General features: G+C 38.2%; 5 protein-coding genes across 7 annotated transcripts; 3 read left to right on the top strand and 2 right to left on the bottom strand.

Annotated features, from left to right (window-relative positions):
• Nucleotides 1-18,955: 18,955 nt before the first annotated feature.
• On the bottom strand, nucleotides 18,956-32,587 carry LOC126779957 (guanine nucleotide-binding protein-like 1). Its single transcript, XM_050504173.1, has 12 exons — nucleotides 32,470-32,587; nucleotides 31,714-31,818; nucleotides 30,359-30,503; nucleotides 28,724-28,871; nucleotides 26,662-26,802; nucleotides 25,390-25,600; nucleotides 24,780-24,953; nucleotides 22,684-22,886; nucleotides 22,101-22,216; nucleotides 21,452-21,586; nucleotides 20,963-21,060; nucleotides 18,956-19,935 (listed from the first exon to the last, which is right to left on the bottom strand). The coding sequence occupies exons 2-12, from the start codon at nucleotides 31,805-31,807 to the stop codon at nucleotides 19,745-19,747; spliced, it is 1,656 nt and encodes a 551-aa protein (XP_050360130.1). The 5' UTR covers nucleotides 31,808-31,818; nucleotides 32,470-32,587; the 3' UTR covers nucleotides 18,956-19,744.
• A 457-nt stretch (nucleotides 32,588-33,044) lies between these two features.
• Nucleotides 33,045-33,608, top strand: LOC126780146 (U6 snRNA-associated Sm-like protein LSm4). The gene has a single exon (XM_050504418.1). It carries the CDS (start codon nucleotides 33,139-33,141, stop codon nucleotides 33,553-33,555), a length of 417 nt encoding a protein of 138 aa, XP_050360375.1. The 5' UTR covers nucleotides 33,045-33,138; the 3' UTR covers nucleotides 33,556-33,608.
• Nucleotides 33,609-39,583: 5,975 nt separating this feature from the next.
• On the bottom strand, nucleotides 39,584-78,989 carry LOC126779876 (endoribonuclease Dcr-1). Its single transcript, XM_050504005.1, has 42 exons — nucleotides 78,743-78,989; nucleotides 77,056-77,203; nucleotides 76,033-76,192; nucleotides 75,524-75,649; nucleotides 74,612-74,913; nucleotides 73,541-73,690; nucleotides 72,472-72,590; nucleotides 70,986-71,785; nucleotides 69,729-69,829; nucleotides 69,047-69,151; nucleotides 68,519-68,645; nucleotides 66,115-66,725; nucleotides 64,946-65,102; nucleotides 63,761-63,866; nucleotides 62,801-62,916; nucleotides 61,591-61,687; nucleotides 60,787-60,934; nucleotides 59,820-59,936; nucleotides 59,361-59,470; nucleotides 58,355-58,617; nucleotides 56,995-57,173; nucleotides 55,787-55,957; nucleotides 55,373-55,511; nucleotides 55,025-55,113; nucleotides 54,583-54,694; nucleotides 53,497-53,614; nucleotides 53,098-53,200; nucleotides 52,735-52,823; nucleotides 51,950-52,116; nucleotides 50,105-51,220; nucleotides 49,328-49,480; nucleotides 48,742-48,879; nucleotides 48,045-48,129; nucleotides 47,278-47,468; nucleotides 46,496-46,636; nucleotides 45,971-46,058; nucleotides 45,031-45,174; nucleotides 44,111-44,240; nucleotides 43,542-43,632; nucleotides 42,848-42,956; nucleotides 41,728-41,860; nucleotides 39,584-41,355 (listed from the first exon to the last, which is right to left on the bottom strand). The coding sequence occupies exons 2-42, from the start codon at nucleotides 77,199-77,201 to the stop codon at nucleotides 41,199-41,201; spliced, it is 7,704 nt and encodes a 2,567-aa protein (XP_050359962.1). The 5' UTR covers nucleotides 77,202-77,203; nucleotides 78,743-78,989; the 3' UTR covers nucleotides 39,584-41,198.
• A 1,058-nt stretch (nucleotides 78,990-80,047) lies between these two features.
• Nucleotides 80,048-88,064, top strand: LOC126779998 (uncharacterized). 3 transcript variants are annotated; one of them, XM_050504235.1, is made up of 2 exons: nucleotides 80,048-80,200; nucleotides 86,140-88,064. In XM_050504235.1, exon 2 carries the CDS (start codon nucleotides 86,147-86,149, stop codon nucleotides 87,419-87,421), a length of 1,275 nt encoding a protein of 424 aa, XP_050360192.1. In that variant the 5' UTR covers nucleotides 80,048-80,200; nucleotides 86,140-86,146; the 3' UTR covers nucleotides 87,422-88,064. The 3 variants fall into 3 exon arrangements, with proteins under 3 accessions (XP_050360192.1, XP_050360193.1, XP_050360194.1); XM_050504236.1 differs by lacking the exon at nucleotides 80,048-80,200 and adding an exon at nucleotides 85,265-85,428; XM_050504237.1 differs by lacking the exon at nucleotides 80,048-80,200 and adding an exon at nucleotides 85,266-85,379.
• Nucleotides 88,065-93,214: 5,150 nt separating this feature from the next.
• Nucleotides 93,215-108,077, top strand: LOC126779985 (adenylyltransferase and sulfurtransferase MOCS3). Its single transcript, XM_050504219.1, has 11 exons — nucleotides 93,215-93,379; nucleotides 94,368-94,468; nucleotides 95,723-95,856; nucleotides 101,328-101,448; nucleotides 102,819-102,969; nucleotides 104,239-104,322; nucleotides 104,951-105,065; nucleotides 105,930-106,040; nucleotides 106,564-106,670; nucleotides 107,216-107,435; nucleotides 107,915-108,077. Exons 1-11 carry the CDS (start codon nucleotides 93,278-93,280, stop codon nucleotides 108,067-108,069), a joined length of 1,401 nt encoding a protein of 466 aa, XP_050360176.1. The 5' UTR covers nucleotides 93,215-93,277; the 3' UTR covers nucleotides 108,070-108,077.
• The last annotated feature ends 10,687 nt before the right edge of the window (nucleotides 108,078-118,764 follow it).

The raw sequence follows: 118,764 nt of genomic DNA on the forward strand, positions 1-118,764 counted from the left end.
TACAGTCTAGACTTAACAAGATGGCGCTATCCACCTACGCTTGCATTGTGAGTTGTACAGATATGCCACTAAGAATAAAGTTTTTTTGTTAGTTTGATCGAATTCATATTGCCATTGATGAACATAATATAATAAAACAAAGACAAGCCACGTCTTTGTCTGTATGTCTTTACGCGATAACCTCAAAAACAACTGAACGAATTTTCGATTTACATCAATGGACGGAGTAATTCACGAGGAAAGTTTAGGTGTATAATTAAGGTTTTGTGTTAATTAGCTGAAATATGATGATGATTTTTGAAAACGTCGAAAACGAAATGGCGTTTGTTAGCTTTACTAACGTACCGAAAAAACTATTATATAGAGTTATATGTATTACGATTTAAACGGTATGTAGACCATTGTTCTACGAAGAAGAATCGGGTAGCTAATAAATAATAATTATAAAACAATTTATAAATAAAAAAATCGACGAGCCGGTTGGCGTGGTTGGTAGATTTTCTTGACTTTCACGCCGAAGGTTGTGGTTTCGATTCCCAAGACAGACATTTGTGTGCATGAATGTCTGTTTGTTCTTCTGGGTGTGATTAATCTATATAAGTATGTATTTACAAAAGAAAAGTAGTATATGTAGTATATCAGTTGTCTGGTTTCCATAGTACGAACTCTGCTTAGTTTGGGATCAGATGGTTGTGTGTGAATAATGCCCCAGGATATTATTAGATATTATTATTAAAACTAATTAAATAAACACTAGTCATATACTAGAGAAGCTAAACAGTACACATACACACTTAATAATAATAAGCTGGTCCACACTTCTGGTGACCTAAGAAGTGGGGGTTATTTACCCGAAAGGCCGAGTCTAGTGGTGCAGAGGCAATGGTACCAGCGTCTTGGGTACAATGCCACAGGACAATCTTTTAGACAGCGTGTTCTTGCTATAAATTTGTAAAATGTGTTTTGTTTTTTTTTTATATATTATAAAAATGACTGTCCATTGTTTCCATAGATTAAAATAAAAATAAATCGCTTAATAATTAATCAAATAAGTCTTTATTCACTTTGACTTTAGAATCGTCACTTTACACGTCATTCGTTGGTCTAGTGGCTACGTGTGGAGCCGCATAACCGGAGGTCCTGGGTTCGAATCCTAGGTCGGGCTAATAAAAAGTTATTGAGTTTTTCTGTCGAAAATTCTCAGTAGCAGCACGGAGTCTGGAAATTGGAAGTGTATACACTCCCGTGCCTTGGTGCGCACGTAAAGCCGTTGGTTCTGCGCCTGAACTCTTTCCGGTCGTGTCGGATTGCCGTCCCATCGCATTATGAGAATTAGGGAATAGAGAGTGCACCTGTGTTTGCGCACACACTTGTGCACTATAATATCTCCTGCGCAGTGAGCTAATCTCTCTTGAGATTGGCCGACGTGGCCGAAATCGGTCTGGAGAACCTTATTAAATATACTACCAAATTCGGAATGTAGATTCTACTGAGAAGAAGCGGCATGAAGTTCAATATTTACACTTTTTTATCCTTTTAATTACGGAGTCAATCAGATACAATTATATTTATGATTCCGTTTTGAGTTGGTCAAAGTCGTGGTAAGCCGAGATGGCCCAGTGGTTAAATGCGTGAATCTTAACCGATGATCGTGGGTGCGAACACGGACAAGCAACACTGAATATTCATGTGCTCAATTTGTGTTTATAATTCATCTCGTGCTTGACGGTGAAGGAAAACATCGTGAGGAAACCTGCATGTACCTAATTTCATTTAAATTCTGCCACATGTGTATTCTACCAAACCGAAACTTCATGTTTAAAATATTAAGAATAATCTTAATATAAGACCGCAGAATCGATTCCATGTTCTTAATAAGTGTTTACAATTCATCTTGTGTTCAGTGTAGTGGAAGAAGCTCTTTAGTCAAGCTTCAGCGAAAAGCACGAGATGAATTATAATCACAATTTATGCACATGAAAAACTTTAATGGTACTTGTCAGGATTTGAACCCACGATTCGGTTCGGATCGATTTCGGTTATGATTCACGCGTTCTTACCCCTGGGCAATCTCGGCTTTTCTCGGTAGTGTAACTACAGACACTCAACTAATAACTTAGTTCCTAAGTTTATAATATGGTGAAAATTTACGATCAGGAGTCTATGACGAGGCTATTTCTCTACCAAACTATTTTCAATAACAAAAATAAAGTTGCTGACCCAACCTCGAACTATATACTTTTCACAACACTATCAAACCACTGAACCACATCGGTTTATTCTGTAGCATTCGACGTTAATATTAACTAGAATTTCCCGTTTAAAGAGGGTGAAATTTAAAAAAAAAGCGTAAGACAATAGCTTCGTTAGAGCACTGTTGATTTTACAGAAAGACAGACTGCCTACAGAATAATAATTACAATGATTTAATTTCGGATGCTGTTTTACATATCGATTCAATATATTTCCATTTTAGGAAGTTTTTTTTATTTTATTTTATTTTTATTATATTTGGGAAACAAACACCACATACATTATACAACAAATTAACTCGATCACACACCAATCAAATGTCCACTTAAAACTAATTCATGTATGACAGTAAACAAGCAATTTTGTAAATTATAAATAATAATTATTAAGATTTAAACAGTTAACAACAGCAAAACAATTAATAAAAATTAAATAGATAAAATAAAAACATTGACAAAGTTGACAAATGCACACAAACTCTTTTTTAAATAATAACTAATATTAAATTGCAATAAAATCTATTTACAATATACTTACAGTTTAATTTTATTCCTTTATTTGACAGGTTGGCTTGGTTGGCAGATACTTGCCTATCACGCCGAAGGTGTGGGGTCGATTCCCAACCAGGACAGACATTTGTATGAACATGTCTGTTTGTCCTGAGTCTGGGTGTAATTATCTATATAAGTATGTATTTATAAAAGAAAAGTAGTATATGTAGTATATCAGTTGTCTGGTTTCCATAACACGAGTTTTGTACAAGCTTGATTTGGGATCAGATGGCCGTGTGTGAAAAATGTCTCAGGATATTATTATTATTATTATATTTTTTAAGCTTAGTTAATTTTGAAATAGTTTGCAGATCATTGGCAAAGCAGCACAGTGGCCAAGATTTCAATAAGATGTAATATACGCAATACCTAAGCTTTATCATTCAAAGATATCAACTCAAACCCGATTGGAACGTAATCCACCATCCGAATAACGTAGAGGTTACGTCAACCATTTAATCCTAAGATTACCAAAATCCTGTAATTACTACGCGTAAATTGAGTTCAAGCCTGATTTAAAATTACATTTACAATTTACGATACGACAGAACGACGATAAGTTTCTGAAGTAAAAACTTCTTTAGACGCGTTGCTGGTTTATCGGAGGGGACAGACTCGTGGCTTCACGTCCCCGACATGCTAATGTTAATATAATGAAATCGTTGAAAGTACAAATAATTTAAGTATAATGGAAATTAATGAGGATAATAATGATTGAAGTTTATGTAAATACTAATAGAATATACAAATATTACAAGTATATTTCAGCCTGTCAGTCTAAAAATTATAAAAATCTGAACACGTTGTGACAATCGTTTTTTTTTTTAATCATCATTAATTTTTTCTCGCATTAAAGGGAATAAGAGGGCGCAATCCTCCATAGGTTTATTAGTGAAATAACAGTATTCATATTTTTTTTTATATAGAATAGGAAGGCGGACGGGCATGTGGGTTATCTGATGGTAAGTGGTCACCAACGCTCATAGACAATGGCGTTGTAAGAAATGTTAACCATCGCTTACATCACCAATGCGCCACCAACCTTGGGAACTAAGATATTATATGCCTGTAATTACACTGGCTCACTCACACTTCGAACCGGAACACAACAATACCAAGTACTGCTGTTTTGCGGTAGAACATCTGATAAGTGGGTGGTACCTACCCAGACTAGCTTGCACAAAGCTCTACCACCAGTAATACATATGCAAATGGAACCTTGAAATACATAATTATATATACTATGTATAATAAATCAAATTATACTTTATTCGAGGAGGCTCTTGCGAGCATTTTTGAATCGTAGAACCCATATTACAACAGAAATTTGGGCATAAATATATTTTATTACTAGCTGTACCCGCGACTTCGTCCGCGTAGAATTTAACAAAAAAGTTAATCATTTTTATTATCATTTTTTTTTTTTCTAAAATAAAAGCAGCCTTAGTTATTCCTTATTCCTTATTACATCAGCTACCTGCCAATAAAAGTCCCGTCAAAATCGGTCCAGCCATCAGGCCAGCCAATAGCCAACAAACAGACAGACAGACAGACAAACAGACAGACAAAAATTGTAAAAAAAAAAAATATTTCGGTGTATGTACCGTATATATATTCATATGCATGTAGTAAAAGGCGGTTATTTCGATATTAAAAACAGACACTCCAATTTTATTTATATGTACAGATTATCATTTTTTTTTTCTAAAATAAAAGTAGCCTAAGTTACTCCTTATTAGATCAGCTACCTGCCAATAAAAGTCATCAAAATAGGTCCAGCCATTTCAGAGATTAGCCGGAACAAACAGACAGATAGACAGACAGACAGACAAAAATTATAAAAAATGTTATTTCGGTGTATGTACCGTATATATATTCATATGCATGTAATAAAAAGCAGTTATTTCGATATTAAAAACAGACACTCCAATTTTATTTATATGTATAGATTGATATTATCTATGTAAATTACATGGTTAATCTGTAAACACAAATAACGTAATATATTTATGTAAAGCAAAAACAAAGATTAGGTCTTAAGTACTTACCTATTCTCGCTTCTCAGATTGCTCATTCGCCGTGTTGTTTCTTAATAGCATTGGCCGCCATTACTTCCCATGGCGTTGATCGCTGAGTTTGAGTCGGAGTCATTTTAATTTTCAAAAATACCGCCTAAATGTCAACTTTTTAATTTGTATATCGGATTTAATCTCCTATTTTTTTATAATCGTATATGTATTTCAGATAACGACTTTAGTTTTAAGTTTTATTAACTTGTAATTTAATAACTTGTTTATACGTAACAATCTACCACTTTAATATTTGATATTACTCTTTGTCACGTTTACATGGCCGTCCGTCACTGTCACATGGAGGCCTCTGAAAATCAGTGCTGGGTTAATATTATGCCAGCTTCAACTGAGAGGTTGCTTCAACTGACATTTTGGATGTCACACCACTTTACAGTTAATTTTTGTTAATTTTATTTATTTATTTTTTTCTCTTTTCTTTGTGTTTCCATAATAATGCAATTCCCATTTTGCATCCAATTATATTTAATAGATACAGATTAAATAAAATTGGATGCAAAATATTTTTGTAAATATTTTTGTAAGTTAGTTAATTTTTTATTTATCTTTTTCTACGACATAAATTAACTTAAACTCTGTGTTACTTTTGTCATTTCTTCTTATTTTTACTCATGTGGTGTGATCCAAATAAAGTTACACGTACAGTTAGAAGTAGCTTCACATTTAAATCAATACGATTCTAAAGCGCTTTTTTGAACCCTCTTCATTCTTCTTTGTTTTTACAGCTTTGTTCAAATCTTTTACGAATACGTCTATATTATTATTAATAGTTTTTAGTGTTTGTTTATACACCTGTATCATCATCATTGTCATCATCATATCAGCCGGAGGACGTCCACTGCTGGACAAAGGTCTCCTCCAAGGATTTCCACGTTGGGCGGTCTTGCGCTGCCCGTATCCAACGGATTCCCGCGACTCGTTCTATGTCGTCGGTACACCTTGTAGGGGGCCTACAAGCTTTCTGCCCCAGCGGCCGTCGGTTCTGGAGCAATGGGCCCCGCCCATTGCCATTTCAAATTAGCAATTCTTCGGGCTATGTCGGTTACTTTGGTTCGCCTGCGGATTTCATCATTTCTGATTCGATCTCGCAGAGAAACTCCGAGCATAGCCCTCTCCATTGCCCTTTGAGTTAACTTTGAGCCTTCGTATGAAGCCCATAGTGAGCGTAGTTACATTTCAGGCACTATAAGTAAGTGTTCATAACATAATCAGTTAATTGAAAAATTATAATAAATTACTAGTTTCTGATTTATTTCTTTGTATTCACTCAACTATCTATTTGGACGTTAATATCTAAATAACCGTTTGAGGTGTGTATATGAAATTTGGAGCACATCTGTATCCCGCAAATCTCAATATATGAGCGAAATTGGGCATGTTTATGTGAAAGAGTTTTTGAGCTACGAGCGGGTTAAAAGTGTCTCCAAATGGTTTGTATAATATTACAAACAGTGCTGCTCGCCAGTTCTGTTAGCTTGAAAGTTGCTTGACACGTTACCGCATGTCTAGATAGACCTTACGCACTTGCAGCCTTGAGGCGGATTGTCAATACTTATGAAAATCGAGACGATATCGTATTATAGTAATTTTTAGTTTTTTTTTATAGTTTTGAAATATTCCTAACACTGTCATATTTCGATCAGCTTGTTAATATGTGTACGATATTAATTTGTCGTGTCGTAAGGTCGAAACAACCCCACCGGACTGAACCCCGTTCCAGTCCGGTGCTATTTATTTGATAGTAGGGTACAAATGACCCGCCGTCTCTGTTATGGTATTTCACAAGGGTTGAGGCAAATCTAAGTTTATGCCTTGGGGTGCGGGCTTTTTATTGTAACCCTTAACATAACTTAACATACATTTTGATCATTTGTATTATTTAAGTATTTTTAAGTTATAAAGTAGTATATATATTATTATGTTTAAAATAGAATTCGTTTAGCTAACGGATGGAAAAATTGTAACTCCAGATTTATGCCTAGCCTACTAGCCAAGCCAAAATTATATACTATACTCAAAACGCTCCGGAATGTTGGGTCTCAATTGTCAAAACCTAAGGGCCTTAGGGCGCTTTCAATTTAGACAATTGTGCCGAACTGCTGCAGTCCGGGTATCGTACTGCGCACGGGCGGTTATGATTTTTCATACAAAATGTCTCGACGCAAAGTCGTGCGACAGCAGTACGGCGCACGTCCGTTGGCGGAACGGCAACAACCTGTCTCAGTCGTTGTTCGCTAGTGCTGTGAACGCATCGTGTTTCTTAGAGGTTTTCGTGCATACCTACCTAATTATGGATGATTTAAATACAGAAGATTTTATAAATGAAATAGAGTTGCAGCCCGCCGTTTGGGATTCTAAATGTGACAACTATTCAAATCGCTTGGAGAAAAAAAAGGCTTGGGATGTTTTATGTGAAAAATTTATTACCGATTTTAAAACTAAAAAATCAGCTGAAAAGAATACTGCAGGTACAACAATAAACAGTTTATTATATTATAATGTAATCAATTAGTATTATTTATATTTTACTGTTTTGCCACGATACTTGTCCTCTTGGGCTAACAAAATAGTCCGTAAATATATCGCGGACTGTTGTGGCTGACAAATTCTGATAATTTTGTGGCTGAACTGGCCTAACTTATTATGAGCAACAGGGTTACTACACAGGTCAATCTTCCGAATATCGTAGTCAGGCTCATGCTTCGTCTACTGAGTTACAACAACAATCACCTATGTCTAATACATCAACGAATTCTGATTTTACTTTATATGAAGATCTTTTTAGCGATGGTGACACAGTATAAATGCGTGCGTATCAACAAAAAAGAAAACATTAATCATCAAAATCTCTATCGGGTCTGTTTAAGAGTAGCAATAAATACTTATAAAAATACTAAATGTGTTTATATTACTTACCTTATCGTTATCACAAGTCTCTCTTCGGCGGATATAGTATTTTTGAATTTAGTTTCTTGACGTTGTATTCCATTTTTAACAAAGTGATATAATTCATAGAAACATTCTCTAGACATTCTAAAATAGTTCAAAAATTCAGCTGAGCTTTCTTTTAATCTAGGGTAAAGTGTATAAAAATCACCAGTTTTATATTTTAAAGAAAACATTGGCGACGCCCTAGTACGGCGTCGTTTATGTTTCTGCCGAAGCAAGGGAACTAACAATAACACTTCCTCGTCAGAGTCCATGGCACCGACTAAAGTTGGGTTTCGATGGAAATCACTAAAATTCGATCGGACTGCAGCCGCGTATCTCTTCAAATAAGACGATTTACGTCGTACTGCTGTCATCCGGCAGCAGTACGGCTCATGGTCGTAATAACCGTGCGGCAGCAGTCCGGCACCAACCGTCTAAATTGAAAGCGCCCTTAGATCTCTTAATCTGGACGCGCAGAATTGTCTACGAACTGTCAATTCTACTATTAATTTGTCACTTTATCGCAATCGATTCGAAGCGTGATCGTTGCCGTTTATCCGTTTTCCTATTATTTAATTTAATTATGAACTATTTGTATAAAAGTTAAAAATAAATATATTGAATAGCTACGATATACATTTTTTTTCATATTGTGTTAATGAAGAAAGCATAGGTCAATAATTATTATTTTTGACTTTATTTTCTATTGACGTGATACTTTGTGAATGTTGTGTACACTTGTAATCGATATACATATCAGAAGTGAATTTTTTTCTCTTTGGATGTTTAGTATGCCACCATTTAATATGTATAATAATAATAATAATAATAATAAATAACTTTATTCACCAAAAAGAAACAAAGACAAAAAAAAATTAAGGTACAAAACCATAAAAAAAGAGTTAACAATGTCATATTTTATTATTTGGTGAAAAGGTCGTAGTCTCAGCTAGGCTACTTTTCAGTCTACGCCTTGCACATATGCTGCCAACACAAACGCTACATTCAGTGCAGTAAAAGGAAGATAAAATTACTTAAATAATAAAAGTTAGTACAATTTTATAACACGCCCAATAGGCTAAAATAAAAAATAAAAAAAATCATGCAAGCATTACTAAAACAGTGAGGTTTTTTTTTTGTTAAATTCTAGAAAAAGGAATATATTTCATATTGAATAAAAAAAATGAAAATAAATTAATAATAATAACATTTAAAATGTTTAAACGAATAGAGATATATGTTTTAATAAATTACAATCAAAATAGCAATTAAATATTGAAGTTTAGTTACACACATTTGTCCAGACACATTGCGTCTTTTGCATAGACAGAAGCCATTGCTTGCATTGTGCCTTAAACTTATTTTGTGATGTACTGTTCTTAATCGGAGGTGGAATATCGTTCCAACACTTAGAAGCAGCGAAACGAAAGCTACCTCTAAATGCTTGCAAGTGCAAATTCCTGCTTCCCCCTTCCTTCTTAAGTCCACGCGAGCTGGTTCTCGATGTCACCGCCTAACTGTGACATTAATTCCATCGCGCACAAAGAAATTTGGCAACTCCTTTATTTTTGTCGCACTACCAAAAAATGGAATTCCTTACCAGCTCACGTGTTCCCCTCCTCTTACAACCCGGGTTCCTTCAAACGAGGCGCGAAGAGGCATCTTGCGGGCCGGCAAGGCGGTGACGGCTAGTACAGAACATTCTTCCCGACTGTACTGGCCGTCGTCGCGTTTGGACTCTACTACCACTTACCATCAGGTGGAGTAGAGTCATTTGCCATCCCGGACATATATAAAAAAAAATGTGGTCTAGGCAGTACTAGTCGCGGAACTCGGCTCAATCTAAAATTGGATTCATTTGTTTCAGACCATTTAAGTTTATCCGCCAAATAATTGGGAATTTTACGATATTTTAAGGTGAAAGTGATATTATTTAATTTAAATGTACGGCGATTTTTCATATTTAATATATTCTTGGAATTTAAATAAAGTGTAATATGCGAATATCGAGGTATATTGTAACAAAATCTTAGACAAGAATTTTGTATCCTCTGTATTTTCCTTTCAGTCTTTTTATAAAGTCTTTTTATAATTTTATGTATATTGATAGTCTTCCTTTTAAATAAATAAATAAATAATAAACGGCATTACTTATAAACGATGCTTTGATGATTCCTCTCTTTTTATCATTATTGATTTGAGGTTCGAAAGATAAAGAGCATTATTTAGCTAACCACCCGCTAAACAAAGTTAATAAGCAGCGTTTGGTGACCACTTACCATCAGGTGGCCCATATGCTCGTCCGCCTTCCTATTCTATAAAAAAAAAAAATTGCCAGAAGGGACAGTCTGAGATCGAACGCGCTTCTCTAGAAGCCTATTCACTTTTACATTAAATAAACCCAGTGTAGTATACACACATCTACAATAATATATTAATTACTATTTTATACAATGAATATATATTATCTGTCAACGCGGGTGACACATACTGTCAATATTGGAATTGACGCGAATTGAAGATGGTTCTAAATGTTTCACTCTGAATCAAAATCCGCCTAAAATGATTTCCTTACTGGATCGTCGTACAATGCGAGATCAAAGTTTTTTATTTAAACTAATACATAACTTGAATGGTAGTTCATATATTAGAAGCAAAATTTACTGCAGATGCTTTATTCCACTTACCCTTTACTTGAACCAATTATGCTCAAAACAAATTTATATATCGCTCTTGTAAAAGCTACAATAGGAAGATTAGACTTGGACATGTTTTCTTGTACGCTCAATACATTTAAAAAGTTAGTGTGCATTTGTCAATTTAGTCATTGTTTCTTTTTTTGTATATATTATTGTTTTGCTATTAATTACGTAGGGCTGCCGTTGAGGATGCAGAATGAAACCGAACGAATTTAACTTATACGTTTATTTAAGTAATTAAATTTAACAATTAATTATTTCTAATTTCTAATACGTGACAGTCTGTTCGATATCAGAACAAAAAGTGAAGATCTGTAGTCTGAATTACATATTTATAACGAAATCGGTGAATCACTGAATGGTCCCCACGGTATGGCAATTCTTGGTAGCACTCGATGTTCGGGAGGTCTTGCGAAACAAAGCAGCGACGCTGGCAACAGGTGCTAGCTTCAAGGAATGCATGGTGTGATTATTTCTCACGGTATGGTATTTCTTGGTAGCGCTCGATGTTCGGGGAGGTCTTGCGATTATTTCTTAACATGTTTGTTAACTGTTTGAATCTTCATAATTATTAATTATAATTTACTAAATTACTTGTTTACTGCCAATCATGAATTATTTTTAAGTGGAAACTTGATTGTGTGAACGAGTTAATTTGTTGTATAAGGTATGTGGTGTGTACTGTATGTTTCACAATTATAATAACAAAATAAAAATAAAAATGGTGTGTGTGCATAGCTGATATATAATATACTAGCGGCCCGCCCCGACTTCGTCCACGTTGAACAATTATCAATATTAATAGATATTGGCTAATCGGCCGGAAAAAATGTATTTTGTATAGGATTTGCGTAAAATCCGTTCTAAGTAAGCGTCTACGTCTTGGAAGTAACTGTGACGAATTTCAAGTCAATCGGATAGTTTAGGAGATCTCGTAATGAGTGGTATTTCGCTTATATATATATATAATATATATATATATAATATATAAGCGAAATACCATATATAAGTACAACCAAGACAACATATATAAGTACAAACCAGACAACTGATATATAGATAATTACACCGAGACTCAGGACAAACAGACATGTTCATGCACACTAATGTCTGTCCTGGGTGGGAATCGAACCCACAACCTTCGGCGTGAAAGGCAAGTATCTACCAACCACGCCAGCCGGCCCGTTAGATTATTAAAAAATAGCTATGTAGTATAAAAAATATATACAAAAGGGTAAAGAGGCCTGAGACGCGTATTGCCTAGGGGCCTCAACATAGTTGATACGGCTCTGGCCACATGACACGACAAGTTAAGCGAGCTAGTTTAAACAAGCCAGATAAGGTACCCCCATCTAAATCAAAGCGAATCAAAGGCAGACGCGCTCTATTGTTCCCTACCCTCCTCAAAGATTTATCATAGAAAGTTTGGCATATTTATGTTCTTTAGTCAAAGTGTTGAAATATGTTTTTTTATCGTTTAAATGGAAATTATATAAAAACTTTTTAACATTAATAAAATACGTCTTGCAAGCCAATGAATGGTTTAGATTACCAGATTCCGCGCGTCTCTTTGCGAGTGAGAAGAGGGAGAATATAACGGTGACGACACTTCACCCAGTGGTTAGAACGCGTGAATCTTAACCGATGATAGTGGGTTCAAGCTCGGGTAAGCACCATTGAATTTTCATTTGTTTAATTTGTGTTTATCTCGTGCTTTTTTATTCCGTCACCAAGAAAGAAAACATCGTGATGAAACCTGCATGTGTCTAATTTCACTGAAATTCTGCCACATGTGTATCCGCATTGGAGCAGCGTGGTGGAATAAGCTCCAAATCATCTCCTCAAAAAAGAAAAGGAGGCCTTAGCCTAGCAGTGGGCTGTTACTACAATTGTAACTACGATAACGGCTCGATTAACGGCAACGATAACGTTTCGATTCGATTGCGATAAAGTGACAGTTTGTTAGTATAATTAACCATAATGGTAAATTTTTGGACAGTGTAAACTGTCTTTATTGTAAAACTAAGTCAGATTGTAACATATAACATTAGTTGTGATACGAATTATTCTTAAATATTACTGAGTATCTGTCATTTTTTATATTATCAATAATAATCTATATTTTTAATCTGTTAACAAGAACATTGACAGATACTCTTTGTGGCGGGAAACTGATAGACTTTAAATTCTCTTTACGAGCGTTACGGATTCGGTATTGACATCTAGTTCGTACAATTAACATGTTCAGTGTATATATTCAATATAATTTTGAGAAACTGGTTTTCTGGTAGGTATAATTCTTTTTTTTTCACGCAGTGGAAACCTTCATAAAGGTACCCAGCTCCCGTGGGGGATAACTGGGTTATGTGGAATTCTCCAATGGTGACTTGGAGACAAGCCGACTATTTGACCATCTTAGTCGGGTGGCAGATGCTGCGCAAGAGCAATTTCCTAACGCGGAATTGGTGTTTTTGGGGGACTTTAATGCTCACCACGAATCCTGGTTGAAATCCCTCAAAACTGACCATGCTGGAAGGACTGCTCATGCTTTTGCTCTCACACATGACTTGACCCAACTGGTTGATCAGCCCACCAGGATCCCAGACATTGATGGGCAAGCACCTTCTCTACTGGACCTTCTGCTGACTTCTCACCCGGTGGAATATCAGGTTGTGGTTCAGGCTCCTCTTGGCTCTTCGGATCACAGCCTTATTTCTACCAGAGTGCCACAGGCCAAGCTGCCGCCACTAGCGGTATGCAAACGTCGCGTTTGGCACTATAAGTCGGCGGATTGGGACGGTATGCGCGATTACTATGCGTCGGTCCCTTGGAAGGAACGTTGCTTCAGTGGGAATGACCCGACAGCTAGTGCCGCTGCTGTTGCTGGCGAGATCATGCTGGGAATGGAATACTACATTCCTAGCTCAGATCTCGTCAGTAGGAGTACGCGTAACCGTTGGTTCACTCGTGAATGTGCCGATGCTGTATCAGCTAAGCAGGCGGCATATCGCAAGTGGATCAACGGCTGCATTAGCGGGGCATCTAACATTGACTCACTGAAAGCAAACTATAATAAAAATTCCAAGTCCTGTAGAAAGGCATACACGAGAGCGGATGCACAGCGCATTGTACAGATTGGTCATGACCTTGTTTCGCATCCTAGGGGCTCCCGTAGCTTCTGGCGTCTGACCAAGTCTGTGCAAAACAATTTCTGCCAACCTTCGCTGCCACCGCTCAGAAATCCGGACGGATCGCTAGCTCACAGTCCGCAAGAGCAAGCTGATCTCCTGGCTAAACTCTTTGCCGACAATTCCGTCATCGATGATTGTAGTGCACTGCCACCTACAATACCTGCATGTGGCCATACGATGCCTGACATTAAAATCAGGCAACGTGATGTGCGTGCGGAGCTGCAATCACTTGATGTACGGAAAGCTAGCGGTCCCGATGGAATACCAGCCATAGTGCTGAAGAAGTGCGCAGCGGAGCTGTCTCCTGTGTTAACGCGCCTGTTCCAACTTTCTCTCTCTTCGGGAAGTGTGCCGGAGGCTTGGAGAAGAGCTAATGTGCAAGCGGTTCCCAAAAAAGGGGATCGGTCTGACCCGGCAAATTATCGGCCAATAGCTATCACCTCAGTACTTTGTAAGGTGATGGAACGGATTTTAAACAACCAACTGATCCATTACCTAGAAGATCACTGTCTAATTAATGATCGTCAGTACGGTTTTCGACCAAAACGGTCCACAGGCGATCTTCTAGCGTACGTAACACACCTCTGGGGTGAAGCTATCGACAAGCATGGAGAATCGTTGGCTGTCAGCCTCGATATCTCCAAGGCTTTCGACAGGGTCTGGCACAGAAGTCTTCTCTCAAAGCTACCGGCATATGGTCTGCCTGCTCAGCTATGCACCTGGATTGCCAGCTTCCTACACAAGCGTAGCCTTCGTGTTTTAGTAGATGGTTGCGCTTCACAATTCTATGTAGTGAATGCTGGGGTCCCCCAGGGATCTGTGCTATCTCCCACACTCTTTCTTTTGCATATCAATGATATGCTCTCCCTTGGGAACATACATTGCTATGCAGATGATAGTACAGTGCATGGTGGATACCACGGACGCGCAGTGGCTGGGCGGGCGGAAACTGAGGAGAGGCGGGAGAATCTTGTCATTGAACTCGATAGGACGTTAGATCTCATCGCCAAATGGGGCTCTGATAATCTTGTTGAGTTTAATGCCAAGAAAACACAGGTATGCGCTCTCACGGCGAAAAAGTCAACATTTTCCCCTCTTCCCTCCCTCTGTGGTACTCCGCTGGTGATGCAAAGCAAAATCGCCATGCTGGGGATTGACGTTCGCTGCGACCTTAGTCCAAGGGATTACATCGAGGCTGTTATAAAAACAGCTTCACGGAAACTCGGAGTTCTGAACAAGGTGCGGCGCTTTTTCACGCCACAACAACTGTGCCTGCTGTACAAAACACAGGTACGGTCTTGCGTGGAATATTGCTCGCACCTTTGGGATGGCTCCGCTAAGTACCTACTTGAGGCCTTGGACCGGTTGCAGCGACGTGCCGTACGCATTATTGGCGACGTAAAGGTCACAAACACCCTTGAACCTTTACAATTGCGTCGTGAGATAGCAGCGCTGAGCGCTTTCTATCGACTGTATCACGGCGAGTGCTCTGAGGAATTATTCTCTCTAATTCCTGCTTCCCCCTTCCTTCTTAAGTCCACGCGGGCTGGTTCTCGATGTCACCGCCTAACTGTGACATCAATTCCATCGCGAACAAAGAAATTTGGCAACTCCTTTCTTTGTCGCACTTCCAAAAAATGGAATTCCTTACCAGCTCACGTATTCCCCTCCTCTTACAACCCGGGTTCCTTCAAACGAGGCGTGAAGAGGCATCTTGCGGGCCGGCAAGGCGAAGGCGGCTAGTGCAGAACGTTTTTCCCGTCTGTACTGGCCGTCGTCGCGTTTGGACTCTACTACCACTTACCATCAGGTGGAGTAGAGTCATTTGCCCTCCCGGCGATATAAAAAAAAAAAAAAAAAAAAAAAAAAAAAAAAAAAAAAAAAAAAAAAAAAATTATAACCCTCTAAAACCACTGCGATGGCCGTCCTCGGCACGGATCGGAGAGCCTGCGGGATCGTATAAATATAAAGCATCCGCGTCCTTTCCCGTGCTTTGCTCTGCGCGTGGCTCGGTGGAGCTCTCCTCAGGGGGGTAGGTATAACCTTTTTTTTTTTTTTTTTTCGAGGAGGAAAGGCATTTACGCCTTCCGCCCGGACACGACCGGGTATGTGGGACTCACGGGGCAGAAGGCCATCGTCCTACCCACTAAAACCTCCTCGTTTCCTTCTCACCGCATGGTGGCGGGGTTACGGGAACGCGTTAGCACACCACCGCGACCCCACCTGCAGCCGTCGCTTTGGGTGAGCGACCCACCTGTTGTTTTTTATTGAGGTTTTCTCCTCTCGACCCGGCCGGTGAAGGCAAGACCCTCGGTTCCACCACAGGCTGGCGCCTGGATGGGGAATCGAGTTTGAGAAGGCGGTGACCGAAGTCTGTCCGCCCAGCATCGACACCGAAACTGGACGAACCCGCCTCTCCCTTTTTTTTTTTTTTATAGAATAGGAAGGTGGACCAATCGTGTCAACCATCGCTTATAGCCAATGCGCCACCAACCTTGGGAACTAAGATTTTATGTCCCTTGTGCCTGTAATTACACTGGCTCACTCACCCTTCAAACCGGAACACAACAATATCAAGTATTGCTGTTTTGCGGTAGAATATCTGATGAGTGGGTGGTACCTACCCAGACGAGCTTGCACAAAGCCCTACCACCAGTAACCTCCTCCTCTACACCTCTACTCCTGTCTCCGGCAGCCCGAAAGGGCTCCAGAGACCAACTCCTCCTCTCTCCGGCGGCCCAAAAGGACCCCGGAGTCCTCCTATTTGCCACGAAGCCGCTCGCTGGTCCACTCTGCGCAACAGAGAAGTCCCAGGAGCGGCCCGCGACACTTCCGCCGCGTCAGTCTCAGCCGCGATCGACAAGCATTCCGGAAAAACATCGGATTGCTGGTCGACCCCGTTGCCCAGAGTGCACCACGTGGAGGTGACTGACATGCACCCCGGGTAGGTATAACCTATTCCAACCACACACACACCGATATCAACTGACGCGATATCATTGGTCGAGATCTTGAATAATCTATGATATTCACTATGGATTCGCGAAAAAATGGCGTTTTCAATGTCCGCGAAGTTGTAATCGGAACTTCGAAAGTTAAATTCATGTGATTATAACTAGTTAAGTAACTACTTCAACGCAAGACCACACACTGCACAACAAACAAACACTAACTTAGATAAGCTACAATTGGAATGTCTGCGACATCCACCGTACTCCCCGCACCTTGCTCCAACAGATTAGCATCTTTTCCGGAATTTGGACAACTTCTTACAAGGAAAAAATTGAACTCTGATGCGGCAGCCCAAACCGCCTTCAAAGAGTTTATCGATTCTCGCCCCCATGGCTTTTTTAGTAAAGGGATCAATGAACCACCTATGAGATGACAAAAGTGCATAGATAACAACGGTGCATACTTTAATTAAATATATTTTACAAAAAAAAAAAATTGACTTTATATTCCTCCCGTACAAAACGCCAATTTCATATGTAAGGGCCTAATAGTCTTGACATATTATTAAAAAAGGTAGTTGAGTAGTTTTTTTGAAAATACTCATATATATTTATTTTCGGTTTGTAAATAGCTTTGTAAAATTTACACTTACCTAAGTAGACAAGTCGGTTAGTTAGACAAGTGAAATAAATCCTTAAATAAAGACAAATAAAAATTAAAAATAGCAGAAATCTAGACCGCGTGTAATGGTGGCAAGAATGCTAGCTGTGTTTCCTCTTTGAATCGCACTTCCGATTCTCTAGGCGAAAAATGAACCACTTAGTCGGTTAGTTGAAACAGTAACAGTAACAGCCTGTTAATGTCCCACTGCTGGGCTAAGGCCTCCTCTCCCTTTTGAGGAGAAGGTTTGGAGCTTATTCCACCACGCCGCTTCACTGCGGGTTGGTAGAATACATATGTCGCATAATTTCAATGAAATTAGACACATGCAGGTTTCCTCACGATATTTTCCTTCACCGTCAAGCACGAGATGACCTATAAACACAAATTAAGCACATGAAAATTCAGTGGTGCTTGCCCGGGTTTGAACCCACGGTTAGTTGAAAATGAGCAGTTATTTAAAAAAATAGATATACTTTTCAGTTTTAAAAGGACAAAATTTCCCATAAAGATATCGTTTGCAGTCACAATAAATGAATCACAGGAAAGACATTCATGTATGTCGGAATAGATTTAAGGGAATAACGTTTCTCTCATGTATGAATCCAATTGTATGTTGCCCTGTTTAGATGCGGGTGCGCCAAAACCAGAACCAGACGAGCATATGGACCACCTGATGGTAAGTGGTCTCCAACGCCCACAGACATTGGGATTGTAAGAAATGTTAACCATCGCTTACCAATGCGCCACCAACCTTGGGAACTAAGATGTCCCTTGTGCCTGTAATAACACTGGCTCACTCACCCTTCAAACCGGAACGCAACAATACCAAGTACTGCTGTTTTGCGGTATCATCATAAACATCTTAGTTCCCAGGTTTGTGGCGCTTATGTGATGTGGATAATGGTTAATATTTCTTACAGTGCCAATACTTTTGAGCGGTGGTGACCACTTACCATCAGGTGGCACATAAAACCGTACAAAGTCGAGACAAGCACCTAAAAATAGGAAAATAAATAAAACAATTAATATTAATACAATATAATTTATTTTTCAAATACAGATTATAAATCACATTACTATTATAAATTACAGACTAAATTTAAATGTCATTTAACAAAACAATTATTAGCGGATCTGTTAGGGTCCGTTCACACAGACCGGCTCGGAGAGCATCGGCCTGCTTTTTTCTTTTCACACAGACCGGGTCGTATACGCTTGGAATTGGCCGGAGCGGAGCCGCCAACTATTTCACATCGACCGGCTGGAAGAGATCTGAAAGCGGGTGCGAGCGAGAAAGAGCACGCAAGCGGAGCCGGTCGGCTCCTTTTATTACTTCACACGAAGCGCGTTCAGGCATTTTTAATGACAAAAAAGGTGCAAATGCAAAAATAAACTTTACTACAATCACTCAAAACACTGTTTCCAACGTGATAAAAATCTGCTCTCCTCTCCGAGCCGGTCTGTGTGAACGGACCCTTAAACGATCCTCTGTCTCCTTCTTTCGAAAGTCAAATCAATGATGACAGAAAGAGAGAAATCAGTGTTTAACAAAACAGCTAAGCAATGTTTTAAATAACATTTTCAATTATAGATGTGAAATATTGGTTGATAAATAAAACAAAGTATCAATAAAATAAATAAATTTTCTTATTAATATAATAATACATAGCAACGAAGTATATAGTATACGTACACATACAAGGGAAGAGAAAGCGGAGACACGTGACGTCATAAGAGAGCGTCATGACGTCATGCCGTCACGGCACACGAGTCCATCTCAGCACACGTTACAAATAGATTCGTCAGAAACGTTTCAATAAACGTTACACATAGAAACGTTGTCATTGGAAATTAAAATTTTGACTCCCATAGCTAGTTTATATATTACTTAAAAATATATTAATAAGTTTAGCTGCGTTTTATATATGTAGCTACGTTATTTAAATATAATAATTTTTAATCTAATTTATTATATATAGCTGAAAAGTTAGTGTAGAGTGTTTATTTGAATGCGTTAATCTCAGGAACTATGAGTTCGTTTTGGAAAAAATCTTTAGTTTTGGCGGTAGGGCTTTGTACAAGCCTGTCTGGGTACCACCCACTTGTATTATATTCTACCGCTAAACAGCAATATTTAGTATTGTGTTCCGGTTTAAAGGGTGAGTGAGCCAATGTAACTACAGGCAATATATCTTAGTTCCCAAGGTTGGCGTATTAGCAATGTAAGGAATATTTTATGAACCATGGTGGCCACTTTTACCAGCCTACCTTTATACGTACCCAAAAATTATATATATCTGATGAGTGGGTGGTACCTACCCAGACGTCAGACTCGTCAGCCTTCCTATTCTATAAAAAAAAAACCAAGCGCTAGGTTTACACATCAATAATAAAGAACAAATTCTGTTCATCATTTAATCATCGTTAGCGAGCGCTGCGAATTTATTAGCGATCTCGGTTTGATCGTCATCATCGGTTTCATCACTTCCTTCATCAGATGCGGACCTCTCGTTGCCAGAATCCGATGGAGTCGGTACAGCTTCAGCGTCGGTCAACGCTTGGACCCATTTCACGTATTTTACTTCATCGCAGTTCTCGTATTTATCTAGAAAACACATATATATATTTATGTAATATGTAGTACAGTAACAGCCTGTGAATGTCCCACAGCTGGGCTAAGGCCTCCTCTCCTTTTTTTGAGGAGAAGGTATGGAGCTTATTCCACCACGCTGCTCCAATGCGGGTTGGGAAATACACGTGTGGCAGAATTTTAATGAAATTAGACACACGCAGGTTACCTCACGATGTTTTCCTTCACCGTCAAGCACGAGATGAATTATAATCACAAATTAAGCACATGAAAATTCAGTGGTGCTTGCCCGGGTTTGAACCCACGATCATTGGTTAAGATTCACGCGTTCTTACCACTGGGCGGACCGGCAAATAGGTCATAGGTAAGTGGCACTATAAGAATATTAACCATCCCTTAAAATGTCAATGCTCAACCAATCTTAAGATATTATGTCCCTTGTGCCTGCAGTTACACTGGCTCACTTACCATTCAAACCGTAACACAATAATACTAAGTATTACTTTTTGCCGGTAGAATATCTGATAAATAATACCAACCTAGATGGGTTTGCACAAAAAAAAAATTAGTCTAGTTTTGGTGGCGCATTGGTGATGTACGGACTGGTTAATATTTCTTACCACGTACATAAGCGGTGGTGACCACAATCAGCTGGCCGATTTATTTTCCCACGGATTAATCTAATGAAAACTTGATTCCTTATATTTGCACCAAAATATCTTCTTCATATCATGAATAAATATTCGAATCGTGTTATCGTTTCATTAAAACTTTATAAGTAATGTAAGTTTGTTTCTTCTATCGCAAAACTGCAGTACTTGTTATTGTTGTGTTCCGGTTTGAAGCGTGAGTGAGCCAGTGTAATTACAGGCACAAGGGACATAAAATCTTAGTTCCCAAGGCTGGTGGCGCATTGGCTATGTAAGCGATGGTTGACATTTCTTACAATGTCAATGTCTATGGGCGTTGGTGACCACTTACCATCAGGTGGCCCATATGCTCGTCCGCCTTCCTATTCTATAAAAAAAAAAAAGTTACACACCCCTCTCCTCTGCGAAGTTGGGCGGTCGGAGCCACAGGCATATTTTTCCATCTAACGCCATCCGTAATATATTATTCGCTGCTCGGTATGTATCCAATCTGAAACAATAATAAATAAACAAAATTATTGTCATACCCCCCCCCCCCCAGAGGATCCAGGGGATCTTGCGCTATCCGCAATCCAACGGCTTCCCCTTATAGCTTATAATATTTGATTTTACTTTAAATAATCTAATATAATTAAAAGCCGTTACGGCGCAGTGGTTGACGTGAATCTTAATATATTGGTTCACACGATCGTTTGTTTGTAAGGTAACTTATTACCTGTTTTATATTTAGCAGCTGATATACACATTAAAATACATATTATAATTTTAAATAAATATATAATAAGCTAACGTAAATATTACAGCTACCGCCAGTCTGGCTCATGATGAGCCAAAATAACTAAAATCATTTAACATTACCTAATTAACAAAAAAAGCCTTACCTAGCAGACTTCGCGGTTAGGTAGCTACGTTTCTTGGCCCATCCGTCGCAGATGTCTCTGGGCGACCACGTGTCGTCGTTCTCCGGGTGGCTCATCCTTAGAAGGGACGGAAGGTCCAATCGCTCCGCTAAATATCTGTAATATTTTATAATAATAATAATATATATTTTTTTATACATAGAATAGGTAGGCGGACGAGCATATGGGCCACCTGATGGTAAGTGGTCACCAACGCCCATAGACATTGACATTGTAAGAAATGTCAACCATCGCTTACATAGCCAATGCGCCACCAGCCTTGGGAACTAAGATTTTACGTCCCTTGTGCCTGTAATTACACTGGCTCACTCACCCTTCAAACCGGAACATAACAATAACAAGTACTGCTGTTTTGCGGTAGAATATCTGATGAGTGGGTGGTACCTACCCAGACGAGCTTGCACAAGACCCTACCACGTACCAAGACAGTAAAATGTATATAATATATTTAACTTACAGTGTAACCTAATGGGTATCCAATTGCAAACATTACTCAGAACACCACAGAATTTCAATTGAAAAAATGGTACTCCTATACAAACTTTAATCCCCAATTTCACCCACTTGGATGGGTGACCCATTCTACAAAAAAAATTAAAAATTAACAGACCTTATAGTTGTATATGGTTCGCGGAGCTGCGCTATTGGATATGAGCCCATGAGGATTTGTATGGACCGAGGCACTTTCGACGGAAACACAAGTCCAGGGCAATCACACAGACGGACCTGAAAAATATATATACATAATAATAATAATAATAATGTCCTCCAGACTGATTTCGGCCACGGCGGCCAATTACAAGAGATATTAGTCAACTGCCCAGGAGATATTATAGTGCACGAGTGTGTGCGCAAACACAGGTGCACTCTCTATTCCCTAACTCTCAAAATCCGATGGGACGGCAATCCGACACGACCGGAAATAGTTCAGGTGCAGGACCAACGGCTTTACGTGCTTTCCAAGGCACGGGAGTGTTCACAATTTCAACTTCCAGACTCCAGGCTGCTACTGAGAATTTTCTAAAGGAAAATAACCCAATAACTTTTTATTGGCCCGACCCGAGAATTGAACCCAGGACTCCGCTAAACACAAATAAGGCACAGTGGTTTAGGCGTAAAAGCGTAACAAACAAACAAACTAACATTCGCATCTATATTAGTTAGGATTAACAAAAAAATCCCCAAAATCTCACCTGAGGCGTCAAGAAAATAGTCTGGAAATGCTTCGTGTGACCTGGAGTCCTGGAGACGGAGACGACCTTCTTCCCCATGATCGCGTTCATCAGCGACGACTTGCCCACGTTCGGCTGGCCCACGCAGCCGATCGTCAGAATACCATTCTTATATCTCTCGTGGGTGTAGAACGTGGTGTCGGATTTTTCCAAAATCGTTTCGCCTGGAAATTAAACAATATTTTTAGTAAATATGCAAGCAGACTGGCACATGAGCCTTTTGCTTACCACTTAACACTATCGGCCATAGACGTTGGAAGACGATACTTTAAGAAATATTAACAATCCTTCCTAGACTATTGTCTATAGCAGGAGTCTCACAAGAAAAAAAACATCCCCCTCTGGCTACAGCGGAAGGGATAAAGGTCATGGCCATGTTTTATATCACGAATATTGGTATACTAAATTGCTATAAATAAAAAAACTCAAAAAAACTCGCCATTCGTAAACATTTTCATTAAATATCAGATTACTGCACATAGGCGTAGATAATGATTTTGCTATAAAAAAAATAGTTTTTATTATAAAGCAACGTAATGGAGTGGTAGATGGTATCAGTCCGTAGACATGAGCGGGTATTACAAAATATTTGAAACGATCCGTAAAAAATAAATAAAACAGAACGCAACGGAAAATCTGCATTTAGATAGACATTTGACACAGAACCTTGCTCGCGGACAAAAGGACGCGTTCCGTTTCAAGTATTACGTTTTTGTGTAATATATTTAAAAAAAATTATCTTATCTAAAATCTATCTAAACTATCTTACGTATCAACATTTATGAAAAGATAATTGTATTAAATGCAACAAATAACAATGAAGACATTTTAGTATTTTTTTTATATAGAATAGGAAGGCGGACGAACGTATGGGCCACCTGATGGTAAGCGGTCTCCAAACGCCCTTAGACATTGGCATTGTAAGAATAAGCTTACATAGCCAATGCGCCACCAACCTTTGGAACTAAGATGTCATGTCCCTTGTGCCTGTAATTACACTGGCTCACTCACCCTTCAAACCGGAACGCAACATTACCAAGTACTGCTGTTTTGCGGTAGAATATCTGATGAGTGGGTGGTACCTACCCAGACGAGCTTGCATAAAGCCCTACCACCAGTAAGTATAAATAAAATGTTCCTAATAAGAGGCCATATCACTTGTCTATGCATACCTATGCAAGTAGTATGCATCGTCTATCTTTTATATATTTCCGAGAGGGCAAATGACTACTCCACCTGATGGTAAGTGGTAGTAGAGTCCAAACGCGACGACGGCCAGTACAGTCGGGAAGAATGTTCTGCACTAGCCGCCCCCGCCTTACCAGCCCGCAAGATGCCTCTTCAATTACAGTGCCAATGCGTATTGCGTGGTGATTTACCATCAAATGTATATAACGACTAGTTCTGACTGATTCAGACAAAATAACACACACAGTTTCTAGTAGATTCTAGTAGACGAGCCGGTTGGCGTGGTTGGTAGATACTTGCCTTTCACGCCGAAGGTTGTGGGTTCGATTCCTACCCAGGACAGACATTTGTGTGCACGAACATGTCTGTGTGTCCTGAGTCTGGGTTTAATTATCTATATAAGTATGTATTTACAAAAGAAAAGTAGTATATGTAGTATATCAGTTGTCTGGTTTCCATAGCACAAGCTTTGTACAAGCTTAATTTGGGATCAGATGGCCGTGTGTGAAAAATGTCCCAGGATGTTATTATTATTATCATAGTTTCTGTTAGCCTAAACCACAGAAGTTGAAAACTTGAAATTTTTACAGTTGATGCATTTTATGATGATAACTTCCATAAAGGAAGGATTTTTGAAAATTACACCCTTAAAGGGGTGAAATAAGGGATGCACGGTTGTATGAAAACCCATCATTTTCAAAGTAAGAAGCTTGAAATTTTACATACAAACGTAATATACTCTTTTCTAACCAGAATGCTATTCTTTACTCATAATTACGCGCGAGCAACATCGAGCAACAGCGAGCAAAAGCGAGCAACAGCGAGCAATAGCGAGCAACAGCTAATTTCATATAAAACAAAAAACTCACCGACTTCCGTTTCCTCATCTTCATCGAACTCCAGGTCCATTTCCTCTTTAATCTTTCTATCCCAGGAGTTCAGGTCGACTTCGTTGCTGACTATATCTTTACACGCTTCAAGTATTTTCGTGGCCCCCTCCGCGCACATCCGCTGGCGGCCCTTGCGCCTCCTCACTTGGAGGCCTGCGGACACATAAACATACTTTGTAATCGACGTCAGTTAGAAATCATATTAATTGAGACGTAAAGTATATCTGAGATTGTGTGGTCTATTCACGACTGTTAGATTTTGTCAGTGACTGTCAGCTCCAATCCGATACTGTCCAGTCCTGTCCGAAATTTTATGGTCTTATACACGCCTGCCTATTCCCATACGGGAGTTTCCGATCCCTTCCGAAACTCACGATTCTTTCCGAGACTGTCGGTTCCTATCCTAGACTGTCAGTTCCTACCCTAAACTGTCAGCTCCTATCCTAGACTGTCATCTTTTATCCTAGACTGTCATCTTTTATCCTCAACTGCCAGCTCTTATCCGAGACTGTCAGTTCCCATCCGAGACTGTCAGCTACTATCCGAGACTGTTCATTATTATATAATATCCATTACAATCAATACTAACCGCCTTTGTCGCTGCTACCCCCGGCCAGGTTGTACCCGGGGCACGACGTGAAGTAAACCACCCGGAGTCCGGGGCATCTCTTCGTTAGGAAGTCCTTCCAAGCGGCCACGACGGATGCTGGGACGAGATCTATCTTGTTTAAGACCAGTATCATATTCTTCTTCTGCTCGTTCACGACGTACTCGTAGAGGGACGGTGGGAACATCATGCCCTGTGAAGAGTCAAATAGGTTTCATACCTCTCGCCTAAAAGTGGAAGGTTTTAGGCTGTAGCTAATAAATTTCTTTACGTTAAAAAAAATCCAATATAATAATAGTAAATAGACACACACACACACACGCACACACATACACAAACAAATAAACGCATACATTTCAATTTATTAATTATATATAATATGTTAAGTGTAACACAATTGTTTGTTATTATTCTCATTTTACTTAGTATGACTTAAATTTTTCCTAAGAAATAATTACCAATTCAAGTTTTAGGGAAATTGCTAGAGCTCGTGTTTGGAGTGGAGAGGACAGTAACCCAAGGTATCAAGATTTTACTTTAATAGGAAGCCAATGTTGCATAGATTATTAACATTGCCTTATAGATAACTTATATATAAAAAGAAAAAATAAAAACATATTGTATGCTCAAAGGCTGACTCGGTATGCATAATCTTCAAATTACAATACAAATACAAAATAGAAGAAAAAATAGCAATTATTAAATACCAAAAACAATAACAATACAAAAAAACACTAAGTAAATAAGAAGAAATAAGTAAATGACCACAATATAGATCGAACATATATCTTCCAACCTTTGGAACTAAGATGTTATGTCCCTTGTGCCTGTAATTACACTGGCTCACTCACCCTTCAAACCGGAACACAACAATATTAAATATTGCTGTTTGGTGGTAGAATATCTGATATAGAATTAAAAAGTTATTGGGTTTTACCGTCAGAAAATTCTCAATAACAGCCCGGAGTCTGGAAGTTGGAAGTGTGTACACTCCCGTGCCTCGGAAAGCACGTAAAGCCATTGGTTTTGCGCCTGAACTCTTTCCGGTCGTGTCGGATTGCCGTCCCATCGGATTATCAGAGTTAGGGAATAGAGAGTGCACCTGTGTTTTCGCACACACTTGTGCACTATAATATCTCCTGCGTAGTTGGCTAATCTCTCTTGAGATTGGCCGCCGTGGCCGAATTCGGTCTGGAGAGCTATTATTATTATTACGTACCTTTTCTTACTGTTATATATATATGCTTTACTTACTGCAAATCTGACATCAACGATAAGCAATAGAATGTCACACATTTCCAGCACACGCCAAAGCTGCCTCCAGGTCTCCAGATTCAATTCGAAATAGGACATTTCGTTCCAGTACGGGGACGCTTGAAGGGCTTGGATGTACTCCTGAAATAATAATATTACAGTATAGAGATACAATATACGAGTTGAACTCAGCCGGATGTTGGGAGCCACACAGGGCTTAAGAGAGACGGACGTCCTAAGGGTGCCTAATGTGAGGCCGGACCTCGGCTATGCACGAACAGTTCTTGATTAATATATCTTTATATATAACACAATACTATTACACTTAACTACTTATATACTTCCGTAACAGCCTGTGAATGTCCCACTGCTGGGCTATAGGCCTCCTCTCCTCTTTTTGAGAAGGTTTGGAGCATATTCCACCGCGCTGCTCCAATGCGAGTTGGTGGAATACACGTGTCAGAATTTCAGTAAAATTAGACAACCGCAGGTTTCCTCACGATGTTTTCCTTCACCGTAAAGCACGAGATTCACAAATTAAGTACATGAAAAAGAAGGCAATAGAAGCAGGCTTGGATTAACAGATCCAGGTTATTGATGCCACCTTGCCACTGTGCTCTCTTCCAAAAAAATTCCTACATAATGTGCATCAAAGTATTTAATAACATACCAAAAAGCTTAAGGGAGTTAACATTAAGGTTACTAAGGTCTAAGCTTAAAAAATGGTTAAAAGATAAAAAAGTTACTCTATAAATGAATATTTAAAAATTAAAAGAATGTACTGAATGAATGAAAAATTAATGAATTTGATGACTCATTCAACTTTAGTAAATAGATAATTTGGATAATTTTTTTTTTAAGTTAGAAATATCAGCGTTTACAAAAACTTTATTTTATTAACAAACAATTACTTGTTAACAAATATATTTGCGTGCCTATCGTGGGCGAAATGTATTAGAGACTTATAAAGACATCATAACATCTGTAAAACTATGTTTCATGCAAATAAATGATTATTATTATTATTATAAAAAAAAAGAAAATTCAGTGGTGCTTGCCTGGGTCTGAACCCACGATCATCGGTTAAGATTCACGCGTTCTTACCACTGGGCCATCTCGGCTCTCGGCTTATATACTTGTATAATTTTATTTTACATCCAAAGTTTCATTTACAAATTCGATGACATTGAAAAACCAATCTTTCACGATTCAACAATGAATACCACAAATTATTTATATCCTGACCAATGACATCAGGACAATCCAAGTTCAAAGTAGTTTATTTATAATTTTTTACAGTATTGGTAAGCGGACAGGCAAATGGGTCCTAATATTAAATGGTCACCACCGCCCATAGACATTGGCGACGACATATTAACCATTCCTTACATCGCCAATGCGCCACCAACCTTTGGAACAAAGATGCTCTGAGGAATTATTCTCTGTAATTCCTGCTTCCCCTTCCTTCTTAAGTCCACGCGAGCTGGTTCTCGATGTCACCGCCTAACTGTGACATCAATTCCATCGCGAACAAAGAAATTTGGCAACTCCTTTCTTTGTCGCACTTCCAAAAAATGGAATTCCTTACCAGCTTACGTGTTCCCCTCCTCTTACAACCCGGGTTCCTTCAAACGAGGCGTGAAGAGGCATCTTGCGGGACGGCAAGGCGAAGGCGGCTAGTGCGGAACGTTTTTCCCGTCTGTACTGGCCGTCGTCGCGTTTGGACTCTACTACCACTTAACATCAGGTGGAGTAGTCATTTGCCCTCCCAGCGATAATAAAAAAAAAGAAGATATTATGTCCCTTGTGCCTGTTTTACACTGGCTCACTCACCCCTCAAACTGGAACGCGTAGCTTAATTTATGTAATATTATATGAAAGTCACACATGAAGATTTCAATCATATATATATACATAGCTGTACTCTTGCAAATGGCATATAGCCTTAAATCTAATTCGAAATCACAGACGGACACTCGATTCTCCATATTTCTATAAATATTGAATATTTTTTATATATTCATAAGATTCACAAAGTCTATTCTTTATATAATTTACTTACTCTGAAATATTTCTGCTCCTGCGCGTCTAGTGCCGCTGGAGTCATGCTGAAGTCCCATGGAGGTCGCTTCGGGAATGACAACTCCTTCGGGAAATAGTCAGTCGGATCTATTTCCATCTCTTTCTCCGATACGGTGTTGAGAGCTTTTCTGTGAACGGATATTAAGAATCATAATATGTATACATATATAGCTTATGAGCTTATGACGAGAGCTTTACTCAACCACGACATGGAGCAAAGGGTGTGTTGAAACGATCTCTTAGCCTCTCCAGTCCGTGTCGAAGACGACCATTTCATGTGTTTTTTGGTTAACAATAGCACATAACAGAGTCCCGAGGACCTGGGCCTGTCATAGATTTCCAGTGCGTTAAAAGAATAACGATGGCAGTGGTTTGCTCATAACGCAGAGCCTGTGTTTCTTGGTTCAAACCTTGGGACAAATCAAATATGACTTTATCTGACGAATAATTTCCTTATAAAAGTTGGCAGTCCTCGGAGAGCACGTAAAGTCCTGCGCCTGAACACTCTCTGGTCTTTTTTTTTATACAGAATAGGAAGGTAGACGAGCATGTGGGCCACCTGATGGTAAGTGGTCACCATACGCCCTTAGACAATGGCATTGTAAGAAATGTCAACCATCCCTTATAGCCAATGCGCCACCAGCCTTGGGAACTAAGATTTTATGTCCCTTGTGCCTGTAATTACACTGGCTCACTCACCCTTCAAACCGGAACACAACAATATCAAGTATTGCTGTTTTGCGGTAGAATATCTGATGAGTGGGTGGTACCTACCCAGAATTGCTTGCACAAAGCCCTACCACCAGTGAAAAATTGGAAAAAAAGGTCTTGTACCATTATCGTCCCATCGGAATTTGGAGTGGACATAACAATACTTCAAGCCACAAAAGCCATACATATTGTAATTAAATATCAAATAATAATAAGAGATACACCAAAAACAATGCGGCCAATTCGCGTTCGTTCGAAATCGTAACCATTTTTATTTACGCATAAGAAGCCATAGTTGGTCTAGACCAACTACTGGAATGAAACATGTCACTAGATATTATAAAACAAAATGACGAGTCCGTCTGTCTGTATGACCGCGATAAACTCAAAAACTACAGAACTGACATCCATACGGTTTCCACCATTAAACTGAGTATTTCATGAGGAAGGTTTAGGTGTATAGTTCATTACGGTTTCGGTTAAATTCGTTGAAATATGACGATGATTGTTGAAGATGTCGGAAAAATTCATTCCAACTGGGAGTTTTACTGGAATGCGCCGCCTAAACCGCGATTTATAATAATATGTATTAGTATGATAATAATAATAATAATATCTTGGGAAATTATTCACGCACGGCCATCTGATCCCAAACTAAGCAGAGCTTGTACTAGGGAAACCAGACAACTGATATAATACATATACTATTTTTCTTTTGTAAATGCATACTTATACAGATAATTACACCCAGACTCAGGACAAAGAGACATGTTCGTGCACACAAATGTCTGGCCTGGGTGGGAATCGAACCCAGAACCTTCGGCGTGAAAGGCAAGTATCCAACCAACCACACCAACCGGCTCGTATAAGCCCAGATAGCTGCGATTACATAGAATCTACTTACAGTGCGTCTTCTTTCTTCAGCTTGAGTTCTTCATCCGTTTCCCGGTAGAATTTGAGGGCGTATCTGTTCGCATCACCGCGACCCCTGGACCGGTTCGGTTGGTAGTTGACTGAGACCACATCATAGGAATTCGTGCCCGATGATGCTGTAAGTTAATATTTCATAATATCACATTTTTCGTAGTCTATATCAATGAAAGGAAAAAAGATATATAGAAAAAATACCAAGTACTGCTGTTTAGCGGTAGAATATCTGATGAGTGGGTGGTACCAAACCAAACAAGCTTGTACAAAGCCCTACCACCAGTAAAAGTATAACGTGCGCCAATGATACTGGTGGTAGAGCTTTGTGCAAGCTCGTCTGGGTAGGTACCACCCACTCATCAGATATTCTACCGCAAAACAGCAATACTTGATATTGTTGTGTTCCGGTTTGAAGAGTGAGTGAGCCAGTGTAATTACAGGCACAAGGGACATAAAATCTTAGTTCCCAAGGTTGGTGGCGCATTGGATATGTAAGCGATGGTTGACATTTCTTACAATGCCAATGTCTAAGAGCGTTGGTGACCACTTACCATCAGGTGGCCCATATGCTCGTCCGCCTTCCTATTCTATAAAAAAAAAAAAAAAATGATATTGTGTCAATTCTATGTCATTGTTGATAATATTTCTTCATGCCTCCTGTGGTTGGTTAATAAAATATGGCTAAGGGTCTGCTTTTATGAGTAATCCTGTGTCTGGATGCTCCTATTATTTCATAAAAAACCACAAAATAGAGGTCCGGTAACAATTTTTTGTGATGTCCGATAATGACCATGAAGACATTAAAATCACATTGAAACAAATTAAAGATAATATTTCGCCCAGACAATCGGAATTGCGATTCAAAGGGGAAATGCTGCTAGCAATCTTGCCACCGTTTCACATGGTCACGATTTGTACAGTAATTTGTATTTATTTAAGGCTTTAATGAAAATACATGGAAAAAAAAAGATATTTTTTATATTTATATGTGTTTACAGTAACAGCCTGTGAATGTCCCACTGCTGGGCTAAGGCCTCCTCTCCCTTTTTGAGAAGAAGGTTTGGAGCTTATTCCACCACGCTGCTCCAATGCGGGTTGGTGGAATACACATGTGGCAGAATTTCAGGGAAATTAGGCACATGCAGGTTTCCTCACAATGTTTTCCTTTACCATCAAGCATGATATGAATTATAATCACAAATTAAGCACATGAAAATTCAGTGGTGCTTGCCAGGGATTGAACCCATGACCATCGGTTAAAATTCACATGTTCTTACCACTGGGCCATCTCGGCTACAATATGTGCCTGTAAGCATGGAATAATCAACTCACTGGTCATAAGCAAGGTCTTGTTTTGCTTCTTTTCTTGTAACTGCTGTTTCTTAGCCTTCCCGCTGAATGGTGTTTTACGCCGAGCTTGCGGCATTGTGATCTCACCTAGATGATGATGAAATAAAAACTGACATTAATAATATTATGTATTATTTAAAGTATATACGTCAAACAACAATTTTTGTTTAACGGGATGATGAATTATAACTTCAAAAACTTATGCTAATTTTTCAGAATATTTTTTCACTTAAAATATAATTTAATTTTTACTATATAATAAAATTTAAATTTCATTCTTTTTATATCATCAAAACACGTTTAAGATTAAGCATAATATCAAGCCTATAAGCATTCAAGTGTAAGATTAAAAAAAAAAACAATATAAAAATAAACATTAATAATTATAATTGTTTTAAACCTATTTACATTTTTATTACTAAGAGTATTATATTAATACTTTTGTTGGTTTCAACGTGTACTGAAAAAAAAAAAAGTAAATCATTTTAGTAAAACGTGGTTTACAGTTACGCGACAAGGCTTCAGTTCAAACTACCGTTACATCAAGTTTAAAAACTAAAACAAACGCACTAAGAGATATAATTAATTATATGTTCCTTATAAAAAACAAACAATGCACAATTTTACCGTAATTTAACTAATGATTAACAGTTATACACGTTGATAATTCCAATTCATAAAACTTTCCATAGCCGCCATTTTAATTTGTATAAGGTTAATACATTTTCTAAGACTTACTTGTAGGCAGGAAATAATATATTTTTTCAATTACTTTCTGTATAAGACATTAGTTTTTAAGTTTTCTCGAAAAATCCAGGCTTCAGCCACCGGTATCAACAGAATAAGATAATATTGACATATGTCAAATGTCAATCAATATAGTGAACCATATGATTGTCATCAAATAATTCTTATAGGTAGAGATGATAGTGGCGTGAGCATTTATATATATATATGATGTCGATATATAACGTCGACGTTACAATGACTTTAAATGATTATATACAAATCAAAATTAAGAATAGCTAATCTATAAATCACCGCTGTCATTTTGAATAATTGATAACAACGAAATATATAAAATATTTATTATGTCTCAGTGTTGCGCAGTTCCGTTTTGTTTCATGATTTCGTAAGATTGACTTTTTGTGTGATTCTGATTCATATCTTATCTTAACAACAGAAAATTAAAAGTCAATCAATTTTTCAAATACGAAATAATAAATAAGATTAACAAAATACAATCTTTTAATATATATTTTAGCTAGGAAATAAAAATTTAGACTGGCAGCACTAAACATAACCTTAAAATTCTTAAATATGTCAACGTGACAGTTCAAATAAACAAATACACGAAAATTGACTAATAGTCCGGTATATTCAATTAATATTCAAATATAAACGAAAATGCTTCCTCTATCGTTGTTACGGACAGCTCAAAACCATCCAATGTTAGTCGAATTGAAAAATGGCGAAACGTATAACGGTCATCTCGTTAGCTGTGATAATTGGATGAATATCAACTTGAGAGAAGTTATTTGTACGTCTAGAGACGGTGACAAGTTCTGGAGGATGCCAGAATGTTATATCCGAGGTAGCACGATAAAATACCTTAGAATACCAGATGAAGTTATTGACATGGTGAAAGAAGAAACGCAAGTGAAGGCCAGAGGACGCGGCGAGGTTAACAAAGGCAGAGGTGGACAGAATATGAGGTCTGGAAGAGGTGGTAGTCGTGGTGCGTTCGGAAATCGCGGAAGACCTGCGCCCTTAGCTCGCGGTGGCGGGAACACGGGTCGCCCACAGAATAAAAATAAAAAATGATTTTGCTTTAGGTTCTTTTTGATGTAAATTAAATTAAGTATTTCTAAGAATAATGTTTGTTTTATTATCATATGAAAACTAAAAAGCGATATACATATTATAACTTCAAATAATTTTACTATTATAGAATATCAACTCAATGACTGCAAACAACTCTTACTTATAATGCTGTTCAGCTGTTAATTAGATAAACAATGCTGTCTTCTCCTTTCAAATGTCAAACCAATAAGGACAGTAAGGGAGATATCAGTGTTTAACTAAACAATTGCCAAGTAATGTTTATAAGTAAGGCTGAATAAGCATTTGTTTGGGGTTACCCGGTAATACTTTTAAAATAAAACTATTGAATATGTCAGCTGTACATAGCAGTCAGATAGTTTATTGTTCTCTCTCATTTTTAATAGCCTTATTAAGTACTTACAGAAATAAATAACAATTGCGAGATTTCAAAGACAAATAGCCATCTATTAATGAAAAAGAAAACTAAAATAATTTTCAGCATAATGTAATTTTATCTTAAACATATTTGAATTGGTTGTTATTGCCTTTGCCTTAAACAATTTTAACCACATAACCAACTTAATGCTCACCTTTGTTTCTTTTAAAAATAACTTTTTTTTTAAGCACTACTCGATTTTAGTCAATGTCAATTTTGACAATAAATTGAAATAGCCGCTCACAAATACAATTTTAATTATAATATTAGATACTACATTTGTTGTATAAGCTCTTTAAAACCAGTTTAAGTTCAGTAAACTTCGGTAACAATGTCTGAGAAATTATATGTACTAAATGAAATCAAATTATACTTTATTCAATAAGGCTCTTGTAACTTATAAATCATTTTACAAGATTTAATTTATAGCTACAAACTTAAATTTAAATTCTATTAAAAGACTCATTAAAGTGAACCAAGTCCAATAAGATTGACAAATGATTGGTCTTATTCTAGAATTCTTTTTTTTTTTTTTTATTTAGCTTTTTGTATTACACTTATTATAATTGATACTCAGTGACAATTTGTTTTATTTTTATATTATAGGTAGGTGGACGGGCTAATGTACCGGCCGATAAGAGGTCACCCCTCACCACTACTCATAGACTTCACATAGAATTATCCGTATATTGAAGCGAGCTTCGCGACAAAATATTTTAGTTCTAAAAAAAGTAAAAACACAATAAAATAAAGTATTCGAAAAGTAAATGTTTATTAAAATCACACAAATGTTTATAAAAATAAAGGTATAAAATAAGTATTCAATTATATAAGTATAATTTGCCGCGGACCTAAATCCAACTTCGGAAATTTGTTTCCACAGATAACATATTTAGAAATCTGACAGTTTGAGCGTTCCTTGTCTATAGTTTAGGATTATGCGCTCTAGAATATTCCATGAACCACTGGTTCGCGTTTTCGACGTAATTTTTGGATTTCATTAGAATTCAAAACTTGTAAATCTGTTGCGACTTGCAAATGTCACAAAGCCCTACCACCGAGTAAAAGTGAACCTGTTTATGTGTACACTATAATGAGTTTTTCCTGCACAGTTGGCTAGTCTGCATTGATTAGCCATTGCCGAAATCCGCTAATACTTCTGTGGCTTGGTGCTAAAGGCATCAATATCAACAATCCTTACATTTGTTAATGAGAATGCGAATAATAAACAAACGTTTAATCGGTGGTAGGACTTTGCAAGCCCCTCTGAGTAGGTACCAACTATTCATCACATATCAACCGCTAAAAAGCAATATTTAGTATTGTTGTGTTCCGGTTTAAAGGGCGATAAGCCATCAGTTTCCAAGATTGGTGTCGCGTTAAATATTAACCATTTCTTACAGCGCCATGTCGATGGGCGATGGTGACCTTTTACCACCCTAAAATATGCCTTATTTGCAAAATATTATTTGTATTAGTAATATTAGTAATGGCTTACTAATTTAATATCTACTGGTTGTGGAGCTTTGTGCAAGGTCGTCTGGGTAGGTACCACCCACCCATCAGATATTCTACCGCAAAACAGCAGTTCTTGGTTTTGTTGTGTTCCAGTTTGAAGGGTGAGTGAGCCAGTGTAATTACAGGCACAAGGGACATAACATCTTAGTTCCCAAGGTTGGCGGCGCATTGGTGATGTAAGCGATGATAAACATTTCTTACAATCCCAATGTCTAAGGGCGTGACCACTTACCATCAGGTGGTCCATATGCTCGTCCGCCTTCCTATTCTATAAAAAAAAAGTGATTTGACAAATGTCAGAGTTTTATTTGAGAATTACATTTTACTAAAAAAATGTACTTTGGTCATTTTAGCACCAATATTGCTATTCTGTAAAAACAAACTCAAAACACACCAAAGATAACGGTCGTGAAATGTCAGAACGTGACAAGCGATATTGACCACAATAATTATAATATTTCAATAACACACGCATCAAAATAGTATATCAACATAATTCGGTTGACAACATTTCACGGGCGAGTGAAGTGAGTTCTTACAGATTAGCACTGTATATCACAGAATTGTAAATTAAAAATACTTACATATAATTAATAATAAGTATATATGTCCCACCCAGGACAGATATTTGTGTGCTCATATGAACATGTCTGTTTGTCCTGAGTCTGGGTGTAATTATCTATATAAGTATGTATTTACAAAAGAAAAGTAGTATATGTAGTATATCAGTTGTCTAGTTTCCATAGTACGAGCTCTGCTTAGTTTGTGTTAAGCTCAACGCTAGGACCAACGCGTATATAATTTAGAATAACCTAATATTTATTTAAGTTAATTATAAATTTTGTTTCAATGTTATTTAATTTCGAGATATTATTTTTTTTACAACTACCAACATTAAAAATAATTAGATTTTGGTATAAATAGCGATGTATTTACAATGAACGATTATATTTATTGTTGAACTTAAGCAGGGTAACTCTGCCTGTTTAATAAATATTGTTTATAACCACACAACACTTCTTTCGCTATCCTGGCCCACCTTCCGTTTCATTTGGAATCAGATGGCCGTGTGTGAAAAATATCCCAGGATGTTATTATATACGAAATATTATATGCGAATAAATATTAATGCAATGCAAAGAAAATTAATTGTAGATTCATTTATGTTTTGAATTTAACACATTAAATCGATTTCACAGTCAATTTCAAGTAACATAATCCTTTAGAATAGATAATAAGCAATTTATTAATGAAATATAAGTAAAATTGATTTTACTTATTTTTATGATCAGGGGCTTTTTTTGATGAATTCTTTCTTTCAAAAGAAGCCTCAGAGGAGGTGGACCTGGCGAAGCCCCGATAACGTGACAAGGAACGAGATAGACTTTATCATTTCGAATAAAAGGCACATATTTAGAGATGTTTCAGTGATCAACAGGTTTAATACCGGAAGTGATCACCGCTTGGTTCGAGGCACTCTAAATATCAACTTAAAAGCCGAAAGATCGAGAATGATGAGGTCTACTCTCCGACCTACCATGCTCCAAGCTGCTCAAGACTCCGAAAAGTTCCAAATGGAACTTCAAAATCAATTCACCGCGTTGGAAACCATAAGCAGCATTGATGAGAGAACCGACACGCTGGTCAAAATACTGCAAAACACATCCCGCAAGTGTTTTCCGCCACAGAGAAGAGACAACGCACCAAAACTCTCTGCTGAGACACTCGAGCTCATGAGAAAACGACGAGAACTACCATCGTTTTTGTCAGATAAGGCCTTAAACCGAACAATAAAAACGCTGACGCGACGCGATCTCCGACGCTCCAATACCCGTGCCATCAAGGCTGCGATTGAGCAAAATCGGGGATCGAAAGTGTTCGCTCGCAAGTTTGGGAGGCCGCGTCTGACAAAACTTAAAACTGAAAATGGTGGGGTCGTTACCTCTAGGCCTGAGATTGTCGGAGAAGTAGAAAGGTTTTATGGGCAGTTGTTCTCTTCAAGATCGGATAAACCCGTGGGAATCAGTATTGATGACCAGCGCGCCCCTCTTATGCGCCATTACTCCGAGGAGCTCCCGGTCGTTGACCAAGGAGAGATTAGGGCGGCTCTAGAACAGCTTAAAAACAACAAAGCTCCGGGAGATGACGGAATCACAACAGAGTTGCTTAAGGCAGGCGGGACTCCGGTCCTGAAAGAGCTAGCAAGCCTCTTTAATTCCGTCATCCAACATGGCAAGACCCCGGAAACGTGGAGCGGGAGTGAGGTGGTACTGTTTTTCAAGAAAGGTGATAAAACCCTCTTGAAAAACTACAGACCAATCTCCCTCCTGAGTCACGTGTATAAGCTGTTCTCAAGAGTCGTCACGAACCGTCTCGCCAGACGACTTGACGAGTTCCAGCCCCCAGAGCAAGCCGGCTTTCGATCAGGCTACAGCACCGTGGACCACATCCATACTGTTCGGCAGATTGTGCAGAAGACCGAAGAGTACAATCAGCCGCTGTGTATGGCATTTGTGGACTACGAGAAAGCCTTCGACTCCATCGAAACCTGGGCAGTGCTCGACTCATTGCAGAGATGTCATATCGATTGGAGATATATCGAGGTACTGAGATGTCTGTACAACGCCGCTACAATGACTGTCCACATCCAGGACTGTAAGACGAAGGCGATCCAACTGCGCAGAGGGGTGAGACAGGGGGATGTAATATCCCCGAAACTGTTCACCAACGCGTTGGAAGACGTTTTCAAAACGCTGGATTGGACTAGGTATGGAGTCAATGTAAACGGCGAGTACATCTCACACCTTCGATTTGCCGACGATATCGTCATCATAGCAGAGTCGCTGGAACAACTCACCGAAATGCTGCGTAGCCTAGGCGAGTCTTCCCGGTGTGTCGGTCTCGGTGTGAACTTGGAAAAGACCAAGGTCATGTTCAATAGGCATGTCGTGCCGGGACCGATATACGTCGAGGGGAAACCTCTCGAAGTTGTTAGTGAATATACCTACCTAGGACAGATAATACAAGTCGGTAGGAACAACTTCGAGAAGGAAGCCGATCGAAGAATTCGCTTGGGATGGGCAGCATTTGGCAACCTTCGTCAAGTCCTCAAGTCGTCTATACCGCAATGTTTGAAGACGAAAGTCTTCAACCAATGCGTCTTACCTGCCATGACATACGGTGCCGAAACGTGGACACTAACTGCGGGACTAGTCCACAAATTCAAAGTCGCTCAGCGTGCTATGGAGCGAGCTATGCTCGGAGTATCTTTGAAGGATAAGATCAGAAATGAGATTATCCGGAAAAGAACCGGAGTCACCGACATAGCTTGCAAAATTAGCAGGCTGAAGTGGCAGTGGGCTGGTCACGTATGTCGTAGGACCGATGGCCGTTGGAGCAGACGAGTCCTAGAGTGGAGACCGCGAATCGGCAAGCGCAGCGTAGGGCGCCCTCCAGCCAGGTGGACCGACGACCTTGAGAAGGTGGCGGGCACCAACTGGATGCGGAAGGCGGAGGACAGGGAGCTTTGGCGCACCTTGGGAGAGGCCTATGTTCAGCAGTGGACAACGATTGGCTGTTGATTGATTGATTGAAGTAAAATTGAAGCCTGTAAATGTCCCATTGTTGCTAAGGCTTTCTTCTTGATGTTTATATAACGATCGGTGTATTTGTAGTAATTGAGTGTAACAGTGTTGTGTTATATATACTGTAATAGTGAATGTCCCACTGCTGGGCTAAGGCCTCCTCTCCCTTTTGGAGAAAGTTTGGAGCTTATTCCACCACGATGTTCCACTGCGGGTTGGTGGAATACACATGTGTCAGAATTTCAGTAAAATTACGGACATGAAAATTCAGTAGTGCTTGCCCGGGTTTGAACCCACGATCATCGGTTAAGATTCACGCGTTCTTAGCAATTAAATATCTGCACTTCTCTTATCTTCTTTAAAAAAGGAAAACAAAATGTTTAATGGTTTTATATAATTAATATATATAATTGTTTGGCTTCCATCTAAACGACCTTTACTAAAGTAAAAAAAAAGTTCAATATTGCCAGTTCAAAAAAAAACAACAAAAAAAAATATTATCGTTTATTTGCCATATCAAATTTAAAAACTACAAAATATTAAAATTTACATTTAAAACCTTATAATGATCCTTAAAATAAATGGCGCTTTTACAAAAATAAAGTTAAGTCGCGCTAAGCTTATAATTATAAGTCGGCCATTTTATATTTTATAATTAAGCATAACTAAATAACTTTGGGCTATATTTTATGTACATTTTTTCTGATATAAAAAGTAGCTACTCTCTCATTGGCCTATAAAATATAACCGATTGCAATGGCAGTTTGAGTAAACATCTCTGTCTTTGAACGCTAATAACATCTAAATAATCTGTGGCATTCCTTATGGATTCGTGAAAATATCGCGATTTAAATCGGCGAAGTTGTTATCTGTACTTTGTAAGTAAAATTAAAGTGTATATAACTAGTTGAGTGTAACAGTGTTGTGTTATATATAGAGATATATTAATCGAGAACGGTTCATGTATAATACAGCAGAGTTGTTGGCGAATCGCTTGGAATATGTAAATCTATGGTTTGATTATCTTTACTCCTACCATTGTAATAGGTTACAAATTAAATTTTCCTATAAATAAGCTTATATGTTAAAAACACTTACGGGCTTGTTCCAATAGTATTTATATAATATTAGCAGGGTTATATATGGTTATATACTTAAATCTTATATTCTATGAAAATTTCGAATATTACTATGAAAATTTAGGCATAACATTTTGGTTCTAAAGGTTGGTGGCGCATTGGCGATGTAAGCGATGGTAACCTACCATCACGTAGATCACTTGACAGTCTGCCTAACGAATACTATAAAAAGTTGGACATACATTATAATATATGGATTTATTCATTTAAGGATATTTTTATAATAAATGTTACAACTCGCCGCTAGATGGCGTTGCAGCTATCCTCAACCAATCGCCGTCGTAACAATTTGGATATATGTTACCGACCTAAGTCGTTTGTCTCGTGGCTTAAAAGGTGTGTTTTGGTCCTGTGCCTCGGATAGCACTCAAAGCCAGTCCTGCGCCTGAACTGTGTTCGAACGGGTTCTGCGGTTACGATTCTTAATATATTAAATTGATAAATATTATAATAAGAAAAATATTTTTATTGCATTAAGAAAAATCGATGGTTTTTTTTAATATGTATTTCGATCCTTATTTTATATATCATATTTATTTATAAATTATTTTATTTTAAAATTGTAGTAGCTTTATTTTATGATATAATTAGTGGGATTAATCTTTGTAATAGTCAACAGCCAGTAAAAGTCTTACTGCTGGACAAAAACTTCCCCTTGAAAGGAACGAGGACATAGCATTTCTTCAAAATTGTTTTGGTAAACATAAATTTTAATGTATCAAAACGCCCAGGAGTCCAGCAGCTGGGATGTCACCCACGTAGCTCGCATGGAGTATTTTTATCGCTGTTTTTTCCTAAAGCTGCTAATCAAATTTATTTACAGTTTTGTGTCTGTTATGATTTTTTTGCGTTGATAACAAATTATCATTTGAGTTTATCTTATTTGTATAGTTTAACAATATAGCAACACCGAATGACCTTGACTAGCTGACGAATCCGTCCGGCCCCACAGCCCCCCCCCCCGCCTCACCGCGGCCGGTGGTTCCGCAGGTGTCGGAGCGCGCACCTGGCGGCGGTCCCCTTGGCGATCCGGTAGTTCCTGCCGATGCCCTTGAAGGCCCCCCGACCGAACACCTCCACGCACACGCGCACGCGCCGCCCGTCGGCCAGACGCTCCGGCTTACTGGAACGGAAGTGCTGTCGCTTGTAGTGTTGGTTTAATGAATATTATTAGTGGCGCAAATATTTGACGTAAGTCAAAAGCGACGCCCTGCAAATATCCCACCACTGGACAAAGGAGAGGAGTCTCCCTTCGAAAGGAGCAGGGATACATATAGGTGTCCTCACGATTATTTTCATTCACCGAGCACGAAATGAGTAAACGCAAATATTTCGTCTCATAGTCTAATCAGGAGATCATCTCCGTTCGGCAAAAGCTCCTCGGTTGCACGTCACGTTACACTGGCTCACTTATTCGAATCCAAGAATAACATATCTAAGCAAGATTTTCAAGTTTAATTTAACAAGATCGAAACGTCAGACAGAGGGCAGGTACCCGAACTTGGCGGTGTCGGGCTCGGCCTCCAGCAGCTCGCGCACGGGCGACTTGGGCGCCGCCGCGCTGAACGCGTCCAGCTCGGCGCCCAGCAGCGCGCCCGCCGAGCGCCACACCGCGCCCAGCGACATGCCTGCGCACACCTCTATTTAACTTCGATAATCATCGCTCCGGATCGGAATAGCTCTGACAATCGAATGTCAAGACGATAAAAAATGCGACGCACAGAGGAAGCGTTTTTATTTATGTATATCCATTTTTTCCTTTAAGCTCATTATAAGGATGATAGTTCTGGAGATTATTAAACATCCATTGTCATTGTGTAAAGTTTTTTTTTGAATTTATCTGCACCAGTCGTGCAAATGCATAATGCAAAAGGGGATACTATTCAAGTCAGCGCTAAATATATATAATTTAATTAAAATAATAATAAAAAAAAATCAAACGTGTTTGTCGGCCCTTTAACTTGAATATAATTATCTAATAATATTTTAATACAAACGTCTCCATGTCGAAGAGCGATTTCAAATCAATCGAAGCTGTAAAGACTTATGACATATTCAAACAGAAAGGACCGCATCAAAATCGGTCCATTCGTTTGGGAACTACGGAGACAGACACGAAACGAAAATTATAAAAAAGAAACTATTCAGACTTTATCCTGTTTTTGCCAAAAACTGAGCACTATTCGAAAATCATTTTATATCAAAATAAACTGCACTAATTTCCTCCAAATAAACCATCCTCAAATCTATTCTCAGTACAATTACAGTAACAGCTTATGAGTCGCCCACAGCTGGGCTAAGGCCTTCTTTCCCTTTTTGAGGAGAGGGTTTGGAGCTTATTAAACCACGCTGCTCGAATACGGGTTAGTGGAATACACATGTGGCAGAATTTCAGTGAAATTAGACACATGCAGGTTTCCTCACGATGTTTTCCTTCACCGTCAAACACGAGGCGAATTATAAACACAAATTAAGTACACGAAAATTCAGTAGTGCTTGCCCGGGTTTGAACCCACGATCATCGGTTAAGATTCACGCGTTCTAACCACTGGGCCAACTCAGTGTCGTTATTGTCTATGATAACGATATCCTGTTTGAAGAACAGTAAAATTCACCAGAGTCCAGGAATATGGCGCCCGCGACAGACTCGAACAGGTCGCCGAGCGCCTTCGGGACCTCGACATCTTCAGCCTGTTCCATTTCGTCTTCTTGTATCAGATAATGCTGGAAATTATCACGAGTTATTCACTGGTGGTAGGGCTTTGTGCAAGCTCGTCTGGGTAGGTACCACCCACTCATCAGATATTCTACCGCAAAACAGCAATACTTGATATTGTTGTGTTCCGGTTTGAAGGGTGAGTGAGCCAGTGTAATTACAGGCACAAGGGACATAACATCTTCGTTCCCAAGGTTGGTGGCGCATTGATGATGTAAGGAACGGTTAATAATTCATACATCGCCAATGTCCATGGGCCATGATGACCAATTAACATCAGGTGACCCATTTGCATCCTCTACGAGCAACAGTGACTTCTGGCCGTCCACCTACCTACATACATATGCTATAAAAAAAAGTATAACACACGCATCATCGATTAGCTCATCTTAGTTCAAACATAAATATAAATACGAAACAGAAAAATAAATATTGTGAGTTTCAAGTTACTCACGAGAACTGTCGTGTAAGCACGTGTACGTGTGTTGATCTCACGCACACTAACGCACTCGCAATAACGAATCTCACGCTGACGTCATCACGCTCGAACCCACAATTAGTTCACACAACAAAAATATAAATAATACAAATACCTCTTCACTAATAGAGTGTCCGTTCTCCTCTTGTATTTTCACATACTTCGTGAGCACCTCGTTCAGGCCCGGCGACATGTGTCTGAAGTACCTGAAGTCAAGTGTCTCGGTGATTTGTCATGATTTCATATTAATCACACCCTGACTAATTTTTTTATGGATTAAAAGCCCGTCAAAAAAAAGTTGGGTAACCACTTATATTCCTATTTACTTATTCGAGCGGATAATATATCTAGAAGTGTTTGTAGTATATAATAGCAGTATTTGTAAGTTTATGGTATGTGACGGGCCGGTTGGCGTGTTTGGTGGATATTTGCCTTTCACACCGAAGGTCGTGGGTTCGATTCCCACCAATGTTCATGCACATTTGTGTGCATGAACATGTCTGCTTGTCCTGTGTGTGGGTGTAATTTTCTATATACGTATGTATTTACAAAAGAAAAGTAGTATATGTAGTATATCAGTTGTCTGGTTTCCATAGTACGAGCTCTGTACAAGCTTAATTTGGGATCAGATGGCATTATTATTATTATTATATATGTTTATCTCCCCTCCAATGGGGGGCGTACTTGTGGAAGCCGTGTCGGGCGGCCAGCGTGGCGAAGATCGTGTTGTTGACGAGCGCCGAGCGCAGGTCGGTGAGCGCGCCCGGCGAGTGGCGGCGCGGGTCCTCGAACAGGTGCCGCGTGATCAGGTAGTCTGCGGGGGAGTACGGACTGGTGGGTAGCACGTACCCAGGCGGACTTACGCAAGTCCCACCACTGTTATATCTAACAGCTATGCTTTAAATTTAATTAATTTGGAGTTCCGTTTCATACTGGTTTATCCGGCTCGAAGGACCAACAAAAATACAATACTAATTCAATTATGAAAAGCAGTAGACCTCCGTGAACTCCACCAAAATCACCAAAACATTATGTGGCGTCTCGCACATTTATTATAATACTATATATACTATTTCTAAATATAAAATTAATAAAATGTATGGTTAAGTTAATGTTGATAATATTCATTTCATATTTATAGAATTTATTGTTTTCAGAATTATGAAAAATTATTAATTTTATAATTATAAAAAATCATTTCAACAAACAAACAAAGTTCAATAATTTTTATATTAAATAATAACGTAAGCGATCATACGATCGCGCGCCTCGCTCATTCGCCACCGCTGCCCTCCTACCTGCTACCCGGCAGCCGGCGACCGGCGGCACGACGCGCGGGGAGAATTAGTCAGATCTCGATCTCGGCCCGCACTGCTATGTTTTTTAATTACGCGTTCACCCGCTTACGCCTTACTTACTTTCGTTGTTTGTTATCCGTTTGTTTGCTCGTGCTGTGCTATTGTCTATTTCTTCTGTTTATATGGACTTTCATTGCTTATAAGTGTGAACAATAAACTGTTGACTGTTCGTTGTTTTTTTTTTTTTGTTGTTCACGTTCTTCACGTATACCAAGTACTAACCACGCACCGACAAACTACACTTACCAAGTATAGCATCTCCGAGGAACTCCAACCTCTGATAGCAGTCAGTGAGCCGGTTGCTCTGGTGTGACGCGTGCGTTAACGCTTGGAGGAGGAGCGATCGATCCCGGAAGCGGTACTGCAACGTCCTCTCCAGTGCGTCGTAACCTAATCGAATAATAATCGCAATTATTCAAGTCGGTTTATAGGTATAGAGAGTTGGTTCCTCCTGACTGGCCTAGGGCAGTCTGGATACGGGCCTCGGGGTTGCCCCCTTTACCCGGGCTGTTCCTCACTTTAATTTTAAGCCCGAGGCACGGGTCTCAATGACCCAGAGGCTGTCGTCTGTGTATAATGCCGTACATTACGGCGCTGATCGAATCTGTCAAATTCCTGAATCGCGCTGTCTGGATTCGCTACTGAGGATATACAGTGTGAAAGTAGTTATACTAAGTTGGGTGAACAGTGTAAAGCTCTTCGTAAATTTTATTTACCGTTTGAACTCCGATATGACATCTTAAGTAATAGATATTTTACAGGATAAAATAAATAGGTATATGTAATACCTAAAAGCCGAGATGGCCCAGTTGTAAGAACGCGTGAATCTTGACCGATGATCGTGGGTTCAAACCCGGGTAAGCAACATTTAATTTTTATGTGCTTAATTTAATCGTGAGGAAACCTGCATGTCTAATTTCACTGAAGTTCTGCCACATGTTTATTCCACTAACCCGCATTGGAGCAGCGTGTTGGAATAATCTCCAAAGCTTCTCCTCAAAAAGGGAGAGGGAGGCCTTCAACCCAGCAGTGGGAAATTCACACGCTGTTACGGACGAATAATTACCACTTTAGATTGTAGATTCTAACGAGAACCGACTAGAAAGTCGATAGTTACTTTAACAACCAACAAGCAAATACATATGTATATATACAGCGGGAGTTTTGTAAAGTACATAACGCTCACCTGAGAGCATCTGCTCCAATTCCCCTTCAGGGTCCTCAATGTACCTCAACAGAGGGGAGGGGGGTGCCTTCAGTTCACCAAATATTGGCTGGAACAGATAAAGATGATCAGTGTAAAGGCACGAGGGTCATAACATCTTAGTTCCCAAGGTCTTTGGGCGTTGGTGACCACTTACCGTCGCCAACCTATACTTAAAAAAAAAACTAGGGTTTATTTATCTTTACTCATTCGATTGAAATAGGCTTTGTCATATTGTTGCTAAGAGTAAAACATGTTTCTTATTGTTTGTCACTAGATGGCGTTGATCATTTTTTTCGAAATTCCTGAATCTTGCTGTTTATTAAAGTTAAGAGAATTTGTTAGTTTGCATAAACATTGTCAGGATTAATGGAAAGCTACCTAAAAGTTATATATAATTGTATCTATTTTCGTGTAATAAAGAGAAAAAAAATAGCCTTGATGTCAATACAAGTATCCTTCAACTTCAACCAGCGTCGCGGTGGAGATCATCGGATCTCTGATTACCTGAAACCACTTGTTGTCCTTAGTGCGGTAGGGCCGCAGGGCTCCCACGGGCCGCCCGGCCCACCCCCAATCGGGCTCCGGCGAGCGGGACTCGGGACCGTCCTCGTCGTCCGACCACGACGAGCATGACGACCGACGTTTCTGAGGAAATGAAGATATGACAAATATTTTCAGTATACAGTAACAGCCTGTAAATGTCCCACTGCTGGGCTAAGCCTCCTCTCCCTTTTGAGGAGAAGGTTTGGAGCTTATTCCACCACGCTGCTCCAATGCGGGTTGGTAGAAAACACATGTGGCAGAATTTCAATGAAATTAGACACATGCAGGTTTCCTCACGATGTTTCCTTCACCGTCAAGCACGAGATGAATTATAAACACAAATTAATTACATGAAAATTCAGTGCATGCCCGGGTTTGAACCCACGATCGTCGGTTAATATTCACGCGTTCTAACCACTAGGCCATCTCGGCGTTTAAATATTTAAGTACTATTAATATGTATACTCTGTTCCAATCACCCGCTCATCGGATATTCCACCGCAAAACAGCAGTACTTGATATTGCCGTGTTCCGGTTCGAAGGGTGAGTGAGCCAGTGTAATTACAGGCCCAAGGGACATAAAATAGTTCCCAGGGTTGGTGGCGCATTGGCGATGTAAGCAACGGTTAATATATCTTACGATGCCAATGTTTAAGGGCGGTGGTGACCGCTCACCATCAGGTGGCCCATATGCTCGGCCGCCTTCCTGCTTTTAATAGTTCATTGGTCGCCAGCCCACTCACGGCCGAAGCCCCGCGGGCGGCCTCCCGCTCGCGGTGGCGGCGCACGTAGGGGTGCCGGGCGGGCAGCGGCAGCTCGTGCCGCGGCAGCACGCGGATGCCGAGCCACGACATGAACAGCAGCGCGCCGCGCGGCCCGCACTCCAGCAGGTACGCGCCGATCAGCGCCTCCACGCAGTCCGCGATGGACTTGTCTGGGGGCACCGGAGAATGATATACTTTCTAGAAAAAACTTGATTTGTATTATTTAATAGATATCTATACTTGTGAGAGGACTGCACCTGTCTCTCTGTCTCTCGATCGTCATCATGAAATATCCAGGGTCCCAGAAAAGGATATAGGGTACCTAGCACCTGCCCCCCCCTCTCACATGTGTAGCCGAAGCCGGAAGCGAAAGCTATTTTGATATTTTTTATAGTCAATGGTTAATAATCCTGGATTGTATAGTTGGATCTGATTCAAAATTGGATCAAATTGAACCAAAACACTTTTCTATTAGGCGTTTACTTATTTTTACAATGAGAGTAGAACTTTGTGCATCCGTTTGATAGGTACCACCCACGCATCACATACTCAACCTCCAAACAGCAATACCTCCTACCTCTCCTCCTGGAGAATCAGTGTAACTAAAGTGGCGTATTGGCGATGTAAGTAAAAATTAATATTTCTGACAGCACCAATGTCTATGGGCGATAGTAAGCACTTCCAACCATTTGGCACATTTGCTAGTCCGCTGCCTATTATAAGTAATAAAAACAATTAAACCTTACCTGGTATACTGTGTTGTGTGATCAGGTTATACGGTATGAAGCAACCTGTGCTGTCAACTGGCGCTTCCTTGCACACCTTATCACCCTGTATAACAATATTTATATATGTAACGAAAATGTAATCCAAAATTGTTTAGAACTATAAGAAAAAAAAAACTGCGTTGTACAACGGGCGGACTTATGGTCAATAAGCCATTCCTACTAGTCAACACAATGAGGGAGAGATTTTGAAAAGATAATCTGGAGAGGTGGTAGGAGGATCGGAGGCTTTGTGCGAGCTCTAGGTAGGTAGCACCCATTCATTATTCTCTCACCCTTCAAAACGAAACACAACATTACCAAGCACTGCTGTTTTGAGGTAGAATATATGTTTTTTTTTTTTATAAAATAGGAAGGCGGGCGAGCATATGGGCCACCTGATGCTAAGTGGTCACCAACGTCATAGACATTGGCGTTGTAAGAAATGTTAACCATCGCTTACATCACCAATTCCCCACCAACCTTGGGAACTAAGTTGTCATGTCCCTTGTGCCTGTAATTACACTGGCTCACTCACCCTACAAACTGGAACACAACAATACCAAGCACTGCTGTTTTGCGGTAGAATATCTGATGAGTGGGTGGTACCTACCCAGACGAGCTTACATAAAACCCCTACCTCCAGTATTGGTGGTACCTTAATTAAATCAATACTGACCAGTGAAGTCGGCTGCAGCGTGGGCGGCGGTTTATGACACGGCGGCAGCCAGTTGTCGTGCGGTTCAAACTTCGACGCTATCATTCTAGCTCCGAGACGTTTGTTGCGACCGAGCCTATACAAGTTCAAATTGGACACCTGTTGAAGAAATGTAAATTTTTTATTTTTTTATTTTAATAGGATCCCCAACAAGAAACACACATCACTATATCTATGTGTTCAATACCAATGCCAATTACAATGCTAATGTCTAGGGGCGTTGGACCATTTACCATCTGGTGGCCCATACGATTTCCACCAACCTAAAAATTGAAAAATAAATAAAAAATTCGTACTAAAAACTATTAAATATCTCTGTAACCCCACCTATATACTTCTTTCACGCTTTATGTGTCCACTCTTAATATTATAAATGTTTGTATTGTAAATAGATATATGTATATATGTATTAATAAAATTCTTTAATAATAATAATAATAATAATAAAATAAAGTGAATCGGGCGGATAGTTTAGGAGATCTCGTGATGATATTACGCTTATAAATAAAATATTAATCAAACAAATATCATGACACGTGAATCGAACCTGTTTACTCCTCATGTGCGAGAGCTTCCCCTCGTGCACGGCCGGGTGCGCGCAGTACAGGTACGCAGTGATCGCGAACTTCAGGAAGCTGTCGCCGATCGTCTCCAGGCGTTCCAGGTTGATGCCGTCGTTCGCGTTTGACATCGTCAAGGCCTGTCACCAAACATACCGTGTATTATTTTATTACTAATACTAATTTTGGAGATTGGGACACGTGTTACGTATAAAATGTATCGTAAAGCCCTTCTTGGGATTCGAGCTTGTTTCTTACGAAATTTCATCAAAATCGGTTCAGTGGTTTAGCCGTGAAAGCGTGACAAACAGACTTTTATATTTATAATATTAGTAATAACAATGTCCTCCAGACCGATTTCGGCCACGGCGAGAAATGCCAAGAGAAATTAGCCATTTACGCAGGAAACTCACGCTAAACAGGTGCATTCGCTATTCTCTAACTCTCATAATCCGATGGGACGGCAACGAACTCCGGGCTGCTACTGAGAATTTTATGACAGAAAAATCCAGATCCACCCAGACTCAGGACAAACAGACATGTTCATGCACACAAATATCTGTCTTGGGTGGGAATCGAACCCACAACCTTCGGCGTGAAAGGCAAGCATCCACCAACCACGCCAACCGGCTCGTCGCCGATATAAATGTGATATGAGATTTTATTTTAATCATTAATATTATTTTTTTGTCAACGGTACTTGTAAAGGGTGTGTAAGGGTATGTGTGACGTCATTTTGTAACAACCAAAATCTTTAGACTTACCTGTAATATAACGCTAGGACTCGGCCCGGGGTGTCCCTCTAAATTCGGCTGATAATCAAAGTCAAATTCCTTGCCATTTTGACCTTTATTATCCATGTAATATGGCTTATTTTCGTTATTATCGGACCACGAATTTACGATCCTTTGGTATTTCTCTTTTGAATCGAAGCCGATATTCGCAATTTTCTCATTGACATAATCAGGCGAGTCTATATTAACGTCTTTCATAGAGAAACAGTTCAGTTTTTTAATTTCGTCCTTGGACAATCGTTTTCTTAAATCCTCTAATAAAATTCTTTTATTTTTCTCTATGGATTCTAGCGTTATTTGTCCGTTTTCTAATTCTATGCCATCGCCGTATGGGAATATCTCATCTAACATCTCAATATTAGATATTTTATCTTTACTTATTTCAGTTACGTCTTTTCTATCTTTTACATTGTCTATAGCTTTATCTATTGTGTTGCCATCTTTGTGTTTTCTTTCTAGTAAATTGATATCGTTGTGCAATTCATTTTCGACTTTTGTTGGGGTGGTTTTATCTTCTATTTTTGTGTTATATGTTGCGTTTTTATTACTTTCAAGATCATTTATATTTACACCCTTGTATGTTACTATATTATTAGTAATATCGTTAATGTCATTACTTATATTTGAATTTGAATATATTTCATTTCGAACACCATCTACATCTTTATTTGGCCTTTTCGTAACAGCATTAAGTATTTTTGTATCGTCTGTGTCATTGTTTTGTTTCTCGAGTAAATCACTAGAACTCTCTTTGGCTAAAACTATATCTATTTTTTCAGTTAGTTCATTTAAATCAATATTTCTTACGATTTTAATAATTTCCTCGACATCTTCGTCTGCTTCTAACTTTTTATTATTTAAAATTTTACTATCTATAATATTTATCTTATCTTTTGTAGATTTGCTTCCGGTAGCAACGTTAATACTTATTTGTTTGTCTTTGTGCGCTATCGGGGTATTTTTATCTATATCTCTCGATACTTCTGGTAGCAGCTCTTCTATCTTTTGGTCTTTGTCTATTAAGAGACCGTTATTTTTAATTTCACTCTCATGTCTCGCGACAGACTCGCGGAATTTCTTCACGTACTGTAAAAATTAAAATTATTTATCATTTAAAATACTTTGCATCGAATAAACTCGAGAGTAAGAAATGTAAGCTTTTCATTATTGGAAAAGAATTGGAATATATTTTACGCGTTACAATAAATATATATAAATACTCAAATATAATTTTATTGAACGTTGCAAAAAATATTTCTAAATAATGATGACGAGCGCCGCCGCCTATACGCACTACCCCGCGCTGTGTACGCACCTGTGTGGGGGCGGCGCCTGCACGCACTACCCCGCGCGCTGTGTACGCACCTGTGTGGGGGCGGCGCCTGCACGCACTACCCCGCGCGCTGTGTACGCACCTGTGTGGGGGCGGCGCCTGCACGCACTACCCCGCGCGCTGTGTACGCACCTGTGTGGGGGCGGCGCCTGCACGCACTACCCCGCGCGCTGTGTACGCACCTGTGTGGGGGCGGCGCCTGCACGCACTACCCCGCGCGCTGTGTACGCACCTGTGTGGGGGCGGCGCCTGCACGCACTACCCCGCGCGCTGTGTACGCACCTGTGTGGGGGCGGCGCCTGCACGCACTACCCCGCGCGCTGTGTACGCACCTGTGTGGGGGCGGCGCCTGCACGCACTACCCCGCGCGCTGTGTACGCACCTGTGTGGGGGCGGCGCCTGCACGCACTACCCCGCGCGCTGTGTACGCACCTGTGTGGGGGCGGCGCCTGCACGCACTACCCCGCGCGCTGTGTACGCACCTGTGTGGGGGCGGCGCCGGCCCGCAGTGCGCGGCGCGCCCGCGCGAGGTCGCGCGCGTCGTCCCGCCGGTCGGGCGGCGGCGCGGGCGCCAGCGGGCGGCGCCTCTCCAGGTCGACGGCCTCCGCCTCGTGCGCCGTCTTGTACTCTATCCGCACCCCCATCGCCGCTGACGGTACAATAGAGACCGAATACATTATTCACTTCTCGTTTTACAAACTTACGAGCAATTTATATAAACTAGTTTAAATATTCACTATATTTTAACCTTACGACCTCACCTACAGCGGCAAATACCTAATGAGCAGGCTGGCTTTGTCGAGGGCCGCGGGACTCGAGAGAAAATTGTCAACATTAGACAACTCATAGAGAAGAGACGGAAATTTAATGTATCGATGATTATGTGTTTCGTTGACTACTCCAAGGCGTTTGACTGCGTGGGTAGGTACCATCAGATATTCTACCGCAAAACAGCAATACTTGATATTGTTGTGTTCCGGTTTGAAGGGTGAGTGAGCCAGTGTAATTACAGGCACAAGGGACATAACATCTCAGTTCCCAAGGTTGGTGGCGCATTGGCTATAAGCGATGGTTGACATTTCTTACAATGCCAATGTCTAAGGGCGTTTGGTGACCACTTACCATCAGGTGGCCCCTATGCTCGTCCACCTTCCTATTCTATATAAAAAAAAAAACCAGTGGAGTGGAGTGGAGATCTGGAACATTTCTCTATAAATAATGTATATAAAAACGGAATAATTATTCTATGAGCTGTAACAAAACATACCGTTGGAGTTCCTGCTGCTGCAGAACCCGCTCGTGTCCGTGTCGTCGTCGCTACCGTCGGTCAAGTCAGAGTCGTCTGTGTCGAAGTCGCTGAAATCAAAAGAAATTATATAATTATCATACTATGTTTGGTGATAGGGTTTTGTGCAAGTTCGTCTGGGTAGGTACCACCCATTCATCAGATATTCTACCACAAAACACTTGGATTAACTTTCTGTAGTCACACTGACTCACCCTTCAAACCGGAACACAATTAAATTGCTGTTTGGTGGTAGAATATGTGATGTGTGGACGGTACCACCCGGACGGGCTTGTACCATTAAGTAATATTACCAATACCAATTTATATACAACGTAAGGTTACCTGGACATGTAAGAACAATCGCTGTCCGCCATCGAGAAGGTACGGCTTGGATTGTAGTGACTGACCTTCGGTTTTTCTATGGGATCAGACCAATTCGCTCCGCCTATAACATATTATATAATAATAGTATAATATTTTATTATAATTCCCATAACTCGTAGTTGTGGCCTTAGCATTATGAATGATTTCACATTTAATTTGTTTTGCAATATCACGAATGTGGGAGATATGCTTTTCAAATGATATCCAAGACGCTTTGTAATCTGGACAACATACAATCGCATGATAGCGTGAGATTCCTGGGCTGGTCTGGATGATGTTCAGCCAGACTGTCTATGATGGGATCCTGTCCATAATAGATCGCCATTGTAAGATTGTAGTCCAAAATCTAATATTTACCAGACGATGAAGTGCAGAACGTGAGGTTCGGCGGCAGCGGTTCCAAGAACTCGTCGAATTCCGTAGTCTGCGGTATCGAAGACGCCATGTCGTTACTCCAGGTACCGATCTCGAAACCCTGAAAAGACATCACCAATTTTGCATCCACTTATACACAAGTAAAACACTTTCCATTAATCCAGACCTGGGATGTCGAATCATATAATCTGTTTACTTTAGACATTAGTGTAGTAGTGAGAGAAGAAATAGGGAAATTCCCGAAACCCGTACCCAGATTGGCTAAGGTCAAACAGAGAGAGACCCCACTCTCTCTACCTCTACATTAAAAAAACCATGTGCCAACTATCATTGTGAAACTCCATTGGGGTCAATTCACTTCTTACACAATGTCACAATAAAACCAATGTATCCAGACGGACATTTTAGTTTTGCTTGAGTAATACAAAAAAGTTATTTTATCTTTATCTATTCAAATGAAACACATTATAACGCGATTTAACTAACAACTAACGCCATCTATTATCACGTAACAAAATCAATCAAATTATAACAAAAAATCGACTATAATTTGATATATGTGAATTTGTGCATGATTTGTATGTTTGGCAATGTTTTTAAATCTTTTTTTTTTTAATTTTTTATTGGTAACACTAAAGCTCGTCAATAACTAACAAACAAGAAAATCTATTGTTAAACAGTTGATCTAGTGGGTAGACATGAGACCGTAGATCTGAATGTCAAGCCCCAGGTCGGGTCAATAAATAGACATTGTGTTTTTCTGAGAACCCCGTGTGTACACTTTAGAGCCTCGGTGTGCACGTACAGCCTTCAATCCTACGCTTGAACTCTTTCCGGTCGTGTCGGATTGCCGTCCCATCGGATTATGAGAGTTAGGGAATAGAGAGTGCACCTGTGTTTGCGCACACACTCGTGCACTATAATATCTCCTGCGCAGTTGGCTAATCTCTCTTGAGATTGGCCGCCGTGGCCGGAATCGGTCAGGAGGACGTCATCATTATAATAGACATACATATGTGTTTGTGTATGTATATATTTACATTTACTAATGAAATAATAATCACTCACACTTTCAGCATCTTCTTTTTCTTGCAGTATATCATTAATGGTTTTCTCTTTTACATCTCCCTTGTTCTCTAACTGTTCCGTCTCTTTCTCGGGTTCCGTATCTTCTATTGCTCTGTGAATCAGTCTCAAGGTCAATATTACGTTGAACAAAACACAAACATATACAATTTTGTGTTTATAATTCATCTCGTGCTTGACGGTTAATAAAAACATCGTAAGGAAACCTTATAAGCATGTGTCTAATTTCATTTAAATTCTGCCACATGTGTATTCTACCAACCCGCATTGGAGCAGCGTGGTGGAATAAGCTCCAAACCTTCTCCTCAAAAGGGAGAGGAGGCCTTAGCCCAGCAGTGGGACATTAACAGGCTGTTACTGTACTGTACTGTACTGTACTGTACTACATTCATTTAGATATAATATTTGTATGATGTATACTAACTTCTTTTTATTATCATCTTTCTCAGCCTTCGGTTCTCCGTCCTCTTTCGTCTTATCACCCTTCTCTTTCTCGCTGTCCGCGCTCAGGACCTAGTGTATTTCGAGAATATAACTAAAATTAGCGCTTACGAATAAAAAATATATTTATATATCTTATATATGTCTACATATACATATATAAGAGAATAATTGAAGGAAATATCAATGCAAATAAATATCATTGATATGATGTGCTAGGGACTAGGCTAGGGGCGCTATGAAAATTTCCTACCATTCATTACACAATACTTTTTACTTTGTCAAGTGTCAAGTGTATGCATGTATTGTCCTAAATAAGTAAATAGAAAACCTCAGCCAAGCTCCAACCGAAGTCGAGCGGCGGCCACTGGAAGCCGGGACAGGTGCGCTCGTCGATGCGCGGGACGCCGAGCCCCACGTCGATGGCCACCGAGCGACGGATCTCGTCCGCTATCAGCAGCGCGTTTATCCTGAAACGGCCAATAAGTCAACATCTTACTTCCAAAGCTCGATAGAGAATTGGTGGCGCAAGGACTGGTTAATATTTCTTACGGCGCCAATATCTATGGGCAGTTGAAAGGATTCTAGGCTCTATCACAGCCCAGGGAAGCTGATGACACCGATGTACTTCCATGTGCTTAATTTGTGTTTCTAAGTTTCTAAGGAAAACATCGTAAGCGAATGCATGGCACTGCTCGTCCATGCCGTGGCATGGCATGGCAGTTCACCGAGACTGCGTGTGTACCGGTAGAGCACGCAGGGCAGCGCGACGGTGGCGAACCACAGCGGCGCGGCGAAGGGGTGCACGCGGCACAGCTCGGGCACGAGGATCTGCTTCTGGTCCAGGCGGTCGCGCTTCGCCCTCCGCGTGCGCTCCGACGACACCGGCAGCGCGACGCCCTTGCGATTCACGTATCTGTGCATGTCAAAATTAAGCTAATCTTATTCAAAACGCCTGAATCGTTGACGATAATTTTAAAAGAATATGTTTATTTTTTTAAACCTATTTTGATGAAAATTTAATGACGATTTTCGTGAGTTATAATAGATTGAAAGCGGCAGGTTGCGCCGCGTTTGGGTTCCATGAAATTTCTTTTTAACAAAAATATTTTTTAGAATTCGATTTTTCTACCGCAGGAGCCCTGCCCTATTAACGATTGCGGAGGCGAATCCACTCTGGGCATCCATGATCAGAAAGTACACCACCTGAGCAGAAATGCCCAGGCTACAAAAAAAAAGCCAAAGATTTTATGAAGCCGTCCACCAAAATCAATTTATAAAACACCAATGTCCATCCTATCCTTGATTATACACTAAAAGACTATACAGCGCCCAAAACACGTTTTCTCTACACCTTGTAATACAGCGAGCATAGCCTTAAAAGTATTTCTAGCTACTGTTTCTTTTGATTTTTTAGAAGTTTTATATACCTAAACATTTGCTCCAAATCTTCTTAATAACCGTTATTTACCTTATAATAGTTCCTATGTATATTGACCACCACTTTATAACATTTATTTTTCTTTTTAATTCAGTTTAGTCATTATTTATATATTATTTGACGAGCTGGTTGGCGTAGTTGGTAGATACTTGCCTTTCACGCCGAAGGTTGTGGGTTCGATTCCCACCCAGGACAGACATTTGTGTGCATGAACATGTCTGTTTGTCCTGAGTCTGGGTGTAATTATCTATATAAGTATGTATTTACAAAAGAAAAGTAGTATATGTAGTATATCAGTTGTCTGGTTTCCATAGCACAAGCTTTGTATAAGCTTAATTTGGGATCAGATGGCCGTGTGTGGAAAATGTCCCAGGATATAAAAATAAATAAATAATAATAATAATAATGTAATGTACTCAATGTACTCCTATAAATGTGTTTAGTAAATGGTAGTCTATTTACAATGATTGCAATGCTGATATCCAACGTTATACGCAAGGATAGTCACTTACCTTGGCGTCAACAGGTTCAGCCTGGCACTGGTGTGGTCCACGTCCAGTAAGGGTTGGCAGCTCTGCGTGAGTTCAGCACCATATTTGGCCTTGTAGTACGATCTGAAACTCGTATGCTGGTCTGACGGGAAGGCGGAGTCAGGTGATAGCTTCCAGCATATTTCCGCTACGAGAAAGAACTGGAAAGAAATGGGAAATTATATAAACAATCATCTTACTTATAAACTTAATAAATAAGTGTTTAGTTAAACTCTGATCTATCTCTTTCTATCATTATTGATTTGACATTCGAAAGAAGAAGACAGAGTACCGTTTAACTGATCACCCGCCCAATAATGTTATATAAAATATTACTAACATTATAAATCAAGTTGTAAAGCGAAATGTGTTTGTTTGTTAGGCTTTAACGTATAAACTAGTCAACCGATCATCATTAAATTTTACATACACGTTGTCAGGGGTACCAATTTCCCCTTCCCTCACAATAGGCCGGAAACTAGTAAACAACACATCACGCTAACTTGCACAACAGCTAATAAAATTAAAAATACATGTCGAAGCATCAAGAAGTTTAATTGGGATTTATTTTGATTATTTATCGTACCCAGCTGGCAATGTCAAGCTGAAAGCTTGAGCGAGGTCGCCACTGTGTCGGTATGACGTAAAGAACACGTGACATCCGGAAAGTGTCATATTTGAGGCGGGAGCGCTGACCGCGTGCGCTGGCACAATTGATCAAACACGCTGCGTTACCAACTGAATCGTGCTCCATCTTGTTAATCTTGTAATATTTTAAATTTGTTGTGATTTAATATTGAAAGTACATTACTAACGTGAACGGCTAGACATTTATTTCGAAGGTCACCAGGTCTGAAAACGAGTTGACGCCTGACCATTCGTTATACAGATGTTTCTACTACATATTAATAAATGAAACGTTGTTTTTGTAAAGTCTAACTAAGAACATTACTAAACCAATATACATAAAAATTACATAAGATGTAGCGCGTTTCGAAGAAGGTGTTAGTATATAATCATTATATATTTATATATATACAACCAAAATACCCCTCATCACGAGATCTCCTAAACTATCCGCCCGATTGACTTGAAATTTGTCACAGTTACTCCTTCCTCAACGTAGACGCTCACTAAGAACGGATTTTACGCAAATCCTATCCTAAATATGTTTTTGTTGTAATCTACCAGCGCGAACAGCGAGGCCGGAACTTCTAGCTAGTATTATTATATAAGTAGCTACGCATGGTGTATTACGAACCACTTAAAATTAAGACCATTGACGTGATATTCGTAAATTTAAAGTTCTTGTATTAATTTAATTGAAAATTATAAAACTCACCTGCGGTTGATCCTGGTTCCTATACCAGGGTGTGACGACTGCCTCTTTGTACTTCTCCGCATCAAAAACAAACACTTCATCGGGTTTCAACAAGGGATTCTCTATCTTCTTCACTCTGTCGTCTTTCGTCTTCTTCTTCTCCCCCTCCTCCCATATTATCGGCTTCTCCAACTCTAGATTCTTTTTATCTTCAGTGTGTTTGTATATCAGTTCGAGGAACGGCCAATCTATATCTGTCCAAGTGGTACCATCGCTTCTTGTTTCTGAAATTTATATTATTATATATTTAAAATATTTCGGCCAAAACTTATTTTTTTTAGGTCTGAGTCAGTGGCGGAACAAAAAGGGAGGGGTCATACCCCCCCTCGATATATATATCGACTATGTACAATTTTAATTGGACTACATTTTGTTTACTGTAGACCTTATAATTTTTAAGTGTAAATAATTGTACCTTCTGTCTATTTGTTTGGTTAGTCTATGACAAAAATTTACCAATTGGTTGACCCATTTAATAAGCAAAAGTGGTAAACACTCGCTATCTCTCTTTGTCGTACTAGTTTAGACACGCCATCTCTTTCACACGACACGGCGATGTACTGAAATGTAAAAAATGTAAAGCAATGCGTATGTGTGTTGTAGTGGATTTTTTTGATTGTTTTCTTTTTTTTTATAGGTAGGCGGACGGGCATATGGGCCACCTGATGGTAAATGATCACCACCGCCCATAGACATAGGCGATGTAAGAAATATTAACCATTTCTTACATCGTCAATGCGCCACCAACCCTGGGAACGGAGATGTTATATCCCCTGTGCCTTCAGTTAAACTGGCTCAACCACCCTTCAAACCGGAACACAACAATACCAAGTACTGCTGTTTTGCGGTAGAGTATCTGGTGAGTGGGTGGTACCTACCCAGACGGGCTTGCACAAAGCTCTACCTCCATCATATGTTCAACGATATCCAGTAATGTGGTGTTTCTTACGACATAAGCGGAACTCACTCTTGACGGTGGGCACGACGTAGTAATTGTTGTGCGTGGAGCCCTCGGGCTGCAGCTTCATGCCGCGCCGCCGCACGCGCAGCACGTCCGAGAACACGAACCGCATGAACCTGACGCGGACATGACGAAAACTACTATTATTCTGCTCTATATACATTTTTAGTTATATATCACACAAAACATATATTATATTTTTAGGGTAAAAGTGAAATATCAATTAAAAAGAATTATGAATTCGCTACCATGTACCGTGCGCTAAATTTCACACATCAATAATAAATCATTCTTCTATGCGATTCGAATGTAACAAACGATAGCGCGATGTAACCGACTGCTAACGCCATCTATGATCATAACAAAACCTATCAGCATACGATACCGCTTCGACTTAAACACCGAGAGAGCGTGCGGGCGTGCGGCGTGCGGCGTGCGGCGTGCGGCGTGCGGCGTGCGGCGTACCTGTGCACGAGCGCGGCGCGGCGCGGGCCGAGGCGCGCGTCGGCGGCGGGCGCGGCGCGCACCCACACGCGCACCTCGCCCGAGCGCGTGTACACGGGGAACGCGGGGATCTGCAGCCTGCGGGGGGGGCCGCGTTTAGTGTGGCGTTCGTGTCAAAATTATAAATTTAAGAGTTGCCCTGTGACATTTATTTTTCTCCGTTCGACATCTGTCAATCGATAACGTGACAGATTTAAGAACACGTCTGGATACAACAATACATCTGTAGATTAATTTAAGAAGAATCGGTGTTTTCGACTATCGCAGCGACGTGATTTTATGTATGTATGTGTGTTGTACCGCACGGTGACGTGTGTGTGCGCGTGTGTGCGCGTGTGCGCGTGCGTCGTACTCACTGGTGCGGGTCCCGCCTCGCCATGAGCACGCCGATGGCCTGTCGCGCCAGCTGCGGCGCGTGCAGCCTCCGCCCGCGCGTGTTGTACCGCTCGGTGACGTGTGTGTGCGCGTGTGTGCGCGTGTGCGCGTGCGTCGTACTCACTGGTGCGGGTCCCGCCTCGCCATGAGCACGCCGATGGCCTGTCGCGCCAGCTGCGGCGCGTGCAGCCTCCGCCCGCGCGTGTTGTACCGCTCGGTGACGTGTGTGTGCGCGTGTGTGCGCGTGTGCGCGTGCGTCGTACTCACTGGTGCGGGTCCCGCCTCGCCATGAGCACGCCGATGGCCTGTCGCGCCAGCTGCGGCGCGTGCAGCCTCCGCCCGCGCGTGTTGTACCGCTCGGTGACGTGTGTGTGCGCGTGTGTGCGCGTGTGCGCGTGCGTCGTACTCACTGGTGCGGGTCCCGCCTCGCCATGAGCACGCCGATGGCCTGTCGCGCCAGCTGCGGCGCGTGCAGCCTCCGCCCGCGCGTGTTGTACCGCTCGGTGACGTGTGTGTGCGCGTGTGTGCGCGTGTGCGCGTGCGTCGTACTCACTGGTGCGGGTCCCGCCTCGCCATGAGCACGCCGATGGCCTGTCGCGCCAGCTGCGGCGCGTGCAGCCTCCGCCCGCGCGTGTTGTACCGCTCGGGCAGCGCGCAGCACAGCGACGACACGATGCAGTACAACATGTTCGCGCTCGGACCTGCCGCGGTCGCAAATACTATTACACTGGCAAATATGAGTGACGACAAGTGGTCACCAACGGCTTTAAGCATTAGTACTATTTCAAATATTAACATTAAGGTCTATACTCAGATCCTTTGCTATTTAACGTTTACATAAATCATACACATACTTTACTTTTTACATCACACTTTTTTCCGCACGCGTGATTGGGGGGGGGGGGCGGTGTTTTGGATTAAGTTTAAAAAGTAGCCTATGTCTCTTGGGGTCCAAGCTTGCTTCACGACAAATTTCATCAAAATCGCTTCAGTTTAGCCTTGTAAACGCAACAGACAGACAAGAGTTAGCTTCACATTTATAATATTAGTATATATAGATGGCAGACTGATTACTAATGAACGAAAATAAAGGCTAAGTAAATCTGGATATGTACCACATAATATTCGTCCTCTAAACAGCAATAATTAGTATTGTTGCGTTCCAGTTTGAACGGTGAGTGAGCCAGAGTAACTACAGGCATAAGGGATATAGCATCTTCAACCAAAGTTGGTGGCGCATTGACGATGTAAGGAATATTTAATATTTGTTGTATCGTCAATGTCTATGGTGGTGAACACTTAATCAGATGGCCCGTTTGTCAGTCCGCCTGCCTATAACATAAAACGTGAATCATACCTTTCTGTATAGTTTCATCGTCTAACGTCGGATTGTTCTCTATTTCCGCGTCCGTAGAGTCTATTATTGGTTGGCAGTCTGTGAACGCCCACGCCGTCTGAAATTTCAATATTATCAAATAGTACAGGATTATTTAATGATAGAAGAGCTAGAGATCGGCTTGACGGGCCGGTTGGCGTGGTTGGTAAATACTTGCCTTTCAGGCCAAAGGTTGTGGATTCGATTCCCACCCAGGACAGACATTTGTGCATGAACATGTTTGTTTGTCCTGAGTTTGGGTGTAATTATCTATATAAGTATGTATTTACAAAAGAAAAGTAGTATATGTAGTATATCAGTTGTCTGGTTTCCATAGCACGAGCTTTGTACAAGCTTAATTTGGGATCGGATGGCCGTGTGTGAATAATGTCCCAGGATATTATTATTTCTTAGTATTCATTATATATGATTGAGGAAAAAGAGTAACTACAGATATTCTAGCCGGTTCTTAGAATCATTTATTAGCAGTATTAAACTCATATTATAAACACGCTTATAAAACGAGTATTTAAAAGTGCTGTTAGAGCTATCTTGAATCACTTATTATAAAACAAAGTCCACCGCATTTGTCTGTGTATCTGAACACAATAAACTCAAAAAATACAAAACGAATTTTCACACAGCTTTCACAAACGAAATGATTCACGAGGAAGGTTTTGGTGTATGATACATTAATGTTTTCTGTGAATTGGCTGAAATATAAGGATGACAGTTAAAGATGTCAGAAAAAATCATGTCAGCTTGTAACTTTACTGACGCCACGTAAACTGATAGAGTATCTCGGCTCATTCGACAAGGAGTATTCAAAGCTGACTGTCAACAAAGAAGAAAAAGAATAGTACAGTAACAGCCTGTTAAAGTCCCACTGCTGGGCTAAGGCCTCCCCTCCCTTTTGAGGAGAAGGTTCGGAGCTTATAGTCGAGATGGCCTAGTGGTTAGAACGCGTGAATCTTAATCGATAATCGTGGGTTCAAGCCCGGGCAAGCACCACTGAATTTTCATGTGCTTAATTTGTGTTTATAATTCATCTCGTCCTTGACGGTAAAAAAACATCGTGAGGAAACCTGCATGTGTCTGATTTCACTGAAATTCTGCCACATGTGTATTCCACCAACCCGCATTGGAGCAGCGTGGTGGAGAATAGTAGACAAGGGAAATAGAAATGACATACCCGTTTATAGTAGTACTGTCTGCGCTTTGTCGTACCGGGTCGGGCGCAATCGTTCGCATCGGACGTTTCTTTCACGATATTATTGTCATACTCCGCTGATTTAAAGTTTTCTTTACCTGTAAATAAGAGATAAATTGAATTTTTTTTTATGTCAAATGGGCCACCTGATAAGTGGTCACCATCATACACTCATCCTTCAAACCGGAACGCTAAAATACTAAATATTGCTGTTTAGCGGTAGAATATCTGATGAGTGGGTGGTACCCAGACGGACAAAGGCCTACCACTTAGTAAATTACTACCACTAGATTCATTTTGACAACGAGCCGAGCCGAGTGGTACATAACGCTTCACTTCACTGTGTCTAGTGTGTTTTTAATATGTTAACTTCTGAGCTCTCGGTATACGGTAACTGAGAGTACGAGCGTGATGACGTCAGCGTGAGATTCGTTATTGTGTATACATACATGTTTAACAATCACACTATTTTTGTATGTAAAGTAACAGTAACAGCCTGTTAATGTCCCACTGCTGGGTTTAGGCCTAGTCTCCCTTTTGAAAAGAAGGTTTGGAGCTTATTTCACCACGCTGCTCCAATGCGGGTTGGTGGAATACACATGTGGCATAATTTTAATGAAATTAGACACATGCAGGTTTCCTCACGATGTTTTCCTTCACCGTCAAGCACGAGATGAATTATAATCACAAATTAAGCACATGAAAATTCAGTGGTGCTTGCCCGGGTTTGAACCTACGATCATCGGTTAAGATTCACGCGTTCTTACCACTAGGCCATCTCGTATTTTTGTACGTATTCGATAACTTTGTCGCTAACTGCGATTTATATGTAATTCCGATTATTGTCACTAGATGGCGCTGTTTTACATTTCATACAAATCTCAATCTATTATAAGTAAATAAACTCCTATATTGCGATAAAAGTAACAAATGATATATTACCGATTGGCATGAGCTGGTCGTCCAATTCGCCGGACTTGTGCAATATCCGACAGGCCTGCAAGGCGACCATGCGCCTCGCCAGCACTCTGGTGGGCATCGGGTGACCCTGGAAACGAGATGGTTATCAAACTTTCAATCGTTTATTGAACGTAGAAGCATTACACTTAGTGATGATTATATCAGTGAAAAATCAAATCACCGATTTGGTAAAGAAAATAAATTTTTTTTTAGTAAAATTTTGTATTTGTTTACAATCTACAGTATCATTCAGTAACTGTCTGTTTGTCCGTCGCTTTCACAGCTAAGCCGTTGAACTGGTTACAGCAAAATTAGGTATGTAACAAGCTTTAACACCTTTTTTATCTTTTTATTTAACTCGCTGGAAAACGCGTTTTTTACGCGTTTCCCCTACGTGGTATATGAAAATCGGAATACCTACTAAAAACCAGCGGTACTCACCAGTCTTTTTGATCGCCCCCCCCCCCCAAATTTGAGCAACACATACAGATTTCTAATATAATCAAAAAATATGGGTCGTCAATCATCGTTTAACAATCACGTGAACACATAAATCCCAACCGATACCACTGACAGCTGAGATTGGTAACATGTTCCATCTCGACCATCAACGGTAACGGCTCTCAAACCTTCTTTCATCGACCTAGGATCTGTAGCCAGACCTAACCCTTGAAATATTTCATTAATTTAAGTTCATGATTTTACTTTGTTTTCTCAAGTTTCGAATTATAAAATTGTAATCCCATGGTCTTGGTACAAACTGAAGCCGAGATGCCCAGTGGTAAGAACGCGTGAATCTTAACCGATGATTGTGGGTTCAATCCCGGGCAAGCACTACTGAATTTTCATGTGCTTAATTTGTGCTTATAATTCTTCTTGTGCTTTGTGGTGAAGGAAAACATCGTGATCGAAAACCTGCATGTGTCTAATTTCACTGAAATTCTGCCACATGTGTATTCCACCAACCCGCACTGGAGCAGCGTGGTGGAACAAGCTCCAAGCCTTCTCCTCAAAAAAGGGAGAGGAAGCCTTTAGCCCAGCAGTGGGACATTCGCAGGCTGTTAAGGGATGTGGTCTTACTTTAGCAATAAGTAATAACTGTACAAACACTTCTGTAATGCTGTTGATTACAAGTAGAAATAAATAAAAAAATAACATTAAACTTACTACAATGTTGTATTTGATGGGACAATTCAGGGGCATCCTCAAGGTGCATATATACGCGGTCCTCGCGTCACCACGCCTGTCCTTGAGCTGGACCTCCTCGATCCACCACTGGGGCGTCAGTCTCGTGAAGGTATCCGATGGTAGCTTACCGCAATAACTGAAAACATTCATTTATCAATCGAACATCTATCCAACTTCTGCTGCCCTGGTACTATTGAATAAATCACATCCCTAGATCGTCATATTTTTAAACTTGCAAATGTACCACCTAGTATGTGGTCACCACCGCCCATAGATTTTGATCCCTTACTAAAATGTTATGTCACTATCTCACAACAATACTGTCATGTTATTTTTATGTTATAGGTAGGCGGACCAAACGGAAATAGGTAGGCAAACGGACCTCATAATGGTAAGTGGTCACCATCTTTATATTGACAACGTAAGAAATATAAACCATTCCTTAAATCGCCAATGCACCACCAACCTTGGGAACCCTTCACACCGGAACAGAACAATACTAAGTACTGCTGTTTAGCGGTAGAATATCTAATGAGTGGGTGGTACCTACCCAGACGAGCTTGCACAAAGCCCTACCACCAGTAGGGTGGTACCTACTAAGACAGTTTCTCTTTAAAGAGGTTGCCTGGAAGAGTACAGTGTAAGTGATAAGGCCGCCTTTGCACACCATATGTACTACTTGTTCTTTTATATGTAACATGTGTGCTATAAAGTATTAATAAATAAATAAGACAGTCTTATTTATTTATTAATACTTTACATACGAAACGATTTTCTTCCTCGTTTCCGATACGCACCGCCAATGTCTGTAATACCCTCCCGACCTCCGTTTTCCCCACCACCTACAATATATACCTTCAAGTCTAGAGTGAATAGGCATCTTCTAGGCAAGCGCGCTCCATCTTAGACTGTATCATCACTTTCCATCAGGTGTAATAACAGTCAAGTATTACAGTAACAGCCTGTAAATGTCCCACTGCTGGGCTAAGGCCTCCTCTCCCTTTTTGAGGAGAATGTTTGGAGCTTATTCCACCACGCTGCTCCAATGCGGGTTGGTGGAAAACAGTCAAGCGCTAGCTTATATATTAAAAAAAAAAGTCGCAGACACCCCACCACCATTTTAAAACTAAATTCAATCTCACACTCACCGATTAATGAGAGCAATCGCCGTATTCAAGTCAACGAACGGCGCTTGACCGTCCCTCTTCTTATCAATCGAAATTTTACAATCAAATTTAACGTCGCGTTCAAATTTCGAATCGCCTGAAGTAACTTTAACTTCTCTAAAATCTAACGTTTCGTGACTCGCGTCTAACTTAACATTACACTTAGAATCACAATCGGTTTTCATATCTGAAGTTTCATTATTTGTAGATTTAGTATCGTTGATTAGTTCATCGCCACCATTGCATTCATCATTTGCTTCGCTTTCATCATTTGCTTCGCATTCATCATTTGCTTCGCATTCATCATTCGCTTCGCATTCATCATTTGCTTCGTATTTATCATCTTTGGTTGATTCTGCCATTTTATTAACTACACTTATTTCATTATTTATCGCTTCAGTATCAAAAGTGTTTCCTATATTATTTCTTATCACTTTATTTTGATCTGTCTGTACGTTTGTATCATTAGGATGTTTTTTCTTTAGTTCTAATGGTATGTAGGATTTGACTATTGACGATAATGTATCGGCGTGGTTCTCTTCCTCAATCGTGGGTTCGTTTTGTATCCCACAACCGCATTTTCTTGTTATTAGCTGTAGAAAAATATATCATCATTTTAAACGAGCATAAAATACTTATTGATTTTGTTTGCTTTATACATTATCGTGTTTGGCGTGTGATTAGTTAAAATGCTCTGTCTTCTTCTTTCAAATGTCAAATCAATGATGACAGAAAGAGAGGAATTCGTTTTACGAGACCGCCAAAAATATTACTCGTTAAACTAATGATGCCATTTGATATATTTTACAGTTATTTATTGGTATTATAAATGTTTAAGTAACTCCATTTGTCTGTCTGTTGTCACGGCTAAACCACTGAACCGATTTTGATGAAATTTGGTATGAAACAAACTTTAAAGAGGAACATAGGTTAATTTTTATACCTAACATTAAACTTTCATGAACATTTTTAATAACAGGGAAACTACAAACGGACTTACTACTGACGGTCTCGGAGGCAATTATTTATTTTTATTACGAAAACACACGATAAACACCACACACATTATACATTAATTAACCCGTTCACAAACCGATCGAGTTTCCACTCAATACTAATGCATACATGCAATTCAGTATTTTTTTTTTTATAGAATAGGAAGGCGGACGAGCATATGGGCCACCTGATGGTAAGTGGTCACCAAACGCCCTTAAACATTGGCATTGTAAGAAATGTTAACCATCGCTTACATCACCAATGCGCCACCAACCTTGGGAACTAAGATGTTATGTCCCCTGTGCCTGCAATTACACTGGCTCACTCACCCTTCAAACCGGAACACAACAATACCAAATACTGCTGTTTTGCGGTAGAATATCTAATGAGTGGGTGGTACCTACCCGGACGAGCTTGCACAAAGCTCTGCCACCTATAAATAATAATTGACAAATATTCAATGAGTTTTATTAATGTTCTTCTCTAGAATGTACCGAGCGAACAAGAAAACACGTTTAAGCTCCCCACCGTAACGGGGGGCGAGTTTGCCGGCCGTTGGCCGGCAAACTCGCCAAAATTGATGGTGTAATTAGCCGTGCCTCGAAAATGTTAGGTTTTGTAATAAGAAATGGAAGATTATTTCGAAATCCTAGAACAAAAATTATTTTATTTAATAGCTTAGTCAGGAGTATACTGGAATACGGAAGCGTTGTTTGGAGGCCACATTATGCAACACACTGCCTAAGACTTGAGAGGATACAGAAACGTTTTCTTTATCATCTTACTTTCTCGTTAGGTAAAGGGAAAATACTTCCTTCTTACAAAAAAAGATTGGAATTTTTCAAAATTCTTTCACTAAGTGATCGGAGGGATTTGTTGGATTTAAAATTTCTTTATAAAACACTTAACAACAACTATGATAACTCGTTTCTGATATCAAAAATTAAATTGAATGTTCCCATTAGATATCCACGTAAACCAATAACACCATTAGTAAGACCTTTCCGCAAAACTGTTTTAGGAAGCAATTCACCTGTATCTCGCTTATGTGGAATTTTGAATGAGCACAGTGCTGTTTTAGACCCTTTTGGAGACTCATCAAACAAGTTTCACAAAAAAATATTGTCAAAATTGTCAGCTAACTAATTTATTTTGTTTATATTTGTATTTTATTATTTTACTATTATTGTTAATTCTTGTCATTTTTAACCTTGATTTACTAACAATTAATTATTTATAAGTTTGTCATCTCCAACTTTATCTTTGCAAGTGGTATTCACCTTAATAGGTAATGCATTTAGTTTTAAGTTGTATTAAAATTGTATACCTTTGTACGTGTTGATGTATTTACCACTGGTGAATCTTAAATAAATAAAATAAAATAAAGTACCTGGTCCAGCTCGGTGTACACGGCGAGCTGCGCGGCGAGCGCGGCGCTGCGCGCGGGCGGCGCCAGCAGCGCCAGCGCCGCGCGGGGGGCGCGCGCGCGCCCGCGGCACAGCCCGTGCGAGCGGTAGCTGCGGGGGGTGGAAGTTATGGTTGGTGGTCTCCGTGGTGGTCTGCGAGTGGGCCACGTGATGGTAAGTGATCACCGTTAGCGCCGGTTAGAAATCTCAACCGTACATCGCATGGGCCCCAATGTCGGGAACTAAGATATTATGCCCTTCGTGCCAAAAGTTACACTGGCTCGCTCGCCCCTCAAACCTAAACACGCCAGTACCGAGTATTGCTGTTCGGCGAAAGAATATGTGACGAGTCGATGGACGGACAGACCTTCTCCAAATTCTATAACAGGAAATGAGCCATCTCTGTCTTACCTACGGAGTTGAAAAGTGATAACGGTATTCTTCGCCTCAACAAATAAGTTTAGTTCATGAATTGTATATGAGAGAATGAGTACTAATTCTCAAATACTCACGAAGGTGGAACATCCCATCTCACCACAAGGTTGCACCTCGGGAGGTCGATGCCCTCCTCCAGCACAGAGGTAGCCAGTAAAAGATTGCACTCATGCATACGGAACCTAAAAAAGTTGATTTTTTTTATCAAAATCTGAAGTCAACATTTGTTTATTTACATATATTTATATGTAAAACTATTTAGTATATTTCTTTAAATATATAACAAAATGTATATAATCCCCGTAATGAGTTTGTGTTCAAATCACACACAATGTAAAAAGAAGCCGGAGACCCAAAACACAAGATTTACTTCACCTACCTCCCTTCGTTATTAAATATATATTTATACAGTACAGTACAGTAACAGCCTGTAAATGTCCCACTGCTGGGTTAAGGCCTCCTCTCCCTTTTTTGAGGAGAAGGTTTGGAGCTTATTCCACCACGCTGCTCCAGTGCGGGTTGGTAGAATACACATGTGGCAGAATTTCGATGAAATTAGACACACGCAGGTTTCCTCACGATGTTTTCCTTCACCGAAAAGCACGAGATGAATTATAAACAGAAATTAAGCACATGTAAATTCAGAGGTGCTTGCCCGGGTTTGAACCCATGTTCGTCGGTTAAGATTCACGCGTTCTTACCACTGGGCCATCTCGACTTTTATATATACAAATATATAGTAGTATAATGAGAGCTTACTTCTTAAGCACCTCCTCCTGTTTCTTACTGCCGTTGGGTCCCTCCTCAGCACAGTACTGCGCACACAGGTGCGACAGGGACGGGCGACTGCGGGACATGTCCTATTTGAACAGACTAGCTGTAGCGACCTTCCTACCCGGATGTAATGAGACTCCTACACATACTTGTATTCAAGTACAATACAGCCTTATAAAAGTGTCTATCAAATTTTATTATAAATCCCTCGGGTATTTTTTTTAATGATGATGTCCTCCAGACCGATTTCGGCCACGGCGGCCAATCTCAAGAGAGATTAGCCAACTACGCAGGATATAATAGTGCACGAGTGTGTGCGCAAACACAGATGCACTCTCTATTCCCTAACTCTCATAATCCGATGGGACGGCAATCCGACACGACCGGAAAGAGTTCAGGCGCAGGACCAACGGCTTTACGTGCTTTCCGAGGCACGGGAGTGTACACAGTTCCAACTTCCAGACTCCGGGCTGCTACTGAGAATTTTCTGACAGAAAAACCCAATAACTTTTTATTGGCCCGACCTGGGAATTGAACCCAGGACCTCCCGATCTACGGCCTCATATCAAGCCACTAGATCAACGAGGCAACAAGGACATATAAAGCATAAATGTGTGTGCGATAACACAGGTGCGCTCTTATAATCCGATAGGACGGCAAGTCCGACACGATCGGAAAATAGTGATTATACCAAATCCACAACTCGGGGCTGCCACTGACAATTTCTCGACAGAAAAATAAAATTTTTGTTAACTGTAATCACTTTATGCTTTCGCATACTGCTCTAGTTATCCATATTCATATTTAGACAAAATAAATTAAAACAAGAAAGTTGAAATAAACCCTATAACTAGCTGATATATATATTTAATTAATCAAAACAATGGTGACCACTACATCACAAATAACCTGGCCACTCACCTACAGCCTATTCCAGTGACGGGAATAAAGATGAAGAAAGAACTTTGACCTTGAACTGACATTAGATCAAGCCAAGTCATTATCGGAACTTTGTAAGTAACTAACTTACATCACCAATGCGCCACCAAGCTTGAAGACTAAGATGTTATGTCCCTTGTGCCTGTAATTACACTGGCTCACTCGCCCTTCAAGCTGGAACACAACAATACCAAGTACTGTTGTTTTGCGGTAGAATATCTGATGAGTGGGTGGTACCTACCCAGACGAGCTTGCACAAAGCTCTACCTGGGCAAAATCTCAAATTATCACTAAGCCACTCACCGCAATCATCATAAACATAATCTTCGCCATCAAAGCCTCCTTCATGAACACAATACCGCACAGCGCATCCGGATTCTGCTGCATCTGCAGCAACTTGGCCGCGTTACTCCTCAGCGCCCTCCCGCGGCCTCTCGACCTGTGCCCGAAGCGCTTCCCGAAGCAGACCTTGCCATCCACGACATTCTTATCACACTTTACACTTTGCTTCTCACTACTCACTTTAACAACACTTTCACTTTCTGTATCTTCATAATCTTTTAAATTCGTTTCGTATATATGAACTCTATCTTCGATTTTATTACCGAGCGTTACGAAGTCACATTTATCAATCTCATTCAAGAGTTCTCTTGTCTTTGATACTTTTGCATCGGTCACTTCATCTTTTGGTACCGTTTCATCAGTTTTTATATTAGTTCCATCCGTTTTATTATCTGTAAGCAATTTGCTCTCACTGTCTGAACTGTCTGATGCCTCTTTTGATTTAACATTTCTTTGTGTATCCGACTTGGTATCTGCTTTTGGGTTATTAACCGGATTCCTCGTTGCACTCTTACTGTCTGCTGGCTGAAACTTCTCCAGTATCTCCACTAATCTCAGGACCTTCGGTGTTGAGAATATCGTTATTTTATCCCAATCCGAAGAATATTTCGAGAAGATTAAATCAGCAAAACATCTGATCTTCACGAAGACGGATGTACAGAGACATAACAGTAGGAAGTGCCTCTCGTAGGGAACTTTGATTTTTAACTTTTCTAACTTTGTCAATAGTGATATAGCTGCCTTATCAGCTGCGTAAGGACCTGAAAGTAACACAAATGTGATTAAAAAAACATAGCTACAATCAGAGGTCCCAAAGCTGTACGTCATTACAGGCACAAGGGACATAACATCTTAGTTCCCGAGGTTGCGGCGCATTAGTGATGTAAGCGATGGTTAATATTTCTTACAATGCCAATGTCTATGGGCGTTGGTGACCACTTACCATCAGGTGGCCCATATGCTCGTCCGCCTTCCTATTCCATATAAATACGTCATACTTTTGCTGTACGTCAAGATATCTAGCCAATACACCGACGTGGCAGTCAATTAAGTACATATATATCAGAGATAATAAATTAAAGCGGGTATATGACGTCACTTATTTTATTAGAATAGCAACACCACACAAGGTGATTGACCTCTTATGGGTTACTGATCGGTTGTCAGACGTCAAGTTGTGGAAATATAAGACGGGTGCCTATCTTATTGTACAGCCGAATAATGGAAATATAAAATATAACGGTGTATCTGTCAGTAGCGCGAGTGATCGTTTGTCGAGCCACCCCTTGGTCTCTTGCTCTCAGGACAGCGCTTCGGACGTGACACTGACTTATTTAACAAAATTAACATATTGGACGACAATGGCGGCCATTGAAATGGGAATCCATTTAAATCCGCGACATATATATGAAATATATATAAATATATAGTTCATATATGAACTCACCGAGTTGTTCCAAGACATATAAAAAATCCATGAATATTTTCTTTGGTTCTATCGTAGGGTCTGGTATGTTCTTGAATTCCTCGTACAAATCCTCACCGTATATTTCCGTTGGATCGTATCTGTAATCAAATGATCATTATTATCTGTTAGTAAGTAACAGCCTGTGAATGTCCCACTGCTGGGCTAAGGCCTCCTCTCCCTTTTTGAGGACAATTTAAGGTAAAGCTCCAATACAGGTTGGTGGAATACATATGTGGCAGAATTTCAGTGAAATTAGACACATGCAGGTTTCCTCACGATGTTTTTTACCGTCGAGCACGAGATGAATTATAATCACAAATTAAGCACATGAAAATTCAGTTGTGCTTGCCCGGGTTTGAACCCATGATCATCGGTTAAGATTCACGCGTTTTTACCACTGGGCCATTTCGGCAATTATTATCTATATATATATATTACAAGATAATCTATGCACAATATCACTGGCAGCATACACATTGTAGTTGTAAGGACTTTTTCTTCTCTTTTTCTTGCGTGTATCTACGCTAGCCGAGCGCAAAATATTCTGTAAGAAATATTTACCATTCCTTACAACGCCATTGCGCCACCAACCTTGGGAACTGAGATGTTATGTCCCTTGTGCCTGTAATTACACTGGCTCACTCACCCTTCAAACCAGAACACAACAATACCAAGTGTAATGTTCACCCTTTAATCGTGCATTAACTCAAGTCGTAATATCGTTATTACAAATTAAATAATACATGTTATAATTTATATATCAGCTCGCTATGCACACACACCGACTTCACTTCGCGCCAATACCAATGTACATATTCTATTTTCCCGCGCTCCGCGAAGTGTCATCAGATGACAGCTGGATAGATACACAGACAATATATATTCATATTATAAAATACAAATTAATACTTTATTGTAGATGTGTGTACATTAAACTAAATACTGCCGTTTGGCGGTATGCGTGCTGGTGGTACCCACCACAAAACCCTACCACCAAGTTAAAGATAAAATTTGCACATATTAATATATAGAGAGCATTATTTATAACCTGTGTTCATTGATAAATTCCAGGGCCTGATTGACCGTTTCCTTCATATAGTCCTCGAGCTCGAGGTAGGCCTCTGGCAGGGCTTCGTCGGAGGGTCGGGGACCGTATTCGATTATCAGCTCCCTGGGTCTCGTCGCTGACGCTGAGAGACTGGAAAAAACCATCATACACAGATTAATTTTAATTAATACTTAATTTATACAAAGTGGGGGGGGGGGGTAAAAAGAAGGCAGACACTTCAATTTAAATTGTAAAAAACATAACTTACGTACGTTGCTTGGCTGTTTATTTAAATACTGATTTCTCTCTTTCTGTCATCATTGATTTGACATTCAAAAGAAGAAGACAGAGCATCGTTCACAAATCATCGTTTAAGCAAACATATATAAGTAAAGCCGTGATATATATATATAAGTTTATATACTAATAGCTCCATACTCTCCTCAAAGGCAACACTTTAGCCCAGCAGTAGGACATTACTGGCATTTTACTTTTTAAACAGTAAAAATAAACAGCGGACGCATGCAACTTTTTTTTTATGTTGCATAGAATTTCAAGTACAAGCTATTAACCATAGACGAAGTGCTCTCTGTAAATCGCAGCAAGGTATCCACGACATACCATAATCGCAGCAATTATGGTAATACAATTATGATAACATTTCAGCAATCAACCCATCTATTGTACCAAGTGTGCAATATTTTCACTTTACAATATTTTGACGTAATATTATAAAAAAAAACTCGTTGAAAGGTCCTGTTTACAGTAAAATTTATATTTTACTGTAAACAAGACATTTTATTGCATTCGTGGAAGAGCAAATGGGTTACCCGATGATAACCACCGCCACCAAACTTGGAAACTAATTGACCTGTAGTTACACTGGCTCACTCTCCCTTCAAACTGGAACACTACTACGCACTGCTTTTTGGCGGTACAATAACAACTGAAATTCATCATGATGGGAAAAACTTACCAGAAATCAGCACAGGTCATGGAAAGATCTTGGCTGCTCAACGTCAGGGAGTAGACTGGAACCCCGAATCCCACGACAAAAATTCATAAACTCACCGTTTCCCACCATCAATATCCTCGGCCAGGTCCATTTCACAGCACAGAGCCTTCTCCAGCTCACATATCTTCCACTCCAATTTCTCATACATATCGAAATCATCAACATTTTCATCATTAGCCACATCTATACCATCATCATCATCAGCTATATATCTATCTTTATCTTCATCTATATCTTTATCTATATTCATGCTGTCGGTACCGTCGTTTGAGTTGCTCGTAGCGGTGAATAGGGGATAGGTTAGAGCGAGGACCCTCGGCCTGTTGCCTTCATCATACTCCTTGTAGAGCTTCATCACCTGAAATGTTATAACATATTGTTTAAAATTGCGTTACAAACATCAACGAATCTGGCAAGACTTGATATCGCACGTTTAAGTTATATAAAAAAAAACTTAAAATTTTTTTTGCTGACCATACTAAAAAAAACTTTTATCTTCATATCAATATCGTTTTATAATTCATGTACGGTTCATTGCATCGATAATATTGAAACGTTTTCATTTATCAATTAGACGCGTCTACAATATTACAGATACAACGCTATAGGCGCTGGACAATGTGTCTGAACAATGTTCATGCACACAAATTACTGTCCTGGATGGAAATCGAACCCACAACCTTCGGCGTGAAAGGCAAGCATCTAACAACCACGCCAACCGGCTCGTCAACCGTTAGCATTAGCATAGTGTAAGTGAACAATATACATATATCTTTAGATAAACAATTCTATACAATTCACACAAATTCACCCCACCCATTCCAAAGAATTTCTCCCATCAATCCTATAAAACAAAACTAAGTTCCCAGAGTTTCAGACTCATGAGTGTTATCTGTTGATAGACAGTCAGAACAAACAATTCTATAAGCACAGACTAAATAATAAAAAAAAACATTAAAACAACTTACATATTGTAGATGTTCATCGTTGAATATCAAATGACAGCTGTCAATTATCAAAACATTAATATCCGGTATAGTCAATAGTCCTTTCTCCAATATAGTTTTTATGACTATTGATGTACATACGAGTACCTGTAATTGATACGTATAATTTTTATAGGTGGTAGGGCTTTGTCAAGCCCGTCTGGGTACGTACCACCCACTCATCAGATATTGTACCGTCAAACAGCAATACTTAGTATTGTTGCGTTCCAGTTTGAAGGATGAGTGAGCCAGTGTAACTAAAGGCACAAGGGACATAACATCTTCATTCCCATGAGACCACTAAGATATCAATTTTTTTTTTATGTTATAGGTTGGCAAACGGGCAAATGGGCCATCTGATGGAAAGTGACTACTACACTACACACACTACACTTGCAATAGCTATGGGCTTGCAAGTGCCTTACTGGCCTTTAAGGAATATGTCATATCGAAAAGGTCACCGGTGTCACATATATTAAAATCATATATACCTCTTTGTGTTCCAACGTCTCTTTCCAATCATCAACATCATCAAACACACGAGCTTTTGACACGGACAGGTCTGTTAGTATTTTTAGCTCGTGGGCAGTACACTCGATACGGGATGCTCTGGTTATATACACTGAACGTTGACGTCCGGTGGACAGTAAGCTGTAATTAAAAATGTATTAGTGTACTAGTTTGAAGCAACGTAATGAGGGGGGCATGGTAGCATATATCATTTGAAGCATCAATAGTTTATTGGTTTACAGGCCATATAGCTGTGATTAATTGATGATTCCCTTATAAAAGATATCCATGCTATTATTCTTAAGAAAAAAACCATATCCATGACAATGTTTATGCAAAATTTCATGGTCTGTTGATTAGTTAAGACGTGAAAACGTAACAAACAAACTAACATGCATATTTGTAATATTAGTGAGGGAAAGGAGATCCAGAGGTTTTGAACTCAAACCACAGGTGGAAGTAATAGAATTATGTTTTACTTACAAGATATTTGAAGTAAACGAACAAAGTTGGGACTTATCAGAGCACATAAATATGTTGGATTGCTGTCCTTTTGATTAATGTCACGCTTCACACTTGTGCACTATAATATCTACTATTTTAGCCAGCTAGTCTCTCTTGAGAATGGCCACCGAGCGAACCACACCTCCACCATTATAATCAATTATAAATACTTCATATAAAAATAATATGCATAAATTGTCTATGTCCTTGGTGATAAATCTCGAGTTTGTTCTTACAGAATAGCACTACTGATGTTATACGTACCAATTTGTATATTTACCAACTTTTAAGATATTGTTCACTTTGGTGGAAGAGCTTTGTCCCATTATCCATACTTCAGACACCATACCCTCATAACATATACTGCCAAACAGCAATAAATGGTATTGTTGTTCTCCCATTTGAAGGATACACAAGAGGGTGCTTTTGTCTATACGTGGTGGAGACCACTCACCATGAAGGCCAATGTAAGCAAATTTAAAAAAAAAATAGTAACATACCCTCTTATCTTGTATGCATGTTCGACCAAGACACTTGTTGATATAAACGAAGTATGCTCGGTAACCAGTATATTCTTCGTACCAGCACATGCTGCTAAGCGAGCACCGCCTTCAGCTGCTGTGAAACGGGTGCAAGACGACTCCATATCTAGAAAAGTAAATACAAATAATATTATTTAAATGTATATAACTTGTTCCAACCACAGTAAGCATATGTAAACAATTTCGGTCTTGTTTTAAAAAGATATATATGAAATTCATTTTTGTTTTTAATTAATGTTATTAATCACAACAAAGTTGTTATCAAAACTTTTTAAGTAAAATTAAAGTATAAAATTAAGATATGAGTACTTAAGTGGAGTTGTGTTGTATTACAAATGATGATGTTTAACCGAGAACTGTTGACAGTGCTTGCATATAGCAGAGCTACTAGCAAATCGCATGATATATGTAAATTTATGGTTTGTTTATTTTCAAATTTAAATTATTTATTTGCAAAGTTGTAGGTTCATTTTTGATGATACTACGGTTAAAATCCCACGTCAACAACCATGAGATGGTATGCAAATGTCATATATATGTCTATGGTATAATAAACTGCGTACAATGCGCGTGTGCTTTCAACACGACACATCCCACGCACATAATATTATGTTTTGACCATATTTATTAATTTTGGACATCCAAGAAATTATAATATTAATAATATCCTGGGACATTTTTCACACATGGCCGTCTGATCCCAAATTAAGCTTATACAAAGCTTGTGCTATGGAAACCAAACAACTGATACATATACTACTTTTCTTTTGTAAATACATACTTATACAGATAATTACACCCAGACTAAGGACAAACAGACATGTTCATGCACACAAATGTCTGTCCTGGGTGGGAATCGAACCCACAACCTTCGGCGTGAAAGGCAAGTATCTACCAACTACGCCAACCAGCTCGTCCTAATTAATTAATGAAAATTTAAAAAGATTTCTGATTAATAAAAATTTCACAAAATCTACTTTTAAATATTTTACACAACAACACAGAAATATAACAATGTCAAATTTTTTTTAAATATTTAAGTCAAATTTAAAATAGTACCTCCCGATTCCCACCCTAAGCAATGCTGCCCATAATGCAGGCCGCATTACCCCTAAATTATAAATATTACTACTTCTACAATTGGAATAGCTTATAGGGGAACTACTAGTCCTAAGTTGATCGGAAAAGAAGGCCTTTTATCACTATATTCGTATTCATATATTGGATTTTCTAGAATGTTTGTGGGTAGCAAATTGAAATTTATGCATTAACTTAATAATTTATCTCATTCCATATATCCACTAGTCTTTAAGATGTTAAGTTTTTTGTGTTGTTTTCTATTTGCCTACCAAAAATAGGCACAATGCAATAATAATGCAAGCATGGTCTCTAATAAATAATAATTTATATTATTTATAAAATATCTAAATAACATTACATTATTATAGTTGCTATAAATGATAAATAAAATTTTACAATTTTGTTCTTTAAGTTTTCTAGTTATTGAATTTTATAAATATGAATATTTTATTCAATAACAAATTGTTTAAAAAATTATAATGTAATGATGGTTTCGTATTTGAAAAGGTAAATTTCAGCACCAAGTAGGTTATATTTTAGGAAAAAAAAATTTAAATTATCTTACCTTCGATATTACTTATATTTAAGCAGTATTTACAAATAAAGTCACATAAAGAATATCATATTAACACACAAAGTTTCTTATTAGCATAATTTTAAAATATCACAAATTTTAGCGTAAAGCGCCGATATACAACCTCATAAAGTTGTTATCTAGATCTTATACGAGAAATCGTTTATTATAAAACTGTATATCAGTTAGGAACGAATAGTTTTAAAGATTTCGAAAAAAATATATAGATTTTAGCAAATTCAATCGCTGCAAACTTGGGTTCGATGACATTTAAGCGTTATATTTCTACAACTAATTAAAATTACTTTTACATGTTCAAAGTATAAAAAATTACCGCTCAAAAAATTTATTCAAAGCATGCATTTGATTATTTTTGAAGAAAAATATAACATGTAAATAAATTTAACTTTTTATTTATAGTTGATAAATTGGAAATAATGTTTTTAATTTGATTGATGTTTTGTTGCAATACCAAAACGTAACTACACATCTTCTATGCCCCGCAAAACGGTAATTAATAGCATATTAAAATTTTCAAAAAGCTTAAAATGTATTAAATAACGTTTTAAAATAAACTTCTACGTTTATTTTTTGGGATAAATACTGGAATTATATATTTAAATGTAGTTGGCCAGTAAACTTCTTTTGATATTTGTACTGTACTACACTTTTTCATTTATACGGTGCCTTGCTATGCTTGCCAGATTTTGTGGAAATTATATTAACACAAATTAAAATAATTAGATATCAACAATGAATAGACCGTAATACGGTAAACATAAGAATAACAAAAAATACTACACTAAAATAAGGTAAAAAAAAACAATTAAATATCTTCAAGATATGAGATGGAAAGAAGTTATGACATCTTATAAGAGCACAATAGGTAAGCGTAGGAAGGGTAGAACCAAGATAGGTGGACTAGATAATACAGACAGCTGGTTTTCAGTAGTTCCAAAAACTCAATAAAGAAAAGAGACAAATCATTACTGTTTAAATCAGCGCCGGCTCTGGGAAAAGGAGAGCGAGACAAGCGATCGCTCTAGGCGCCAGGTAGCAAGCAAAGCAATAATCCTCAAGCACTCGTTCATAAACTAACCATTTGATCTAAATTCGAGTCATAAAATAATAACGAAAAATAAACAAACGCTTACCAAAATTATAAAAAAAGGAATATCGTATGTATGAGTGCATTTTAGTCATTGCAGTGCAACATATAGTAACACTTCATATTAATTAGTGTTTACACACAAAAAAATGATATAAGTACTTATAAAATACAATCTTTTGCTCAGTCAGATAGGGTTTTTTTTTAGATTCAAAAGTTTTATATTTATTCTTATTTTGGAGTTTAAAACATATTTTAGAAGTTTGTTCAATGTTTGGTATATCTGTTTAGACTTAATTTGATCGGTGATAACTTTTTAATATTTTTATTGTTTTTAAGAGGTGAGTGTTATCGTTTTATGATCACAATTCACAATAATAAAAAGTAATAACATTATAATACTAATCTTTATTCTTAACTGTCTTGATGTTTCTTTGAAATTATAAGCACTAAAAATATATAAATATCATTTTAGTAATATTCAAATTATATATACATTTTGATTGCATTTATTAATAATTATATAGTAATAACTAACTTCTTTTACGTTTTGACAGTTAGGTAAGTAAATTATCGCACTGATTATAAAAAATCAAAAGTGCTTGAAATTTTTTGCTTACTAATATTTTATCTACATTAACAGTATATAACAAAAATAATTGATAGGTCAATTATTTACCCATTAAATTGTAATATTAATGTAAACTTTCTAGTGAAATAGTAGAAATATATATAAATATTTTATTTAGTTTCTTTGGTTAAAAGTTCTGCAAGTGACAGTAGTAAAAAAGTAAACTTATATTAGAGAAAGTGACTTTATTTAAGTTACAAATGTTTTGAATTTAAACTAATAATTACTAATGTTAAAAAAATATATTTACTTGATGGTGGACTGTTAGTCAAATATCAACTTAGACCTACATAATGCCATCATTGCTTAAAAAAAAAAAGTGTATTTGTCTATTTTTAAAATATTTATTTAATATGTGTACACATAAATGGATGTTATAATAGAATCAGTTATTTACTGAAATCTATCATATCTACCCCAAGCTGAACCGAGACCATGTCATCCCTTATTTTGTTTATAATATTTTGTTTTATTTTTAAAAATTGTTACTGATCATAGCCCCAGTTGTTTATAAAGAAAAGTTACAGTTTTTTATAAGCAGAAAATCATTTATGTTTATAAGAGATCTGTTAAAAATTTAATACTAAAAACTTTGTGGCGATTTCTTGTAATGCAAAACATTTTAATGGCCGATGAAATTTATTTTACATTAATCAACAACCAATCGGGTAAATAAGTACATATTTGTTCATTTGAGTTGTTCAGTTACCACTTTATTATTTATTTATACTTTTTTTTTTAATTTGTATTTGGAAGACTAAGAAATAATAAGAACTCAGCCTAAGTAAAAAGATCAACTAATGGTTGGTTATACATCTATGGACTATATACATAGGATCAGTTCGTCAATCACAAGAATTGAAGCTGTAAAAAAATAGTGAGGATTTTTCTAATCTATAAATATAATAAAGCAATAGAAACCGTTTTGACTGTACATTGAATAAATTTATCAAACAAACGAGTGTGGTCGATAAAAAAAGACTTTTTTCTATTTGCACATGTTCATCTCCAAAACCATTGAATATTAATAGAAAAGATTTTCTAGCGGTTTAACAGATTCATTAAGCTCAGGAGCATTAATGTTGCTCGAGGAGAAACATTGAAATGGGATTATATTGAAATAAGTTATCATTGTTTAAGGATAATTTTAAATTCTTCTATACTATATTCTAAAACCGCGTATCTGTACTTTGAATAAATTTATATAAAAACTAATGTAGACGATAATGAATTTTTTTTTGTAAATATATCCTAATAAAACCGATTTTCACGCGGATGAAGTTGCGGGTAGTGCGAAATAAACTTCTAATTGAAATGTTTTCTGATATTATTAAAGAAATTTGAAGTAATGCATTTGAAAGTTTCGCTTGTTCACTAACGATAAGTAGGAGATAGCTTTTATGAACTTAAAAAAAAAAACAAACATATTTATTAAATATAGAAGCGTTACACTTCCTTATTGATTGTCATAAATCTACCACCGGTTAGGAAATAATACCTCAGACTTTTCTTTAAGCTGTCGATTTTTTTTTTATAGAATATGAAGGCGGACGAGCATATGGGCTACCTGATGGTAAGTGGTCACCAACGCCCATAGACATTGGCATTGTAAAAAATGTTAACCATCACTTACATCACCAATGCGCCACCAACCTTGGGAACGAAGATGTTATGTCCGTTGTGCCTGTAATTAAACCGGCTCACTCACCCTTCAAACCGGAACACAACAATACCAAGTAATGCTTTTTTGCGGTAGAATATCTGATGAGTGGATGGTACCTACCCAGACGGGCTTGCACAAAGCCCTACCACCCATAAATATATAATGTAATAGTAATATTATGTATTACGATATAAACCTTTTATTTAGATCCTTATTCGACCCGAGCGGAGCCGGAAAGCTCGTATATGATATATTAATGAATAACTTCGTTGTAAAAAATGATAAGTTTTATTTATAATCGTTATGTGAAGCCACTTTGTGTAACAAAGCACACAAACATTCGTTATTCTAATTAGCGACATATCCGCTATGTGAGTAATGTTAAAACAAAGCGTGCTTGTTATGTATATACTTAACTTGATTGGTTAATTAAGCAAATTAATACTAAGTATGTGTCTATCAAAATATTAATATTGTAACTTAATGATGTTGCTTGGTAGTAAAGTCAAAGTCAAAAATCTTTACTCAATATAGAAGCGTTACATTTACTTATTGATTGTCATAAATCTACCACCGGTTCGGAAGTAAACACCTCAGACCTGAGAGGAACCGGCGAAAGAAACACAGCGGGTTTTTTTTTATTTTTATATCTCATCCTTTACAATAAGTAATATACAACAATAGCCGAATTATATATATAAACATGCACGTTAAAATAATGTTAAAACCCATTTAATATATAATACAATAAAACGCACAACACGTGGAGATAAAATACATAACAATAAATTTAAAAAAGTTTATTATACATGTATCTGAGGTTTACGATCGGTGATCAGATCATGTGGTTTATTGGTGATGGGACTTTGTGCAAACACGTTTTGGTATCATCACACATTACATCAAATATTCTACAAACAGAAATCGATGGCAGCAAAGTAGATACGGACATCTACATAATAGCAATTTATCAGGAGAGCACATTAAATAAAAAATTGTTACCATTTCGACATTTATGTATCAATAAACTTGAAATTTTCCATGATGATTTAATATAACATTTTTTTATTTATTGTATAACGGGTTTTATCGCTATTTCGTTGTTTTTTTTTAAATCATGTAGATTTATTTTTTTACTTTGTAAAAGCCTCAACGTAAAAGAAGACATCTGCCTGATATCCGTTTATTCGTTGTAATCAAAATAGAGCTCATTCAATTAAAATATTCAATAAATTAAGGTAACAACCTCCAGAACTATTTTTTAAGGATATTTAAAGAAATCTAAGCGACATAAAAACAATATTTAACATTTTTAGACTAAAATTTTCTAGATGTCTTCTTACTTTGCATATAACATTTCACATAGCTTCATCTACGTCCCTCAGTTAAACTCATTTAATTTCCTAAACCACACAAATGTTTTGTTTTAATAATAATACATATGCAATAATACTGTTTTATTTATTATTTATTCATAATATTTATATAATTTTGTTTATGGACAAAAAAAATCAAAACCATTTTTAAGTAAATTATACTTTAGATTAACTATCAAAGAAAATCATTTTTTATTAATTAATATAAATAAATTATAATGCTAAGATACAGATAAAAAAATTAATATCACTGTTTCTTAAAAGTATAATTACCCTTGAAATTTATAGAATATCAGGCTATTTATAATCACTCAGTTAAGAGTTTTATTGGTAACGAGTTGTGCCCGCGGTTCCACCCGTGTATAACTTAAAGAAATCACAAAAAGCGAACTTATTTTTCAGTAGTAACAACATTTTTAGTTTTATTTTCGTGGGATATTAGTATTTATTGGTTTTCGCGGCATCCAGATCTAGATAGGGCAACACACAATGGGCCATGAGAAATACAGAATTCCCTTAAATCTATTCCGGCATATTTAATGTCTGTCTCTGTGCTTTATTTATTATGACTGCAAACGATACTTTCATTCTTGTATCCTTTTAAAACTGAAAGGTAAATCTGTATTTAAAAAATAAGTACGAATGATTAACTAACTATTAAAAAAACGAGTAATTATAAATTTAACAAAACACCGTAACCGTAACAGCCTGTGAATGTCCCACTGCTGGGCTAAAGGCCTCCTCTCCTCTTTTTGAGGAGAAGGTTTGGAACTTATTCCACCACGCTGCTCCAATGCGGGTTGGTAGAATTCACATGTGGCAGAATTTCAGTGAAATTAGACACATGCAGGTTTCCTCACGATGTTTTCCTTCACTGTAAAGCACGAGATGAATTATAATCACAAATTAAGCACATGAAAATTCAGTGGTGCTTGCCCGGGTTGGAACCCACGATCATCGGTTAAGATTCACGCGTTCTTATCACAGGGCCATCTCGTCTTTTTTTCAAAAGCAATGAGAAGAAAATTTACGCAAATAATGGATTATTTTAGAACTAATTTGACTACCATAAAAAAAGGTTATATAGTAAGTCATCCTTAGATGATACACATATGATATTGTCGATGCTTTTTTTATCTTTTAAGAAAAACAATTCTCGCATACGTGATTGTTGCTTAACTTCAACCGTTTAGGCAGCGCACGCAACGGAAGCTCTCAAAAAGAATACATTTTCCCCGTTTCTGCAACATTTTTTTATTAATGCTTAGCTCCTGGTTGTAGCTTGATATTAAATATAATAATAGCCTTTGATAAAGGGGAACACTAACGTAATTTTCAATATGAACCGGTATTTTTGAGATTAGCGCGTTCAACCAAACAAACTCTTTAGCTTTATAATATAAGTAAAGATTAGTTACCGAGTATAAAATTAAAAAAAATATCTTATAACTCAACTATTATTATCACTTTCAAACTACTTCTAATGAAAAAAAAAAAGATATCAAAACGTCAACGATGAGATGCGAATAAACTAAGTTATTATTTAAATTCTGCGTCGTCAACTGCTGTTGATTCTAATACGCTACTGTGTGTGGTATTTTCGTAAAAATCATGGTAGGTATCTTGATAGAAACTTATTTTAAGGATACATAAATGTAGAGTGCTATAAACAATATAATTTTAACAAAAAGTGCGATAAATTAACCGCGTATGCGCAAGAGTGTGATAAGTGACTGATGTCTTTGTTTGCGGATCAATCGTCTGTGGATACTCCGAAGTAAAGGCGGACAAATTGAAATGCCTGTTTCTACTGCGGCGTTTTTTAAAATTCATTTACGTACCAGATAATTGTAATTACTTAGAAAAATTAAAAAACTTTAATAAAGACTTGTAGATAAGGTTAATATAAGCTTATTTTCGTAAAAAAAAGCATTTTCACAAAAATGCAGATGTGCGTAAATAGTATTGTCGCGTTCCGGTTTATGTGCGGTTTGAAAGGAGAGTGAGCCAGTAACTACAGGCACAAGGGACGTAACATCCTAAGGGACGTAGTCACCAAGGTTGGTGGCGCATTGGTAATGTAATCTATCTAAGACATATATCTCTTCAAAACTAGTTCCAGAACGCGGCGTTGCCCGCATGAGATTAGAGGAAGGTGTTTATGTGCCTCCCGACCGCGTGTGTTCCAAATGTCATGATGATCGATTGAATAGACAACGTGAAAGCGTACCAACATTAATTTTTGCATTCATAACCATCGTTACGGTGTTTTAACTTAAGCTAGGTTAGCTTCGATTTTCGAAATTATGACGAGCCGGTTGGCGTGGTTGGTAGATACTTGCCTTTCACGCCAAAGGTTGTGGATTCGATTCGAACTCAGGACAGATATTTGTGTGCACGAACATATCTGTTTGTCCTGAGTCTGGGTGTAATTATCTATATAAGTATGCATTTACAAAGGGAAAGTAGTATATGTAGTATATCAGTTGTCTGGTTTCCATAGCACAAGCTTTGTACAAGCTTAATTTGTGATCAGATGGCCGTTTGTGAAAAATGTCCAAGGATATTATTATTATTATTTATTATTAACAAAACATATTAACATTTCAGATGAACAATGTGGAGCGCAAGTTCTAAGGAATCAAACGGTGAAACGAAAAATATTCCAGCTTTAATGAATTTCAACATCTATGATATATTAAAGCCAATTAAAGTTGAAACGGTTGATAGAAATAACGTTAAAATTTCCACGCTAATTGATATAACACCGGATGAAAATAAAAACGAAACAGACTTTGACTTAAACGGTTCATATTTGGACAAAGTTAAAAAAACAGAGTTTACATTGGTCGATTTATTCGAGAACTTGTTTGTCAGCCCTCAGCATGTCGTGAAAAATGATAGCAAAGATGATTCCATTGATCTTCTGGATACTCCAGTGACTGATGTTAGATTTGAAACAGGAGCTCCAGGTGTTACGGACGAAATCGAAGATACAGTTCAATATAATAAAGCTAGAACGTTCGATGAGATTTTCGACAGCGCAGTTTCGTTGCGATATCCGAAGCTAGAGCCTGTGGGTGAGATAAAAATATCTGAAGATGCATTTGATGCTGTAGATATAAAAACATTGAACATTGAATATCAGAAGCCAATTGACAAAGCCAGCGGTGCAAATGAAAGAGCAACGACAAACGCAATACTTGGAAAGGAAAACATTTCAAAGATAGAAACCTATGACGTTAATTATAAACATTTAACTTCATTATACGAACCCACTAATACTAAACAAATACCAATAGAAGACAATAATTTTGACTTTTACAAAGATCATATATATAATAATATATCACAAATGAAGTTACAGAGTTTACAAAATCCAAACGAACAAAAACGTAATGTTTTCCAAGCTGACTCAGTAACGAGATACAGAAAAGATATTAAATCGCTTTTAATCGATCAAAATAAACCCCCAATTATTCCAAATTCAAATGGAGCTGCTATACCTATCTTGCAAACGATAAAAAAAGATAACAAAGTATTCAATAAGCGGCGTGTAGTTGTCAAAGATAGCGCGAAAGCTGGATTCACAAAAGGGCCGAATATTTACGAGAAGTCAATCGTGTTACCACAGATTGTAAAACGTTTGGGTGAAAGGAAAAGAATACTGGACGAAAAGAAAAATATAAAAAGGAAATTGATATTAGATAAATGTAATTTGCAAATGGATAACTGTTCTGGAATCGATAATTCTAGAACAAGAAATAATATTAAAGTCGATTTACCAGTTTTGCAACCGGAAGTATTGATGAAGGATTGTAATAGAGAGAGGTTAAGGGCGTTGAAAATTAGAAGGGCATTTCAGGAATTCAATTCTAAAGGAGAATTATAAATATGTTTTTAACTAAGATGTATTTACGCACGGTGTCATTTAATTATTCAGGATTGGATGAACACAATTGAGTTACAGATTTTTTCGATATATCATTGATCAAAGGCATAAAACAAAAGCTTTTTTTTAAGATAATATAAAGTTGGTATGATTTTAAGCTTTCTTTCTAAACAAAGCTTAGATTTATACATTCCATGCGATTTGCTAATATCTCTGCTATGTTATACACTGCAAACAGTTCTCAATTAATATATCTCTATATATAACACAACACTATTACACTCAACTACACTTTAATTTTACTTCCAAAGTTCTGATAATTTCGCCGATATTTAAAACGCTATTTATTTCGCGAATAGTGAATACCACAGATTATTCAAGATCTCGACCAATTGTATCGGCTCAATTCAATGTTTGTTTATTTGGGTTTACTCTAGTGGTTGGAATATGTTATACTTATAAAATATAGAAAGAACGAGTATTAATACATCCTATAAGAGATACTAGTGTAAACCATACCCTTATATTGTCTATGCGTCAACATCGTGATCTTTAATTGTAATAATAATATCCTCCAGACCGATTTCGGCGACGGCGGCCAATCTCAAAAGAGATTAGCCAACTGCGCAGGAGATATTATAGTGCACGAGTGTGCGCAAACACAGGTGCACTCTCTATTCCCTAACACTCATAATCCAATGGGATGGCAATCCGACACGACCGGAAAGAGTTCAGGCGCAGGACTAACGGCTTTACGTGCTTTCCGAGACACGGGATTGTATACATAATTACTGGTGGTAGGGCTTTGTGCAAGCTCGTCTGGGTAGGTACCACCCACTCATCAGATATTCTACCGCAAAACAGCAATACTTGATATTGTTGTGTTCCGGTTTGAAGGGTGAGTGAGCCAGTGTAATTACAGGCACAAGGGACATAAAATCTTAGTTCCCAAGGTTGGTGGCGCATTGGCTATAAGCGATGGTTGACATTTCTTACAATGCCAATGTCTAAGGGCGTTTGGTGACCACTTACCATCAGGTGGCCCATATGCTCGTCCACCTTCCTATTCTATAAAAAAAAAAACACTCCCAGCTTCCAGACTCCGGGCTGCTACTGAGAATTTTCTGACAGAAAAACCCAATAACTTTTTATTGGCCCGACCTGGGAATTGAACTAAGGACCACCGGGTATGCGGCCTTACATCAAGCCTCTGGACCAACGAGGCCGACATCTTACTATATATTGGATCACCAATTAAATTCGGGGTTAAGCATTATAAATTCATTTTTTTTATAATATAAGTAGGAGGTAAGTGATCACCACCGTCCATAGACATTGGCGCCGGAAGGACTATTAACTTTTCCTTACATCGTCAATGCGCCACCGAACTTGGATTGACTTGAAATGGGAACACAACAATCCTAAGTACTGCTGTTTGGTGGTAGCATGTGTTGTTTGTTGGTAAGCCCTACCACCAAGTAGTGGTAGATGGCTGATATACGCTGATAACGTTTAATTTATATATATAGTCCAGAAGATTTTTTTAATTCTTGTAAGGTGAGATATACTGAAAAGGTTGATTTTTTTTTAAATGACTAAGATTATTTAAATCTTGGTATAAAATATTTTGCATAGATAAATGTCTGTATTCAAATATGGAATAATTTAAATGTTTTTAAACTATATCGTGACAAAGATTATTATTATTGTGACATAAAAATATATATTTTTTTAAATATCGTGACTTTTTTATTTTTTTGAATTATATCTATTTTTATATATTTCAATTTGAAATTGTTATCAACGTTGTGTGAAAAAATTGAAATATTTTTATAATTCCTGATATTTATTAAAAAATATTATAAATGCGAAAGTAACTCTGTAACGCTTTTAAGGCTAAACCACTTAACTAATTTTGATAAAACTTGGTAAGAAGTTAAGTTTGAACTCCAAGAACGGACATTACTATTTTTACCTAATATATCCTGGGACATTATTCACACACTGCAATCTGACCTCACACTAAGCAGAGCTCGTACTATGGAAACCAGACAACTGATATACTACATATACTACTTTTCTTTTGTAAGTACATACTTATATAGATAATTACACCCAAACTCAGGACGACCAGATATCTAATACTCTCCCCTTACAAGCAGAGTTTATTATTTACCTCTATTCTAATCTAATTTGTAATGTATAGTTTATTTTTTATTTAATAAATTGTATCTCATCTTATAATTTTAGAATATTAATTAATCATGTGACAGATATTTACAGTAACACTGCTGGGCTAAGGCCTCCTCTCCCTTTTTGAGGAGAAAGTATGGAGCTTATTTCACCTCGCTGCTCCAATGCGGGTTGGCGGAATACACGTGTGGCAGAATTAGACACATGCAGGTTTCCTTCACCGTATAGTACGAGATGAATTATAATCACAAATTTAGCACATGAAAATTCAGTGGTGCTTGCCCGGGTTTGAACGCACGATCATCAGTTAAGATTCACGCGTTCTTACCACTTGGCCATCCCGGGTTTTTTTTATACAGACATATCATCATAGATATATGTCTATGATTAATATAATGATGATGATGTCCCCCAGACCGATGTCGGCCACGGCGGCCAATCTCAAGAGAGATTAGCCAACTGCGCAGGAGACATTATAGTGCACAAGTGTATGCGCAAATACAGGTGCACTCTCTATTCCCTAACCCTCATAATCCAACGGGACGGTAATCCGACACGATCGGGAACAGTTCAGACGCAGGACCGGCGTCACGTGCGCACCGAGGCACGGGTACACACTTCCAACTTATCGACTGTTACAGTGGCAACACTGCGCTGAAATTATGGCATTACTTGCAACATCTGTATTATTGTTGCTATTTCGTCTTTATTTATTCAACGATACACTATTTACGTATTTATTGTCATTGAGATAACTGACATAGACAATTACACGTACCCTTGTAGCGGACTGTTAATACAAAATCAAATAGAATCAAAGATATTATGAGACCATAGACAATTGAGTACTTTTTAAAGATTTGATATATTCCTAATAGTAACGTTGCATCCAGATACTATGATCGCGGTTAACAACCTAGTCATTAACCTAACATTGGTAGAAAGGGTGGTTTCGTACGTACGGATTTTCTACCCTTATATTTAACGATCAGAAAGAAGGAGATAGAAAATGGCGGCATGACACTGCAGTACCGTCAACGTGTTTTTTATTTACTGTATTTTATTTGTTTATTAGTTTTAAGCCTTTGCGGTCTTTAATTAGTTTGAATTTTCACTAGTGACCAGCTATTTGAAAGAGAAAAAAGAGGAAATTTATCTCTCAAAATCAAAGATTAAGTAGATAGACAAATGAGTAAGACGACTGCAGGATCCAATTCAAACACCAAATTTATTTATTTATTCAAATAGTTTTACAAAAAGTTATGAATCGTCAAGTGCAATTTTCACTTCAAATTAGCGATGGTGGTTCAGAATTTGTATCTGCAGAGATGAAGAGTTCCCGTTAATCTCAGAGGTACTTTTTTTTTATCGAATAGGAAGGCGGACGAGCATATGGGCCACCTGATGGTAAGTGGTCACCAAAGCCCATAGACATTGGCATTGTAAGAAATGTTAACCATCGCTTACATCGCAAATGCGCCACCAACCTTGGGAACTAAGATGTTATGTCCCTTGTGATAAATATTTAAGATATTTTGTGGAACTATCAGCGCGGTCCTACCCACGTTATATTTTGTATTGTACGTGGAATAAATATGTACTTAAATATTTATTTGTTACAAATTTTGATTGAAAATTGAATCAATCTTATTTGATGTAATATGCTAATCCATACCACGGGATGCCCTCTATAGTAGTTATATTTATAATTTTTACCTGTTTTGAAGATTACAGACACTGTCAAAAATTACAATAATAGTTTCAGTAACTTAACATATTTATTTGAAATAACTAAGTTATTTAAAATTACAGATAAACACATTGTTTCACAATTTTATTTATTTTTACAGATATGGATATAACTTTTATCCCATAAAAGTCCCTTTGACACGTGATACAGTAAGCAGAATAAGGATTCTGAAAAAATGAAAAGAATTCGCTCTTTAAAAAAGTTGCAGCTATTATTATTGTGTTTCAATTAATTAATAAAAACTATATTTGTCTATGGCATTATCATAGTATTTATGTTAGGTCATGTCGCATACATTTGACTACCCCCTAACAACTCCCTGATATGCGAACACATAGGACACTCTCAGAATGGACGTCATTCGGAGCTCGAGATGGCTCAAATTTCAAGGCGGAATCTTTTACTCCTCAATTATATCATGAACCAAAGTATGGCCAACAACAACAACAAAATATTGACATTACGCCAGAGGACAATTAGTACACAGGATCTATGCTAGATGTCCTTATATAGTAATTAATATAGAGCATTAAAACACACATATATATATAATATATTATAAGAAAATTAATACATTTTAATTTATGTTTAGCTTAAGACCATAACAACCATAATGACCTATGTAATAACATTGTAGATGATATGACAACTAGTGGCTTTGCTATCAGTGTTATGTACTAAGCAGATTTTTCATGCACATCTCCCCAATAACGGAGTGAACCATAAAGAAAGGTTTAGATGAATAATTAATTTGCTTAGTGTAAATTGGCTGAAATATGATATATATATATATATATATATATATATATATATATATATATATATATATATATCTTGTCTTGTTTATTTGAACATGATACAGTATATAAAAAAAAAATACTCGATTACCTTATGCTTCAGTGTTCTCCGTTTTCATATGTTATATTATACTGGCTAATATTATAGCATATCACAGTTGTAATCAACATAAACACAAAGCACGTACTACGAAACTGTTACACGACATAAAATAATGTAAGCTAGCAAAAAACAAATTTCATTTTATTTTATCAAAAGAATAAGAAATATATAAAAAAGTAAGGTAGAACAAATGTTGTATTAGACTTATACAGTTAAATGTCTCTTTATTACCTTCGAATTGGTAATAAATAAAAAACTATTTTAAATGGTCGGATTATACAACCAATAGGTGGAAAATGTACGGGAATTACTTTTTTAAGTATTTTGGTGTTGTCTACTTCAAATATCATATTATATATACGTGGCCAGTACTACTTTAAAAATAACTACCACGATTCCAATTGGATGGTGAGTGATATGACATACCTATCATATTTGATAGGGTTTTTTGGGGGTCCGTAGCATTTGCTGACTTATTACATGACTGATTCGGTACTGCTTCTTAAAATTGAAGCCTCATCTTAGCTTAAATGGCATTACTTGAACTAAAAATTTAAGTATCTTAAATGTATTTTTTTAGTAAATAATAACTAAAATAATTAAAAAGCTAAATATATTTACGTTAAAAGAAAATGAATTAAAAATTATTTAGGCTAAAATAATAATTACTCAATATAATTTTTTGCTATCTATACACGTATATCTAGACGTTATACGTCAGAGATGGTACTGTGGTTACCTACCTTTATTTATCGGACCGTTATGCTATTTAACTTATTCTATGCGGTGATGTTTTTAGTATTGTTGTTGTATTTGTAACACGTGATTTTTTAATATTTCTTATGATAAGGTTGTATGCTTAAATACTTTTGCCCTATTTACGATGCACTAATTAACAAAAAAAAGATTAAAAACACATGTTATATGTCAGTTAGAATGACATTTGTAAACAAACATTTGTTAAATTTTTACGATAAAACTATTTTCAATAAGTGTATCCTTTTTTGTTAATTATGGATGATATAGATCGTCTTGAAAAAGAAATATTAGTTTTAAGACAAACTTTACAAAATAAGGAGAAAGAACTATTTGAAATTAAGAAAAAGTTTTCGCCGGTAAGTTATTTATTTTTGTGAAATAAAACAATTAAATTTGTCATAGAAACTTTTATAACTACATTTATATATCATATATGAAAGTCAACGAATATTTCCCTACCTTCTTTCCTTTTGATCGTCTACTAGCTACCCGTTCCGGCTTCGCAAGAGTAGAATAAGTGTTTACATGAAACGTTTATCTCGGAATACATACAACTGTTGGTTAACGCGGAGCACGCCAGTAAAGCTCCCAGTCATCTTCACAATCGTCATATTTCAGCCAATTTACACTAAACAAATTAATTATTCATCTAAACCTTTCTTTATGGTTCACTCCGTTATTGGGGAATGTGCATGAAAAATCTGCTTAGTACATAACACTGATAGCAAATCCACTAGTAGTCATATCATCTACAATGTTATTACATAGGTCATTATGGTTGTTATGGTCCTATGCTAAACATAAATTAAATTTAATAATTTTCTTATAATCATATCCAAATCGGGCCCGTTGGCATGGTTGGTAGATACTTGCCTTTCACGCCGAAGGTTGTGGGTTCGATGCCCACCTAAGACATTTGTGTGCATGAACATGTCTGTTTGTCCTGAGTCTGGGTATAATTATAAAAGAAATGTTTGTATAAGTATGTATTTACAAAAGAAAAGTAGTATATGTAGTATATCAGTTATCAGGTTTCCATAGTACAAGCTCTGCTTAGTTTGGGAAAAACCGTGTGAATAATGTCCCAGGATATTATTATTTTTATTATTAATGTTTTTTAATGGAATATAAAAAAGTTAACATTAACAAATGTGATTGTTAACAGCTACATTAGTCATTGAATGCGTCACAGTCATTAGTACCCACCTCCAGGAAGGAGATAGGGTTCCAACATTCATACATAGCTTACTAACTTATTACTTATATTTTCCTACTATTATTTATATAAACTTAATATGTGTGAGATGAGTGTGTAGTGGGTAACCATTTAATTCTTTATTTCAGTTACTACCGTCCAAAATAGAAAAAGAGGTCATTAATCAGGATGAATGTGCTAAAAATAATGTCAAAATCAGTAATAAATTACCGAGATGGGCCATTGAGAGGTGAGTATTGTTTGAATTAGTGACACAACTTGCTGCTTTTAAAAGTAATTTACTTATAAACATAATAAAATAAATTAATGAATATAAAAGTCTATTCCGACCACAGGAGTAAAGACATAAACTTTGACACTGAATTGAGGCGATATAATTGTTCGAGATCTTGAATAATCAGCCCCCTACCTACAAAAAACTTGTAAAGTTGGGCCACCTGGGGCTAAGTGGTCACCAATGCCCATACACATTGGCAATGTTAACAATCACTTACATCGCCAATGCACCACCATCCTTGCGAACCAAGATGTTATGTCCCTTGTATGTGTCATTACACTGGCTCACTCACCCTTCAAACCGAAACCCAACAATAACAAGTACTGCTGTTTTGCGGTAAAATATCAGATGAGTGGGTGGTATCTACCCAGACGAGCTTGCACAAAACCTTACCAAAAGTTAAATTAAATTTATTATAAGTAGTTAAGTGGAATAACGTTATATTGTATACAAAGGTAAATTAATTAAGAAATGTTTGTGGTACATAATAAATCAGAACTATGAGTTAATCGCATGAAATGTATAAACCTATTGATTGTTTATCTATATTCCTTCTTCTATATATAATAGGGCTTACAAACATGAACTCAAAAATAACTTCTTAAAATTATCAATATAAATAATATTAGATATGCTAGTGTATTTATTCAACTCATGGTTTTTCACTCATGGTTCAAGCTAACAGAACTGGCGAACAGCACCGTGTGTAATATTACAGGAAGCATTTGAAGCCACTTTTGACACCCTCAGAACTCAAAAACTAAGTCACGTAAACATGTCAAATTTGGCTCATATATTGAGACTTGCGAGATGCATATGTGCTCTCAATTTCGCTGTATGCAGACATATAGCCGAGATAGCCCAGTGGTAAGAAAGCGTGAACCATAACCGATGATCGTGGGTTCAAACTCGGGCAAGCACCACTGAATTTTCATGTGCTTAATTTGTTATTATAATTCATCTCTTGCTTGACGGTGAAGAAAATCATCGTGAGGAAACCTGCGTGTGTCTAATTTCACTGAAGTTCGGCCACATGGTGGAATAAGCTCCAAAACTTTCTCCTCAAAAGAGGGAGGAGGCGTTAGCCCAGCAGTGGGACATTCACAGACTGTTACTGTATGTCAATCACCAAAACTGATATTTATGGAAATAATTTGTAATTTAAAAAAGAAACAACTAAGTAAAGGTTTCATTTAATAATTTCAGGTACAGCCGTCAGATCTTACTCCCTGAAATAGGGGTGAGGGGTCAGGAGAAGTTGATGGGTGCCAAGGTTTTGGTTGTCGGAGCTGGGGGCTTAGGGTGTCCTGCTGCTGTCTACCTCGCTGGCGCTGGTGTAGGTAATGATTGTAATATAGACAAACAGTTAATCCTTAAGTTACCCCGCACTCCCATTTTCCCTCCTTAAAGTTGAAATTTCCTTTATTTTTGTATTACTTTATTTGGTATATATATTGTTAGCTTACTGGTGGTAGGGCTTTGTGCAAGCTCGTCTGGGTAGGGACCACCCTGAGTGGGTGAGTGGGTCAGATATTCTACCGCAAAATAGCAGTACTTGGTATTGTGGTGTTCCGGTTTGAAGGGTCAGTGAGACAGTCTAATTAACGGACATTACATCTAAATTCCCAAGATTGGATTGGCGATGTAAGGGATGGTTAACATTTCTTACAATGCCAATGTCTATGGGCGTCGGTGACCACTTACCGTCCTGGCCCATACGCTCGTCCATCTACCTATTCTATATATAAAAAAATAAGCTTTCACAGGCTTTTACACGCGGTTGCCATGGTAACTATTATCTATGGGAGATACAGATGAAATCTGTCAGTATTTTTTATTGCATAATTATCTATTGAGAATCGTTCCTTTCGTGCCTTAACAAAATGTCATTAAATTTTTAATTTTTATATTAATTACTTCTTTTTAATTGATTTTTAATTTCTTTCCTAAAAATATTATATTTTAGCTAATATGTAATTATATATAGCCTATTCCAACCACAAGAGTGAACCCAAACAAATAACTGACACCGATATCATTGGTCACCGATATCCTCACCACAAACGAGACGAGCTCATAATGTTTCGTCCTCTACGCACAACGTCATAGGTAAGTTACACAGAACAACATGAGTGTAGTAAGATCGCCGACTGGAAGTGCCACAAGCGTAGTACGAAGTGATACACAACCGAACCTTACAAAAGTGAATTCGAAAGAAGAATTTTCGGGCGCAACTAAAACAAATAAAAATATAACTCTAGAAAGTAAAATAGAAAACCTTCGATATTTGGTTGAAAAAACCGATGCATCTTTAGAAAAAGATTCTTATAATATCAGTGAAAATGTAATAACAGTAATTGTTGAACGAGAATTAAGAAGTAAAAATACAATACTTGTTGGAATTCCGGAACAAGTTGCAACCAATAAAGATGAAAGAATAGAGAAAGATAAGACAGAAGTAAGCAAAGCTTTAAAAAGAATTGTTACAGTGTCCAGAACCTGAAAGAATCTTCCGGGTTGGAAAATATGATCCTAAATATAACCGTCCTATTAAAATAATATTTAAATCAAAAGAAACAACATTATCCCTATTACGCAAGAAGAAAACTAACTGATTTAAAAATAAATTCTGATCAGACACATTTACAGCAAAACAATTAAAAGACTTACAATAAAAACTTAAATACGAACACGACAAAGGCAATAAGCATCTTATAAAATATGTAAAAGGAGTTCCTAAAATCACTGAATCTGCACCAAAAAACTAAGAAAATCAGAAGCTAATCAAAACAATAAACATATTTCACCTTTAGATAACATTATCTCCTACCAGATAACTGATTCTTATAAAAATATCCTAAGTAGCAAAAAATCTATTAGATGAACTAAAATGTGTAATTCAGTCATTTGAAAATCCTCTGGATGTAATTGTGACGGAAACGTGGATTAAATCAATCTATGAAGCTAAAGGACTCCAAATAACTGGTTATGTGCACTATTTCAATCACCGGTGTAATGCACGAGGTGGCGGAGCTTCTCTTTTTATACAGAAGAACCTAAATCATTATTTAATCGAAGAAAAATGCTTGGATGACAATCTGGGTGGGTGGGACCTCTGGGTATATCTTAAGAATTATTCTCTGGATATCGGAGTTATATAAAAACCAACATTGACAAATGCTAAAAACTTTCTCGACACTTATAGTTATTTTTTTTTATTTTTTTTATAGAATAGGAAGGCGGACGAGCATATGGGCCACCTGATGGTAAGTGGTCACCAACGCTCTTAGACATTGGCATTGTAAGAAATGTCAACCATCGCTTACATATCCAATGCGCCACCAACCTTGGGAACTAAGATTTTATGTCCCTTGTGCCTGTAATTACACTGGCTCACTCACCCTTCAAACCGGAACACAACAATATCAAGTATTGCTGTTTTGCGGTAGAATATCTGATGAGTGGGTGGTACCTACCCAGACGAGCTTGCACAAAGCCCTACCACCAGTGGTATTCCTGTGATGCAGCTGGTAACTTATAGTTACCAGCTGCATCATAGAATACTGCATCAAAAAAAGAGAGGAATCGCCTTTGGAGACTTCAACTTTAATCTTTTAAGCTCAGATATCTTGATAAGTCCTACAAAGAAATCTTACAAGCAAATGGATATAATGTTTTGAATAACATCAATCCAGATTACTGTACTAGAGAAACAGCCACTACCAACACCATTATTGATCACGTATGTTTCAATTTAAAAGAAAACAAATTTCACTTTGCATATTTAAGACATGAAGTCAATCCGATCCAGTAATTATCGGCCCATATCGGTTCTTCCGATTCTTTCAAAAAATTATGAAAGGATTATATATAATCGCTTAGAAACATATTTAACTAGTCAACATTTCTTATATAATAAACAGTACGTTTTTAGACAAAAATCTAATACTCTACCCGCAACAGTAGATTTGATTACAAAAATAAAACAAAGTATTGATAACAAACAAATAGCCTTAGGAATATTTATTGACCTTAAAAAAAGCTTTTGACACTAAAAGCCACAATCTGTTATTACAAAAGTTAGCGGCCATCGGTATAACAGGAGTTGCATATAACATTTTTAAATCTTATCTCACTAAGAGAGTTCAGATTGTTAAAAATGGTAAAATACAAAGCAATCCTAAAAGTATAACGTTTGGTATACCACAAGGATCGATACTGGGACCTCTGCTATTTCTTATATATATAAACAACATCCAAAACATTGGATTAAAATGTGACGTTACTCTTTACGCTGATGACACTTCTCCGTTTTATTTTGGTAACTATATCCATACCATAATTTCAGAAGCCCAAAAAGATTTAAATAATTTAAATATCTGGTTTCGATATAACCTACTCACAATAAATACTACTTAAACAAATTATATATTTTTTTCAGCCAAAAATAAGAAAATAACACATCACAAGCCATTAACGATAAATAATCAAATTATAAATAAAGTAGGGAAAGAAAAGTACTAAGGATTAATTTTAGATAGCCACTTAACTTGTAAACCATATCTTGACAAAATTAAAAGCAAATTAACATCATTAAACGGAATTATAAGAAATATTACTAGATGTCTTCCACGTCAAGTAAAGTATACGATTTATAACTCCCTAATCAAACCACATTTAGTCTATTTAATAGAATCTGGGGTACAGCTGCCCCAACAGACTTAGCACAATTACAAGTTAAGCAGAACAAATTAGTAAAAACGAATTTTTTAATTACGACTTTTTTACATCAACTCAAAAAATTTTCAAAGATACAAAATAATGAATGTCGCTCAAAATTACTTTATTTGCATACTAATAAAAAAAAATTAGATAAAAATATACACAGAAATACAATTGAATAAAAACCAACAATCACAATGAATGAAATTAAGAAACGCTAACAACATAAAAATATCAAAACCTCGTTCTATTAACTATGGGAAGAAAAATATTTTGTGTGACGGAGCAAAACGATTTAACAATTTACCAAAAAAATATTAAAGAAGCAAAAAGAATGCATCAGTTTAAGATACTTTTAAAAATACATGTTCAAAATAATATAACAAAATACATAATATGAAACAAACCGTATAATAATGTAAAATTATTTATTAAATCAAATAGCATAAAAAGTAGCAATGAAAAATAAATATATTTATTTAAATATAAAATAAAAAAAAATAATAATAAATTCTCACTCACTCATACCTACCATTACTGGTGGTAGGACTTTGTGCAAGCTCGTCTGGGTAGGTACCACCCACTCATCAGATATTCTACCGCAAAACAGCAATACTTGATATTGTTGTGTTCCGGTTTGAAGGGTGAGTGAGCCAGTGTAATTACAGGCACATGGGACATAAAATCTTAGTTCCCAAGGTTGGTGGCGCATTGGCTATAAGCGATGGTTGACATTTCTTACAATGCCAATGTCTAAGGGCGTTTGGTGACCTCTTACCATCAGGTGGCCCATATGCTCGTCCACCTTCCTATTCTATAAAAAAAAAAATACCACTTCCTGACTTAATCCGTGTATTTGTATATATCGACAATAATGCAAAGTTTTCACGGATACCCTCTTCGAAATTGTATTTTTCTGTCATTTAATAAAAGCATGTATGAAAAGCTGCTTTGCCGCGCCGCTTGGCAATTGTTGTAGTAATATTATGTTCTCATGTTAGTGAATGTCTTTCTTGATGAGAATAATGTTTCATTAACCCCAAATCTACGCTTTGTTTACATATTTTCCTACTCTGATTGGAATACGGTATATATATATCTAATGATACGATATTTTCTAATATAAATAACGCGTTCATCTATAGACTAAGTCTATTCCTATAGCAGGAAGGCAGACGAGCATATGGGCCACCTGATGGTAAATGGTCACCAACGCTCATAGACATTGGCATTGTAAGAAATGTTAACCATCGCTTACATCACCAATGCGCCACCGACCTGGGAACTAAGATGTTATGTCCCTTGTGCCTGTAATTACACCGGCTCACTCACCCTTCAACCGAAACACAACAATACCAAGTACTGCTGTTATGCGGTAGAATATGACCCGCGCCCACTTCGTTGGTCGGTAAACATTTTTACTTGATATGATGTTATGATTGTGGTTCGGTTAATACTGAGTGCTATGATTAATTTCCCTGATAAAAGTCGCTTTGGTCACGACATCCGACTACAACGGAAAAGTGTTTTCAGTTTTCAGGTTAATATATAGCCTGAGACACTCTTAAGTGATGTGGTTTTCTATTTGTAGATCCAGAAATTACCCCTTTATACTTTACCCCATTATAATATTATTATAGAGATAATGTAATTAATGATGTATAGTTGTTGCGATTTTTTTAGTAGTAACAGCCTGTGAATGTCCCACTGCTGGGCTAAGGCCTCCTCTCCCTTTTTGAGGAGAAGGTTTGGAGCTTATTCCACCACGCTGCTCCAATGCGGATTGGTGGAATACACATGTGGCAGAATTTCAGTGAGATTAGATACATGCAGGTTTCCTCACGTTTTCCTTCACCGTAAAGCACGGGATAAATTATAATCGCAAATTAAGCGCATGAAGTGGTGCTTTCCCGGGCTTGAACCCACGATCGTCGCTTAAGAATCACGAATTAATTGTTATTGAGTTAACTGACATAGACCTTATTTAGGCACAGCCTTGAGGAATCATAGACAATTTTTTGTACTTTTTATAGTTTTCACATATTCCTAAAATTATGCTCAATTAAGATATTTTTGTATTCTATTTTAGGAGAAATAGGCATAGTGGATTATGACCAAGTGGACGTGACGAACATACACCGTCAGATATTGCACAGTGAGAGCGATCAGAATATAAGCAAAGCTCTATCGGCTGTTGAGAGCTTAAGAAGGTATTTGTATATTCCGTGAAAAAACCTACAAGTGTCGTTAAATTTGGTCACATTTATAACCTTCATTAAATGTAAGCTATCACCGGTTCTGACTTCAGATTCTACCGGTAAGAACCAGCAAGAAACTCAGTAGTTACTCTCTTTAATCCCTTTTAATTATAATAATAATAATGTCCTCCAGACCGATTTCGCCCATGGCGCCCGATCTCAAGAGAGATTAGCCAACTGCGCAGGAGATATAATAGTGCACAAGTGTGTGCGTAAACACAGGTGTATTCTCTTTTCCCTAACTCATAATCCGATGGGACGGCAATCCGACACGACCGGAAAGAGTTCAGGCGCAGGACCAACGGCTTTACGTGCTTTCCTAGGCACGAAAGTGTACACACTTCCAACTTTCAGACTCCAGGCTGCTACTGAGAATTTTCTGACAGAAAAACACAATAACTTTCTATTGGCCCGAACTGGGAATTGAACCCAAGACCTCCGGGTCTGCGACCTTACATCAAGTCAGTAGCCCAACGAGGTGGTCCCTTTTAATTCCCGGCTCAATAAAATACAATTAAAATGCGTATCCTGCTTGGAAATCAACAGAAACTAGCTCCACGTTTTATTATCATTTATATAATCTTGTGTTGAGTAATGACTTTTTTAGTAAAGATTTTTTGAGATGAGATTTATATCTATCAATAGGTGATGTTAAAAAAAAAATTTTAACCTATGATCGCGGGTTTAAATCCGGGAAAGCACCGCTGAATTTTCATGTGCTTAATTTGTGATTGTAATTCATCTCGTGCTTGACGGTAAAGGAAAACATCGTGAGGAAACCTGAAAGTGTCTAATTTCATTGAAATTCTGCCACATGTGTATTCCACCAACCTGCATTGGAGTAGCGTGGTGAAATAAGCTCCAAAACCTTCTCCTCAAAAAGGGATAAGAGGCCTTAGCCCAGCAGTGGGACATTCATGGGCTGTTACCTACTGGAATATTAAAAATAATTGTAGAATCTTATAGAAACGAAACGTGTCAGAAGGGCTGTACTGGTATTGTTTCGTTGAATAACCTTTCAGACGGTAAACATTGCCATTTATATATATATTTACCATACGAAATTGACTTTAAAATACATCGAAATAGTCTTTTTAAAAATAGAACACCAAATCATACAAATTCATGTAAATAACTCGATTCCTCTTAAAAATCCAAATAACACATTTTACACATAACAAATCACAAGTCGCGCCAATAATAGATTAATTGCTTTATCTTTCTGTCAAACAAAATGGCGGTATTTAAATATTTTTTTTTAAAAACGTTTTGTGGATCAAGGAGTCTCCTTTCTAATCTTTATATATATATTATATTTCCAGTATCAACTCGAATATTAAATTAACGCCCTACAATATAGAACTGAACCCATCGAACGCTTTGGAGATATCAGCGAACTATGACGTCATACTTGACTGCACAGACAACGTGCCCACCAGGTACATGCTGAATGACGTCAGTGTTTTAAATAAGGTAATTATGTATTTACTAATACTGTATATATATATAATAGTGTATACTACACATGCATTTTGCCTCGTTGGTCTAGTGGCTATATGTAAGGCCACAGAGGTCGTGGGTCCAATTCCCAGGTCGGGCCAATAAAAAGTTATTGGAATTTTCCGTCAGAAAATTCTCAGTAACAGCCCGGAGTCTGGAAGTTGGAAGTGTGTACAATCCCGTGCCTCGGAAAGCACACAAAGCCGTTGTTCCTGCGCCTGAACTCTCTCCGGTCGTGTCGGACTGCCGTCCCATCGGATTATGAGAGTTAGGGAATAGAGAGTGCACCTGTGTTTGCGCACACACTCGTGGACTATAATATCTCCTGCGCAGTTTTCTAATCTCTCTTGAGATTGGCCGCCGTGATCGAAATCGGTCTGGAGGACATTATTATTATTATTATAGACTACATATATTTTTTTATTTGTAAACATCTTAGCGATTGGTATACTATAGACGCTAACTGAAACTGACAGCCCACATGTTCACACATCAATTCCCGTGAGTACCTTGGTGGGGGCATACCATATTTAAAGTATATAGTTTATTATTTTTCCTGTAAAACTGTGTAGAAATCGTTCGTCTCTCATCTTATTTTGGAATATTAAAAACAAAACTTAAAATCAAATTAAATTTCGTGGTCATAGTTTGCTCCTGCCGTTGGCGCTTTTGTGGTTAGTCCACTTTTAACTTTATTTTCAATTATTTTAAATTTCAATGGTTTTTATTAGCACCTAAATCATTTGAATTAAACAATTGCTCGTGACCACGTGACACTGTAGTGTTTGAAACTTCAAGAAATGATTATTAAATTTTTAAATAACCCTATAATTCCGTTTATGGTTGTTTAATTCGAATTTGTAACAATCTTTTTTTATATAGCATAGATAGGTGGACGAGCATATGGGCTACCTGATGGTAAGCGGTCACCAACGACATGGCATTGTAAGAAATGTTAACCATCGCTTACATCATCAATGCGCCACCAACTTTGGGAACTAAGATGTTAAATCCCTTGTGCTTGTAATTACACTGGCTCACTCACCCTTCAAACTGGAACACAACAATATCATAAACAATCCCGAAACCTAAGAAAATATTACTTAAATATTTTTTGTTTGCGGCCCGCGACACCATGGCTGACACGTGTTTGTGGCCTGTATAATGAAAAGATTGAGTATCGTTGGATTAGACCATAGGTTGAATTGTTGCCAGTGCTAAAAAATATTTTGTTTTTTTCAGATGCCATTAATATCGGGCAGTGCATTAAAGATGGAAGGACAGCTGACTATATACGGCTATCGAGCGGAGACGAATTTGAATCAAGTATATTTTATTTCATGGTCAATTTATTATAATAAAAAAATTGCTTATAATTTTATTTATAATCTGTATCCTAAAGCTATTGTGATCATTTTCCATAGACATGAAATCTATGGCAGCTAATATGTTATGTTCCTTGTGCTTTTACTTACACTGGCTTACTCAATTAATGTTTGGCGGTGGAATATATGATGAGTAGTACCTTCCCAGACAGGCTTGCACAAAGCCCTACCAAGCAAAGCCTTTACCTCGGATAGCACGTAAAGCCGTTCCTCTTATGTCTGAAATAATTCCAATCTTTTTTTTTTTTTTTTATAGTAAAGGAAGGCGGACGAGCATATGGGCCACCTGATGGTAAGTGGTCACCAACGCTCTTAGACATTGGCATTGTAAGAAATGTCATGCTTACATATCCAATGCGCCACCAACCTTGGGAACTAAGATTTTATGTCCCTTGTGCCTGTAATTACACTGGCTCACTCACCCTTCAAACCGGAACACAACAATATCAAGTATTGCTGTTTTGCGGTAGAATATCTGATGAGTGGGTGGTACCTACCCAGACGAGCTTGCACAAAGCCCTACCACCAGTAAATCTACAATTAAAGTTGTGACGAAAATTTTCTTCCAGGATAAGAAATACGAAGGGCCATGCTATAGATGTGTGTTCCCGACGCCACCGCCACCAGAAGCGGTGGGGAGCTGTTCCGCCAATGGCGTCGCTGGACCCATACCTGGGGTGATCGGTAATTAATATTTGTCACACAAAACAGTTCTAAAATACGGATAATAAAAATACTATGTCCTTTATTTCTGAAAAAATATAACCAGTGCTTACGATTCCAAAAACAAACATTTTATTTTAAATCCAATTAGGAAGGCGAACGTGCTATCAAATGTTAATGTACCGCCCATAGACATTTATGCCGAGATGGCCCAGTGGTTCGAACGCGTGAATCTTAACCGATGATCGTGGGTTCAAACCCGGGCAAGCACCACTGAATTTTCATGTGCTTAATTTGTGTTTATAATTCATCTCGTGCTTGACGGTGAAGGAAAACATCGTGAGGAAACCTGCATGTGTCTAATTTCATTGAAATCCTGCCACATGTGTATTCTACCAACCCGCATTGGAGCAGCGTGGTGGAATAAGCTTCAAAACTTCTCCTCAAAAGGGAGAGGAGGCTTTAGCCCAGCAGTGGGACATTAACAGGCTGTTACTGTTACATAGACATTGGCGCTGTAAGAAATATTAACTATCACTTACACAAGCTCGAACGTAGAAATAAAAGGTCGTAACCACTTTGACATTCGAAGAGTCCCCCCCCTCTATTCTAAAGTGGTTACAGTAAAATTATATTATTTTGGCTGGGTGGGGCAGGAACCTTGTAGGCCTAGGCTTAAATTGGCCCTTGAGAACTAAAATATTATTTCCTTGCTTCCGGTGATTACACTGGCTTAATCCACAAGACAAAACACAACAATAGTAAATAGTATTGTTTGGCGGTAGAATATTGAAGAGCTGGTGGTACAATCGAGCATTCAAACGCCCCACCACGTCAAATTATATTTCCATATACAATGTTTGTTAATATGGGTAACGCTTTCAGGTACACTACAAGCTCTCGAAGCTATAAAATTAATAATTGGACAGACACGAGACAATCTATTGGTAGGTAAGATGCTGCTGTTCGATGGCGATGACATGAGTTTCCGTAATGGTACGTATATCGAAATCATAATCATAATGATTTATTTATCATAGAAGCATTACACTTCCTTACTGACAGTCATATTAGAAACTACCACCGGTTCGGAAAAGAAACAACCAGCCCTGAGAAGGACCGGCGAAAGAAACTCAGCGTGTTTTTTTTATATCATGTTTCGTTTACAAAAAAAAAATAGCCATGCGGCGATCATCTCATTTCCAAGGTGTGCTTATCCATAAATAAAACATACACGCATTTTTTTATAGAATAGGAAGGCGGACGAGCATATGGGCCACCTGATGGTAAGTGGTCGCCAACGCCCATAGACATTGACAGTGTAAGAAATGTCAACCATCGCTTACATAGCCAATGCGCCACCAACCTTGGGAACTAAGATTTTATGTTCCTTGTGCTTGTACTACACTGGCTCACTTACCCTTCAAACCGGAACACAACAATATCAAGTACTGCTGTTTTGCGGTAGAATATCTGATGATACCTACCCTAAGTAAATAAACTAATTCTATAATTTCAGTAAAACTTCGTCCGAAAAATCCAAAATGCGAGATATGCTCTGACAATCCAAAAATTACAGCTTTATTAAACTACGAGGCGGTTTGTCGAATGCTATCTAAGGAGAAGGTATGTTAGGTGTGTTTTTATCGTATAAATAGACCGGTGGTCACCTGTGATGTGTGGATAGCCTGTGAATGTCCCACTGCTGGGCTAAAGGCCTCCTCTCCCTTTTTGAGGAGAAGGTTTGGAGCTTATTCCACTACGCTGCTCCACTGCGGGTTGGTAGAATACACATGTGGAAGAATTTCAGTGAAATTATACACATACAGATTTCCTCACGATGTTTTCCTTCACCGTAAAGCACGAGATGAATTATAATGACAAACTAAGCACATGAAAATTCAGCGGTGCTTGCCCGGGTTTGAACCCACGATCATCGGTTAAAATTCACGCGTTCTTACCACTATGCCATATTGCCAAGCAAGAAAGCACATAGGCTATACTTTTTTTTACATTTTACCTGAACACAACCCCCGCCACCATGGTTGGTGGCGTATTGGCGATGAAAGGAAGGGGCGATGGTGATCACGTATCACCAGGTAGCCCGCCTGTGAACCTTAAATATATATTACGTATATGTAATATGTATTCTTATCTTGAAATTTTTTCAGGACCTAGATTTAAACATTCTACCATCAGAGAACAGAATAACAGCGGTACGATTAGCTGAAGCGCTTAAAGCGACGAACGGACACTTACTAGTGGACGTGAGGAGTGAGCCCGAATTCGAAATGTGCAATATAGATGGCGCTGTTAACTATCCATTGGAAAAGTTGCATGGAAATCATTTTGATTTACTTTTAAATGAGATAAAGGGCTCTTGTTGTCAAGGTTAGCGCTTTTTGTTTTGAACATCTGTTGTCGCGGGAGTACGACTCGTGTGCCCTGACGGCGAACGTCATGATGCTCTCTTATGACGTCATGCCTTTCCGCTCTCTACGGCCTGTACTACATACTTCGTTGCCTGCCTGGCCACCCGGAGATCCTGGGTTCAAATCCCAGGTCGGGCCAATAAAAAGTTATTGAGTTTTTCTGTCGAATATTCTCAGTAGCAGCCCGAAGTCTGGAAGTTGTTGTGTGTGCCCCGTTCCACGGAAAGCACGTAAATTTGTCGGGCCTGCGCCTGAACTCTTTCCGGTCCTGTCGGATTACCGAGCCACCGTGTCTGAAATCGGTCTGGAGGACATTGCTTCGTTGTTACATATTATTATAAAAACAATAAAATTTATTTATTTTTTTAAGTTTTTTTTTTTTTAAATATATATTTAACTCAATATAATATATTGGTTTTTTATAATATATTGTTCCAGTTACGTTTATATGTAGACGGGGGAATGACTCACAAATCGCAGCTAAGAAAGTTCTAGATGTTATAGAAGATGAATATAAAGAGAAAATAAGAGACCTGACTGGCGGCTTGCACGCCTGGTCGAAGTATGTCGATGGGGCATTCCCTATATACTAGTGTTGCCATCTGTGAATAATTAAAATATGAATTTATAATGTTTTCTTTTTATTTCCTCAATGGCCACGTAATATTAAAATTTGGAGTAATTAAAAGTAATATTAATTGATGTGTACCCAACTAGTGCTCGGTACGCGGTAGCTAACTGAGAGCGTGATGACGTCATCGTGAGACTCGTTAGTGTGCGTGAGATCAACACACGTACACGTGTCCACACATCAATTCTCGTGACAATCTTGGCACTCACATCACTCATATATTTTTTTTTTAAAACATGAAATTTATAATTACTAACAAAAAAACATCTCATTCTTATTCAATTATTCTTATAATGTATTCTTTATTCAATTAAATATAAACAGGTCAATATAAAACGTCATTCGTTTCTCATCAGGTATTGTAAGTTATATTTTGTAATTTTACTAAAACTATCAGTAAAATCTTAAATAATGAATATTTTTTGTCTCACTCACTCACTATCTTTTCTCGAACAAATGTCACTTCATCATATCAGCCAAAAGACGTCCACTGCTGGATAAAGGCCTCCCCCAAGGATTTCCACGTTGGCCGATCTTATGCTGCCCGCATCCAACGGCTTCCCGCGACTCGTTCTAAGTCGTCGGTCCATCTTGTAGGGGGCCTGCCCACGCTGCGTCTTCCGGTTCGTGGTCGCCACTCGAGAACCTTTCTGCCCCAGCGGCCGTCGGTTCTGCGAGCAATGTGCCCCGCCCACTGCCACTTCAATTTAGCAATTCTTCGGGCTATGTTGGTTACTTTGGTTCGCCTGCGGATTTCATTATTTCTGATTCGATCTCGCAGAGAAACTCCGAGCATAGCCCTCTCCATTTTTTTTTTTTTATAGAATAGGAAGGTGGACGAGCATATGGGCCACCTGATGGTAAGTGGTCACTAAACGCCCTTAGACATTGGCATTGTAAGAAATGTCAACCATCGCTTATAGCCAATGCGCCACCAACCTTGGGATCTAAAATTTTATGTCCCTTGTGCCTGTAATTACACTGGCTCACTCACCCTTCAAACCGGAACACAACAATATCAAGTATTGCTGTTTTGCGGTAGAATATCTGATGAGTGGGTGGTACCTACCCAGACGAGCTTGCACAAAGCCCTACCACCAGTAAATTGCCCTTTGAATGACCTTGAGCCTTCTTATGAGGCCCATTGTGAGCGACCACGTCTCTGATCCATAAGTCATCACTGGCAACGCACACTGCTCGAAGACTTTCGACTTGAGACACTGCGGTATTTGGGATGAGAAGATATCGTGTAGCTTCCCGAACGCTGCCCAGCCGAGTTGAATTCGACGATTGACCTCTTTCTCGAAGTTGGACCTACCTAGTTGGATGGTCAATAATGGGATTTGTAATGTCACTTACAAAAACACAATATAAATATATTTTGTTAATCCCTCTCTTCCACCTCACCGCAACATTTCACTTCCCTTATAACCTCTTTTCTAATCATAATACCACCGTTACAATTTACTCGATCTTAAAATTTTCTAAATTTAAAAATAGTTTAAAAATCAATTTTTACATCTACTATTTTTAAAATGAAGTTTGTTTCGATTGTTGCCAGATCAAAAAACCTTTCGGGTAATAATAACGGTGCAAAAAGAGCTAGTTTGCTTAATATACTAAGCGCTAACAAAATATGAACTACATTTAGGCTTAACTGGAGGACTCTACCGCTAAGCAGCGATACTTAGTATTGTTGTGTGCTGGCTTGAAGGGTGTGCGAGTGTAAGTACAGGTACAAGGGACGTAACATTTTCGTTCCCCAGGCGTGTGGCGTATTGGCGATGTAGGGAATGTTTAATATTTTTTACATCGCCAATGTTTATAGGCGGTGGTGATCACTTACAATCACGTGGGCCGCTTACCAGCCTACCTTCCTAGTAATTGGAGTAAGTTGGCTGCATCAGCGAGAGTTAACATTAGTTTCCTAGTCGCAGAATGGCGTTTATTCTCTTGGTCGAGATTATTTCATTAGTACACGGAGAAAGCCAACCTCGTATCCAGAATTTCAACGGCACGACGCACTCAAAATGGAGTGCATGTGATGTGCACGGTGGAATAAGCACTTTTTCCCCAATCAGAACCTTTTTTTTCCGCTGGAAAAACGCATTTACGCGTTTCCCCCATTTGAAGTGGGGGGGTATGTGGGGCCCGCCGCCGCCGAAGGCGCCGGAATACCCACCAAAAAACCAGCGATACACAAACCGTCTTTTCGGGGGACGCCACGGGATCGCTTGCGCATACTACCGTGACGTCCCGACGGTAGGTCCGCCTCTGCAGGCCTCCAGATTCTAAGGGGTTACAGACACCCCCTAGCCCCGGCGACATTTACGGCGGGAGGAGAAGGTTTGCATAGCGCCGACGTCTTCTCCCCGGTCTTCTTCGGCGAAGCGGCTCAGCGGAAGCACTGTTCTCACGCTCCCGCTCCGCGGCCTCCTTCTGCAACATGACGTTTTCGCAGAAAGAGACCATCTCCTTCCAGCCCCTCTCGCTATCGATCATGGCGTTTATCACGCTCAGCAGCGAGAGGTATCCGCCTACAATGGCCGCCAGGTAATGGCGCTGAGGCCCCCATGCAGCACACTCAATAAGGGTGTGACGCGCTGTGTCCGAAGGCGCGCCGCACTCGTGGCAGGAGGGATTGACCTCCCGCCTCGCTATCCGGTGCAGATACCTACCGAAGCAACCGTGCCCGGTAAGTACCTGCGTCAGCCTGAATGTGAGTGTGCCGTGACTCCGTTCCACCCAGCGACTCAAGTGGGGACGGACTGCCTCTAATGTCGCCAGGCCTGCCGAGGGGGACCCCAGGTCCTCCTCCCACCTGCGAATCAAGGCTCGCTGGGCTAGAGCCCTGATTCGCTCCACCTCCGCCAATCCTGGACGGTCGCCACTCGACCTCGTTTCCACCCGGAACCGGTACACTTCCGCAAGCACCTTTGCCTGGAGATCCCAAGGCGGATCGCTCGCGAGAAGTGTTGCTGCCGTCCATGACACTGTACGGTAACCACGTATCGCTCTCACCGCTTGAGCCTTGTTACGAGCAGTGAGAGCGTCCACCCAGATGGGTGCACCGTACAGCGCCATGGAGCGCACCACACCAGCGTATAATCGCCGGCAAGGTGTTTCCGGCCCTCCTACGTTGGCGGCAAGGCGGCAGCGGCGTTGATGAGCTTCGGGCTGAGTTGGACAAAATGCTGCCCGAAGCCCCCAAACAGAGACCAGGCCCAGTGGGACGTTCACAGGCTTTTCTTTTTTTTACTTTTAATCCTTATCAAAATAAATATGCTATCCTTGATACAGGTTATCCAAATAGCCCATGAAGGATAGTGAGTTCCAGTCACCGAAAAAATTAAAGCAAAACCAAAATTTTAATGTTATGCCTCAGTACATAAGCTTAACAGCTTGTAATGCATATGTTAACTTATGTTTATGTGTTTAAATAAATAATAATTATTATTAAATAACACATTAATTTTAAGCATCGATTACATTTTTGACTTTTATATAGATTACGATTCAAATTAATTTTATAAATATAACGAGACATAAAATACAAACGACGATACGAAGCGAATGTTTATTTATTATAGTTAAATAGTTTATAGAATCATCAAATCTTTTGTCCCTTATCGCGTAACCAGTTTTGGTGTTTTGGTTTCGCTACTCAAGTAGCGAAACAAACTTGACAGTTGGTGCGTTCATTGTTTTTTTTGTTCAATTTTTGTTTATATTTATGTTAAAAAACGATTCTAATCCAGTGAAAAGACAGAGAAACAATCCTTATATCATATCGAAGGTTATACAATGGTGCATTATCGTATTATTTCATGTTCAAGCGATAGCAAGCAGAAAATTGCCAGCGTGTGTTTTGACGCATAAGTACGACAGTTTTGTCCCTAAATAAAGTTTCTCAGTGATGTTTATTTATACCATAGCATGACGGAACCTTATATCGAATTAAAATCCTGAAGATAATAGGTTTTCCAGTTTTTATCATTCATAACCTATAATTATTTATCATGTAAGTGCTGCCAGCGTCAGTTAAAAAAATGTCCCGATTTTCGATAAAAAATATCGACTCGTCGACAATGTAAACAAATAAATACGGAGTCCAATAACAACCTAAAGTGCTTCGTTAAATATAAATATGTTATTTTAATTTATTAGTTCTCCTATTTTTAATTTCCTAATGACAACATTATTTAACATTCTTCAAGAATTTATAATATTATTAGATTCCGAGTCAAGAGGTTAACGTAGATATACATGTGGCAACCATTATTTATTAATAATTTGATTGTTAAAAATTAGATTTCAACATGAGGAGAGTTTTAATCCAGTACCATATAAAGATTCTGAAGTACTATTGATAACGGAAACAAAAACAAACAATGCAACGGTTTTTGGGTGTAGTTAAAAACAAAAAATATTTTAGTATAAAAAAATGTGTAATAAGTATTAAAAAGTAAAATTTTAAATCCCTCGTTTTGTTTTAATTAAATCCTGAAAATTATTTATCTCCTAAAACAGGGAAAGCATTACTATGGCAACATTATTCGCACACATTGTTAAACCATCTTTGTGTCAATCGGGGTTTCACGGCCCCTTGGTCTATTTGTTTCTCTGTCTACGACGTTATTTGAGCGAAAAATATTCTGCCAATATCACGTATAAAATAGATGATACATATGGTATGAGATTATTAGGTTTCAAATTTTTAATCGTTTAATGATGATGAATGAAAACTATGTTATTCTACAGTCGATATCTAGAAAAATATTATTATTAAATAAAAAAAATATTTGAACACAGCATATAAAAATATAATAATTATTATAATTTTAATTTATTTCTTACAATAAATTTAATTAGATATTTGATACATGGTGAGTAAACTAATGTCAAAAGAAATTTCATGTTCACAGGACGTTGGAGAATCTTGGAGGAGGAGAATCTTGGAGCTTAGAGCAATTAAAAAATATGTGCTCAATTGAACCTTCGTCTAAGGCGCATTCACAAATGGAGTTGTATTTAATTTTTATTTTAGCTAAATGCACAGGGGTACAGGCATGACCCAACCGAAGCCAACATAATAGACGTGACTTTACGATCCACCCCGTGATAGCGACTGGATCATGGAATAAGTGGAATGTCGGTTTGAATTGAACCATAATACTTGCACTTAATCGTTTTAGAAACAATCCACCGTTGATTCCATTCGTTACGAAGAAACTTTTCAAACATTGATGATAAATCATGATAACAATCACGAAAATGAGACATTAAACCTGATGAAGAAGCTGATTTTAGCGAGATGATCAGCCATTGTCACGAATACTACTATGACTAGGAATCCATGCAACTTTAACGGTTTGACCTTTTAGATGACAAACATAAAGAATTTCTCTAATCCGTAGAATGATAGGAAATTTTGATGAACCACGGAAAGGCTTTTGAGCTATAGCTTGAAGGCAGCTTAAGCAGTCTTTAAAAATGATGACTTTTCGAATTTCATGTGACTCAACGAATTTAATGGCTTCTAGTAAAGCTATGGATTCCCCAGTAAAAACAGATGATTTAGGAAGGCATTTGAAATTAAGAACAATTTTGAATTTAGGGATCCAGCATGCAACACCAACACAACTTTCATCAGATAATTTGGAGGCATCTGTAAATATGGTAAAGTGATCAGAAAAATCTCTACCTACAATATCAAGGAAATGACTATCAGCGCGCGCAGTTCTCTTATCGATACCCAAAGAAAGAATGATGTTGGACTTGTAAATAAGAGAATCATAAGGAATAAATAGGGTTAATATTTGATTTAAATATGGGTAAGGGTAATTGAGTAAATTTAAAATAGCTTTTTAAGATGCATGGAATATTTTGATTTGAATTTATAAGATTAGAAAGCTGATTTAGACAGTGAAGAAGAGGATGAGATGATGACTGTATAATTTTTGAAATAAAACGATCAGACAAGTATTGCCTACGTAAATTGAGGGGAGGTTCTACACATTCCACTTGGAGAGCATTGGTAGGAGACGATTTCATTGCCCATAGAATAATTCGGAGGCATTTATATTGTATTTTATTAAGTTTGTCTTGGGAAGCTTTATTACACTGATCTAATAAAAATGAACCATAATCAAACTGACTACGAATAATAGCATGATATAATATTGTTTGGGTAAATTGGTGTGAACCCCACCACACTCCAGACAAAGCACGTAAAGTCTGAATATTGATTTCACATTTCTTGGATATATATTCACAATGAATTGAACCTGATAGTTTAGAAAAAGGAAGGGATTGACCATCAAAATGTATAATAAAATGAGAAATAATTCTTTTACGGGTGAATATGAAAATTTTACTTTTGGAAACTGATAAAGACATACCATGCATCGACAGCCACTCCCCTAGATAGTGCAAAGCAGAGATAGGTCTACTGGTTATGTTTGTGACGTCATTAGAATTGCAATATAATGCAAAGTCATCAGCAGATTGTAAAATACTACAAAAACTATTGACTTATTTATCAAGGTCATGAGTAAAAATGCTATAAAGTAAAGGGCTTAAAACCGATCCTTGGGGCAGACCTTTGCAGATCACTCTAGGGGGTATAATTAAACCTTAATGCCTTATGTTAATAGAGCTTTCTGAAAGGAGATTGAAAATAAAGTAAACAATACTAGGAGGAAGATTTTATTGTAACATTTTTATACATAAGCTGCAGAAATATCCAAATAAACACCCACGAGAAATTCTCGGCGAGTGATAGCTAAGCGGATTTCTGAAGTTAAGACACTAAGACTGTCCATTGTACCGAAGCCTTTACGAAAACTAAATAGAGATTTAGAAAGGATCTCTCTATTTACCAATCCATTCTAACCTATTCTTTATAAAGTGTTCCATAACTTTACATAAGGTCTATATGATGAAGCATTAGGATCTTTACCTGGTTTTAGGATGGGAATAATAATTTGAGATTTCCAGGATAAAGCTTAGTCAAGCTCATTCAAGCTCAGAAGAAGTGAAAGGAATATCCATGGAATCAGAAAAAGACATTGGCAAGTTTGGGATGAAGGCAGGCGCTAATTTGTCGGCAAAATTGCATAACCAAAATGTGTCATTAGAAGAAATGTTGTGAATAGTATTAAATGACGATCTAAATTTTTTAACAGATTACCAAACAATTATTATAGGAGAACGAGGATTTAGAAGATCACAAAACTTCTTCCAGCCTATTTTTTTCTTTTTCTTAAGTAGTCTTTTAGTCGTACTAGCCACATTCTTAAATTGAATGAATGTTCGATCGAGACATGCATTGTCGATAAATTGACTCGGCTGCCTTACGTCTTTTGATTGCAAGAGTACAGTCATCATCCCACCAGGGGGGCGAAGGTCGTCGTTGATTTTTGAAATTTTTGATAGGAGTATGTGAGTCTGCAGCTAGGCGTATTATATCAACAAACTGATCAAAACATTCTCATGATTCATTTTGAAACTCAACATAACATCAATTGAAACTCGATATAAATCCCAGTTAGCCCTATCTAAAATATATTTTAAAAGAGGTTGTGATCTAGGAAACGAAGTAATTTTTTTTGTGATCGACATTGTAGTGGGATAGTGATCACTACCATATGTACTCCAAAGAGTGTTCCAACATAAGATCGGAGCCAAACAAGCAGAACTAAAAGATAGCACTTTTAGGATTCTGATTAGGATATACTCGCCGATTTGGAGAACCGTCATTAATAAAACAAAAATTAGATTCATCTAACACATCTCGTAATAAAGAAGCAAAACCATCGGTCAATTATAGTTTTATTTAATAAAATTATCAGAAAAAGTTTTTGTTTCATTTTCATTTATTAGGAGAAACAATAGAACCCTCAGAATAAAACTTTTCTCTAGAGTCTGGAGGTTCTGGCGAAATATCTTTATTCATTTTAAGTTTTTAATGAAAATGTAAAAAAAAGGAAGATAAGAAGTAAACATAACTTGTTTAGATACAATTTTAGGCCGTCAAACGTCAATAATTTATTCGATGTAGACCTTACACGTTGCCTTGTGGTGGACTGTCAATCTTGACAATGTTTTGACATATTCCTAACAGCATATATTCAATTATATAATGATTTTTTTTTATAGAATAGGCAGGCGGACGAGCATATGGGCCACCTGATGGTAAGTGGTCACCAACGCCCATAAACATTGGCATTGTAAGAAATGTTAACCCTCGCCCACATCGCCAATGCTCCACCAACCTTGTGAACTAAGATGTTATGTCCCTTGTGCCTGTAATTACTCTGGCTCACTCACCCTTCAAATCGGAACACAACAATACCAAGTACTGCTGTTTTGCGGTAGAATATTTGATGAGTGGGTGGTACCTACTCAGACGAGCTTGCACAAAGCTCTACCATCAGTAAATAACACGATATGAAATTCTTATTCTACACGTACGAAGTCAGGACGGGCAACTAGTATTCTTATATTTTAATTTTACCAGTAACGTAATAAGAGGACAAAAAATTAAAGTAATTTTTAAGCTGGCTGGTCGGGAGGGTTCCCGACCTCCGTTTTCCCCACCACCTACAATATGGGTACCTTCAAGTCTAGAGTGAATAGGCATCTTCTAGGCAAGCGCGCTCCATCTTAGACTGTATCATCACTTTCCATTAGGTGTGATAACAGTCAAGCTTTAGCCTATACATTAAAAAAAAAGCCCCGATGTTAAGGGATGTTATACGTTAACGTATATATCCCACAGCAGGTGGGCCCCAGAGGCATTCCTTGGCAGTTGTCGGCGGAGACCTCTCCTTGCCGAGCATCATCAACGCGATGCTCGGAAGCGAGGAGTGCTGGTCGGAAATGGTCTCCTTCTGTGAAAATGTGATGTCGAAGAAGGAGGCCGCGGAGTGGGAGCGGGAAGAGGACGCCGCTGCAAACTTGCTCCGCCGAAGAAGACCGGGGAGAAGAATGAGGCGCTATGCGTACCTTCTCCCTCCGCCACAATAGGCGTCGCCGGGACTAGGGGGGTTCTCAGTACCCTGGTAATCCCCCTAGAGAATGGAGGCCTGCATAGGCAGGCCGCCCGTCAGAGCGTCGTTGTAGCATGCGCAAGCGACCCCGTGGCGCTCCTTGATATGACGGAAAGGATACCGCTGGTTTTTTAGTGGGTATTCCGTTGTTCGGCGCGCACTCGGCGCCCCGAACAACATCGGCGAGCCCCACTGTTCCCGTGGGGTAAACGCGTAATGCGTTTTTCCAGCGACAAAAAAAATAATATATATATATATATCCCACAGCAGGTTAAGTTATTATAGATCCTACACTGATGAACCGATTTTGATTTATTGTTTTCGTTTGAAAGGTGTCTTGATCGATTTCTTTGCTATGATTAAAGACATTCAGCTGGTCGAATATCATCTGATCTTTTCTAGTTGTTGAATTGATAGGAGTAACTTCTACTGGTCTGATCGATTCTCACGGTAGCATGCGAAAGCGATGCCGTGGCGCTCCTCGTTAAGACGGAAAGGGTACCGCTGGTTAGTAATTATTCCGACGTTCGGGGCGCACTCGACGCCTTGGACACCGGCGAGCCCCACATACCCTCCCCCACACTGTTCCCGTGGGTAAAAAAAATGTTCTCGTTGATTCAATATAAAGTATACTGTGGCTTGAATGACATGATAACCTTGATGATGCAGCTTCATCTGGAAACAGCAGGATATTCAACTCCTCAACTTACAGCAGCGTTAGCGTTACAGCGTGTATCAGCTCATTGGAATGGTATCAATGTACTTTTTAGTGGTTTTAGTTTTTTTTATTGTATTTTAAACATAAAAAACTTTCTAAGCGGATCTCGCGAGCTAATCCAGTCTTGATATATATATTAAACTATATTATGTATTGACTATGTAAGGATTGGTTGATATGTCGATGGAATGCGAGATGGCCTAGTGGTTAGAACGCGTGAATCTTAACCGATGATCGTGGGTTCAAACCCGGGCATGCACTGAATTTTCATGTGCTTAATATGTGTTTATAATTTATCTCGTGCTTGCGGTGAAGGAAAACATCATGAGGAAACCTGCATGTGTCTAATTACACTGAAATTCTGCCACATGTGTATTCCACCAACCCGCATTGGAGAAGCGTGGTGGAATAAGCTCCAAATCTTCTCCTCAAAAAAAGGGGAAGAGGCTTTAGCCCAGCAGTGAGACAATCACAGGCTGTTACTTTACTTTACGTAAAATGTTATCAAATAGGTATATAATGCACCATATTTGATTTTATTTTAAATTGTTTCAAGCCCATACTGGTTGTCTGGAAGAGATGATACCGCCATATTGTGCCTCTTAATAGATATTTTTATATCATATTAGAAAGAATTATGTTTTTTTTCCATCCTATTTTTTTCCATAAGCCATCACTGACCATGTAAATAATAAGTATACTAAAACATAACATAAAACTAACCATGACTCATTTCTACATTTACATAATTGTGACCAAATGACTATCGGAACTCATTCCTATCCCGAAAATTAAGCGATATTTCTTTTAAACCAATCTCATTAAGCATTTTGAACCTTATTCCATTGTAATAAGACTTGATGCTTATTTTCACGGATGGTTTTAT

The sequence above is a fragment of the Nymphalis io genome, chromosome 30, assembly GCF_905147045.1.
Source record: "Nymphalis io chromosome 30, ilAglIoxx1.1, whole genome shotgun sequence".
NCBI lineage: Eukaryota > Metazoa > Arthropoda > Insecta > Lepidoptera > Nymphalidae > Nymphalis > Nymphalis io.

What these genes read in the sequence shown, in the direction of transcription:
- LOC126779957 (XM_050504173.1), bottom strand. Translation starts at nt 31,807, where the DNA reads ATGCCGCAAGCTCGGCGTAAAACACCATTCAGCGGGAAGGCTAAGAAA. An exon ending in AGGAGCAGAAATATTTCAGA is followed by an intron (nt 26,803 to 28,723) that starts GTAAGTAAATTA and finishes TTATTATTTCAG; the next exon opens with GAGTACATCCAAGCCCTTCA. An exon ending in AGATGAGGAAACGGAAGTCG is followed by an intron (nt 22,887 to 24,779) that starts GTGAGTTTTTTG and finishes TTTAATTTCCAG; the next exon opens with GCGAAACGATTTTGGAAAAA.
- LOC126779998 (XM_050504235.1), top strand. Translation starts at nt 86,147, where the DNA reads ATGTGGAGCGCAAGTTCTAAGGAATCAAACGGTGAAACGAAAAATATT.
- LOC126780146 (XM_050504418.1), top strand. Translation starts at nt 33,139, where the DNA reads ATGCTTCCTCTATCGTTGTTACGGACAGCTCAAAACCATCCAATGTTA.
- LOC126779876 (XM_050504005.1), bottom strand. Translation starts at nt 77,201, where the DNA reads ATGGAGTCGTCTTGCACCCGTTTCACAGCAGCTGAAGGCGGTGCTCGC. An exon ending in GATATTGATGGTGGGAAACG is followed by an intron (nt 73,691 to 74,611) that starts GTGAGTTTATGA and finishes GGTTTTTTCCAG; the next exon opens with TCTCTCAGCGTCAGCGACGA. An exon ending in GGAACCAGGATCAACCGCAG is followed by an intron (nt 57,174 to 58,354) that starts GTGAGTTTTATA and finishes ATTTCTTTCCAG; the next exon opens with TTCTTTCTCGTAGCGGAAAT.
- LOC126779985 (XM_050504219.1), top strand. Translation starts at nt 93,278, where the DNA reads ATGGATGATATAGATCGTCTTGAAAAAGAAATATTAGTTTTAAGACAA. An exon ending in CCGAGATGGGCCATTGAGAG is followed by an intron (nt 94,469 to 95,722) that starts GTGAGTATTGTT and finishes TAATAATTTCAG; the next exon opens with GTACAGCCGTCAGATCTTAC. An exon ending in ACGTCAGTGTTTTAAATAAG is followed by an intron (nt 102,970 to 104,238) that starts GTAATTATGTAT and finishes TGTTTTTTTCAG; the next exon opens with ATGCCATTAATATCGGGCAG.